This window comes from Megalobrama amblycephala, linkage group LG2 (assembly GCF_018812025.1).
Source record: "Megalobrama amblycephala isolate DHTTF-2021 linkage group LG2, ASM1881202v1, whole genome shotgun sequence".
In the NCBI taxonomy this organism is placed as follows: Eukaryota; Metazoa; Chordata; class Actinopteri; order Cypriniformes; family Xenocyprididae; genus Megalobrama; species Megalobrama amblycephala.
Genome location: NC_063045.1, coordinates 21,884,775 through 22,028,953, shown reverse-complemented (window position 1 = coordinate 22,028,953; position 144,179 = coordinate 21,884,775). Strand labels below are relative to the sequence as shown.

Below are 144,179 nucleotides of genomic sequence, written 5' to 3'. Positions count from 1 at the left end.
TAGTTGTTCGCTTCCTTCGTGGCGCACTGAGGCTGAGGCCTTCAGTACGCCCAAAATCTCTGACCTGGGACTTAGCCATTGTGTTACAAGGGTTGGCTGAGGCGCCCTTTGAACCTTTGGAAGATGTGTCAGATAAAATGCTCACATTGAAGACTGTGTTTTTACTGGCCATCTCATCCTTGAAAAGGATAGGTGACCTTCAAGCTCTTTCAGTTTCACCATCATGTTTAGAGTTTGCACCAGGCATGGTTAAGGCCTTTCTACATACAAGGCCTGGTTACATTCCTAAGGTCCCCACTAGGGTCCCAGGTCCTATCGTTTTGGAGGCTTTTTATCCCCCTCCGTTCACTAATCCGGATCAGGAAAAACTTAATCTGCTGTGTCCTGTGAGGGCATTGGACGCTTATGTTCACAGAGCTGCCCTGTGGAGAAAATCAGACCAACTATTTGTATGTTATGGGTCCCCGAGTCGAGGGGGCCCAGCGTCTAAGCAGAGGATGAGTAAATGGGTGGTTGAGGCCATCTCATTGACGTATAAAGCCCTGGGGCGTCCGTGCCCCTTGGATGTTAGGGCACACTCAACAAGAGGTATGGCTGCTTCAAGAGCTCACATGTCAGGAGTTTCCTTGGCGGATATTTGTGGTGCTGCTGGATGGTCATCCCAGCACACCTTCATCAGATTTTATAATCTTAATGTGAGTAGTACTCCGGGTGCTTTGGTGTTACAAGATAGCAGCCAGACACTCGGAGGCACGGCGTAGTGGGGACAGCGTTCCCATCACGTCACTGACGTAGCGTCGATAGTTCCCACGAAAGGGAACGTCTTGGGTTACGAGTGTAACCCTTGTTCCCTGAGTAAAGGGAACGAGACGCTACGTTACGTTGCCGTACCTCCAGCATGCCTGGAGCGCTTACTTCAGACATATCACAGAAGCTAGCGTTCTTTGTTTCTGGGCATGCTTTATAGGTTCCGGTCCGCGACGTCGCCCGCCTCTGACGTCACGTTCTCTCATTGGTTGGATACAATAGTGCTTCACGAACACAAAAATGCAGAGGATTCCCATCACGTCACTGATGTAGCGTCTCGTTCCCTTACTCAGGGAACAAGGGTTACACTCGTAACCCAAGACGTTTTTGAGGAAAACATTCCAGGATTTTTCTCCATATAGTGCATTTCAATGGCTACCAACAGATTGAATATCCCCTTGAACGTACCTTCCGCTTCCGCATTCTTCATAACGCTTATGCTGAATGTCCTACGCCTTCCCTATTCAACTTACGGAAAAAAACTAAACTGGCGCCGCGTTCGTTCCGTAAGTACGATATTAAGGGGATATTTTGTTTATAAAGCATAAACGGTTGTATTTTTTTCGAAAATGACCGATCGATTCGCTAGATTAGACCCTTATTACTCATCTGGTATCGTTTAAAGCTCTTGAAGCTGCACTGAAACTGTAATTTTGACCTTCAACCTGTTGGTAGCCATTGAAATGCACTATATGGAGAAAAATCCTGGAATGTTTTCCTCAAAAACCTTCATTTCTTTTCGACTGACGAAAGAAAGACATGAACATCTTGGATGACATGGGGGTGAGTAAATTTATCAGGAAAAGTGTATTTAAAAGTGGACTAATCCTTTAATTCTTCGTCGTCAGCTAGGAACCTGGGTGTGCTCTTTGATACCAATCTTTCATTTGAAAGCCATGTTACTAGCATCTGTAAAACTGCATTCTTCCATCTGAAAAGTATATCTAAACTACGACATATGCTCTCAATGAAAAATGCAGAACAGTTAATTCATGCGTTTATGACCTCAAGGCTAGACTACTGTAACGCTCTACTGGGTGGTTGTTCTGCTCGCTTGATAAATAAACTACAGCTCATACAAAATGCAGCAGCTAGAGTTCTTACTAGAACTAGGAAGTATGACCATATTAGCCCAGTTCTGTCATCACTGCATTGGCTTCCTGTTAAACATCGTATAGATTTTAAAATCTTGCTAATTACTTACAAAGCACTAAATGGTTTAGCTCCCCAGTACCTAAGTGAGCTCTTAATACATTATAGTCCTTCACGTTTATTGCGATCTCAGAATTCAGGCCAGCTGATAATACCTAGAATATCAAAATCAACTGCAGGCGGTAGATCCTTCTCCTATTTGGCACCTAAATTCTGGAACAATCTTCCTAGCATTGTTCGGGATGCAGACACACTCTGTCAGTTTAAATCTAGACTAAAAACACATCTATTTAACCTGGCATACACACAACACATTATCAATTTATATTTTCAAATCCGTTAAAGGATTATTAGGCTGCATAAATTAGGTCAGCCGGAACCGGGAACACTTCCTATAACACCAGATGTACTCGTTACATCAGAAAAAGAATGGCATCTACGCTAATATTAGTCTTTCTGTTTATCCCGAGGTTTACCGTAGTCAACCGGATCTGGGCCGTATCCAGCTGAGACCAAGGATCTGCGCCTTGACACGACCACAACGCAGCCCTGAAGTATCAGCAGAGATCGAATCAACTAGATCATCCTTTGTGAAGACATCATCAACACGACAGCCAGTGCCACAGTTTCTCAACAGACCATCCATACCGGCGTGATGAATACGATCCTCAAATGGACTCGACCACAACGCAGCCCTGAAGTATCAGCAGAGATCGAGTCAACTGGATCATCCATTGTGAAGGCCTCATCGACACGACAGCCAGTAGCACAGTTCCTCAACAGACCATCCATACTGGCGTGATGAATACGATCCTCAACTGGACATGACCACAACGCAGCCCTGAAGTACCAGCAGAGATCGAGTCAACTAGATCATCCATTGTGAAGGCCTCATCGACACGACAGCCAGTAGCACAGTTCCTCAACAGACCGTCCATACCGGCGTGATGAATACGATCCTCAACTGGATGGAACTGAAATAAATACTTTGATTGTTGCGATCCTATCAGATTTATGATAGCAACCTGATTGTAACAAAGCACTGTTCGCCAGAGGAGAACTGGCCCCCCGACTAAGCCTGGTTTCTCCCAAGTAGGGGTAACCCTGAATAGTCGACGATTCGAATCTTCGATAGGAGGAGCCTGATTCGACTACCAATCTCACAGTCGAATCGTCGCAGGGGTGTTAGGAGATGATATATGGGGGCGCTTAATATCTGATTTTACATAGACATACCGATTCTTTCCCAATAGGTTAATATACAGCCTATTATGTTTATACCATAAATAAAAATGTGAAAAGAAAGAAGCTTTTAATAAATATTTTTTAATGTGCGTGAATAAATCCAACCTGTGACCGACTTAAGTTTCACTTCCATGATCCGTGACCGGCAGATGAGCATCTTTACGGCAGGGATTAAATCTTCAACAATGTCTGGGATAAAGTGTACAATTGGATGCACTTTGAAATGGTAAAAGATGATCCAAAAAACGTATGATGCAAGTTGTGCCAACAGCTCATGTCCTAGAACTCAACGACAAACACTGCGGCGCACTTCTGCCGGCCAACGAGCTGACTATAGCGCGCTATTTGAAAAGACTCAAACGGACATAGGCAGATCGCGTGAAAGACTGGATTTTTGTTTCTCAGTCAGGTAGGGTAGCTACAAGTGATTTCAAACTATTTCAGCTGGATGTAATATGATTTTTGGATGCTGTTAATGTTTAGCTAAAAAGACTGCCACTCCAGTTTAGCGTTTATTGTCTATTCAGTTAAAAAGACAAGTTGACAATTCTAGCTTTACTTTCATTATTTTAATAATTTCTTTAATTTTAATTTATTTATTGATCACTCTGGGTTATCTAATTTAACTATTTTTGGCTTGTGTTTTGAATATATGTTCCCTGCACTTCAGGCATTTTGCAGTTTGACTTGATCATATTTCATTTTTTTAAGTAGGCTATTTTCATTTATTAGAACGGTATGTTCTGTTCTAATTCAATTCTGTAAATTAATGTTTGATAAAAAAAATATATAATTAATATTATTATTATTATTATTATTTTTTTTTTTTTTTTTTTTTTTTGGTGCATCAATGTTGCGCTGTAGATTAGTTAAAGCTTGCACAGGCAGTTTAGCCGATGTAATTTGATTTGCCGACATATGAAATGTATATCTATCTGCAGTGTGGCCTTTCTGCAGTCATAATATATATATATATTCGTCTATCACTTGACAGGAAGTTTGGTCGGTTTATAAAAAGATGTTTCTCTGTGCTGTGTGTGAAAGAAAATAAAAATTGTCTTAAGCCGCGGGTAGACTATAGCCAGGCCTTACTTCATCTTCCGTGTCCCGCTCCATCTCGTGCACAGTTCAGCGCGCAAACCTTTCAAAGTCCGTGCGCACTCTCTAGTGCTCTAGTGGATATTTTTCTCCATTTTAACACCTATTTGCCACTTGTTTGCCACCTGATGTCACCTGATGGAGTTTGGGTTCCTTGCCGCTGTCGCCTTTGGCTTGCTTAGTTGGGGACACTTGACATTTGATATTCAATAGTATTCTTGACATTTATTCAACAGTGCTTCTGATCTGCCTGCATTGACACTGTAATTTAAGAGCTGCTGTGCAGCCAAATTATGTACCAGCTATCAATGTAAAGCTGCTTTGACACAATCTGCATTGTAAAAAGCGCTATATAAATAAAGGTGACTTGACTTGTGTAATGTTGCTGTTTGAGCATGAAAAAGATCTGCAAAGTTACCAAGCACAAAGTCCCTCCAAAGGAAGTTAGAGTATTCTCTATATCAGTAAGAACTGTTTCTGAACTCCCTAAAATGCCTCAATTGTAGTCTCAAGTTTTTTCCATCTTAAATCTAAACCCCCTTTTTTCTGCCTTCCTAAGTCCTATGCCTGGACTCTCCACTCCTTCAGTTACACCAGGGTCCTCAATCTCTCCAGCTCCGCTATTGTCCTCACTCCTGCCAGTCTTCCTATCCCTCAGCTCCACCTCTGTCCTGTGAATCTGGCTCCACCCTGGCCCTATGGTCCAGCTGAGTCACCTTAGTCCCCCAGCTCTCCGTCTACACCTGGTTTCCAGATTTCCTGACTCTGCCACTGTCTTCCATCTCCCCAGCTCCACCATGGATTGCTCCACCTAATACCTTCAGCTCAGCCAGGACATCCCACTCTGCCCATTCTGCCATGGCACAGAGGACTGTCACTTCTTGCATGAGTTTCACAATGTGCTTACATAATGCTTCACCACGTTTACTCCAAGTGAACACAGTATGACAGTTGGCCAGAAGCAAAAAGTATAGTTTAAATGGACAGAAACCTTGTCAGCATCTGAAAGTCAGCCACTCAGAATAGGGGATAAAAACAAAGTTTAAATGTTTACTTAAAGCAATTTGATCAATGTAATAAGCAGTAAGTGTTACAATATAGATGGCTCGGAGACAGAAGATCACAGTTTAGGTGCTTTATTGACACAAGTAGAGAATACGTCGAACACAGGTGAGTATTGGATGCAATAAGTGAAGTGATAGAGGAATGGATGGTAATACTGTCCTTTTGTGGTTGCAGGGTGAAGTAGATGCTGATGGCTGAAGCTGTGAGGCGTTGGAGGCTGGAGAAACACACACACACAGGTAACACACAAGGAGACGAGGGATCGCTGGAGACAGGTAAGTAACACGGGAGTCCTTGAGGTAAGCATACAGAAAGAGTCCTAGTTGCGAACGAGACAATGTGACTGAGTGTGTGAGTGTCTTATATACTGGTGCTGATTGGTGAGTTGATGAGGTGCAGGTGTAAGTGATCAGTACTCCGGAGATGGGGTGCACTGTGATTGGTGGACGTTGCTCCTGAGGACCGCGGACCCCGACGTCGTGGTGGTCATCCTCTTCCACGAGGGGCAGGTCTGTCGGGGTGTAGAGAGTGGAAGTTCTCCAGCAGGTTAGGGTCAAGTACATCGTTGCGTGGTACCCATGAGCGTTCCTTGGGGCCATAGCCCTCCCAGTCCACTAAATATTCGAGCTGTTTCAGGACCTCCGCAACGTGGTGGCGATGTTCGGCCAGGCTCCGCGAGTATATTAAGATGTCATCGATGTAAACCAAGATGAATTTGTGGAGAAACTCCCGGAGCACCTTGTGTATGAAGTCCTGGAATACGGAGGGGGCGTTGACCAATCCATAGGGCATGACCAGGTATTCGTAGTGTCCAGTGGGCGTGACAAAGGCGGTCTTCCACTCGTCCCCCTCACGTATCCGGATGAGGTTATATGTACTCCGGAGATGGGGTGCACTGTGATTGGTGGACGTTGGAGCCTGGCGTGTCTGTGACAGTAAGCATTCTTATATATTTGTTTTGTTTGTTTTAGTGGCAGTTGTGGCCAAATGATTAGAGAGTTGGACTTGTAACCCGAAGGTTGGGGGCCTCAGTACCGGCAGGAAATGTAGGTGGTGCAACCCTCTATGGACACAATGAAGCTTGAGTCGCCATTGGCTAGTAATTTTTTTATTTGACTCACCAGAGCTTTTACTTGAAATGCATGAACAATGCAACTGAAAAAAAAAATTTAAACAAAACATACTTTATCTGTCTGAATTATTATTTTTATGGTTGCATAATCTACCATTTAATCTATCATTTCCACAGACAGCAAAACAATATCTCTACTTGTTTTCCAAATAATTCAGAAAGCAACCCCATCTCTGATTGAAAGCATTGGTGGAGTCCTGAGTTTTGGCAGAATACGTTCAGATGATGCATTAAAAGTCATAAGCTCAAAGGGGGAATGTCTGAGTTCTACCAATTTCGCAGCACCACTCTGGCAGCCGTAATGCATCTAGCATCAGCTAAACCAGCCTGCACTTTAGATATTTCCTTCAGTCCCACATTATGTGTAGAAAAGTGCCAATAGAGCGACCACATTTCCAACAGTGATTACCCTGCATTAAATCTAACTTATGAAGTCTTACTGGTGTCCAATAATATCGATTAATTATATTGTAGTGTATGAGTTTGCTTCTAATATCCCTCATCGGCCCCCCTACACATTATGACCTCCCATATACCCTCTTCAAATTCCAAATCCAAATCTTCCAAACCCTGTATTATTCTTAAATTGTTACTTTTCCCATACAATTTGTTTGCAGTCATTCTATAAAAAGATGATGTTTGTACTGAACTTGAGACTTTCAAAAAGTTTATTAAATTACTTTCTTCTCCTCCTGGCTTACATCCAACAGATTTTATACTGCTATTTAATTGGAGATTTTTCTAAAAATCCCCTTTATCCAGTAATTTGAACTTGTCTTTCAACTCCTGAAAAATGAATAAAGTGGACTGTGCCTGTATAAATCAATGATTGTTTTAGGCCTTTTTTAAACCAGTCCTTCCAATACACTGTTTTTGTTACAACAGAGACACGGAGGCAGAGGTAAAAGCAATCCAGGTAAGTTTATTTCACAAATAGCTGAGCACTGGGTGATGGGAAGCAGATATATAGTTCTTGTGAGATGAAGAGAATGTAATACTGTCCTGATTTATCTTGCAGATGCTGGCGGAGAGATGCAATGGAGGGAGATGACGGAGACACTCACACACACAGGCAGGTAGGCACACGAGGAGAACAGGAGACGAAGGAGATGGAGGAGATCGCTGGAGCAGGTAAGTATGTCGTTGGGAGTCCTTAAGGTAAGCATACATGAGTAGTAGTGCAAACGAGACCGGACAGTGAGTGTGTGTGAGTGTGGTGGTTTTATAGTGGTGGTGATTGCAGTGCTGATGAGTAACAGGTGGCGGTGATCAGTACGCTGGTGATTGAGTGCGTGGGTAAGGGAGTGAGGTGGAACCTGACGTGTCTGTGACAGTACCCCCCCTCCCACGGCCCGCTCCTGAGGGCCGCGGACCCCGACGTCGTGGTGGTCTTCCTCTGGGGCGTGGGGCAGGTCTGTCTGGGTGGTTGGCGTGGAAGGTCTGTAACAGGATAGGATCAAGGATATCATTCTTGGGAACCTATGAGCGTTCTTCGGGGCCATAGCCTTCCCAGTCGACGAGGTACTCGAGTCGACCACCACGGCGCCGGGAGTCCAGGATCTCGTGAACCACGTAAGCTGTGCCGTCCTCCAGGATGAGTGGAAGGGGGGGCTCGGCGGCTGTCACGTCAGGTTCTGTGGAGGGAACAACAGAAGGGTGGTGAGGCTTTAGCAGTGATACATGGAATGTGGGGTGAATTCTACTGAACTGTGGAGGGAGTTGGAGTCGGTAGGTGACGGGGTTGATCTGCCGGATGATGGTGAACGGGCCAATGAAGCGGGGACTCAGCTTCTTGCAGGGCAGACGCATCCTGATGTCCCTGGTGGACAGCCAGACCTTCTGCCCCGGTTGATAGACAGGAGCGTCGGAGCGCCGAAGGTCGGCTGCCATCTTGCGTCTGCGCAGGGCTCTCTGCAGTTGGTGGTGAGCTGAGTCCCAAACCCTCTCGCTCTCCCGGAACCAGTAGTCGACTGCAGGAACGTTGGAGGGTTCCCCATCCCAGGGGAACAGTGGGGGTTGGTAGTCGAGTACGCACTGGAAGGGTGTTAGTCCAGTTGTGGCTTGGCGGAGGGAGTTCTGTGCGTACTCGGCCCAACCCAGGTACTGGTTCCAGGAGTTCTGGTGGCCGTGACAGAAGGTACGCAGGAAGCGGCCTATCTCCTGGATCTTCCGTTCCGTCTGCCCGTTCGACTGAGGATGGTATCCAGATGACAGGCTGACGGTCACACCCAGGAGGGAGAAGAAGGCCTTCCAGACGTGGGAGACGAATTGGGGTCCTCTGTCGGAGACTATGTCTTCAGGAATTCCATAATAACGAAACACATGGTTAAACATCAATTCAGCAGTGGCCATGGCGGTAGGTAGACCCTCCAGGGGTATCAGACGGCAGGACTTTGAGAAGCGGTCTACCACCACCAGGATGCACGTGTGACCGTCAGACTCAGGGAGGTCGGTGACGAAGTCCACTCCCAGGTGTGACCAGGGTCTCTCAGGAACGGGCAGAGGAAGAAGCTTGCCGGTGGGAAGATGGCGTGGGCTCTTTGAGATGGCGCACTCCCTGCAGCCCCGCACGTACCTTCTGACATCGTTGGCCATGTTGGGCCACCAGAAGCGTTGTTTGAGCAACGAGAGGGTCTCATTGGCCCCGGGTGGCCAGTGCCAAGTGAAGAGTGGGTATTGTGCAGGAGTGGAGTGCGACGTGCCCGTGTGACGTATTGCAAGCCTTGGGGGCAACCCGGCGGAGTGCGTGTGGAGGCATTGGAGGAGGGAATGGTTTCTTCGGACCACTGGATCGGGTTCACGAAAATGGACTCCGGCAGGATTGTTTCAGGAACTTCAGGCTTTTCCTCAGGGGAGTAGAGACGAGACAAGGCGTCAGCTTTGGTATTCTTTGAACCAGGGCGATAAGAGATGGAGAAATTGAACCTTGAGAAGAACATGGCCCAGCGAGCTTGGCGAGGGTTGAGTCTTTTGGCAGCCTTCAGATATTCTAGGTTCTTATGATCAGTGAGAACTTGAAAAGGATGAGTAGCCCCCTCCAACCAATGCCTCCACTCCTCAAGGGCAAGCTTGACGGCCAGGAGTTCGCGGTCACCGATGTCATAATTGACCTCCGCCGGGTTGAGCTTGCGGGAGAAGAAGGCGCATGGATGGAGTCTACTTGGTGTCCCCTGCTGCTGTGAGAGGACCGCTCCCACTCCGGTGGTGGAGGCGTCCACTTCCACGACGAATGGGAGATCTGGATTAGGGTGGACGAGGAGGGGAGCGGTTGTGAAGGCTCTTTTAAGGGTCTCGAAGGCGTTGGTGGCTTGTTGGGACCAGGACAGAGACTTGGGCTGGTGACGGAGTAAGTTGGTGAGTGGACTGACGATGGTACTGTAATTCTTGATAAACCAGAGGTAGAAATTGGAGAAACCTAGGAAGCGTTGGAGTTCTTTGATTGTTGATGGAGTGGGCCAGGACTGGATAGCGGAGATCTTCCCCTCGTCCATCCGGATGCCACTGTGATCAATTATGTACCCCAGGAACTGGACAGAGGGCTGGTGGAAGGAGCACTTTTCAGCTTTGAGGAAGAGATGGAATTGCCGTAAGCGTTGGAGGACCTCCGCAACGTGGTGGCGATGTTCGGCCAAGCTCCGGGAGTAGATGAGGATGTCATCAATATATACCAGCACGAACTTGTGGAGAAACTCCCGGAGCACCTCGTGTATGAAATCCTGGAATACGGAGGGGGCGTTGACCAGGCCATACGGCATGACGAGATACTCGTAGTGTCCGGTGGGCGTGACAAAGGCGGTCTTCCACTCGTCCCCCTCACGTATCCGGATGAGGTTGTACGCGCTGCGGAGGTCCAACTTGGTGAACACAGTGGCACCGCGGAGATGTTCCAGGGCCGCTGGGACGAGGGGAAGTGGGTAGCGGAACTTGACAGTAATCTTGTTGAGGGCACGGTAATCGATGCAGGGCCTCAAGCCTCCGTCCTTCTTCGCCACAAAAAAGAAGCTTGAAGCAGCAGGGGAAGTAGACGGGCGGATGTAACCTTGTTCGAGTGCCTCTTTGATGTACTCCTCCATGGCCTTCTCCTCCGGTATTGACAGGGGGTAGATGTGTCCCCTGGGCACTAGCTCACCTGGTAACAGATCGATGGCACAGTCCCATGGCCGGTGTGGAGGAAGCTTGGAGGCGCGTTGCGGGCAGAAGACGTCACTGAAGGGGCGTAGTCTGGGGGAACATCCACAGAGCGCTTCTCTACAGGGCTTTCGATGGACGTGGCATTGATGGCGAGAGACTTGGAGAGTGGAGATTTCGGAACAGGAAGCGCTGGGAAACAATCTGGAAAGCAGTGGTCGCCCCACTTCAGGACTTCGCCCATGCGCCAAGAGATGATGGGATTGTGTTGTTCAAGCCACGGGCGCCCCAGAACCACGTCAGCGGTGGACTCCTCCAGAACCAGCAGATGTATCTTTTCCGAATGCAGGACGCCGACACAGAGTTGAAGTGGTCCCACACAATGACGGATGTTCTTACGGCTCAGGGGTTTGCCCGTGATGGAGTGGATCTGATAGCTAGTCGGAGACGGGGAGATCTTGAGCTTGAGTTGATGACAGAGGGTTCCTGAGATGAAATTTCCTGCTGACCCTGAGTCGAGGAGCGCCACTACTGGAATAGAGGTATTTGCAGCAGTAAGGATTACAATAGTAGTGAGTGGTTTCATTTTCTGAATGGAGGGGAAAATTGCACTCACCACGGGCCGAGGAGGACGAGTTGGGCATGTGGAGATAGCATGCCCCAGAGATCCACAATATAAGCACAAGTTCAGGGTCAGCCTTCTTTGTCTTTCATTAGGTGTGAGACGTGAATGATCGATTTGCATTGGTTCGGTGGCTGGTTCTGGAGGGCTGACGGGTTCGGACCGACGGAGGAGGTTGGTGGTAGATGACTGGCCCTGGTGCTCTAAGAGACACGACTGCATACGAGAACCCACGCGGATGGCGAGTTGGATGAAGCGTTCTAGTCCCATTGAGTCCTCGTATGCAGCGAGATGCAGCCGCACATTGGGTTCCAACCCCTGACGGAAAGTAGTGATGAGGGCTTGTTCATTCCATCCGCTGGTGGCGGCTAGCGTTCGGAACTGCAAGGCATAATCGTTAACAGATAGATTTCTTTGCTTCAGATTATAGAGTTTCTCACCAGTTGAAGAGTCTGCCAGAGGTTTCCCGAAGACCTCACGGAAGTGAGAGACAAACGCCGAATATGATTTGACAACAGGGCCCTTCTGTGTCCACAGGGAGTCTGCCCATTGCAGGGCCTTACCTTGCAGTTGCGAAATGATAAATGCTATTTTCGCTGTGTCGGTTGTGTAGAGGTGCGGCTGCATCTCCAGGACCAGTTCGCATTGGAGAAGGAATCCGCTGCATTCCTCTGCCGATCCAGAGTAGGGCGCCGGTTTGGCCATGGGACTGGCGGTGAATGCTGGAGAAGAAGCGGTGATGGTGGGTGCGGAAGCAGCAGCGTTGGTGGGTGACGGTGAGGATGGCTGCGGTGTGAGTGCTCGGCGCAGCGCGTCCACGAGCTCCTGAAACGGATCGTTGGTGCTCATGCTGTGAAGTTGTTAAGGTCCGGTCTTCTGTTACAACAGAGACACGGAGGCAGAGGTAAAAGCAATCCAGGTAAGTTTATTTCACAAATAGCTGAGCACTGGGTGATGGGAAGCAGATATATAGTTCTTGTGAGATGAAGAGAATGTAATACTGTCCTCATTTATCTTGCAGATGCTGGCGGAGAGATGCAATGGAGGGAGATGACGGAGACACTCACACACACAGGCAGGTAGGCACACGAGGATAACAGGAGACGAAGGAGATGGAGGAGATCGCTGGAGCAGGTAAGTATGTCGTTGGGAGTCCTTAAGGTAAGCATACATGAGTAGTAGTGCAAACGAGACCGGACAGTGAGTGTGTGTGAGTGTGGTGGTTTTATAGTGGTGGTGATTGCAGTGCTGATGAGTAACAGGTGGCGGTGATCAGTACGCTGGTGATTGAGTGCGTGGGTAAGGGAGTGAGGCGGAACCTGACGTGTCTGTGACAGTTTTCTTCTCTATCTTAATAGCTGGGTTGTTCCATAATGACGAATAGCCTTGCTTGAAGTGAGACAAATGAAATATCTTATGAGCTTTTCTCCAGACGTGCTGTGAGTGTTCCAATATAAGGTTACTCTCCCAATCCACTATCAAACGTGGTGATCGCTGAGATGAATCCTCAATAACACCAAATGGGGAAGTTAAAGTTTTCTCTATTTCCAACCCTATGCCATCTACATTCCTGCCTGGCCTGTGCTTACATATTTTGATAATTTCAAATGCAGTATTAGCGCTAAATCGCCCTTAATTCTGGTGGAAAACATAGTGTTCATACTTATTCTGGGTTTCTTCCCCTCCCATAAAAAAATATTGTTTAAATGTAGATGATGGAAACTCTAAGGGGATCATCATAAATATTAGGGGTGTAAATCGGACAGTTCATCACGATTCGATACAATATCGATTCTCATAACCAGCGATTCGATATTTTCCGATACCTCAAAAAGTTCTGTGATACGATTATGATACGATTCGATTCGATCAATATTTCGATATTTTGAGCCTATTTTACACAACCAGTTAAATTTTTATTAACTCACAACTGCAACCAAAATATATAACAAACATTTATTTCAAAATTTCACATCCTGAACCCTGATTGGGACATCCACAAATAAAAAATTCACACAGTAATCTAATGACAGCTTATGACATGACAACAGTCAAGAAAGTATTTTAGTTCTGTGCTAAAATGTGTAATGTCAAAAAACTGATAAACAAGGAATACACACACACACACACACACACACACACACACACACACACACACACACACACACACAATTAAGAGACATTACTTTTAAATGTATAGCGCAGGTTTTTAATGAAGCAACAACGTATTATAGGTAGGACAAAACAAGACAGGCTATTAATATTCTTTCATTGTGCAAATTTATTATAAAGGCTCTAATACAGAGCGGCACAAAGCACTTGCGCGCATCCCATGTGCAGAATGATGCGCTTGAAGCAACACAGAGTCACAGCGCGTGGCGCTCCTATGCGGCAGTTCTTTCAGTGACAGTTCCATCTACTGTCCCGTGTGTCTTTCACAAGTTCTGAAAGGTAATTTAAATGAGAATGCACGCGTTGGCGATAATGCATAGACTGATATTGTGTGAAAATATGGAGAGTGTTAAAACAAAGGTGCCTCTATAATTAGCCCACAGGTATCGATTTTTTATGCATTGCATCGGTGCATCGGATCATTAGACATTAGATCGATGTACCGATCTATATCGATGTATTGTTACACCCCTAATAAATATATACTTAATCTTGGATGATACCATCATTTTAATCGTGTTAACCTTCCCCCACAAAAATAGATTTAACATTTTCCATTTCACAAAATTTGTCTTAATACTCTGAAGTACAGTGGTTATATTTATCTGAACAATATCATACAAGTTCCTTGAAAGCCTAATACCTATGTAGTGATTTTTACTCCATTCACCAGTGACGTAGTGATTTTTTATCACGTGTCACTTAAGGTGTGGTTATAAGTGTATCAGATGATCCCTTCCTCCTTTTGTAACACGGGGCACCAGTCAAGAATACTATCTTAACAATTTAAGAACACTCCAAAAGAGCTGTTCAATAATTCAGAATTAATATAAAATGGAGGAAGTCGGTCAACTGATTTATCTGAAGGATTTGTGAGAGTCCGGAGTGGCGATCCAGTAGTCGTGCCGCGCTGGGCTGGAGGATGCTGAACTTCGGTTGCGCCAAGAGGGTCCTTTAGGATGGACTGGGTCAGATGAATATTCACAGGTTCCCTTGCAGGCTGGCTGCGTCGCTGAGGAGCCGTGTGGTACAGGCAATGTCTGCCGATGCAGAGGTCCTTTGTGGACTGGGCTGTGCTGCTGTAGGAGCCGTAAGGGTCAGATGAAGTCCCTCAATGCTGGGGCTCTTTTTGCAGCTAGAGTGCAACTGAAAACAATGTAAAAGGTTTTGCTTGCGAAAGCTTCACCTTAACTGTCTTGTAGTCTCTTTCCTCGTCAGGTCAGAAACTCAAGACATGGAGTGTCTGTTAATGTCTCCTTCCCCGTCGAGCTGGAAACGCAGAACAAGGGTGTGTCTACCCGGGGGACATATTTATCCCTTTCTGATGAGGAGGAGATTGAAATTGGGCGCCTTGCCGATCCTGGAGTGTGATTGGCTACTGTTATCTAAAGCAGCCCCAGTGTTGCCCACCCTAGTGTGGAACTCATTTGCATAGCATAAAGTACAGTGTTAAAATAGTGTCTTTAACCTTTTACCCATGCATTATTTCTTTACCAAACCTCTTTCAAATTATTAAAGGCATCGTAGGGAACAGATAGACACCAAACACGATATGAAATGGTTAAATCATCGTCCATGCATCCGTTTATCTGTTAACAGGTCTGTCCCATGACCTGTTGGTTTAGCAGTCAGTAACCATTAACATAAATTGCGCTTTGCATGAAGATGGAGTGGATGTGATGCAGTTTAGATCAAATTAAGGCCTCCAACCATAGGTATGAATGGATTTAGATAGATCTCTGTGGCCTTTCTTTATTTCAGTCACTGCTGCTCCAACCAGGAGGTCCTGGAGGAATTTTTATAGCAGTCCTTGCCTAAACCTTAGGAATGAGTTTGGTGGTTAGAGTCCATGTGTCGTCCAATGAGAAGTCCTCTCCTTGGTTTTGGTGGGTGCAGAAGGTCCCCCTTCTTGTTCTGGAAGAGGTGTCTGGTAGTTGTCCCAACATCTTATCTGATGTTGCTGAACCTTTGTTTATGTTCATACACCAAAGATCCAATCACGGTGTGGCACATCTTCTTACACACCAGCAGTTAGAGAGGGGCCCTGTCGTAAACTGGTCCCTGGAATGCCATCTTGACTGTTGTACACAACACCTAAATACTTCATACCTGTTGGTATCCATTTGAAGGGAAAAGCACCCACATCAACACGCGAACATCCTACCGACATTGGCATTACCTTTGATTTTTGCCAATTTTTTTTTACTTTATAACCTGATATCTGAGAAAAGTTTTCAATAATGTCCATCACACCAGGAATAGAAATATTTGGATTTGACAATAACAAAAGAATATTGTCTGCATATAAAAAAGTTTATATTCCCTATCTCCCATCTGAACACCATTCACTCTTATGTCCCTCCTAATTGCAATTGCCAAAGGTTCCAAAACAAAGTATAAAGCAAAGGAGACAATGGATCCCCGTGTCTTGTGTCTCGCTCTAATTTAAAGAAAGGAGAGATGATGCCATTTGACAAAACTGCTTCACGAGGTGCAGAATACAAAACCTTGACCCATTTCAGGAACACTGGCCCAAAACCAAAAATCGGCAAAGTATATTAGATAGCCCCATCTAGCGAGAAGGCAGCAACTGGCACATTGTGGTTTTGCCATATTAGATCGAAGGTTGTCAGAAGAGGATCTCCCTCTAATACAGCTACCTGGTCACTATGAATGATATGGGATAAAACACCTTCCAACCTCAATGCTAATACTTTAGACAAAATTTTACAATCAACATTTTCTAGACTAACTGGCCAAAAACTCCCAGGATCATAAGGATCCCTGTCCTTTTTTGAAGAATTAGAGTGATTAATGCATCATTAAATGTTGGAGGCAGTTGTTCCAAAGCCAGTACCTCTTTATATACTTACTTTATATACAACAATGTCAATGTACTTCCTATAGTATTTGGCGGGAAAGCCGTCCAAACCTGGAGACTTAGCTGTCTTCATTGACTTTACTGCAGCCCTTACTTCAGATTCTTCTATTGGCGCATCTAACATCTTAAGCTGATCTGAGGACAGAGTGGGAAGCATGACTTTGAAAAAAAAGTCTCTATATCTACCATAGTCTGGAACTGACTGTTTATAAAATCTTTTTAAAAAGTTGTTAATGTCTGAGTTGTTTGTTACTACTTCTTTTTCATTTTTAACACTCTGAGGTCTGAGGGTATTGCCGGCGATACCACCGCGTTTTTTTTCTTACCAGTGTGAAAGAGACTCAAAATACTCCGTTAATGTTGCACATACAATTAAGAGTTATACACCATTTTAATCTGTGGAATATCTTCTTTTATTTGTGTACACTCAGAGTAGGGCTGCACGATTTGGGGAAAATGTCATATTGCGATTATTGAGGTCGATATTGCGATTGCGATTTGCGATAGCGATATAATAAACAAATAGTATCATGAGTCATCTTGCTTGGTTCTCAATGAAAATACACACACAGATTACTGATAATGCTGAAATGTGTATTTCTCAACTCAAACTAGCAACAACAACAAACAAATGCACAGCGTTTTCAAATTAAAATGAAATTAAATAACATCTTTGTATTACTGCAAACTTGTTATAATCCCATTTAAGATATTTGTTTCTTTACTAATCTGTAGTGGTTCAACGGATCACAAAACTCATGGTTCGGATCACATCACGGTTATGACGTCACGGATCAGATCATTTTTCAGATCAGCACAAAAAAAAAAAAAAAAAATTGGATAGGGGTAACTTAACTTTGCATTTATTACTTAGCCCACTTAAACTATTCTGATACCATAGCATAAACTACTAGTCTAAATAATACATTATTAAAGGCAAGTGAACAGACTGTAAAAAGAACAAATACTGTAGACTACACCAATTACAACAAGCATAGATAAATACTACATAAAGTTACAAATAAAGTATAAGGCAGTGTTTCTCAACTCCAGTCCTCGGGACCCACTGCTCTGCACATTTTGTATGTATCCCTTATTTAACACACCTGATTTAGATCATCAGCTCATTAGGAGAGTCTGCATGAACTGAATTTAGTGTGTCATATAAGAGAGACATACAAAATGTGCAGAGCAGTGGGTCCCGAGGACTGGAGTTGAGAACCACTGGTATAAGGTCTAACTGTAGTATTAATTTTCATGCACAGATATGTAATAATTAAATGTAAAATGACACTGTTCATTGTATAAATTTAATATAGATTAATCTTTGTTAAAGCTGTGTTTTGTTGTTTGATTTACATGACAGACAACAGCAGGTATTTATAGGTTGCTGTCACTTTAAGAGTAAGACCTGCACGCACACATCGGACAGATATACATCCGAATTCTCACCTCGTTCAATTAAGACATAACTGAATGTGTTTACATGAATACTTGCTGAGAGGGGTATTTTGACTGACATAATGCGTGTATGTGACCATCCAAAGTGCACTGAGGATGCGAAAGTAGGTGCGTTCCATTCGATCGTAAGTGGACTGCGAAGTGGACTTCACAGGGTATTTCGCCATCTTAAGTGAGATTCCATTCCGAAGGGAGCGAACATGTTCAGTTCGAAGGGCACTGCGAACGGCATAGGGAATAAGGGAACATCGATACATCACTTCACAGGAAGTAGAGAGGTAAAATTACCCAACTGTCATTGCGCACCACGTCACCATTCAGAACTACGATGAAGCAGAGCCGTTGAAAGAGTTTAATGGCTCTCTGGTTTTGAGTATTCATACATTTTATACGAACGAAAGTATGAATGGTTATGGCGATGAGTGTTACATTTGTATATTTTATTGTATGAATAGGCATGACAAAGTAAAAGTGTTGAAAAGCAGCTAAGGCTCTATCATTTATTTTATTTTATTTTATTTTATTTAACGTTACCTCAGGAGTGTTTATGCGGCTGCGCGTGGAAAAGAAAGCGCAGGAGACCATGGATTAAGAATACATTTATACAGTTAACCAAATGAGAACTTATTTTCATATGGCATGACAGTTACAGCTTCAAATCTGTTAAGAGTCCATTTTAAATTCGAAAGTAAATTTAAATATCTATTTATGTATTTATTTATGTTATCAATCTCTGCGACTCTGTCGTTGACTTTCTTTGATGACGTTTGCAGGGCATTCCAAATTAAAGATTATTGTCAGCGAAGTTCACTTCAACGTGCTCAGGGAGTAGGGAGCAGTGAACACTGCGTAGGGACACTGTCGAATGGAACGCAGCTAGAGAAATCAATTTGGAGTTCGCGAGCTATAACGCGCCTCTCTCTCTCTCTGTGCGCGCGAGCCTTGTATGTATGTGCGTCATGTGCGCACCGATAACAGCGCTGCGTGCGATACCGAATTAAATTCTCTTTCCTCTTCAACCACTACTAATCTGGGTTTATAATCTTATAGCCAAAATATCGCCATATAACAGAGGTAGCGTTTTTTCTTGCCACCAGTTCAGTGACCGTTTGCTCCGCATCCATCTTTACCCGTTCTCTGCGCTGCACACCGGAAAAGTCATGACCGTGCGCGCCACACATGCCACTGCCTAAACTGAAACTGACTGGTCTTCTTTTTATTAGCGTGTATAAAATGGGCAAACAGCTCTCAGATAATGGGTTGTTGTGTCCACACATGTATTTTTTTATTTTTTTATTAACTTATTATTATTTTATTTCATAAAATCGCAGCATTTTGCGTCATATAATCGCACAAGCTTGACATCGCGATTGCGATTGCGATATGATTAATCGTGCAGCTCTAACTCAGAGTAAAAACAAAATGTTGTGTTTTTTGTAAAATAAAGAAAACTAACATGATGCATGATCTCTCGTCTCCCTCTGAAGGAAGTCCAATCTGATAGTTCTCAGAAAATGAACTGTAACTTAGTGAATACTAATCACAAAAAAATTAGACTTATGTCTAAAAAAAACGTTGAAATGTCAGGTTTTAAATCGTGTAAGTCAAATCGAAAACAAACATTCTGTGTTTATGTAATCTGTATGAAAAGAGAGCCATGTCAGAAATCTGTGATTCAGCTCATTATCCGCTAATGCGGCCATGCCCACGGAGGGAGCGCTATTCAGACGCAAATTCTGAGTCAATACATGCATACATCATCTCAATCGTGTATTTATTGTCTTGAAAAGTGTTTTGAATAGCCATAGTTAGCGATCTCTGTCCTCTGTTAGTTCGGTTAGTTCCTGGATTGCCTATTCTTCTTTAGTGCTCAGGCATTTGTGGACTAAAGGTGTACAGAGCACCCTCCGGCTGCAAGTATGAATTGTTGAGTATAAATAAATGTATAAATTATGAAATAAATATTACTCTTCTATATAGAAAATTGACAAACATATGAGAATCCATCAATATTTCTCCAAATGTGCATGTTTTTAAGCTAAAAGCCTATATGAAATGCCATAGAGGTAACATAATTGTTCAGACACTTTGCATCACAGAAATACATTATATTTTAAAGAATATAATAGAATACCATTATTTTAAATTGTAATAATATTTCACAGTATTGCTGTTTTTCTGTATGTTTGATTTACACCATGATGAGATTTGAATCATGATCACAGAGGGTTTTTTCACAGCCTACCTGACTGAAAGGCCTCATTAATATGCAAGTCATTTCAGGTCATTATTATGTGATTCTTTTGTCTTCTCAGGTGAGAATCACATACATGAGGATTCACGCCTCCACGCATACTGTGTTTCTTGACCAAAGATGTTTTAGAACATTTAAATCTCTCTATTGTTTTATATGAACAAGCAAGCAGCATAATTTTTACCTCATTCTGAAGCAAAAACTCTAGTCTACAACCTCCAATACCCAGAAGTCTTGTGAACAAAGATTTAATATATATTTTTGGCTTTATTTCAGTGACTTAAGTTTTTTGTTTTTTCAATAACCACGCATAAACTTTATTCCTTCAAAAACACAAACATGTACATACATGTTCCTCACATATTATTGTAGCCTAGTCTGTGCTGAATACAGTGTAATGACACTTTTTCCATTAATATGTTTATGAACAACTGAAAAAAGCACAAATGTCAGGGTATGTCAAAACTTCTCCAGGGTCCCAAAAATCCTCAGACCCCTGAGGGTTAATTGCTGAGATTGAATAATGAGCATCCTTTTGTTTTAACTGTCTTGCTAACAGTTTGCCAGTCTTTTCTCCACTCTCATAAAAAGCTGTATGCATTCTAAACATTAAATATTCTGCCTTCTTATTATAAATATCATTACCTGCCCTCAACTCATCTTATTAACCATATGAAAAAATCACTGTCCTCGTTTAGAGCATAAATATTGCAAAAATCATTTTAATGATTAATGATGGCCTCTAACCGGATAAACCTACCCTCGTCATCCTTCTTTTGCTTGATCATGACAAAATTTTCCCTCTTAAGCACCAGGATTGCTACTCCATTTCTCTTACTATTACATTAATTATGAAACACTTGTTCCACCCAATCCCGTTTAAGTTTTTCAGCCTCTGTACCCATCATGTGTGTTTCTGGAATGTCAACATCATTAGATTTTAGGTAACTTAACCATTTTCTTTTTTTAACAGGATAATAGGAACCATTTATATTCCATGATACTATTTTTAAACAATTAGCCATTACACATATGCTTTCCTATTATACCATAACATGTCTGCTGTCTGAAAAAAAAACAAAGAAAGGAAACATACATACAATACATTGTATGTATGTTACAATACATTGTATGACTGTTACATTAACAGTCAAAACCCCCATATTCTCAAACCCACCCGCATCAAACAACGTCAATTTGGAGCCTGGGCATGCACAGAAGGAATCATCAGTGGAGCCCGGAGGCGGAGTCACGGTATCAAACTTTATTTTAAACAGCCAGTATGCCATTAATATGCCACTAGAAACAACTCTAAAATGTCAGAAACGGTCTTGCCATTTTAAATCAAGTTGAACTAACATTACAGGAGATCGATTGCTGTAGACAGTGCTTTATAGAGTAGGCTATCATTAAATTTGTCCTGCTAATTATTATTTTATACCCATAAAAAAAATTAGTAACTGCCAGATAACGGTCACCTGCTTTTTCCCGTCATGGCTAACGTTAGGCATGTTATCTTAGCTAATAACATTTATTAATTAGCTTATAAAGCCCACATTTAACGTTACCGAAAAAAGCTCAGTGATTCATCAGATCCTGTAGGTCGGTTAGTACAGTTTACTGCTGAACAACTCATTTTGTCGGTGAGAAATAACACAGAAACTGAAAATTAATAGTTAGTTATATATCTTCAATCTCCCTTTGAAGCTCAGACAGTCCTCAGAGAAGCTGTCAATCACAACTGTCAATCATAACGACACGCCCCGTTTTTAAAGCATCAAATTGCTAGCTAAAATCAAACTTATCACAAAAATGAACAATTGAATATAAATCAGCGTGATAACAACTACCTTAAATGACCAAACCCATCTTTCGGAAAATTTTATTGGAAGTGTAATTTATTTTTTTATTTTGACTCAAGTGCCATTTGTTCACATGGAGAGAGCGGGTTTATGACCTGTCCTGCATCCAGCCAACAGGGGGCAATCAAAGAGCCTGCAGCTTCACTTTTCAGGACGTATGAGGCACACCTGGTTAAAACCGCATAACCTGATATTGCTGAGTTCAACATGTTCCTGGGTCAACATTTTTGTTGATCCTGGAACAACATTCAAATCAACCAATCAGATTTGAGGGTCAAGTTTACAGATTATCTCAAGTTTAGGCTTAAAATCATGAATTGGTACTTCTACATCAGTGTTATTCATCTATCATTTCCTTCTGATTTTTGGGATAACTTATGGGTAGGGTTTAGGTTTAGGGGTAGGAATAGGATTAAGACTAAATTTTCAGACTAGAATGTTGTTCCAGGATTAACAAAATATGTTGACCCAGGAACGCATCTAACTCAGCAATATCAGGACGTGTGGTAACACCCAACCTTTCGTACTGCAGAAGTATCATCATACACTAATTACAGCGCAAGTCCGACTGTACTCTGTCCGACCTGTTTCAGTTCTTTAACACAGAGAATAAACATGTCCAACACACGTTAAAATGCACAGTTGAATGAACAGTTGTTCAACATCTTCCAGTTCTGCAGCATAAAGCAAGGACTTGTCCAAGAACAATTGTTCAATATACTTCAGTTCTGCAGCACATAACAAAAACTCTTCTAAAATCTCTTCTACAACTCCAGTACCTCAGACTTTTTCAGACAGTAGCTCCAACGCTCTACGATGATCATCAAAACTCACCCTTTTTCCTTTCCATGTGAAACGTATTACTGCAGGATATGCCAGCGTAAAACAAATATCCAACTCGTGCAGCTGCTTTCTGACCGCTGTGATAACCGAGCAGGTTCAAACTAATACTCAATCCTTTACAACCAAATCACACTGACTAAAGTATCATTATTGAAAATAGGGTGTAAACGAACTTAAGTATGAATAAATAACCGAGGCAATGCAGGAGCTAGTCCTCAGACCTCCATCTTGTTTAACGTGACCCCCCATCTAATCCAAATTTTGACATTAAGGATTGAATGCAGTCAGTCACACCATCAGCATGAGCATGCGACAGCTCTGTGACAGAAATAAGATGATTAATTGGCAACCCATCATGTAAATACCTGACATAGATAGCTTCATTTTCTGTCACAGAAGAATCTGTTAAACCTGAAGAATCATCATCAATCATGACTGATTAGTTGAAATCTTTCACTTTATTTTCCTCTATATCCTGTAAATCTGCGACAATGTTTGAAATGAGTTCAGCGCAATGAACATCATTATCATACGTTGGGGAAATGTCCAGGCCATTTTTTTCTGCAGCAGAATTAGTGGCTTCATCTGAGTTAAACTTAATTCCTCCTTTGCAATATAATATGCTGTATTCGTTTTTACAGAAAGCTCTTTTCTGCCACATTTGACGTGCTTGGCTGGGGATTGCCGGTGCATTCACTTAGAATTTTCGAATCATGCCCTCAATTTTTTTTCTGTGTTCGCATACCAGTTGACATAAAAAGCCCATTCTGATCAAGCTAAATTTTTAAAAAATTCAAAACGAAGATTTTTATATTATTTTATATTGTACCAGAGGGGTATCATGTGTGCGTGTGTGTGTGTATGTGTGTGTGTGTGTGTGCGTGACAATGGGTGTGTTTATTTCACTCTTGATGTTTTACAGTGTCACTCCTTTACTGCTGTGAGCTTTTCCTGCATTATGACTGAATTATTGAATGGATTTCACATATTATCAAAACTTTGCTCTGTGTTACTTTGCTCAGTGGTTTATAGGGTGTGTGTGTGTGTAAGTGTGTGTGTGTGTGCACTTGTGTGTGAGTGGGTGTGTCTAAATCATACGCTTGATGTTTTAGAGTGTCACCCCTTTAATGCTATGTACTTTTTTTCAGAATTGTGGCTGATTTGTAGATTGTACATTTGTAGATTGTTTTTATCGATTTTACATTCATTTCCTATGGTCAGTCATTTTTGACCGAAGACAACGAGTGTTACTATTTTTTTATGACCACTTAGAATGCCCGAATCATGCCCTCAATTTTTTTGTGTGTTCACACTCCAAATGCCATAAAAGTCACCAAGTTTCATACCATTCCGAATTGAAGCTGCGATTTTTAAAATTTCAAAACAGAATATTTTTCTGTCATAAATGACAGAAGAGCACCTGAGGGTTAAATCTAATGTGTCAATTCTCTTTACACGACATGTATAGCCTTTCTCTCACGTTGAGTATGCATGTGTGAGAGAAAGCGACAGAGGGTGCTCTCAGCTAAGAGATGTAAGATTGACAATATCCATGAACAAAGACATTTGCTTTACTGTTTCAACCCCCTCTCTCTTGCTACAAGGGCCATTTGGAAGGCACAAAGGTGCTGATAGTGATCAAGCCCTATAGGCCAAAATGTATGTACATTGGGGGTCTACAAATGGTCACACCTTTAGTACAGTGGGGGAAGTTTTAATCTTCTGATTGGTCAGTTTGAATATCTCAAATTTGGGTTTTAGTCACATGGTCAAGGAAGGGATAAAAGAAGATTGTAACTATCGCTCTGTCTCTTTTTGATTCTTGGCTTTTCTTGGGCATTCTCTGGCCCTCTCTCTCTCTCTCTCTCTCTCTCTCTCTTTCACTCTATCTCTCAGGTAACTTTTTTCATACATGCTGTGTACGATTAATAGTATATGATTTTATCATCTCATACATCTATTTTGTAAGTATTTTAAGTGTAACCATAACCAGATATTGTCATTAAACCCTTTCAATTACAAATTATGTGTTAACTAGTTGTGATTTAGTATTAACATTAATGTGCTCCTATTGCAATACAATATTGTCACACTATAGCAACGCTCTCCCACATATTTTGCTATTATAACTGCACTTATTTCCGTCACTGGTATAAGTTGCAGTGGGTGGTAATAGACAAGAAATGTACAGTTTTCTACCATCTTGCTGATAAAGTTTCTTTAGTCGCTCGGCAACCTTACAGCCTGAACCCCTGTAGGAGTTCCACCCTTACAGATGGTGCCAAAACCCGGGATCCCTTGCAGTGAGTTTTCTGAAATCTACTTTGATCGGTCGTCAGAATGAGGACATTTTTTCACAGTTGATCTTGTGATTGGATTAAAGCTGACCTTCTCACCAAGGAATGGGTAAGTCTGTTTTAATTGTTTAATAGTATGATATTCAGATCTCCTCAGGGATGGAAGGGAAAATTTCTGGAAAGAGTGTCGTATTGTTTGCTTTATGGAGCAAAAAAGTTGAGCCTACCTTGTACAAACTCAAGAAACAATATATTGGGATTAAATGTTCAGATGATGAAATGCTCAAATGGTGGGACATAATTGGTAAACATCAAAAGAAATCAAAACGTGGTGAAATAATTCAGGCTTTAAACTTCATAAGTTGTACGAGGCTGCGTGATGTGACCACACATCTATTTTCAAGTATAGATGCTAAATGTAAAGAAGTGCATTCTAAAAATGCAGAGGCAAAAAAGTCAGAGTTAAAGATTCAGGATCTTCAAACACAGCTAGATAATTTACTATCTGAACAGTTAGCCCTGACTGAAAAGTGTAAAAAACCCAAAGAGACCATTGCAGATCTCAAGGCTAAGCTAAATGCTCAAAAGTCTCCCAAAACGCTTAACAGCGATGGGGCTAAAAAGCATGTTCACTTCTTAGATGAGATGAATTGCTCTAATGAATCTGGAATCTTTTGTTCAAGAAAGTGTGCCTATTTCAGTTCTTAAGGTGATGCAGCACTGTAATAGCGCAGAGTCATGTACCAGAACGCGTGGTGTACAAGCATTAGAGAGTCATGAAAATCCTCAAACTCCAGGAGAACACAGCAAACAACCCTGTGGCAAAGAGAACAGGTTTTGCAGTTCCTGTCAGAAAATAGGCCATAATACAGAGGAAAAATGCTGGTCACTGGGTAGGGGTAGACCTCCACCATATTTTCAGAAAATAGGAAACCGCATTCTAAGAGCAAAGATCAGTGCTCATTTGCAGGTAAAACTCTTAGTGAGTTAACTGCATTGTTCATGCAAGACCTCCAGCTATTGACTTCACTTGCTAGTGGATTAGCAGCCCAATAGCAATGATCCTGTTTGTATTTTCAAATTTGTAATTGTGCTGAACACATTGTGCGCATAGAACACACATTAAAGTTGTTTGTGATACTACATGTACACATAGACTAGCTGAATTTATTCTTTAAAACACATGATTGCTTTACTGTAAGTGTTGGATGAAATACTTAGGTTAAAGGTTGTATGCTATGTATTCTAGATCATGTATCTTGTGTTAATTGGAATAATAAGTCTAGTACTGGAATTTCTAGTTGCATGTGTGACTATGTTGAATTTGTTTGCCTCCTAAATGGAAAACTCTGCTATTATCCATATAGCTAGAGTAAAACCATGTACAGGAGCACAGAATTGGCATGTGGCTACAATGTGATTCACAATTGTATTAACCATGAAAATGCTTTCCTCACAACAGGATTCAGAAACTCTGAACTTTGCACTTTATCATGCTCCTTAACAAAATCATTGGTGTTGAAGGATTTTGATCCAGATCACACCTCATACTCACATCTTCAATCTGGCTCCCTGTTACAACAACAGGACCAAATTTGCATCACAATTGTAAAACTCCCTCACCTTTGTTTGGAGCATGATTGAATTTACATATAGCCACAGCTAAATGCAGCCACATAGATTTGATCTTCACAGACAAAGTCAAATCTACATCCACTTATGCCTCACAAAATGTATGCATATAATGTTTTTTATGTCTTTAAGTCTAGACTGCACTATAACTGTGAATTTCATCCAGTTGTTGTTGTTGTTGTTTTTTACTTGGGATTTAATAAATCACTTAGTTATTTCTCTCACCAAATTAAATATGTATGTTAGTATTTCTCACTTCTTAAGCACATGTTTGTATTATCATTCAAATCAAATCAACATTTATTTATATAGCACTTTTAAAACAACACTTGTTGAGCCAAAGTGCTTTACATCTCAAAAAACACAGTAATACGAAAATACAAAAAGAGCTTAAAAACAGACACAGTACCACAGTAATCATCACAGCCAGAGTTCCAGAAACTAAGGGCAGCTAAAAGCCACAGAATAGAGGTGCGACTTCAACATCGATTTAAAACAGACTAGTGAGTCACAGGATCTAATGTGCAGTGGGAGACTATTCCACAACCGTGGTGCTGCCACCGAGAAAGCACGATCTCCTTTGGTTTTCATCCGTGCTCTAGGAACAATTAAAAGCAAACTCTGAGAGGATTTTAACGGTCTAGAGGCACAATGCTGCTGTAACAGAGAAGAAATATACTCAGGAGCCAAACCGTGCAGACCCTTGAAAACGATTGTCAAGACTTTATATTGAATTCTGTACTCAACCGGAAGCCAATGCAGTGAAGCCAGCACTGGGGAAATGCTGGACCATTTCCTGGTACCAGTCAACAATCTGGCCGCAGCATTCTGTACCAGTTGCAGCCGCGAAAGCAGGTTCTTCGACAGCCCCATATAAAGTGAATTACAATAGTCCAATCTGGATGAAATAAAAGCATGAATCACAGTTTCCATGTCTCTGAAGGACAAAATTCTCTTTAATTTGGCAATGCTTCTCAGTTGATAAAAGCTGCTTTTAACAACGGCCCTAACTTGTTTGTCAAACTTTAACTCAGAATCGAAAATTACCCCAAGGTTCCTAACTTGGGTGTTTAAGTTCTTAGATAAAGGGCCTAATTTTACAGAGAGCTGGTTGGTGAGTCTTTGATTGCCAAAAATGACCACTTCTGATTTAGAGTCATTAAGCTGCAAAAAGCTTGCAGCCATCCATGCCTTTATTTCCTCCAGGCACTTAAACAATGCAGAGATATTTGCATTATCGCTACAACTCAGAGGTAGATACAGCTGGATGTCGTCAGCATAGCAATGATAATTAAATTTTTGGCAGATCACACCCACAGGCAGCATATATAAAGAGAATAATACAGGACCAAGGAACCCTGAGGAACCCCTGCAGATATTAACTGTGTGGAGGAAAGAGAACCTTCAAGCTCCACCGCAAATGAACGTCCTTGTAAATAAGATGAAAACCAACTTAAAACAGTTCCCTTAACTGATCAAAAGTGCAGTAGTCTGGCCGATCCAAGAGACAGACAGAATTGGAGGCAGGGACTGAGATGTTAGCTCTAATGTTACCAATCTTATTCACAAAAAATTGAGCAAAAGTTTCACATGATATTTCAGAACTGGCAGGAACAGCTAGGCCACCATTATTCAGAGCTGAATTGATTGTACGGAAAAGCACTTTCGGACAGTGCAGATTTTGTGTAATTAAAGCTGAAAAATAGTTTTCCTTAGCAGCTTTAGCAAACTGTTGATAATGATGCATGCAGTCTCTGAGAATCTCATAAGAGACTTGAAGCTTGTCTCTTTTCCATCTCCTTTCTGCCTGTCTCCATTTTTGCCTAAGTAATCTGCTCTCTACATTAAGCCAGGGATGAGAAACTTTTTTTGATTTCACCTTTTTAAAAGGGGCAATAGAGTCCAGAATTCCAGTACACTCAGAGTTAAAACCATCAACCAACAAACCTAGATCTGTGCATGATGAGGATGAGTCTGTGATATATGAATGCAAACAAGAGTTAAAAACTTCTGAGAAAACAGACGCTGTTGGATCATTGATGGACCTTACTTGACAACCACGGGGTGTCCCACCATGTCTGATCATTGAAAAAAGCAGGTTAAAAGTAATAATATAATGATCGGAGAGCCCAGTGTTTTCTATCACCAGCTCACTGACAGGAATACCCCATGACAAGACCAAATCCAGCGTATGGCCTTTAACATGAGTAGGACCCACTACTGACTGCGTCAGATTAAAAGTGTCCAGCACTGATAAGAAGTCTTGGACTAAGGGCTTATCCGGACAGCAGACATATATATTAAAATCACCAAGGACAACAAGGCTGTCACAGTTCATTAACATAGAAGATAAGAACTCAGAAAATTCCCTGATGAAGTCTTTGTTATATTTAGGAGGTCTATATAAAAGTGCAAAGACCACTGGCCTAGTCAGGATCACATTAAAAACCAGCACTTCAAAACTCCCTAACATTACCTCAGAAGCAGGCTTACATTTAAAGCAACTCCTAAAAATAGAAGCGACATCCCCACCTCGCCCCCCGTCCTAGGAGAGTTCAAGGAGAGAAAGTCAACCGGAGAAGCTTCAGCAAGAAAATCCTGATCGCCCTCCTTGAGCCACGTCTCAGTCATGAAGAGAAAATCCAGGCCTTGCGAGGAAATCAAGTCATTAATTAAAAATGTTTTGTTAGTAATAGATCTAATGTTTAATAAGGCCATCTTCGCAGATAAATCAACAGGAGCATCAGACCGATGCGATGAAGGCACGAAACCCAAAGAACGCAAATTATCAGAGTTAATCCCTTTCCTCTTAGAACGGCGTTGAATAGTTTTAAAACCTGTTGTCGCTTCCTGACACGAGGGAACCACAGCAACCAGCACAGAGTACCTTACATCCCAGAGACGCGGAGAGAGATTCTGTAGCGCCGAGTCGAAGTCATCCACCGCAGAACTTGAGTGACTGGCCAGTCTAGCGATGATGGCGCCCGCGCGTGCAGTCCTCAGCCTCAAGAGCACACCTCCTCGCTTGCCCCGTCTCCTGCTACGTTTCCTGCGGTGTCGTAAGCAATCCATGAGCCCGCAGCAAGCTTCTGACGCGCACCCTCTGAAAGGATAATCACCAGTCTTTTGGCCGCCCGAGTGCCAACTAGATTCCACCGCATTAGATTTTCTCAGATTTAGCAGGAACTCGCGCTCATACACACGAAGCGAGCTGATTCGGTGTACAAGCAGAGATGAAAACAGGATAAAAACAGATAACACGTAAGATAAACAGAGCAGACGGCAAGCCGAGTTACACACAGGCGCCATCTTTTTTCATCATTGATGCATTTGAAACAATTTTGAAGCTTATTTTATTTGTTTCTTTGTATTTTGTCTATTTGACTTGCAACAATGAATTTAATCTCAATCTCTATTCAATTGAATCTCTGTATTTGGTTACACTGAATATTTTGTTAATACTCTTCATGAAATGGGGTGTTTAAAACCAACATTTGTTGTTTTGTTATTATGCAATTTATTTCAATATTTCCAGAAACAGTGTAAGAGCTTGTAAGATCTTCTTTTATTCTCACCTTGACCACTTTATCAAGAACATCGATTTGAGGGCTTATTGCCAGAGAGAAATTTAATCTTACCACATCAAACCTCTGACCAATGACAAATGCCATATGTATGCTTTTGCTGTTTGTTGTGCTATATGTTGTTTTAAATCACAGGATCCCTGCTGTCAAAGTTCAAATCCTGTGTCTTGTCTCAAAGGAGGGACAACATAGTTCTACCATTATCAGTGCCTGATTCTTGTTAAGGTGTGAAGTGTTTGATCAATGATTTGCATATCAATGAACAGTGCAACACCATTTGATGGACCTTCTCATGCAGGACTGAAAGGAGAAAAAAGACTGAAGACTGACCAACTGCTATTGCAACAAGTCTGGACGAGAAGTCTGATGATGACATCTACACACAACAGAAAGCATGTCTTCATGGACTGTGCCACCTTTGGACTCCATGAATGTGGCCAACGGTGCCAAGGAGGGATTTGTAAGATTGAAAATATCCAAAGATATTTTAAAATGAACAAAGACATTTGCTTTACTGTTTCAACCCCCTCTCTCTTGCTACAAGGGACTTTTGGAAGGCACAAAGGTGCTGATAGTGATCAAGCCCTATAGGCCAAAATGTATGTACATTGGGGGTCTACAAATGGTCACACCTTTAGTACAGTGGGGGAAGTTTTAATCTTCTGATTGGTCAGTTTGAATGTCTCACATTTGGGTTTTAGTCACATGGTCAAGGAAGGGATGAAAGAATATTGTAACTATTGCTCTGTCTCTTTTTGATTCTTGGCTTTTCTTGGGCATTCTCTGGCCCTCTCTCTCTCTCTCTCTCTCTCTCTCTCTCTTTCTCTTTCACTCTATCTCTCAGGTAACTTTTTTCATACATGCTGTGTACGATTAATAGTATATGATTTTATCATCTCATACATCTATTTTGTAAGTATTTTAAGTGTAACCATAACCAGATATTGTCATTAAACCCTTTCAATTACAAATTATGTGTTAACTAGTTGTGATTTAGTATTAACATTAAAGTGCTCCTATTGCAATACAATACTGTCACACTATATTAACACTCTCCCACATATTTTGCTATTATAACTGCACTTATTTTCGTCGTTGGTATAAGTTGCAGTGGGTGGTAATAGACAAGAAATTTACAGTTTTCTACCATCTTACCATCTCATGATAAAGTTTCTTTAGTCGCTCGGCAACCTTACAGCCTGAACCCCTGTAGGAGTTCCTCCCTTACAGAGACGATGTGTAAAGCGGACTGAGCAGGCATTGAAATGATATCTGCGCTAAACTTATTCTTTGCATCTAACTCAGTCACAGGCAAGTAAAATCTTAAAATTTACTAACCATTGGCTAATTTAAGACATTTTTTGTCACCTAGCGGGAAATTTACTTGCATATGCGAGCGATTTACTCGCATTGTAGAGGGCTGTGGTGGAATGTGGTGAATGAACAGCACTCTCTTACACTCTCATTACCCACAACTGAGGTGCCCTTGAGCAAGGCACCTAACCCCCAATTGCTCCACGGGCACCGCAACAAAAATGGCTGCCCGCTGCTCCGTGTGTGTGTGTGTGTGTGTGCAAAAAACCCCCAAAAAACCAAATGAGTACCAAGCCCCACACCGTTAAACCCCCCAGGAGGATTAGCAAATATCAGCAGTATCTATACACAGTAATACTAATAAAATACATTAAATAAATTGAGAAAAAAAGAAAGAAAAAACAAAACAAAAAAACAAATATATTCTGATGAGTGGAAGTAGATGTCACTGCTAAGTGAAGCTAGTGAAAGAGGAGCCAAAGGGCTGAAGGGAGCCAGCGGAGATGGGACTGAAGAACTGGATGGCATATGCAGAGGAGGTGAGAGTGGGAGGTTGGGTGGGAGCATCAGCAACAACCACAGACTTGGTGCAGGGTGACGAAACAGACTTGGCACTGGGCGGAAGCATCAGCAACAAAGGAGACTTAGAATTGGCCAACAAAAGGACACTTGGGACTGACCAATGAAGGAGAATTGGAACTGGTTGATGAAGGAGACTTGGAGCCTGTTTCATAATAAACCAAAAATTTAAAACTTATAGCCTAACATAAAAAGTCTCTAACATTGTATTTCACCAACAAACTAAAACCGAAACCGTGATATGGCTTTGTGCCTTAATAAAACAGCAAAAGAGAGTGATTTAATTAAATATATAGGCAGTCTGTTTGTACCACGTGTTTTAAAGGAAAGTGCGCACATTTGCTCACATGATCAGCAGGTGATCTGCTGTTAATTTTCTCCAAAATAAAATCTCAAGGCTTTATCTCTTGCAAGTGAAGAAATTAGGAAAAAAGTATTGTAATTTTTTTTACAGTGTAAAGTAAAATATACTAAAATATATAATTACAGTACATTTGCTTTACAATTTATGGATATTACTGTCATAGGAAAAATTATCTAAATCATTATTATATTATTGTAATAATTATTTGGCATTCTAAAACATCAGTGTAATGTAGACTGAGACACTAGATCACAACTAAAAAGATGTTTGACCCTTGTTTAATGTCCATTAATTGTTTAATGTTGTTCAATTTGCACTGTACATGGAATGAAGCTCTTAATTTTGAGCTCTCAAAGTGCACCAGATTGATGTATTTAATCTTAAAATGTTTTTGCCCCCAGCCCCCCTAGAGGAATAGAGATCCAGCCAACATAGTTTTACAAAATCCTGTGGGAAACGCTGATCATTTTATGAATTTTACTCCAGCATAGTACAACAAAGTTACTTTTAAATCAGTCAGTAAAGCTGTTAACGCCAAATTAAAATGTCCTTGAACAAACTACATTTGCGCTAAGCCCTGAATGCCCCTGTTTAGAGCTGGGTGGGACCAGCAGCGCTGAAGGCTTTGAGTCTGAGGTGGTCTCTGGCTTGTGCTCCGTTCTCTTCAAAATTATTTGTGGCTCAAAATCTATTTATCTGGAAATATGCAACAATTCTAACCCAAAAAGCTAGATTTTTAATGTAAAAACAGGAATGTTCAGAAGGTTGAATATAACCTGACAGAAAAATTAAAGGGCTTTAGTAGGCACACAGGCGGCATGCTTCCTGGCAGGCAGTTGTGGGCAACAAAGTATAGGGCTTATTTCCAGAGCCCTGTCATATTGCAAATGGCCCACTGCTGGACTAAATAAGAACTTTGGGTAAAAAAAAGCTGGCCCTGTGAGCTGCTGTACTCCCTGGAGGTGGTAAAAAGCAGCCAGCACATTCTGCTATCAAAATAAACAGTACAAATCCCGACCTAGGCTGGCATGCTTCATTCCATCCTCCTACCTTGTGATGAAATGATCCCCTCAAATGCATGTGAGATCAGTGGGACAAATTTATATGTGACTTTTTCCATTAAGTCAAATGTGAGGTATGTGCCAAGTGAGATGATAAAGCAAGGCAGTTCCATACCTTTAGATCATGGTGAGGGTTATTTTTAACATTTCACCAAACACCAGCCAAATCCCTGTAAAACATATCAGACTGACATTTGACAAGTAATGGTTTTTTACTTAAGTATATTTTTTCAATACTCTTTCCCGATTACCACAGCAAAAGAACCAGAAAAAGACAAAGGAATTAGGCAAGGACATTTTAAGTTTTTCTGCTGTCATTGGACACACATACGCAAGTTTTATTTAATTTCCTTGATTTTAAACTAACTTCACTATTCAACTGCTATGTCACATTCATGTATTTTTCATTGTGTATGGTACTGTATGTAAAAGTGTTTGCTAGTCATATTTAAAAAAGTATGTTTCCCAATGCACACAGACTTACCAGATTACTGTGTGCACTGCTGGTTACAGATGCCTTTTTATTCATGTTTTGAAAACTTGTGAAAAATACTGTCAGTCAACCACTAGTTGTAGGGACTGAGAAACCACTCCAAATGATTCAGGGAGAAAGTGGTCCAAACAAATCACACTGATTCAGAAAGAATGATTAAGCCACAAATAATTAATTGTCATTGTTAGTTCTCAAAAAAAAAAAAAAAAAAAAAAAAAAGATCAAAAAAGACCCCAAGTCTACTTCTAAGGCTAAGGCACAGTATAAATGTGTAGTGGGCAGCAGGCAAATAGGATGGCAGCCACTTTACATGCAATGGTTCATACAGTAAATGTGTTCAAGATGGAATCCAGCTCTTTTCTTCCACTGCATTGTGGCCCAGGACAACCAGTGGAAGACATTGCTGCCATCGGACTCATCACTTCGCCAAGCAGAACATAAAAATCTCTTCTTCTAGCTGTTGTCAGTTAATAACAAATTCTGAATTCAGCAAATACACTGATTGATTATAAGGTTTACCTTATTAGTCTCAGAGAAACAACAGAACTCATACACTATAATAACGCAACTCTATAGTAGCATCCAACTGAATTCAGGTCATTTAGATGTAAAATTATATGCTCTTCCTTACCATTCATAGTATTCATTTAGTAGTTATGTTAGCTCATTTATCTTTTTGTTAATCAAATTTTCTGTGTTTTGAATACAGCCTGAGGCTCTACAAGTTATCAATATCACACAAATCCTTCAGACTGGCCAGTTAACAAACTCCCTCCAATTTACATTTTTCACCAATCTTACTTGAGTGTTTTTACTGTTAAGGTAAATTCCTTAGCTGGTTCCTCGAAGTGTGACTGAAACTCACAATATTAATTTGGTGCCACCAAACATTTTTGTAAATATATTAGCCAGCTATAACTCAACATATAAAGTACAATAGGCCCTAATAGGCTGAAGGCCCTATTGTTTTCTTTAGGATTATTAGGGCCAAAGCCGAATGGCTGAAGGCCCTATTGTTTTCTTTAGGATAATTATTATTATAAAGCCAAAGGCTGAAGGTATATTGCAGTCTTGATTAGTGGCCCTTTTACCGATTACCCATTTACTGATGAACTTATAAAAATTTGGAATGATAACTTAACACTCATATGAAATTAAACCATGACACTATATCACTATTCTGACAGGACAAGTTTTCTAAATTTTGTTAGAGTTGCAATTATAATTTTTTTTACAATTACAGTTAGAATTTTTAAATTAATTATTTATTGATATAATTCAAATTTATTAAAAACCCCTGTTTCAGTAAAATTTCACATGATTATACAAATAGAAATAAACTTGCATAAGTGAGCAGAAAAATCTAGACATGTACGTTATTATTACCTGAGACTGACATTAAAATTGTCATTGCAGGTTATGTGATTTGGCTCTTTTTATTAATTTTTTCATTTTATTTTTTATCTTATACCACACATATTAAACTTAAATGAAAGCATGCTTTTGGTGCATAAGATTGGTGCACAAACAACAGCTCAGGGAGGTCAAAAAACACATGTAGAGAAGTGTGAGGATTATACAACATCACCAATCACAGACATTCGCAATAAGGCCGGATTCGTTTTTTCAGAGCACTGTGGAGTTTGCACAAATAACAGTATGTAATTTGGTCTAGAATTTTTATAGGGGTTGTCTGAGAAAAAACACAGACATGGCAGATTAGAATGATATTCTGCACTCATTTGAAATTGACATATGACATTCTATGACATGAAAGTCATCTCAATTTAAACGATCTCATGGATGTGGCTGTTGTGGTTTGTGATCATAGAAGCATCATCTGCTGCAGTAAATGTGGTGTGAATTTGACATAGTCCTTTTATGTTTAACCATTTTAAATGCCCATTGTCTGCAGTACACAGGTGCCCTGAAGCCACCGGGGTGACGGTGCCTCCGGGCTTTGGTCCGTCATCGCCGTTTTTGGGGTTTTTGGGGCCCTTAATGTGCTCAAAAACTCTTGAAAATTTGCACACGTGTCAGAATCTGTGGCCATCAGGGCCGGGCAGAAGCTGGTACCCGGACGTGGCGGGGGGCTCGACAGCGCCCCCTTGAACTGAGTTCGAAATCATGGTTACATACTAGCACATATATATATGAAACTCAGAACACATATAGATCTCATCGGGCTGAACAACTTCTGAACTCTATGTCATTAGCTCCGCCCAACAGGAAGTCAGCTATTTAGGATTGTTCGGAAAACGCATGCTCTGGAATTTGATATACTCCTCCTAGGCGATTAATCTGATCACCACCAAACTCGGTCAGCATGAAGTCAAGACATTGATGATGAAAAATTGCCAGCGGATTTTTGATATCTCAAACGGTTTGGCCGTGGCGAGGCAACAAATTTATGGCAAGAAAAGGGAAACAGGAAGTGTGTTATAACTGCATAGTTAGTTTAACCTACAGTCGCCAAACTTGGTTTTTCTAAGAAAATGTTTGTTTGTTTATTTATCTATGTCTTTTTAGATAACTGGAATCAATCTCAGACAAAATAATTAGCCAGATCTATGGAAACCCTACTTAGAGGTTGTTCCACATTATTAAGCAAGTCACAGTTCTCATGCAATATGGGGAGGAAGAAAGATCTTTTTGAAGATGAAAAGCATGAAATGGTGCAATGGTGTGCAAAAGGCATGAAAACAACTAATATTGTGTGAAACTGAACGGAGATTATTGAATTATCATAAGATTTGTGAGTGATTTAGAGCACAGCAGTACTCGGTCAGATAAAGGCTTATTGAGGAAAGTTCCTGTCAAAAAATGTATTGTATTAAAAGGGCAGCTATAAAAAAAGCCAGTGTTGAGCAGCAAACAGGTATTTGAAGCTGCTGGTGTCTCTGGAATCTCAAGAACCTCTCCATGCTGGCTGGCAGTTGTGCGTAAAGATGCATTTTAGACACCACTAACCAAACCTCACAAAGAGAAACATTTTTCATCTTATACCACACATATTGAAATTAAATGAAAGCATGCTTTTGGTCCATAAGATTGGTGCACAAACAACAGCTCATTATTATTATAGGATTAGATTTCCCGGAGCACTGTGGAGTTTGCACAAATAACAGTATATAATTTCCTCTAGAATTTTTATAGGGGTTGTCTGAGAAAAAAACACAGACATGTCAGATTAGGATGATATTCTGCACTCAATTGAAATTGACTTACGACATTCTATGACATGAAAGTCATCTCAATTTAATCTCATGGATGTGGCTGTTGTGGTTTGTGATCATAGGAGCATTAGCTGCTGCAGTAAACGTGGTTTGAAATTGACAAAGTCCTTTTATGTTTAACTGTTTTAAATGTCCATTGCCTGCTGTGCACAGTTCCTCTGAAACCACCGGGGTGGCGGTGCCACCGGGCTTTGGCCCGTCATCGGTGCTTGCAGCTATATTTAGGGCCAAAGCCCTGTATGGCCAAAGCCCTCCATTAGGATTATTATTATTATTATTATTATTATTGTCTTCCGGGGCTTTTTGGGGGCCTTAACATGCTCAAAAACTCTTGAAAATTGGCACACACATTGGAATCCGCGGCCATCAGGACCAGGCAGAAGCTGGTACCCGGGCATGGCAGGGGGGCTCAACAGCGCCCCCTCGAACAATGTCTGAAAACTTGGTCCATATATTAAACACACTTGCATGTATTAGTATGAAACTCTGTACACATATAGACCTCATCGGCAGTGTTGGGGTAGTTACTCAAAAAATTTAAATAAGTTACTAGTTACTAGTTACTTCTGTAAATTGTAATGAGATTACTTTACTAGTTACTGCATTTGAAAAGTAACTTCACTACTTATTACTTTACTTTACTTTTTCTTAATTTACCATGTAGATACATGAACAAACATCATAGCCCTATCATCACTTAACCTTTCTGCATAGAGTTTATTGTATAAATATTGAACCATATGAAAGAACAATAACCCAATCTGCACAAAGAAAAAACCTCACCGTAAAATCCAGAAACAACAGGATAAAGAAGGCTATGGTGGGGTCAACACACAAGTTTCAAAACACAGGCTTTGAATCACTAATTCAAAAGTGAAAGTATAATGCTCACGGCTGCACAGGCATTCATAACGGCACCGCGCCAGTGGACACGCACGGTTATGAACGCCCATGAATGCATTTTAATGATGGGTTCATTAATGATGAGTTTATTATTATTCTTAATAAAAACCCAACAACAAAACAATACAATCAATGACAAACTCGCTTAAATAGGCGCTCAGTCAAAGGTGAGGCAAAATGGGCAAATTGAGGTGCGACTCTCGTTCAGCCCACTTTGAATTGAGCAGACGCGTTCAGTTCTGTTACTTGGTCACATGCAAAATAAAGAAATAAAATATTAAGTTTTGTTGCCAAATTTAGATTTTTTATTTAGTCTATTTGTTTGATTTGTAATGATTTAATTATAATTTAATTATTTGCTTGTCATCAACTTGCAATTCCCTCGCGAACCCCCGTTTGGGAAACCCTGTTTTTTTAGAACATTATTTTACATTCATTCCTACAGGTATCGCGTTTATTTTGTTTTTCCTTTTTTATTTAAAATATTCACAAACTTGTTAACTAGGCTATATCATGAATTATATGATATTTTCCGATTGTCATATATGTGGAAGTGAATGTGTTTTGTTTAAACACCTTTATAATGATCATGTTAGTTGATAAAACAGAGGATCTGTCAGATTTACATTACATAAATTCATCAATTTTTCCCGAAATAAACGTAAGTGGCTGGTGACCTGGGATAAGAGAGTAAACTTTAAAGGATTATCGCAGCTTCCATATGAGTGTATGGAATCAGCATTTAACAAACTAAAAAATGTCTTTTTTATGTATAGCCTAGTCCTCATTCAAACGTCTGAAACCTCAAATAAACATGTGGTTGAAAACTTAGTTGTGAAATATGAAAAGCACAGAGCGCGTCAATCTCTGGCTCAGCGCCAGCAGCAGGAAAGCAGGTTTGAATTTAGCGTACTGAACGTTCTCATCACACCGGTGTTATCGTACACGTTTAAAAAAGTTAAAATCGATCCGGTGAAAGGGGACAAATTGAAACTGAGGGGGCACAAATCAGATCTGAGGGGGCAATATGCCCCCTTTTGCCCCCTCGTGGCGCCGGGCCTGCCGAAACCCCCTGTCTCCGTCTCCATCTCCATTTCCCACTCCAGCAGCTACGTCAAATCGATCTCTATGGCAACGGCACACATACAGGCACACGCATGCACGAACCACTTAAACAGACAGAACTTTACACACAGGCAAACACGGCTTGGGTAACGCAGGAAAGCGCGTTCCTATAGTCTAGTAAAGTAGTGTAGTTACCAATATTATTAGTGTAATGCGTTACTTTACTTCGTTACCCAAAAAAGTAATATCGTTACTGCAATCTGTTACTTTGTAACTCGTTACCCCCAACACTGCTCATCGGGCCGAACAACTTTCATGCTCTAAGTTAAACGCCACGCCAACAGGAAGTCGGCTATTACAGGTTGTTTGAAAAAGGCATGCTCTGGAATTTGATATACTCCTCCTAGGCGATTAATCCGATCACCACCAAATTCGGTCACCATGAAGGCAAGACATTGATGATGCTAAATTGGCAGCGGATTTTTGATATCTCGAACGGATTGGCCGTGGCGAGGCAACGAATTTATGGCGAGAAAAGGGAAACAGGAAATGTGTTATAATGTCTGCATACATTGATTGATGTTTATGAAACTTCAGCTGTGTGTTCGTTGTAGGAGCCCGATCACATGACTATTGTGAGTCAAAGTTATAGTGCCACCAATTGGCAGCAAGAAGTGTGTCACTTTCAAAATACATTGAGTTAACCCTGTTATTTATTCATTAGCTCCGACCAACAGGAAGTCAGCTATTTTGGTTTGAATGTTAATTTTTTGAAAAAACAGGCTTTGAATTTAATACTACTACTCCAACAGGGTTTATACAATTTACACCAAACTTTTTTAACTTGGTGCTAATACATTGAAGTTATTTAATTGCAAATGGATTTTGGATATTTCAAATGGTTTGGCTGTGGCGAGGCAACGAATTTATAGCAAGAAAAGGGAAACAAAGTGTTATAACTTCTGCATACATTAATTGATTTTGATGAATCTTCGGCTGTGTGTTCATTGTACAAGGCTGATCACAAAGATGTGACTATTGTGAGTCAAAGTTATAGCGCCACCAACTGGCAGCAGAAAATGTGTTACTTTCAACATGCTTTGAGATTACCATGTTATTTTTACCGTATTTGCTTCAAACTTCATTTAAATAATGTCAAAACATGGCAGATGTAGACCTTTGAAAAGAATCGTGATATCTCAAACACAGTTGCATTGGCAACGCATCAAACTTTAATATTCATTTTGAATGCTTTTGAGACTCTTAGCATGCTTCAAATTGTTTGACACTCCACACACACATCAGGATTGTTAGCCAGTAGACATGGGCAAAGCCTTAGAAACGGGCAGGGAGGAGGGGCTCTATAGCACCACCTTATAGTTCAGTAAATGTGGTGTGAATTTGACATAGTCCTTTTAAGCTTAACTGTTTTAAATGCCCATTGCTCGCCGTGCACAGTTGACCTGAAGCCACCGGGGTGGCGGTGCCACCGGGCTTTGGCCCGTCATCGCTGCTCGTTTTTTTTTTTTTTTTGTCAAAACTCTTGAAAATTGGCACACACATTGGAATCCGCGGCCATCAGGCCGGGCAGAAGCTGAAAACCGGGCGTGGCAGGGGGGCTCGACAGCGCCCCCTTGAACAAAATCCGAAAACTTGGTCCATATATTAAACACACTTGCATGTATTAGTATGAAACTCAGTACAAATATAGACCTCATCGAGCCGAACAACTTTCATGCTCTAAGTTAAACGCCACACCAACAGGAAGTCGGCTATTACGGGTTGTTTGAAAAACGCATGTTCTGGAATTTGATATACTCCTCCTAGGCGATTATTCCGATCACCACCAAACTTGGTCAGCATGAAGTCAAGACACTGATGATGAAAAATTGCCAGCGGATTTTTGATATCTCGAACGGTTTGGCCGTGGGGAGGCAACGAATTTATGGCGAGAAAAGGGAAACAGGAAATGTGTTATAATGTCTGCATACATTGATTGATGTTTATGAAACTTCAGCTGTGTGTTCGTTATAGGAGTCTGATCACAAGGATGTGACTATTGTGAGTCAAAGTTATAGCGCCACCAACTGGCAGCAGGAAGTGTATCACTTTTAAAATGCTTTGAGATCACCCTCTTATTTTTACCTGATTTGCTTCAAACTTCATCACAATAATGTCAAAACATGGCAGATGTAGACCTGTTAATGTATTTGTCATATCTTAAATATTGTTGCCATGGCAACATGTCAAACTTTTATAATATTCTTGGGCATTTTTGAGGCTCTTAACATGCTTTAAATTGGATGAAACTCGACACACACATCAATATTGTCATACAGTAGACATGGGCAAAGCCTTAGAAATGGGCGGGGAGCAGGGCCTCTATAGCGCCACCATTTGACAAAAATGGGGGGGGGGGTTAGTTTAACCTACAGTCACCAGACTCGACACACATATTGATCTCATTAAGCCAGACAATTTTCTAATTTACAGTCATTAGCTCAGACCAGAAGAAAGTCAGATATTTTGGTTTGAATGTGGATTTTTCACGCACACGCATAGACGTAGACTCTCTCTCTGTGCAACCCACCCTCCCTCCTCCTCTCTCCCCTCCTCTCCCCTTGACTCCTCACACCAGTATGTGTGTGCGTGTGTATGTGTGTTTGAGTGAGAGAGAGAGAGTTTTACACCCCTGATCAGTTATTTAACCCTTTTTTTGCAGACTCACTGTGCTTCAGACTTTAGTGCCAATCCTTAATCAAACACACCTGAAGCAGCTAATCAAGCCAGTGTATTTGTAGGCCAATGACAACATAGTATTACATTATCAGTTTGAAAATTAGGTTAATTAAAATGTAAAAACACACTGCAAATGATAACTTCACACACATTTGAAATTGAACTATGACACTATGAAAAACTATGTTTTTAGAGTTTCAATTATTATTTTTACAATTAAAATTATTTTTAAATTAATTATTTATTGATATAATTCAAATTTATTAAAATAAAATCAAAATAAAATTTATTTCACAAGATTATAAAAGTGGCTGTTTAAAATAAACTTACATAAGTGAGCAGAAAAATCTAGACATGTACCTTATTATTACCTGAGACTGACATTAAAATTGTCTTTGCAGGCTCTGTGATTTAGCTCTATTTATTATTATTATTTATTTTTTTCTTATACCACACATACTGAAATTAAATGAAAGCATGCTTTTGGTGTATAAGATTGGTGCACAAACAACAGCTCAGGGAGGTCAAAAACACATGAAGAGAAGTGTTAGGATTATACAACATCAGCAATCACAGACATTCGCATTAAGATATATTTTCTATAAAAAAACACTTTACACAATTAATTTATATATAGAATAATACAAATGTTTCAAATAAACACATTTTAATTATTTTTTTCAATTCAAAAAGCATGTGTAAGTTAAAAATAGGCAGATTAATTATATATGATTTTAAAATGGATAAATGCCATACATAGAGTAACAACTAGAGGGCAGCATATACCTATTTTTAAACAGGGTTGGACAAATCAAGCAATGGAGCAATATATACACAGTGTTGGGCATGTTACTTTAAAAAAGTAATTAGTTAAAGTTACTAGTTACTTCTCACAAATAGTATTGGAGTTAGTAACTGAGTTGCATCATTATAAAAGTAACTAATTACCAGGGAAAGTAACTATCGCATTACTTAAAAAAAAAATAAATAAATAAAAAAGTCAAATAACTTGGATGCCTCTAATATTAAATATAAGTATAAAAATAAATTATTCTTGATCGACTTGTGACATGATCTGCTCTTGGTCACGACATGAAATTTCTCTGTACTGTACTATGTCTTGTTAGCCATTAAAGAAAACATAGTTTCATATTTATATTTAAATAGTTCTATGTTCTGTTTTAATTTAATTTAAGTGAACAGCACAAGTAAGATGCATCATAAGATGAGCAATATATCGGAAGACACGGAGTGGGTTTAGACATGATTTTGACCACTTCAGTTTTGTTTTGTAGAAAGCCTTTCTTTAAAGTGAATTTATGGGAAGCTTTTATGGGATTGTTCGTTTGAGTTCTATATAGCCTATATTATGTAAATGCTCATTATTATGGATTATTCTCTCCAGTATTTAAGAAATCAAATTAATATAAATGTGATTAGTCAACTAATGGCTTAAATTAACAACTACTAGTCGACTAAAAAAAAAAAAAAACTTATTTCACATATAGGCTATTTTCGATCCAGCATGTCATTCTAGTTGTAACTTGCTCTGTGCTCACATGCTCTGACACACATACACACACAGAGCATCGTACATTATTATCAGTTTAAAATTATATTTGTGTATAACTAACCCCAACACACACCAAAAAACACTTTGCAGGTCTTATGGCTGAGAGAGAGCCTATACTCGGATGAAAACCGCGTCAGTGAGCTCAATTATAGGAATGTGATTTGGCTCTATTTATTTATTTATTTTTTTTCATTTTTTTTTATCTTATACCACACATATTAAAATTAAATGAATGCATGCTTTTGGTGCATAAGATTGGTGCACAAACAACAGCTCAGGGAGGTCAAAAAACACATGAAGAGAAGTATGAGGATTATACAACATTAGCAATCACAGACATTCGCATTAAGGCTGAATTCATTTTTTCAGAGCACTGTGGAGTTTGCACAAATAACAGTATGTAATTTGTTCTAGAATTTTTATAGGGGTTGTCTGAGAAAAAACACAGATATTTATGATTAGGATGATATTCTGTACTCATTTGAAATTGACTTATAACATTCCGTGACATGAAAGTCATCTCAATTTAAATGATCTCATGCATGTGGCTTTTGTGGTTTGTGATCATAGGAGCATCATCTGCTGCAGTAAATGTGGTGTGAAATTGACATAGTCACATAGCCGTGCATAGTGACATAGCCGTGCACAGTTGACCTGAAGCCACTGGGGTGGCGGTGCCACAGGGCTTTGGTCCGTCATCGCTGCTTGCAGCTATAGTTATTATTTTTTTCTAAGTTTTTGGGGTTTTTGGGGCCCTTAACGTGCTCAAAAACTCTTGAAAATTTGCACACGGGTCAGAATCCGTGGCCATCAGGGTCGGGCAGAAGCTGGTACCCGGGCGTGGCAGGGGAGCTCGACAGCGCCCCCTTGAACTGAGTCTGAAATCATGGTTACATACTAGCACATATATATATGAAACTCAGAACACATATAGATCTCATCGGGCTGAACAACTTCCGCACTCTATGTCATTATCTCCGCCCAACAGGAAGTTATGGATATTTAGGATTGTTTGGAAAACACATGCTCTGGAATTTGATATACTCCTCCTAGGCCACTAAGTCAAGACATTGATGATGAAAAAGGGAAACAGGAAATGTGTTATAACTTCTGCATACATTGATTGATCTTTATGAAACTTCACGAGTGTATTGCTTGTAGTAGTCCAATCACAAGGATGTGACTATTGTGAGTCAAAGTTATAGTGCCACCAACTGGCAGCAGGAAGTGTATCACTTTTAAAATGCTTTGAGATCATCCTCTTATTTTTACCCGATTTGCTTTAAACTTCATCACAATAATGTCAAAACATGGCAGATTTAGACCTGTTAATGTATTTGTCATCTCTTAAATATTGTTGCCATGGCAACACGTCAAACTTTTATAATATTCTTGGGCATTTTTGAGGCTCTTAACATGCTTCAAATTGGATGAAACTCGACACACACATCAATATTGTCATACAGTAGGAATGGGCAAAGCCTTAGAAACAGGCGGGGAGCAGGGGCTCTACAGCGCCACCTTTTGACAAAAGTGGGGGGGTTAGTTTAACCTACAGTCACCAAACTCAGTACACTTATTGTTCTTATTAAGCCGGACAACTTTCTAATTTACAGTCATTAGCTCTGACCAACAGGAAGTCAGTTATTTTGGTTTGAATGTGAATTTTTTTGAATAAACAGGCTCTGAATTTTAAACTACTACTTATAGGGGGGTTATTTAATTCAGACCAAATATTTTTTACCATGGTGCTAAGACGTTGAAGATGTTAAATTGAGAACAGATAATGGATATCTCGAACATAATTATAAATGTGCCGATTCAGCGCGTGTCCCCTTTAAATGCTTGGGCTCCCCGCCTCCAAGCTTGCAACTCTATAATACACTGCATAAACAAAGTTCACACAGCTAATATAACCCTCAAAATGGATCTTTACAAAGTGTTCGTCATGCAGCATATCCGATTACGTAAGTATGGTATTTATTTGGATGTTTACCTTTGATTCTGAATGAGTTTGATAGTGCTCCGTGGCTAAAGCTAATGTTACACACTGTCTGAGAGATTTATAAAGACTGAAGTTGTGTTTATGAATTATACAGACTGCAAGTGTTTAATAATGAACATAACGACGGCTCTTGTCTCCGTGAATACAGTAAGAAACAATGGTAACTTTAACCACATTTAACAGTACATTAGCAACATGTTAACAAAACATTTAGAAAGACAGTTTACAAATATCACTAAAAATATCATGATATCAGGTCTTTTGCACAAATCAAGTTTACATAAGAAGGAGGAAACAATGGTGTTTGAGACTCACTGTATGTCATTTCCATGTACAGAACTCTAATTATTTAACTATGCCAAGGTAAATTCAATTTTCAATTCTAGGGCACCTTTAATAGAAATGCTCATAAATGTGATGTAAACATATGATATTTTATCAATATTTTTAAATGTGAAGGCTTTTAAATCCAAAGGCTTGATAAAATATCATATGTTTACATCACATTTATGAGCATTTCTATTAAAGGTGCCCTAGAATTGAAAATTGAATTTACCTTGGCATAGTTAAATAATTAGAGTTCTGTACATGGAAATGACATACAGTGAGTCTCAAACACCATTGTTTCCTCCTTCTTATGTAAACTTGATTTGTGCAAAAGACCTGATATCATGATATTTTTAGTTGCATTTCCTCTGTTGGGCCAGTAGCCCCACAGCACTTCCCTAAAACCCACCCTTAACACACCTCCACACAACCTCACCATTTCACCAGCTGAATGAAAACTAGCTAGATTGCAAAATGAGCATGACAGAAGTGAACGTTTGGTCTTTACTTAAAGACTTAAGTAAAGACCAAACGTTCACTTCTGTCATGCTCATTTTGCAATCTAGCTAGTTTTCATTCAGCTGGTGAAATGGTGAGGTTGGGCTCACAGAAGTGAACGTTTGGTCTTTACTTAAAGACTTAAGTAAAGACCAAACGTTCACTTCTGTCATGCTCATTTTGCAATCTAGCTAGTTTTCATTCAGCTGGTGAAATGGTGAGGTTGTGTGGAGGTGTGTTAAGGGTGGGTTTTAGGGAAGTGCTGTGGGGCTACTGGCCCAACAGAGGAAATGCAACTTGATTTTGGCCTCAGTGTTTGAGGTCCGAGGCTATTGGCCCAGCACGCCATGTTGTTAGCCCTGGCTCGTACTGAACCAACAGTGGAAAAGGGGCTATTGAAGAATAGGTTCAACAACAAAACAATCAAACATGTTTCTGAAATACATTGCTCAAAAAAAAAAAAAAATGAAGGGAACACTCAATCATCACAGTATAATTAAGCTTAAAAATTAAACAGTCAATTAAACTTCAGGGATATCAATCTGTCCACTTAGGAAGTATAAGTGATTGTGAATCAGTTTCACCTGCTTTGGTGCAAATAAAAAGTGACAACAGGTGCATGATAATGCCTGGCTTCATTTGGCTAGTGTGTAGGCAGTTTTTTGATGACAAATGTATTGATGCAATTGACTGGCCCTCACGTTCCGCAGACCTGAATCCAATTGAAAACCTCTTGGACATTATGTATTGGAGCATCCAAAGGTCTGATCTAGGTCTGGGAGGAGATCCCTCAGGACACCATCCATCATCTAATCAGAAGCATGCCCAGATGTTGTCATAAGTGCACACAGGCACGTGGGGGCCATACTCACTACTAGGGCTCTATGGTTATGACAAAAATAATTGTCGATCATTTCCTTGAAATTGTAATTATAATTATTAATTACGATTATCACAGTTTACACTGAATTATGTTTTGAATAGCTTTATACAATTGTTTGAAGCAACTGCATGCCATATATGACATATTTTTATATGAAAATAAACAAGCTGAAAAAACTCTTCCTGAAAAACTTTTACTTTTCTATAGCATTAAGCCTCAAATGTCATTGGTTTGGTTTCTTTTTTAAATACAAAAAGTAAAAATATATGGTGTAATAATGTTATAACAAAACTAAAATTAAAACAATAACCTATAGAAAAGAATTGTGGCATCCGTAATTGTAATCACGATTAGAAATTTGGCTCATTGTCCAGCCCTACATATCCTGCCATAGGGCGTTTTTGTGATGGCTCCATTTCTGAAAATGTTCAGGGCCCCAAACTGTACAAGTGTACCAAATTTCATGCTTTTATGAAAAAGTGAACATTTTTTTCACATATCACCTGGACTATAAGACATGCTTTTTGGGGAGTTAAATAATGGCACAAATACTAGTAAATTGACTAGCGCAAACCTTAGTAAATTACACTGTGTGATATTTAAAAACTCTCCACCCATAAATTTTCCATTTGAAAGGGAAACTCCTACAAATGCAAATGCTATATGGTCAGTTGCAAAATAACTGTCCATGCCTTTTCAGCACAATTTTTTCAGCGCAATTAAGATTCTGATTGGTCAATAGCTGTGTCTTATTCACGATAAAACATGGCTATGACTGCTTCACCCAACGGTTTTATGTATCACTGCACAACCACCAATTATTTGCTTTAATATTTGTATATATGGAATAACCGTTTTAAAAATGCAATAAGCCCCGTGAAACCGTGGTTTACAGTGAATTTATAACAGCTAAGGGTGTTTTAGAAATGACGCGGAGCGGAGCAACGCCTCTTAGCTGTAAACCACAGCTTCGTGGTGCGTATTGCTTTATTTCACTAGCTACTCACCAGAACCACCAGGAATATTTCCCAACTAAACTCTGGTTGTCTTGCTCATTACTGGTACCATCAATAGCTCTTCTGGACTCATCAGTAGCATGTCACCAAAACAAAAAACTACTTTCATTTCACACAACAGCTAGCACCACTGCCTGACCATAACCATAATAACTAACTAAAACTACTAAATATTTAGGATGCATTGATTTATTTTAACTTTTATGGTTCTCTTACCAGTTTCTGGGTGAGGCCTGGTGGGACCCAGTCATAGGTGACTGTGCTAAATGTTGGGTCTTTACGGGAGACCACTGGGTTGGTGACAATCATGCGGTTGCGTTTATAGACCCTCATGCCGTCTCCTCCCTTAACCTTAGCTGTGAGATGGGCATAGTGGGACTCTTCCAGCAATCTTCCCACCTTGCGGTCGTCTTCGCTGTCGGAGCTAGACACATGCTCCTCCTGACTGCAGTGGCACTGTACGCAAGCTTTTCTGAAAAAATCAAGATTAGATTATAGTTTATTAGGCACTGTACTGGCCAAAGCTTATCAGTAGAGGTGGTGCCTCTTTAAATAACAAGCAAGCATGCAAATTTGAAATTATGTAGTGCTTTTCCAAACAAATTAATGCAGTTTAAAGTGCTTTACAGGCAAAAAAGAAACAATAGATACAACAGTATAGACCCATTAAAATACAAGAATAAGAAAAATGTATAAGGATTAAAATATAAAAATATAGCTGCAAGCAGCGATGACGGGCCAAAGCCCGGAGGCACCGCCACCCCGGTGGCGTCACAGCACCTGTGCATGGCGGACAATGGGCATTTAAAACAGTTAAACATAAAAGGACTATGTCAATTTCACACCACATTTACTGCAGCAGATGATGCTTCTATGATCACAAACCACAACAGCCACATCTATGAGATCGTTTAAACTGAGATGACTTTCATGTCATAGAATGTCATAAGTTAATTTCAAATGAGTGCAGAATATCATCCTAATCTGCCATGTCTGTGTTTTTTCTTAGACAACCTCTATAAAAATTCTAGAGCAAATTACATACTATTATTTGTGCAAACTTCACAGTGCTCTGAGAAATCTAATCCATCCTTAATGCGAATGTCTGTGATTGCCGATGTTGAATAATCCTAACACTTCTCTACATGTGTTTTTTGACCTCCCTGAGCTGTTGTTTGTGCACCAATCTTATGCACCAAAAGCATGCTTTCATTTAAGTTTAATATGTGTGGTATAACATAAAAATAAAATTAAAAAATTAATAAATGGAGCCAAATCACAGATCCTGCAAAGACAATTTTAATGTCAGTGTCAGGTAATAGTAAGGTAGTAAGGTCTAGATTTTTCAGCTCACTTATGCAAGTTTGTTTTAAACAGCCACTTTTATAATCATGTGAAATTTACTTAAAGATTTTATTTTAATGCATTTAAATTATATCAATAAATAATTAATTTAAAAATCATTTTAATTGTAAAATTAATAATTGTTACTCGAATGACATTTAGAAAACTAGTCTTGTACTAATAGTGATAAAGTGTCAATTCCAGTTCAATTTCAAATGAGTGTCAAGGTATCATTTGCAGTGTGTTTTTATATTTTAATTAATCTAATTATCAAACTAATAATGTAAACTATGTTGTCAGTGGCCTACAAATACACTGGCTTGATTAGCGGCTTCACATGTGTTTGATTAGGGTTGGCACTAAATTCTGAAGCAGAGTGAGTCTGCAATAAAAGGGTTAAATAACTGATCGAGGGTGTAAAACTTTCTCTCTCTCTCTGACTCACACACACACACACACACACACACACACACACACACACACACACACACACACACACACACACACACACACACACACAGACTGGTGTGAGGAGTGAGGGGGAAAGCAGGAGGGAGGGGGTATGGGGTGTTGGACAGAGAGAGACAGAGTCTACTTCTCTGTGTATGTGTGAAAAATCCACATTCAAACCACAATATCTGACTTCCTGTTGGTCGGAGCTAATGACTGTAAATTAGAAAGTTGTCCAGCTTAATGAGACCAATAAGTGTACCTAGTTTGGTGACTGTAGGTTAAACTAACCCCCCCACTTTTGTCAAAAGGTGGCGCTGTAGAGCACCTGCTCCCCACCCATTTCTAAGGTTTTGCCCATGTCTACTGGATGACAATATTGATGTGTGTGTTGAGTTTCACGTAATTTGAAGCATGTTAAGAGCCTTAACTTGAAATATAAAAATACTCAAAATATAGCTGCAAGCAGCAATGACGGGCCAAAGCCCGGAGGCACCGCCACCCCGGTGGATTCAGGGCAACTGTGCACGGCAGGCAATGGCCATTTAAAACGGTTAAACATAAAAGGACTATGTGAAATTCACACCACATTTACTGCAGCAGCTGATGCTCCTATGATCACAAACCACAACAGCCACATCCATGAGATCGTTTAAATTGAGATGACTTTCATGTCATAGAATGTCATAAGTCAATTTCAAATGAGTGCAGAATGTCATCTTAATCTGACATGTCTGTGTTTTTTCTCAGACAACCTCTATAAAAATTCTAGAGCAAATTATATACTATTATTTGTGCAAACTTCACAGTGCTCTGTGAAATCTAATCCATCCTTAATGCGAATGTCTGTGATTGCTGATGTTGTATAATCCTAACATTTCTTTTCATGTGTTTTTTGACCTCCCTGAGCTATTGTTTGTGGACCATTCTTATGCACCAAAAGGATGCTTTCATTTAATTTCAGTATGTCTGGTATAAGATGAAAAATAAAATTAATAATTTAAGCCAAATCACAGAACCTGCAAAGACAATTTTAATGTCAGTCTCAGGTAATAGTCAGGTAGATTTTTCTGCTCATTTATGCAAGTTTATTTGAGACACTTTTATAATCATGTGAAATTTACTTAAAGATTTTATTTGAATACATATGAATTATATCAATAAATAATAAATTTAAAAATAATTTTAATTGTAAAAATAATAATTGTAACTCGAACGACATTTAGAAAATTAGCCCTGTACAATTAGTGATATAGTGTCATAGTTCAATTTCAAATGAGTGTGAAGTTATCATTTGCAGTGTGTTTTTATATTTTAATTAACCTAATTATCAAACTAATAATATAATACTATGTTGTCAGTGGCCTACAAATACACTGGCTTGATAAGCTGCTTCAGGTGTGTTTGATCAGGGTTGGGATTAGTGTTGTTTTTGGCGGCCTGTTTTCATTTTAGTTTTAGTCTATTCTTTGTGTCAAGCTGACATTTTAGTTTTTATTCGTTTTAGTCACGTTCATACTCGTTTTAGTCTAGTCAAGTTTCAGTCGACTAAAAGTCTGAGCATTTTAGTCTTATTTTAGTCAGAATTATCCATGTCTATTTTCGTCTAGTTTTAGTTGATGAAAACTGATGACATTTAGTCTAATTTTAGTCAATGAAAATGGTATTTTAGTCTCTTTTTAGTAATGCAATTCTATTAAACCCAGTCAATATAGTATAAGTACCTAGTAGTATAGATGAAACCAAAATTTTCTTTTAGACAAACCCATTTCAAACAAGGTTATCTTATTATATTGTTACCTTATAGATAATACCTTATAATGCCTTGAGATGTCTCTTAACCCTTTAAGACCTGAAGGCTTTTTTAGAGTTTTTTTTTTTTTTCAGAGCGACATACACAAATGTAAAGACTCATAACTCCAAAACTGTAGGTATGTATATATATATATATATATATATATATATATATATATATGTATGTATATAAGTATGTATGTGTATATATATATATATATATATATATATATATATATAGTAGCATGGCCCCTTTAAGAATGGTGCGTTCAAGTGTGGTGGGTTGGTACGTCAGGTAATCACGTAACTATATAAGCACAGGTGAGATCTGTTTCCTCGTGGTATTGCCCTGATGTGAACGGTTTGTGTGGGTTGTGCATCTTTACTCCTATAGAACGGTGTGTCTGTCATTTTTTACAGTTTTCTTAAAGAAAAGAATTTATAAATTGAGAATAGGGGTGTTTGTGGGGAAATTACTCCATTCGTATTGGAATTAATGTGATTGTTTCCTGTACATTTAGATTAGTCGTGAGTGTCCAGGCATGTAGTGAGTATGTAAGTTACATGTGCATGAAAGGTAAATTTTCTTTTGCCTTTATATGTATATTTTTAAATGTTTAAAGCGGGGAGGGAGAAGAGACATGTTTGTTTGTTTTGCAGAAGTTCCCAGCTGCTGCTTTGCTGTGGCTTATATACCCGTTCCAGTGTTGGGACGTTGAAGTGTTGCTTGTGCACTGTTGCTGTGAAAGCCTTCAGTCCGCTATTGTTTGTACATCGCTTGCCTGGGAGACGCAAGACTGTTGCCGTTGGTTCCGCTGCCACCTGGTGGTCATTTGAGCCCGTCCATCGTTCATTTGTGTTGTTTGTCTTTTGTGTGTGTCTTGTTAAATTTTGTGTGTGTGTGAATGTGCATGTGCGTGTGTGGTGAGCTGAATTGAAGTTTGTTTTTTTTGTTATATTTACATTTATTTGTTTTTGTTGTTGTTGCTAGTTTGTTATTGTATATTTCTTATTTGTAGTATTTGGTCTCGTTGATTTGGGTATTATTTCTTTCCCTTTGCAGTGATATCGCTCACTTAAAGGATTGACAATCTATATTGGTTTATTTTGGGTGTTTTTTTTTTTCTCTCTTTTGATCTTGTTTTTTTTGTGTTGTGTTGGTTTGAAATTATTAATATATAAATTGTTTTTGTAAATCGTTTGGTTGATTTGGAGTGTTTAAATGTGTCTTTTTTTTCTTTCACTCTTGGTTCATGACTTGAGCTGTAGGAAATGTTTGTAAAGAGGTAACGTCAAAGAAAGTATCCGCTTCCAGTTATTCTCTTTTGTTTTTTGTTTTTTTGTTTTTTGACCGTTTCTTTCTTTTGGTATTGTTTATCAGTGTTTATCATTGTTTATCAGTGTTTATCATTGTTTATCAGTGTTTATCATTGTTTATCATTGTTTATCAGTGTTTATCATTGTTTATCAGTGTTTATCATTGTTCATCATTGTTTATCAGTATTATTGTTATTAATATTTGGGTATGAAGGTGGCCTGTTCATTTTGTCTGTCTGACTAGACCAAAGCCAGTGGGCTGGTTGTAGCATTGATGCACGCTGCAAAGTAATTAAGTACTCTTTGTGGGGACCCTATAAATAAGGTATTTTGGCCACCTTTGCTGCTAATGTCATTGAATGTTAGCTTGGCTTAAGCCAAGTGGTTGACCCTTAAGCATAATTTTTTTATGAATGTTGAGCTCAATGTTTTAATAGTGACTTGCTCATAAATAAACTTGTGATCTTGTGGCATTGTTTCTGCTTGTCCTTTTCATTTAGTTGAAAGCCTGCTATCAGGAGAAAAATTTGGGGTTCTTTTATTAACAGTATAGTCTGTTTAGGTCCCGATCACAATTGGCGTAGTCGAGCTGGGTCAAAGATTCAAGCAGAGACTGCCACATAGAAATTGTTCAATTCTTTTTTGTGTTGTTGTTTTTTGTTTTTTTGTTTTAGTGATTTTGTAAGTCTGTGGGGTGTTCTCTTTATAGCAAAGCAGCAGCTGGTAAGACGCAGACAGTAGGATTCTGGTAGTGGATAAAACCAGGTTTAAGTGGTAAGGTTTCTGTTTTTTTTTCTTTTTCCTTGTTGAGTTTTTTTTTTTTTTTTTCCTATAGTAATGGAGGCTGAATTGGAGGAGTTGCGAAGACAGGTGCAGTCATTGAGGGGAGAAAACGAGCGGTTGCATCAACAATAGGCAGGCCAGGCTATGGGAGCTGCAGGCCCCTTAACTGTGAATGCCCCACCTGTCCCGAACCCTATAGTTGAACGGGTGGTCTATGTCCCTAGAGAACAGAGGTGCCGTATTTTTAGTGGTAGAGGGGAAGATAGTGTATTTGAGTGGGTGGAGGAGATTCAAGCTTGCTTGCGGGTCCGACATCTGCCTCATTTGGAACAGACTTTATTTATTCTTGACCATTTAGAGGGTCCTGCTAAGAATGAGATTAAGTATAGGGCAAGGGAGGATAGGGAAACACCAGAATAGGTCTTTTCGATTTTGAAGGAACTCTGTAGGTGCCCACAGTCGTATATTGCCCTGCAACAGAATTTTTTTTCCCCATAACAGCTAGAAGGGGAGTCTTTGCAAGAGTATTCCCATGCCCTTTTTGCATTAATGGAAAAGGTAGTACAGCAGGCTCCAGGAGGTATGCCTAATTCAGGGGTTTTACTTCGGGACCAGTTTTTGGAGCATGTACTTGATAGTGGCTTGCGGTGGGAGCTTAAACCTTTTGTTCAATTAAATCCTGAGTCCACTCTCTTGGATGTACGTAAAGAAGCCATTAGGTGGGTGGATGAAGGATTTCATTATGAAATGAGGGAGAGGAGTCATTCGGTCCCAGCTTCCTCTGCTCTTCAGTATAGAGTACAGGGACAGACAAATTCCTCTGGCCCATCGAGCGTTAATGTTTCAGAGCTGACGGAATTGAAGATAATGATGCGGGCCCAGCAGGAACAGCTTAATCAACTGACTCAAAGTTTACAGCAGCTTCAGTCTCAGAGTGCGGGAAGCCATTCTAGGCGGCTGGGTCCTATCATTTGTAGGCGGTGTAATCAGCCTGGGCATATCACTCGAAATTGTTCTCTAGTACCAACTCAGTTTAGAGATCAGCTGGCTCGCCCTTTGTCACATGGTAGTGTAGTGCCTCCTAATGGGCTGACGGAAAACTGCAACCCTCTGAACTGATGAGCCACAGTTCAGAAGGGATAGGGCCTGGCTCATTGGCTCCTGCCCCTGTTAGTGTTGGATTTTCCAATCTGTTGGGTAAGTGCCCCTCTGTCATAGTTAATATGGGTGGGGTTAATGTTCCATGTTTATTGGATACAGGCTCTATGGTAACCACTGTCACAGAGAGTTTCTTCCTAGCACACTTTGAACCCTGGGGTAAGTAAAGGTTAAATGACTGTGGATGGTTACAGCTTCGTGCAGCTAATGGTTTATCTATTCCTTTTGTAGGATACCTCGAGTTGGATTTTGTTATCCTAGGTAGACACATTCGCAATAAGGGCATCCTTATTGTAAAGGATCCTCCACAGGTCCTTACAATGTCGGGGTTGCCAGGTTTATTGGGGATGAATGTGATAAGTGAGTCTTTTCAGGAGCTATTTAATCAACATGGCCCAGAGTTGTTTGATCTTCCAATAGTCAAAGAAGCCCCCGCATGGCAGTTGGCAATGCAGTACTGCCAGATTGATTGCTCCCAGAAGTCAGAATTTATTGGGGGACCTGTTCGTGTTAGGGGTAGACAAGTGGTCCGCATCCCAGCTAACTCCTTGCAGTTTGTTCCGGTTACTTGTGCTGTGCAGTGTGGGTCCCTGTCTATGGCTCTGTATGAGCCTTTGGACGATGAGAACCCACTTCCATCTGGCTTATTGGCATCTGTATCCCTGGTTCCTGTAAGGGGTGGTATCGGAGCTCTTTTCTCTCTTTTGATCTTGTTTTTTTTGTGTTGTGTTGGTTTGAAATGATTAATATATAAATTGTTTTTTTTTTGTTTGGTTGATTTGGAGTGTTTAAATGTGTCTTTTTTTTCTTTCCCTCCTTTTCCATCAGTTAAAATGACAAATAAGTGCCTACTTTGAGAGCGCTCCATAAGTTATGTTTGTTTATACCATCTGGATACTCAATATTAATCGGGTAAATTAACATTTTTAAACAGTTTATTGTACAGGTAAGTTAATCGCTGTTCTAAGCTAATGCACTGCTACATTGTAAAACGCACACACATACAGACTGTAGCTTGCACATCATGTGCAGATCGCGCACAGAAACATTCAGAAATGTGGAAACTTACTGTCAGCGCTGTCCTATAATTCATCAATTAAACAGCTTAAAAACTAAAGTTCTAGTATATATTTCTTTCTGTTTTTGAACTAAAACCCACAGCTTCACTATTAGTAGAGAGATGCTGCATAGACAGGTAGGATTAACTCACACAGGCAATCGCTCTCACTAATGCATTCAAATAAATGTAATCTTACAGTGCTACTTTATCTGTTAAGATAATCTGTAAGAAATATAATGATCCATAGACAAAATAACTGATGAAAGTTAGCTGTTACATTGGCACAATAGTATGTGGGGAGCGCTCTGACATGTGCCGCAGCTGTGCATAAGGCGACCAGAGTTCGAGTCTCAGCGCAAACTTCAGGCTTCTTGAGGCAACATTAAAATTTTATCACAAACTTTAGCATCTAGTTGCAAATTGTGGCATGTTGCAAAGCATTCCCATCTGTTTTTTTTTTTTTTTTTTTTTTTTTGTTGTTTTTTTTTAATGATATCATCAGAGATTAGTCAACATTAACTCGGCTTTAAGCACATAAAAGTCAACTACAAAAAGTCTGAGGTCATTCAACCCCTAGTGTGTATAGGTTACTTGGAGACATTTTTTCTTGTTCCAGTAGAAGTTTCACTCAGATATACGTTAGGGAAGAAAATACTATTGAAACTGCCCTTTCATGCTGACTAAATGAAATGAAAAAGATACACTTACACTCAACTTTTATTTAAAAAATGATTGATTAACATTATTGAATTATCAGACTTGGTATAAATGGGCCTTAACCCCACAGCATGTCGATATGTTGCTTTTTAAAATAAAAATCAATAGACAAGCTGTCTGCTAAGGTGAGGACTGAGACAATGAATATACAGAATAATCTTTAATAAGAACACACAGGAGATACTCAGAGAAACACCACTGACATTAACACTTAAATTGAAGTTACAAAGATGAGAACGGACCAAGAACAGAAAGATACAGGGGGTATATATACTAGAACAAAGGAGCTTAATGAGTAAATTAACATGGCACAGGTGAATGACATACAGTATCTCACAGAAGTGAGTACACCCCTCACATTTTTGTAAATATTTTATTATATATTTTCATGTGACAAGACTGAAGAAATGACACTTTGCTACAGTGTAAAGTAGTGAGTGTACAGCTTGTACAACATAACTCAACACACAGCCATTAATGTCTAAACCGCTCATCACAAAAGTGAGCACCCCCCTAAGTGAAAATGTCCAAATTGGGCCAAATTAGTCATTTTCTCTCCCTGGTGTCATGTGTTACAAGGTCTCAGGTGTGAATGGGGAGCAGGTGTGTTAAATTTGGTGTTATCGCTCTCACTCTCTCATACTGGTCACTGGAAGTTCAACATGGCACCTCATGACAAAGAACTCTCTGAGGATATGAAAAAAGAATTGTTGCTCCACATAAGGATGGCGTAGGCTATAAGAAGATTGCCAAGACCCTGAAACTGAGCTGCAGCACGGTGGCCAAGACCATACAGCACTTGGATTGTAGTAATACTGTGAGCTTGATGGATACTCTAGAACAGTGTTTTTTTTACACCAAGGTCCCCCTCCTCTCCAAATCAATACAGCAATCCTCCTTTTTTAATTCACACAAAAAAAATAGTATTTTAGTGTTATTACTTTTCAACCCAATGTTTTTATTTTTTTAAAGAAACTCAAGATAGATTTAAACCTTCAGAGTTATTTTTTGCAAACATACTTTGCAGACATTCTTTACAACTTAAAAGTACTTACTCTGCTCAGTAATACAGTAACTTAACCCCCCTGGGGTCAGCGGTCGCGCCAGCGATACCACCTTGCTTTTTTTCTTATCAGTATGAAAGAGACTCAAAATACTCTGCCAATTTTGCACATACAATTAAGAGTTATACTCCATTTAATCTGTGAAATATCTTTTTTTATTTGTGTACACTCAGAGTGAAAAAAAATGTTGTGCTTTTTGCAAAATAAAGAAAACTAACATGATGCGTGATCTTTCGTCTCCTTCTGAACGAAGTCTAATCTGAAAGTCCTCAGAAAATGAAATGTAACTTTGTGAATACTAATCACAAAAAAATTAGACTTATGTCTAAAGAAACATTGAAATGTCAGGTTTTAAATCGTGTAAGTCCGGTTTTAAATCGTGTCTATCTGCATGTTATAGCCATGGTTATTGTGATCTCTGGAAGCCTCTGTTAGTTCCTGGAATGTCACATGGTATTTCTGTTCTTCACTGAGTCATTTGTGGACTAAATGTGCACAGAACACCCTCCGGCTTCAAGTATGAATTGGAAACACAGTATACAGCGCTCATAGTGATGACAATAAATATAAAATTGACATAAACATATGAGAATCCATCAATATTTCTCCAAATGTACATACTTTTAAGCTAAAAGCCCTGATGGATGTTGTTTTGTCAAAGGTAACGACTCCGATTTTCATATTCATAACTCCTGACGTATATTAACAAATAACAGTCACTATAAGATTTTAAGAGTAAAACAGAGGTCAAAATGTGAAGCTTGAGTCTTAGATCTTTTTAATGATGTATAGTTTGTCAACTGCACATTAATATTTAGGCTATATAATATAACAAATATAATAGCCTATATGAAATTTAATTTTAATTTCCAGTGTTTTGCGTCATACACACAGACGCTAAAGCGCCCTCTAGTGCCTTTTCCTCTGGCATCAATGACTCGCCTCAAGAGCCAGCCTAAATGACATTGATTCATTTTCATTCATTAAATTACTATTATTATTATTTTTCATTTATATTTTAACCTAAACATTACCTTTCTAAACCTTAGTCCTATAGGCTAGCCTCTTGTTTAGTGTTCTAACATGATCGAGTTCCCGCTTGCGGTCTCAATCCCGTCATTTTGCTTTTTACTCTGTTTTATATTAATAAAGGCCAAAACGACATTTACATTACTGTGACTTTTTCGTCTGGCTCTGTGTTTTATATTGAGAAATTGTTTGGGATTAGGAGTCACTTTATAGCTATGCTGTTCAAATTGAAAATATTACCAACATTTGTTATGATGACAAAATTATACCCCAATATGTAATTTCATGAAGACAAAATTCCCATGCCCTTTGCCTCAGTGGAGGTTTGACATGAAATGTTTCTCAATTCTCATTGAAAGCAATGCGTTACGGGCGCGTCGCTGGGACATTAATGCTTTATGTGGCTTAATCCTAAAACAACATCCAGGGAGAAACTATTTTCTCGCACATCAACAGTCTTGTCATCAACAGCATCTAAGGATAAGACAACAGCAACGTAAACAAAGTGGAAGGACAATATTTTTATGTTAAGCGTTTATAACAGTTTTCCATAACGCTAAACGTTGAAAGCACGTTGCCTTCGGCCTGACCTGGCTGCTTGTCTGCATAACTTTATTGGTCATTTAATATCAGTGTCTTAATGCATTAAGCGTTTTCTTCATAACTGTGTTTTATTTTCAAGGAAAAAGCTTAACGTGTTAATTGTGTTCATAGTGGGCTGCTTATAAGTAGTGAATTTGCTCCTTCAATATCACTATCGCTGGACGAAGTGGGACATACTGGTTTACCGCCAGTATAGCATTCTCTTGGACATGCGGCAGTATTGGACCACTCACGAGTGAGAATGGGGTGGAAATCAAGTCAATTATTATCATGTTTCAGAGACATGGCTCTGGAAAGTGTGGGAGAAACAACAATTTTACAAAAGAAAACTTTTTTTCGACTTTCATTGGTCCTTTTTTTAATTTTGGTTTATAAAGATGCAAAACATAATAAACAAAAATCTGAAAAGAAGTCAATATTTATTTTGTGCACATGAAATTTGTGTATTCGGTTTTAATTTAAATTTTGGTATTCACCATAGCATTAAAAAAACAACCGTTCGTTTTTTGTTTTTCTTGACGTGGTTAAAAAGTGAAAAAGGAATGGACGCAAAAGTACATGGACCACTCCTAGGGCTACCAAACAGATTCTGGCTAGAGCATAGCAAGAACAAAGAAATGCTCCAAAAGAAAGACAGTTTCTATACATATTGGCTTGAAACCACCAAAAATGGACAGGAATACTGTAAGGAACATGTCCTATATGTCTTTTTGCTCATCCAGGAAACTGTGCACACACAGTGGAAACCGCACCTGGAATAAAAGCCAATCCAATTGCACCTACTAAGACTGAAATGTGATACCTCAACCAATTCAAATCAAGTTTGGACTCTACGAGTTCAGAACACTGCCACAAGGACTTTGAGAAAGGTTTAAAAAAGAAATAAAGCATTTGCAAGGTCCTAAAGACATTATTTTATTTAACTGTGTATTTTGGGACAATGCAACAAGTTCTACATTATTAAAAGTGGGCGTGATGGGCAGACATTTGGAATGCTATGACCCAATCACATCACCACATCAGGAAAGGTGGGGATTAGTAATCCCCTCCCCAACGGGAAGGAATAATTACAATGTATTCATTGTAAATGCTTATTTACTATTTCATACCAGCATCCAGAAAGACCACAATTGACTCACCCATAGACTGCTAATCACCCAGTGATTGATTCATCCAATCCGCTGCTCATCTACTTGGCATTCATTTTTGTTAACGTCTGTTTGTGTAGTAGCTTGTAGTTTCTGTTTGATTATTGTTTCAATTTTCTTAGTAGTTTAATCATTTTCCTTAGTAGGTTAGTCATTTTCCTTAGTAAAATTAATGAGTGTGATATTTTACTCTTGTATATCTTTTTGTTAATAAATTAATTTTTATTACAAACTGTTATTCTTGTGTTGATAATCACAGGTTCTACAAGCTCGCCCAAATCTCACTAAATCCTTCAGATTGGTCTGATGATAATTTATAAAATTCTAGTCAATTCAGTCAACAATCTTCCATGATTGTTCTTTATTGTCAAGGTGACAATAAGGATGGTGCCCCGAAATATAGGAAGGAATCATCTGATTCAATATTAATACAAAATATTAATATTAATATTTAAGACCAAAAATCACTACATTTGTGGTGCCCTTGTGTGAGGCTAATCCAAAATCATTACACTCCTCACATTCAATTTGACCCCTCCTCCTTTGCAGACTGTGAAAGAACGTGTTATCTGTTTTCGGAAAATCAGTGAGATTGATCTTGGACTTCTTAGTCCTACTATTGGTGACTTACCGGTTGTGGCCTCTATTGACCAATATAATGCTGCTTTTACATCTATTCTGGATGAGTTTTCCCCTCTGAAAAAACATGTTGTTTCTTTTAAGAGATCATCTCCTTGGTATACATTTGAACTATGCCAAATGAAGGCTTTTGGCGGGAAGTTGGCCTAACAGTTCATAGATCAATGTTTGATCAACATCAGATGAGTATCACAATGCTCTCAAAGCTGCAAAAGTGGCATATTATTCTACTATTATTAGTAGTGACATCTCTGTTTAGAACAGTCAATAATCTTAATAAACCTCCTAGTAACATCAACTGTTCCACCACTGAGCAGTGTAACAAATTTCTCAATTATTTTTCATCTAAAATTGAGAATATTTACAGCACTATTAGCTGTGATGATGCTTCTGAACTTGTTGAGTTTCATCCTCCTAATCTCCCTGGCCTTGTTTTTTTTTTAAGTTTCAATGCTGTTAATTTTGATAAATTCAAAAAATCTTATTTTAACTAATTCAACTACTTGCATACTTGATCCCCTCCCTACAACTGTTTTGAAAATCTGTCTTCCAGTTATTGTACCCCACATCACTGCTATTGTCAATGCTTCACTCAATGCAGGGATTGTCTCTCCTACTTTAAAAATGGCAGCAGTTATGCCAGTTCTTAAAAAGCATGGGAGTGATACTCCTGATATGTTCAATTATAGACCAATTTCAAACATACCATTCCTGGCAAAAGTCCTTGAGCATGTGGTTGTTGGCCAACTCCAAATCCATCTTTATACGAATAGCCTACTAGAAACTTTTCAATCTGGGTTTAGGTCTGCTCTAGTCAGGGCCTTGAATGACGTTCTCGTTATAGCTGATTTTGGGGCTTGTGGCATTTTGGTTTTGTTAGATCTTAGTGCTGCATTCAACACTATATTTTACAGTATACTATTGGACAGATTACGTAGGTGGTTTGGTCTGTTTGGAATTGTGTTGAACTGGTTTGAATCTTACCACGCAGATCGCTCCCAATTTGTTTACCTGGGTACTAACAGATCTCAAACTGTGCCTCTGCATCAGGGTGTCCCTCAGGGGTTAGTTTTGGTTCCTGTTTATTTGGTGTTTATATGCTGCTTCTTGGGCAGATTATTCAGAAGTATGGCCTGAGCTATCATTGTTATGTGGATGACACCCAGATTTATATTAGCACTTAGATAATATAAATCTAACTTTCTTAAGCTAAACTGTTCCAAAACTGAAATTTTATTAATTTCCTTCTAATGTCAAAAAGTGCAATGATTTTAAACTTTCAGTTAACAATACCCACATGTCCCCTTCTGTCCATGTGTAATTTGGGCGTGATTTTTTGATGCTCCACTGACTTTTAATTCTCATTTTAAAAACATAACTAAGATTGCTTTTTTCATCTTCGGAACATTGCTCGCATTAGACCATTTCTCTGTAGGTCTGATCCATGCCTTCATCACATCGAGGCTTCATTATTGTAATTCTCTCTTTCCAGGTTTACCTACAAGTTCTATTAAGAGGTTGCAATATATACAAAACTCAGCCGTGCATGTTTTGATGTACACATCTTCACGCCATCACATTACCCCCGTGCTCAAGCAACAGCGCTGGCTCCCAGTTTAATCACGTATTGATTTTAAAATTCTGATTTTAATTTATGAAGCAGTACATGGATTGGCTCCAGTTTATATTTGTGATTTGGTTATTCCATCCATACCCTCTCGCTTTCTCTGCTCTGCTGCCTCTCTCTCTCTGTGTCAGTCTCGTTGTAAATTAAAAACTTAAAAAGTTAAGGAACGTATTACCTGCATCTATTAGAAATGCTACATCTTTGGGGGTTTTTTAAGAAACTTCTTGAGACACATCTTTTTAGTCAAGCTTTTAATTTATAATTTGTTACTTATTCTGTTGTTTATGCTGCAATTTGCATAGAAATTTTTTGCAAGAAAAAGTAAAAAAAAAAAAACCTTCTTATGAAAAAAAGAAGATTTATTGGTATTTAACGACACAGTACAATAGAACGAATTGAATAGACCTACCTGAAAAACTTCAAGCACTAGAAATAAGAAATTGCATAAACATAAATAAATATAAACATAAATCATATAAAGTATTCAAATGTACAGATTGCTGCAAAGACTATTGAGCACCTGAAAGAGCCATTTACTGGATTATCAAACTTCAAGGACAGCGGTTCAACTGCTGTGAAGAAGGCTTCAGGACATCCCAGAGTGTCCAGTAAGCGCTAAGACTGTCTCCTCCTGAGGAGTTGCTAGAGAATCGTGTCACCACGAGTGCAGAGCTTGTTCACTACTGGCAGCAGAGGGTGTGAAGCCTCTGCATGCACAGTGAGGCCATGACTTTGGGACAACGGCCTGGTGTAAAGAAGGGCAGCAAAGCAGCCACTTCTCTCCAAGAAAAACATCAAGGACAGACTGAAATTCTGCAGGAAGTACAATGATTGGACAGCAGAAGACTGGAAAATCAATTGTCTGGAGAAGAAAGGTGAGTCCAGTGTCATGCCAACAGTGAAGCATCCTGAGCCCATTCATGTGTGGGATTGTTTTTCATCCAAGGGAGTTTCTCTCTCACAATTCTGCCCAAAAACCCATGGATAAAGAACAGTATCAAAATGTCCTGTAAGAGCAACTTCTCCTAACAATCCAAGAGCAATTTGGTGATGATCCATGCATTTTCCAGCATGATTAAGCACCATGTTGCAAGGCAAGAGTGATAATGAAGTGGTTCGGAGATCATGAAATTTTCGATCCATGGCCAGGCAACTCCCCGGATTTTAATCCCATAGAGAACCTGTGGTCAATCCTAAAAAGTTGAGTGGACAAAGAGAAGCTCACAAATTCAGATCAACTCTGAGAGCTAATAAGGCAAGAATGGCTCACCATCAGTCAGGATTTGGCCCAGAAGCTGATATCCAGCATGCCTATGAATAAGAAGGGTCAACACTGTAAATATTGACTCTTTGCATATATTGAATGTTCCCTTATTGAGGGAACTCAGTGCTGCATCATAACGTTGATGCTATGGGAATGGCTTCAGCGTGTGCCAGTGTCTGAGCTTGTGTGAAATCACACCAATCCTATTGGGCGATGGAGGTCATGTGGTGAAGCACTTTGATGAAATTCCAAATCCTGTGTTGACAGAGAAAATTTAGTAGTAGCAGTGTAGTAGTAATCTGGTTTGGATTTGTTTGGTTTTGTCAAATCAAAACGACTCCTGAAACCATGGTTTTGTTCAAATAGTCACTGCTACAGGCCTCAGGAAAGTCCTACAACTGGCTTAATTGCAGAGCCATCATTAGGGTTTATTTCATATTCATAGTATTATATAATTATCACATAATTAATATAGACAGATTAATATAGCAAACACCAAAGCTTGATGTCAGTCATGACACTCTGAAAACATGGAGCCTATGGGAATTCAGATAGAAACACTCACACAATTCACACACACATACAGTTAATCCAGTATTCCACATACACATCCAGATAAATGAGGCAGGCGTGGAAGCCCTTTCCTCTCTTTTTTCGTCTTAAGTCAAGAGAATAAATTACCTCCAGGAATGTGGCTGGAATCCAGAGCAGATCCCTTTACATGTCAGACATGCTGCACCCTTTCCTGCTGGCAGTGGCCCCACCAACATCTGGTAGAAAAAAAAAGAAAGAGAGAGAGGTAAGAGGAAAAAGATAAAGATAAAGTATTCACAGAATAGCAGTAGAGGAAATTACTTTAGTCACTAATTTATTCAGTAAAAGTGTTCCCATCGCATGTTTTCATTTCGGATAAAAAAAATTATCCGACTCAGTTGAGTACATACGTTTTTTTTATGTGCATTTTTAGAACTTATGTGCATCTTGGTGATTCCATCCAGATTTTTTTATGCAATATCATGAAATGTGTATAAAAAGTAAGCGGATGGAAACGTTATGATCCAAAACACATCTAAATCAACAAAACAATGGCTTCAACTGTAAAAGATTTATGTTGAACAGTCCAGCCAGAGCCCAGAACTGCATCCTATGGAAAATCTGTGAGGGACCTCAAGAGGGCCGTTCACAGAAAATGCCCTTGCAATTTAACTAATCTGGAAGATTTTTGCAAAGAAGAGTGGGAAAATATTCCCAAGTCAAGATGTGCCAAGCTGATAGACTCCTATCCAAATGAGTGGCTGAGTGCTGTAAATGAAAGGGTGCTTCAGCTAAGTATTAGTTGAGGGGTGTGCACATTTATGCAGTTAGTTATTTCACGTTTTCTTTTTTTTTTTTTTCTCTGAAATGTCACTTTGGTTTGCATAGGTTGGAATTTTTACATTAAAAGTGCAAAAGTTCTGATTTATCTTAGATTAAATTTTACATCACCAAAGCCAGCTTTAACCAGGGGTGTGTAGACTTTTTTTAAAAAAACAATATACAAATCTCTGTCTGATGGTGAAAAGTATGAATAATTTGGGCACCTTTCTGGGTGAATCATATAAAACTGTTCAAGAACATGTCAGGAAAAAAATCTTACTACTTACAATAAATACAAAAAGTGCTTTATGCTGATTTAAAAAAACACTATTACACTATTTTTTACTGTAATACAGTAAAATGGCATTTTTATAGTGATGGCATAAATAAAAGGGTGACGGATGTGAGGGTTGTTGAGAAATCAGCAGTGTAAGACACACTGATCAGATGGACACAGGCGATGACAAACACCACATGCATTCACTTCAAATCACTCATCAATAGCTTGAAACACAATACATAATAATAAGCTGTCGACCACAATTCTTACTCGATACAGATGGCTTATCTTTCATCACGGAGCTTAATATGACAAAAATAACAGCACACAGAGATAAACAGACCATAACAATACATGCAACCATGGTGTTAAAGCCCTTTAAAACCTTCTGTAAATGGCAAATATGTTTGAAGATGTGTTGTGAGATATGACTGTTACACCAATCAAAACCTCACAAACTCTCTCAAAAGGTAAATAAAATGATCAGTCTTGCTTCACATACAGTCTTGAAATTTTGTTTTTAGATGACCATATCTTCTTCTTGAGTCTCTTCATCATTGTCCGACTCCAGTTTGAACATAAAAGGCTGAACAGTTTCTGACATTTTCAGTGAGTCTGTGTGAGGTAATCGGAGCTGCTAACAAGAGCTCTTGAAACTCCGCCCTCTTCTTGAGAGCAGCAGCTCATTTGCATTTAAAGGGACACACATAAAAACGGAGTGTTTTTTGCTCACCCTCAAAAAGTGACAAATTTAACATGCTATAAAAAATTGTCTGTGAGGTATTTTGAGCTAAAACTTCACATACACACTCTGGGGACATCAGAGACTTATTTTACATCTTGTAAAAGTGGCATTATATGACCCCTTTAACTTTAGTTAATACATTAAGTGTTTATACCTCTAAAGCTGAAACTTGCAGTTGGTAAGGGGCATGACATTTCAAAAACATGTTCGAAGAGATTGACCAATCACAACACACTGGTCCAGCCGACCAATCAGAGCACATTCAGAAGGTGCATAGAAAGAGGGGCTTCATAGAAACAGAAACTAAACAGAGACAGACTTGGAAGAGAGGAGTGGCAAAATATGTAAAAAAAAAAAAAAAAAAAACCAAACAAACAAAAAACAACAACAACAACAACAACAACAAAAAACATTCAAGAAAAAACAAACATTCAAAAACAACAAATTGAACATTCAAGTATGAAAACCTGAGACCCCAAACACAGAATCAAGATTTTGTGAAAGGGCATATGCCCTCTTTAAATGCTGAAATGTATTAGAATATGTAGAAATTAACATTAATTTCTATTTATACTTTTATAAAATAATCATTGTAGTCAAGTTTCAAGTTTATTTTATTTATAAAGCACATTTAAAACAACCTTGGTTGACCAAAGTGCTGTACAAAGTTACCTATGTCCATCACCAAAAATTAAAAATAGACATTCACAAGACGTTAAATCCACAAGAAAACAGGTAGGTTTTCAAAAGACTTTTGAACTCAGACACTGTGGGCACTGTTTTGATAGATAAAGGCAATTTGTTCCACAACTTTGGGCCAGCTACTACCAAGGCTCTGTCCCCCCTACATCGCAGTCTAGATCTCAGTACTCGTAATTGATGACTGGTCTGTGATCTGTGTGATCTGACTGAATTATGCTCAGTAAACAACTCTGACAGGTATTGAGGAGCGAGATTATTTAAGGCTTTGTAGACAAACAATAAAATTTTAAATTCAATACGATATTGAATCAGTAGCCAGTACAATGAACGTAAAATAGGCGTAATGTGGTCCCGTTTTCAACTGCCCGTGAGCAAGCGGGCAGACGCATTTTGGACCAGTTGAAGTCTATAGATAGACAAGATGGATAGACGAGACAGGCAGCTGATACAGCGAATTACAGTAATCAAGCCATGATGAAATAAAAGCATGAATTACTATCTCAAAACTCTTCCTACTTAGGAAGGGTTTAACTTTCGCTAATCTTCGGAGGTGGTAAAAGCTGGAACTGACAACAAGTATTAATTTGTTTGTTCAGCTGCTGTCCAAAATAAAGCCCAGGGGTCTCATTTATAAAGCGTGCGTACGCACAAAACGGGGCTGGAAACGTGCGCACGCCAGTTCCCACGCAAAGGTTGTGATCTATAAAAATAAACTTGACGGGAGAATGTGCGCACCTTTAAGCAAATTTTGAGCCGTGCGTACGAACATTTTGGAGACAGAGCAGTTTGGCGACACTGATGGTGAGCTGAGGGACTGACGGCAGATGAAGGAAAACCACTTTAAATCCTCATTCTGAGTCATAATCATAAATACAGTTCATGTCCAACAGTTTAAATAAATAAAAGAATTATTTAAACTCGCGTGGAAACACGTTTTCATTTGATAAACATTTACATTAATATTACACTTCACTATTGCCGATAAGCACTGAAATTACATTACGCAGAAGTTAAACAAAAGTGATATGAATTCAGATAGTAGATGTGCTACTTTAGATCACTTTTCCTGTGACACGCTGTTTTAATGACAGCGAGGAGCGCTGGGAGCACAATAATTCCTCTTTAAACTAAACTGCAGATGGTATGACAAAATATTTTAGCGAGAACGATGATCAATGCACACTTAACTTCGATATTATGGAAGACACTGCTGGTCGAACGGTCCGTTGTCCAGTTTGAATAGGTCCAATAATAAGGTGTTGATGTCGTGTGAAGGATCTTCAAACAATTACCATTTGAAGGATATAATATGAGGAAAACGGTAAGATTTGCATGTTTTCTTTTTAAAATACTTTGTCAGTGACGCGCCGAGATCAGACGACTGCAATAAATAAGTAGGCCGATCTGTTTCCACTAAAAATAGCCTATAAACTTCCTAAAAGATGTGTTCACCTTAACAGCAAAACTGTATAAATTTGATTTGAATTGTTTAAAACTATTAAAATACTATTTGGCCAGTGGAAATGAATGAATCAGCTCTATTCTAAAACCTTTATCTTAAGTATTTTATATAATTTTGTTTTTATCGATATTTTGATATATTTATTCTAAAACATAAAGAGGATATTGGATGATCTTTATCAATATAATGTGGCACAAATGGCATTTATAATCCATATCTAATATTTTCCATTGTCTTGTACCTTTGATGGCATGGATGTCACGTGGATGGGAACGTGTATGGAAATGATATGCAGATGAGGTTATGCATAGTAAAACTAGGCGTCATAAGCTCCATATATGGTGATTTCGGGGAGGAGACAGGGTGGAGATGCACGTACGCACAATCTTCTGCTGACTGGGATTTATAAAGGGATTTGTGCGCAGGTTCTGGCGTACGCATGGTTTTATAAATCTGATTTTTTTTGTGCGTACGCAGAATCTAGCTTTTGCGCGTACGTACAATTTTAGTAGGGATCCTACGCACAGTTTTATAAATGAGACCCCTGATCTTTAGCAGCAAAAGAATGATAAGGGGTGAGAGAACCCAAATCAACAGTGCTCAGATCAGTTTTTTGGTAGGCCCAAACAGGACAATTTTCTTCATTCAGATGCAAAAAAATTATTGGATAGCCATGTTTTCAAATCTTAAAAACAGTCTATTAATTGATTTATGGCAGACCTGTCGTTATGCATAAATGGTATGTAAAGTTGCGTATCATCGGCATAGCAATGATAGGATACCCCAAATCTCCTAAATATAGAACCAATATCTTGAATAAAATCATCATGATAGCAAATACATTAACTAAAGTTAACAAGCCTTGTTGTAATTTGTTTTATTTAGTTCATCTTGTCAGGTTATGGCCTCCGTGATCGTGACGGAGAGCAGGCAGCACTGGGCCGGCCTTCATTGCCAGAGCGGACTCTGAGGACATTTGGGGCTGGAGCGGAGGAAGCCAGGAGGGATGTGTCTGTAGCCCAGACACACAGGAGGGCTAAGGCATAGCAGGTGAGAGTGGCTTCAATGGCCTCTATGGCCATGACAACCCTGTTGACAGCATATGCTGGTTAGGAATGTTCTGAAGCATGGCAGCTGGTTTGAGCTGGTTTAAGCTGGTCCTTAGTTGGTCCTTAGCTGGTCATGCGCTGGTCAAGTGCTGGTCCAAAGCAACTAGCTCCAGCTCAGGACCAGTTTATAACCAACTCAGGACCAGCTCAAATCAGCTCATGAGCAACTAAGGACCAGCATATACCAGCTCAAACCAGCTGCCATGCTTCAAAACATACCTAACCAGCATATGCTGTTTTTTTCAACAGGAAGGAAGAGTGGATGGCCTCCTTGGCCATGACAGGGACCTCAGGGACCACTGGACCACCAGAGTCATGTCCTCCAGGACCACTGGATTAGGGACCACCAAACTTGGGGGGGGGCTACAGGAGGCCACCTTCTACTCCACTTCTGAGGGCGAAGCAGAGAGTATATAGCTGTCAAAATTCATGTTTATTTTGTGCTATAGCTAGTAGGAAGAGATGATCAGTTCACGTGCCACTTGAACTAAGGCACTACAGCGATCTGTCACAATACATTAAGAGACACAAAATTGTATCTATTGTTTGAATTTCTGAAAAATGACAAAATTTGAAAGCTGAGACTTTACTTCATACCAAAAGTAACCTGTTCTGTCTTGTCTGTCGGCGTGTTGTCAATGCCCTCTTTGCTCCATGATGTATTTTTCACTGCGTGAGAACATGATGTGTGGCGTGAGAGCATAATTGCTTGTTGGACGTAGCAACAGTAACTAAGGGGGGTTGTTTTTTGCGAAGGGTCAATTGTGAGAAGGCAAGATCAACAGAGAACAGTCAAAGCAATGCAACAGAATACACATACATAGAATGTATGAGTATTGCAGAGAGCATGTCAATATCGAAACAAAGCCAAATCCTGGACATTTTAGGCAATTTAAAAATGGTTTTTAAGGTTTAAAAAAAGGACAAGTCAGGGAAAAAGACGTATTGTCACCCGAATAGAGGCTACACAGATTTTGCACAGTGCACTCTCCCTGTCTCATGCTTTTGATTGCATTATCATTAACTAGTTGGTCACTTAAGTTCTCTTCACTAGTGTTGGTGAAGCTACAGATCATTTAATTATGAATAACCATATAATTATGGTTTCAAAATAGTTAAACTACAGTCAAGATACTCTTTTTAAAGAGTAGAAGCTACACTAACTTTTTTGCTTGTGTCACTTTCTCGCGGCAAATAAAACGTAAACATATCAGGTAACAAAGGCAACATACCGAAAGTCTTTGCAGAAACAATGCTGTGTTGTTGTGAAGTGCAGGTCAAGCAGAAAATTGCAATATACTGTAATATACTTGCAATATATTTTGTGTTTTTTTTCCCCAAAGTATGCATGCCTGTAACTTATAAGTATTACATATATCCTAATATTCTTTTAAATTCAGGCTCTTAACAAACATTTCTTTTAGAATCTTCATTTTTAAAACCCTACTGTATATGGTTCAATTCCAGAGATATGGAGGTTCTCATTGTAGCTCCATGCGTAAATTGTTCAATTGTACACATTTTCAGTAGGTCACTTTGCATACAGCTGATACTTTTTTCTTTTTAAGAGAAATATCTGAAGAACAAATTTTGAAATTAGAAATGTATCTTGTTATCCTCAATCAAAACATCTACATTGAACATACCTGTCTGACTGCCAAAAATACACAGAAATGGTCAAGTGGAGGCACATTAATGTATTAGTCCACTTTTAAATAAAATTTTCCTGATAATTTACTCACCCCAATGTCATCCAAGATGTTCATGTCTTTCTTTCTTCAGTCAAAAAGAAATTAAGGTTTTTGATGAAAACATTCCAGGATTATTCTCCTTATAGTGGACTTCAATGGCCTCCAGACGGTTGAAGGTCAAAATTACAGGTCTTATCTAGCAAAACGATCTGTCTTTTTTCGAAAAAAAAAAATACAACTGTATATGCTTTATAAACACAAATTATCGCCTTGCACGTACTTCCGCTTTCTGTATTCTTCAAAAAGCTTTCGCCGTATGTCCTACGCCTTCCCTATTCTACTTAAGGAAAAAAAACAAAACTGGTGCCACGTTCCTTCCGTAAGTTGAATAGGGAAGGCGTAGGACATATAGCGTAAGCGCTTTGAAGAATACGGAAAGCGGAAGCACGTGCAAGGTGATAATTTGTGTTTATAAAGCATATACAGTTGTATTTTTTTTCGAAAATGACAGATCGTTTCGCTAGATAAGACCCTTATTCCTCGTCTGGTATCGTTTAAAGCCTTTTTGTGAACAGAGTCCAGCTGCATGAAGTGCTAAGACGAGTCTTAAAAGTTAGTCATCTAAACGTTTTCTACAAGACAGGTCATAATTCTTTAAAGTCCGTTAACCCCTTGGTTAACTGGAAGTTGGTCAAACTAGTTCTTAAGACACAGTCTTAATATAGTAGTTAAGTTTATGCAACTGGCCCCAGGATCGGCAAAGGACCTCGAGCCAACAGGTGTTGTGCTGACTCCCTGCCAAATTTCGACTTGTTAAGGCCGCTACACAATTACCTGATCCTAACCCCACTCCCACACCCACACCCACACCTTATTCAAACCAGTGATGCCCAAAGTTCAAGTTTAAAAAATGTAACCAACCAACAGGTGTTGTGCTGACTCCCTGCCAAATTTCGACTTGTTAAGGCCGCTACACAATTACCTGATCCTAACCCCACTCCCACACCCACACCCACACCTTATTCAAACCAGTGATGCCCAAAGTTCAAGTTTAAAAAATGTAACAAGTTTAAGGGAGAAAGAGATAGAGAGAGGGGGGTCTTTACTTTTACATTTATCTTAAGACATGGCACTAGTTAGAATGTGTCACGCTTAATCATTCCCAGTTGATTTTGGACCTCAAATCCATGGTTTCCAGCCGTCTCGTTTTAGCAAGGACGCTCCGTTTTGGGGCTAAATGAATTCCAAAAACAGGACGTCTATAGTTCCTAGTGCCAAACTATGTGTAAATGAAATCTTATGTAAACTTGACAACCGGCGTACTTTTGTTTTCTTATTGCTGTACACAGGGGGGGGGGGGGGAAGAAGCCTCCACCCGTTTGACAATTTGTCAGTGTATGGAGGCCAAAACAAACATAATTACTGCGCAAAAGCTTTTCTTTTCACTTTAAAAAGATCAAAACAGAAAGCTCAAGTTTTAAATGTGGCATTAGCAATATAAAAATTGTGAATTCATCAATGAAAATAAACTTTTTGTACAGTTAAAACCTCAACGCGCATTCACGAGTTGAGTTGAATTGTTTGAGAATGAGGTAAGATAACTTACCTTCTGATCACTCGCCATCATATCCATTCTGGTAGAAGTAAGTCTATTTCCTTAAGTTCTGTCGAGTAGAGCGGAATTCAGTCAGTGTTTGGTGTGGTGTGTGTCCCTGTGTCTGATGATGATATTGAGCTGGAAACGTGTTTGACCGACTGACTGGCCGTTTCCTTCGACCAGGAATGAGACATTACATCACCCATGAATGTGAAATTAGACTAAAGTAACTATATTATGTTTAAAATGTTACTCTGTGTTAACATTTTTGTTTAAAGAGCTGTTGCATAAAAGCAGTGATTATTGTTGAACAGTATCCATTGTAACAACTGTAAAAAACTCAAGAGAATTTCATATTAAATCCATTAGAATCTTACCTTCTGATCACTCGCGAACATATCCATTCTGTGTTAAAAAAGGGAAGTCCATTGCCTGACGTTCTGTAGAAATGAAGTCAGTAGTTTGGTGTGTAGTGAGGAAATCGAAATATGTGCTTCAGATTTATTTGAGACCCCACGACGCGTCCTCTGTCTGACTGACCGCTTAAAAATACTAGAAATGCCCGTGGTCTCTCGTGCAGGAATGAGACATTACATCACTCGTGAATGTGAGATTAACACTAAGTCTCGCATTTCAGTGTTTCCTCCAAGCGACACTGCATTTAATTGTAGAAACAGCCAAGGAGGCAAACAGGTTTGAGGGTATACATTTACAAGAATAACAACTTTTTGTAAACTTTGATGTGCACATACACAATGTTATTAATTAAAATATATTATTTAAATTATGAATTACCGTATAATACTGGTGTTGTTTTGATATTTCACAATTTAATAGTAAAGAATTTCTTATAATAGTTTAAACTCAATGCTTTAATGTTTTCCAATTGTTTTTTAATGCCTTGGATGTGCCTTCAGAATGAAATCAAAAAGACATTTCCATCGAGTCCATGTGGTTTCATCTACATTTCTGTAATTAAAAAAAAATAAATAAATAAAATGTGCATGAATCATTGCTGTCTTAATTTTTCTGTTTAAATTCCAAAAAGCTGCAACTACAAACATTTAAAAGTTAAAATGGTTTAAATTGCTTTCAAGTACCAAACAGCTCAAAAGAAAATGCCAAAAAGATGTTTCATGGGTTTATATATATATCTCTCCATCAAATTTCTGCAGTGTTTTGCAGTTCAGAGTAATGAATAAAATATGATTTGTATAAGGTAGTACATACTACAGGTGTGAAAGTCTTTACAGTCATCAGCTACTACATCATATGATACATAAACATACTTTTTATTCTTTCTACAGGCACCAAGTTTTATCCAGAAAGCATTACATGGCTCCGTTTATAAATGGAAAAAAACAAACAAACAAAAAAACAATGAAAAAGAATACAAACATACTTATTAGACAGCCTAATGGTGTCTCAAAATCAACAAAATGTACCAAAGAAAGGTGAGTCCTGGTCTTATTGTCAGTAATAGAGAACACAATGCAGAGGATAATAAAATAGCACTTTACGGGTCAGAAATTTGTGATGCAGCATTTTAGTTGGAGAGCATCTACTACAGATGTGATTTACCTGTAGAAACACTACAATCAGTAACTGAATATATTTCAGATACTCCACAAATAACACCTTTCTTTCCCATCAAGCTCATTAAGCACAGCAGCCGATTCGCTCTGTCATCCAGTGTTAACCTTTCAATCACGCACTTGGGCACTTTGTGAGGGGCATGAAAGGTTTTTTCACATGATGATTCGCGGTTCAGGAACAGAGTCTATGATGGATTTATGAGGCAGAACATTGGCACCGTTGATGTAGAGTTCATCGTTCACAATCACATCCTCGCCCAGAACGGTAACGTTCTCCATCCGCACCTGACCAACACAATTGCAGTACCAATCCTCATCATACACACAAAAAATTCTACTTAATGTACAAGCCACAAGAGATTATAGAGAACTAGAGTAGGGTTTAAAACAGCTCAGTAATAACCACCCATTCCCATAAAGCTCTCAGCAAACACTAATGTTTTTGTTTATTCTAATATTTTTACAATACATATTTTATCCTTAAAATTAATTGCTTATAGACTATAGTTTTGTACTGGTTCCCTCATTCTTTTTTTACATTACATCATTCACAATGCTTCATGATATGAGCATTCAAATCAATAATATTCAACATTATTACTGATTTCATGACACTGACACTATTAGATGAACTGAACTGGATGATGACATCACTGTTTCCTCTAGAGCTTCTTTAAAGCTGAATTGAACTAATTTCATATTGATGAACTTTACACAGTTATTTAACCAAACTGAATTAACATTGAACTTACTTCAGTTGAACAATGACACTATTGTCTTTTTAGCGCTGCTTTACAGCAGAATTGAACTCTGTTTGCATCAATGAATCATTATTTTCCTGTTTATCAGGTAACACTTTATAATAATGTTCAGTTATAAGTCACTTGTAAATTATTAGTTAATGATGAACTAATCATTTACAAAACATGATTATATGTTCATAAATGATTGATAAGTGATATGTTAACATTTTATGAATGTTTTATTAATTCAGTTATAGGTCATTTATAAATTATTAGATAATGTTCAACAAATCATTTACAAAACATGAATATACATTCATATATGATTAATAAGTGATATACTAACATTTTATGAATGTTTTATTAATTTGGTTATAAGTAATTTATAATTTATTAATTAATGATCAGTGATTAGTTAATGAGTATTAGTAAATTATCATTAGTAAATGCTCAGTATATGATTTATTGATGAAGTTGTAAGCTGGTCTGTGTTCAAAAGCACAAACATGCAGGCATACTAAAGCACTATTTTTAAGAAGAGTAATTTATTTGTTTTGAAGTGGATAAACATTTATAAATGCCTTACAGTCAGGTGATTCCAGTGGATTATATTAAATCCTTTCACTCATCAGCACAGACTTGTGTTCTGTGTGGAGTCTAGTGATGAAGTCATCCTCTGATCCGGATTTACCTTCCACTGAAGCTCACATCAGGTGCACAGAGTTAAACACTCCATGTGTGTCAGAGAAGACAGCTGTCTATACCCTCACCAGTCAGCACTTACACTGCTGTACACACTACAAAGTGTTCAACACCTGTTATAGATGATGTGTAAATGCATGAATAAATCATTTACAAAGCTTTCTGCATCCCCTATTCTAAAGTGTAAACTATTCTTCACTTGTAAATGTGTTACGTATCATTTGTAGACCTTTCTTTCCTGTTATAAATTATTTGTATATGTATACAAGTCATTTATAACACTTTCTGCATACCCCATTCTAAAGTGTAAACTATTTATCACTTATAAATGTGTTACACATCATTTGTAGACCTTTCTTACCTGTTACAAATTATTTGTATATGTATACAAGTCATTTATAACAATTTCTGCATCCCCTATTCTAAAGTGTAAACTACTCATCACTTATAAATGTGTTACATATCATTTGCAGATGATCCATGTCACTCCATCACAAAAAAATAAATACATAAATAAATCAACACTCTGCCACCGTTTAACCAGCACTTAATCATTTAATTTTTATCTTTTTTTTAAGGGAACAGCTCCTCACCATAACATGAAAACGCACCATAAACTGATAATAAACGTAGTCCATTATTTCGTGCATTATTTTCAAGTCTTCAGAAGTCGTACGATGCAATCGTATGAGGAAAATATTCTTATAACGTAATATAACCATTATACATTAATAATCGTATCAATCCGCTGTTTCATAACTTTCAAATTAAAATTGGCGCGTCTTACAATACGACACAGGTTTGCGGCAATGACGTCAAACCTCGCTCCTTATTGGCTGTCACATATGATTTGAGACTACCATAGAGTGTTTGCGACATGCCGAATTTGAGTTGCTGTGTTAGATTCAACGCGACGTTTAAAAGGATGGAAATGCAGATCAGAGGAATGTTTGCAGCGACTAAACACTTTAATTTCATTCTGTTACTCACACACAATTATGATTTGCTGTCATTTCGCTTGTAATGTACCACACGCGTCGTTTTGTCTGTTCTGTATACTGCTTTTTGTAATGTTTTAAATAAATTATTGTGACTAATGTACATTTATCTGCCTGTTACACTACGTATATTGTCAAAATGGTTATGCTTAAGGTTATAGGGTGGAGTAGGGAGCTTAAAATTATTCTTTTTATACAACAGTATATCAACTAAGATAACAGTCACTGTAAATATATCTATATTGCGTTTTTATTTTTGTGAAGTGGCCAAAAAGTGGTCATGTTTAGGTATAAGGGTTGAGTTAGGGGCTCAAAGATATCTATATAATAGTAAAATATATTTGCATAAAAATATTATAATTTTTATATGAAAATATATAATTTAAATATCGGGATTTGTATAGATTTTTATATCCTGTAACTGAAAGATATACTTTGCATATGGCAAATAAATGGTAAATTTACAAATTGCAGTTTGTATATAATTTATAAAGAAGATCTGCAAATGATATGTAACACCTTTATAAGTGATGAATAGTTTACACTTTAGAATAGGGTATGCAGAAAGTGTTATAAATGACTTGTATACATACACAAATAATTTGTAACAGGAAAGAAAGGTCTACAAATGATGTGTAACACATTTACAAGTGAAGAATAGTTTACACTTTAGAATAGGGGATGCAGAAAGCTTTGTAAATGATTTATTCATGCGTTTACACATCATCTATAACAGGTGTTGAACACTTTGGTGTGTACTGGAGTGTAAGTGCTGACTGGTGAGGGCATGTGTCTCTCTGAGACACATGGAGTGTTTAACTCTGTGCACCTGATGTGAGCTTCAGTGGAAGGTAAATCCGGATCAGAGGATGACTTCATCACTAGACCCCACACACTCCACACAGAACACAAGTCTGTGCTGATGAGTGAAAGGATTTAATATAATCCACTGGAATCACCTGACTGTAAGGCATTTATAAATGTTTATCCACTTCAAAACAAATAAATTACTCTTCTTAAAAATAGTGCTTCAGCATACCTGCATGTTTGTGCTTTTGAACACAGCTTACAACTTCATCAATAAATCATATACTACTGAGCATTTACTAATGGTTTGTTCTTCATTTGTTCATGATTAACAATTGTTTATTGAGATGATACTAAAACAATTTTGTCATAAATACTTCAGTTATTATAAGTGATAAATAATGTCTTGACTAATAACTTATAAACCATCTACTAATGATCTGTTTGATTTATTTAATTAAGATAACTTACAACACATTTGTAAATTGTTAGCATAACACTTGTTAATCATTTATGAACGTATATTGTAATGTTTTGTAAATGATTCGTTCATCATTAACTAATAACTTATAAGTGTCTCATAACTGAACTAATAAAACATTCATAAAATGTTAACATATCACTTATTAATCACTTATGAACGTATAGCCATGTTTTGTAAATGATTTGTTCATAATTAACAAATAATTTATAAATGACATAACTGAATTTATGAAACATTCATAAAATATCACTTATCAATCATTTATAAATGTATATTCATGTTTTGTGAATGATTTGTTAATCATTAACTAATAATTCATAAATGACTTGTAACTGAACGTTATTATAAAGTGTTACCGGTTTTTCTTTTGTACTGTGAATGAAAGTCTTTAATATTGTTATTCATCTTGGAGCTACAGTAGTTTGCTAGGTTCTTGGCTTAAAGTTCTTTATAGAAGGATTCCTTTGAAACTGCTATGGAGAAAATTAATGGGCAAAATATTTCCAAAATCAAGGCTGCTGAAAAGTTGGGCGATCACCATTGAGCTCTATTGGTGAAACTGTGAAACTCACCCACTGCCCCACTGATGAGCTCCAGCCCACAATGCATGACTCCAGCCAGGAATGGGAGCGTATGTGCGCCCCCTTCAGAATGGTACAACGCTTTACTCTCACCCCGTCCTCCAGAACGACCCCAGCTCCGATCGTTACATTAGGCCCAATGGTACAGTTTTCCCCGATCACTGCCGTTGGGTCCTGGGTTGAGGTTAATGGCATATGTCAAATATTTTTAGTACATGTACCATATTCTGCTCAAAGCACCTGCCTGGAGGTTTCTAGTATGCCCAGTAAGACCTTTATTAGCTGGTTCAGGTGTGTTTAATTGGGGTTAGAGCTGAACTCTGCAGGACAGTGGCAGGTATGGACACCCCTGGCTTACAATATACTTAAAAGCACAATATACTTTGTTGCTTTAAACATTTTCCATTTTTTAAAAAGAGAATAAATATGACCTACCTGAAGGAAGTTACAACTGTCCCTAAATTCATTTTGTTAGTTCACTGGACACATTGTGTCTAGTTATGGATCTCTAATGTGACAATATTTCCTGAAAATCCAGAGTGAATTTTTTACTGGAATAGAAGTCCTCTGTCCTTCATTTAGTATGGATTCATATTAATAAAAAGATTCAAGAAGATTTTTTCATTTTTGAATTTAACTGCTCAGAGCTTTTTTTTTTTTTTAATGTATGTGAACATACCATAACCTTTCCATTATTTTGAAAGTCTCAGAAGCCTAATTATACTGTTATGTTAGCAGACATCGTTGTCCGAGTTTATTCTTCATTTAAAGTGTTATTAAAACATAATTTTGACAAATAGTTAAGTGGATTTCTGTCTTTCCCCATAAAGTAAATAGAAACTCTACCTGCTGAGAATAGCTGCCAGGGCATGTTACGAATATGGATGTCAAGTAAACTGACTTGCGTTAAATGGTAAGGATGTGACGAGAAAGTTCTCACGAGACGAGACGAGACTCGAGATTGAGTTCACGAGACGAGACAAGATTTTTACACACTATTTTTAAGAAATCTTCAATGGCGAAATACATGACTAGAAAAAATAATCTGCAGGTGTATTTGAAATGTTTTAACTAATCATCTTGTAATGGATGTAATTTCAGTTCTACTTTCTGAGTATGAATTATCATATGCAGTAAAAGACAACAATACTCAAGCACTGTAAAAGGTTTTGCCACAAACTCAACTGACTGACTTCTCTTCTGTATGATTTCAGTCTCTTCAGACCTTGCTGTACATGATTTATGAGCTTCTACAACTTTTGACCTCCTAACTGAACTCCTTTCCCCAAACTGATCATAGAAATAAAGACAGTATAAATAAAAATGGTAACACTTTACAACAAGGTCTCATTTATTAACATTACTGTATTAACCAACATCAACTAACAATGAGCAATATATTTGGTACAGTATTTATTAATCTTTGTTTATGTTAGTTAATAAAAATAGTCATTCATTGTTAGTTCATGATAGTTCACAGTGCATTAATAATGTTAACAAATGAAACCTTATTGTTTGTGCTTAATAAGATTAAGAGAAAACTGTTATTCATTTTTATGGTAACACTTTAAGTGCAACTATAATCGCACTCAATATTCAAAGTGCAAATAAGACCAAATTTGTCTTTGATACAGAGCTAAGAGATGGTTACAACTACACTGCCTAGCCTAAGATAGTTTTCATATTAAGAGACATATGTATTCATCAGGGAGCCGCTTTCAAAATTCAATCGCGTTTGAATGCGCCCTCGCGTTTACTTTCACTTTCAGCAATCGCGCGTAACTCTGTAAATATGGAGCGGCAGCGACCGTTATCCAACTGAATTAAATGTTTTTTTATTTAAATACAAAGCAAAAGGACAGTGGAGGCGTAATGTAAACGTAGCGGTGGCATATTCTTTCCTAATCATCCTAACACTCTGTCATGGCAATATCACGAGACTACTTTTCGCCTCGACGAGAAATCTCGTCACATTTTAGCCTCACGAGATCTCGTCACACCCCTATTAAACGGATGCTACAAAATATTACGAGTGTGTAAAGTGAGATTATTTTGTGTTACTACTACCTTGTGGACACAGTCTACATAATTAATATCAACATGTCAGACTAAACAAGAAGTAAATCTCCACTTAATGCATACTGATATAAAGAGACAGGACAATAAAAAAAAGTCACACCACAAGAACATTTCCAAGGAATCCTGGACCAGTGCGGAGCCTCTCAGGAGCCTGCTGCCGTACGTACTGCAAGTACATGCACATGCCTGTCAGGAAGTCTTTGGGCTGGCCAATGTCCATCCAGAAACCTGGAGCACAGACAATTAACTTAGTTAGCAAAAAAACAGTTTTGCCACCACTAATGGCTGCCCCAATGTGAATTACAATTCAATCACAATTCTTTATCGATTAACTTGCTGTTAGTGAATGTCCAGTAAAAAGTCCATTGTGTGGAGTATCTCACGTGAATACATTTGTTATGGCTTAAGTGGACGTAAACAGGTGGGTAATAACTGGATATGTGTCAGTATATTACGTCCATACATTCAGCAGCCAAATTAAATACCTGTCTGTCATTAATGTTAATCAAACAAAAAAAGTTAAATAAATGTATACATGTTAAATAAACCTACTGTATCTGAAAAAAGATTTTAAAATTTACTATTGTTTTTGTAATTTGCTTCTTTGTTCTTTTATATAGCCTAACAAAAATAACATAAAATTTATCATATTAGCCAATGCTCATATTGCCCACCGGTACATACCAGCTGATATACAATGTAGTCTTGATTTGGGTGATCAATCTGCATTTGAAAGTTTGAAAGGGTTTTAAATCTTCTAAATCAAGTAAAATGACTCAAAATCAAGTAATTTAAGCATGCCAAAGTCAACTTTAATCATATAAAATGTAATTTCCCAACAGCAAAATTGTGGCCAGTGAAAATGCTGAGTGACTAGTAACTTTGGAAAACCACTAGCCACAGTGGCTGGTGAGCAAAAAAGTTAATGTCAAGCCCTGCTGAAAAGGCAAATATGCAAATAAGAACGTTAACCCAGGCCATACAAATGCCAAGTGAAACCTTGAAACCTGTTACTATTCACACCAACTATATTTCTATACTGTAATTCCTAACCTAGAGTTAAGACTGAACAATGTGAAGCATGGAAAAAGATAACCAAGGATTGTGTTAATGCAGGATTTAAATGGGCTGATGGTAGCAATTTTAACTATTTTAAGTGTGAAAGGCCCATCTGATTATTTAGATGAACTGTAAAGGAATTATATTAATGAACATATAAGTAAAGGACCTGAAGTACAGATGCAATATGGTGTTAAATATATCAATATATGCTTGTACTGGAAATCGCTCTAATTAAGCATATTTCAGGTGAAAGATGTGTGATCCTTTACCTTGCAGCTCCATGGCATAAAGGTGTCCCTCCTCTGCCATGACAGGAAATATTTCCTTCTCAATGGAAGTGGGTTGCAACTGAAGTACAAAGTACAAGAAAATGTTGAAAAACTTTCATAAAAAACAGAAAACAATCCTACCCCCTGAAATATATCACTGACATAAATGACCTGAGATATTGTGCCAATCTCTTTCACAGCCCTAGTTTCTGGAAATAGTACAATAAAACTAGCCACCTTGATACTCTTTGTTTAGCCAATCAGAGGTTTTTTGAGAAGCCGTCTATCTACATTTAGATTTAGATTTATGCATATGGCAGATGCATTGGAAGCAACTTACACTGCATTCAAGGTATACATTTTTTCATGTTCATGCATTCCCTGGGAATCAAACTCATGTTCTTAGCTTTGCTGGCACATGCTCTACTGTTTGAACTACATTGATGAATGGTAGATGAACTTGAGAAGTGTGAAACAATCACGATTTCTCATTTGTCAACAATGGCTTAACATAGTCACACGTCTTGATAGGAATAGAGGAAAATAACAGGACTCCCAACTTTGAAGTAAAATTTTGATGACATGGGCTGAATCAATCTCACGCACCTATTGGAGATTTTGAGGATTGGCAATTCATTTTTAATTTAATCTTAAAACTACTAATTACCCAAAAACTTAATATTGTAGTAGATCCCACTTTTTAGAACCTTTTTTCTATATGTCAAGATTGCATGCTGGTTAGCTAGCTAGCTACCTAGCTACCTTATTACAGTTATAAAAAAATACATTCAACAACACTTTTGATCAAATACTTATTTCTCTACGCCTACAGAACCTATAGATGACAAGCAGTTTTGAGAATGGATGGATTGATTTATAGAATAAAGAATATAGAAGGTTATGTGCTGGGGACATTTAAGAGCATTTCTCTATCACATCAAACTGCACAAGTGCTTGGTCAATACCAAGCAACCGACCCACAGTAAAAGCTATAGACCCCTTAAAGGTGCCCAAGAATGCTTTTTCACAAGATGTAATAAAAGTCTAAGGTGTCTCCTGAATGTGTCTGTGAAGTTTCAGCTCAAAATAACCCATAGATTTTTTTAAATTAATTTTTTTAACTGCCTATTTTGGGGCATCATTAACAATGCACTGATTTACACTCAGCACCGCCCCTTTAAATCGCGTGCTCCCTGCCAAAGGAGCTCTCGACTATATTACAGCGCATTTACAAAGTTCACACAGCTAATATAACCCTCAAATGGATCTTTACAAGATGTTCGTCATGCATGCTGTTCACCTATAAAACAGAAACTTGCTGATTTGTACTAGATAAAACCAACACACCATTACATATGCATAGATTATTTTACCTGATATGAAGTGTGCACTGCAAACACAAGTATTATTTATGATTGTCTCCGTCCAGTCTGTACGCCGTATTGCTTTCAACCACAATTATCTTTTTGATTTCTGTGAAGGAATGTCTGCCGGGATCTGGTAAAACTTTAGTTTTGAACCAAAAGTCCTGTTCCTTCTATTCTGGCTGTCAAAAACGCAACAAGACAACATTTTAAAGTCAAAACCTCAAACTTTTAGCGCACCCGCTATTAGTTCTTATTTATGTTTTGCCTCCAGCTAGAGCAGTGACGTCACAGTGACGTAGGCAATTAAGGGGTCTATACTTACGGGCCTTTTTGAAGCGTTTCATGTGAAGTGTTTTAATGTCATGTTTCTTTAGCTCAAAAAACAGAACATGGTGCTAGCAATGGTCATGGGTTTGATTCCCAGGGAATGCATGAACTAATAAAAATATATAAAAATACCTTGAATCCCAAATCTTTCCATATTTTTCATATTCTGTGCGATGGTCATTTCACAGCAGTGACTGAAGTTAACTTTTCCATTAAGGGGGATATTTGCACCCTTAAATTGATTTCCTGGGGCATTTTTACCTTTATAAGGGCAATGTTTTTCTAACCTTTATATCAAATTCTTACATTTAATCAAATTAAGGCTATGATAAAATCAGTATCAATAAAATCCACTTTTGCACTGCAAAAGTGGCACAAAAGCTGCATCTGAAATGGCATTTAGATATCTTTACACAGTGTTTAATAGAAATTCACCCTATCTATTTCTTAAACACATGTTATTGATCTTATCCATGTATGCATTTCATTTGAAACCTTTTTTGACCTTGCAATTTTTCATCAAAATCATATCTCGACCTTTTGGTGACATATCCTATCATTTATCTACTTAAACCCCACCCCTTTCTTACAAATCAACTGCACAAAATTACACTGAACAAAATTATAAAAGCAACACTCCCATTTTTCATGTGCTGAACTCAAAGATCTAAGACTTTTCCTATGTACACAAAAGGCCTGTTTCTCTCAAATACTGTTCACAAATCTGTCTAAATCTGTGTTAGTGAGCACTTCTTTGCCAAGATAATCCATCCACCTCACAGGTGTGGTATATCAAGATGCTGATTAGACAGCATGATTATTGCACAGGTGTGCCTTAGGCTGGCCACAATAAAAGGCCACTCTGAAATGTGCAGTTTTATCACACAGCACAATGCCACCAATGTCGCAAGTTTTGAAGGAGTGGGCAATTGGCATGCTGACTGCAGGAATGTCCACCAGAGCTGTTGCCTGTGAATTGAATGTTCATTTCTCTACCATAAGGCATTTCCAAAGGTGTTTCAGAGAATCTGGCAGTACATCCAACCGGCCTCACAACCGCAGACCACGTGTAACCACACCAGCCCAGGACCTCCACATCCAGCATCTTCACCTCCAAGATCGTCTGAGATCAGCCACCCGGACAGCTGCTGCAACAATTGGTTTGCAAAACCAAAGAATTTCTGCACAAACGGTCAGAAACCATCTCAGGGAAGCTCATCTGCATGCTTGTCATCCTCATCGGGGTCTCAAACTGACTGCAGTTCGTCGTCGTAACCGACTTGAGTGGGCAAATGCTCACATTCGATGGTGTCTGGCACTTTGGAGAGGTGTTCTCTTCATGGATGAATCCCGGTTTTCACTGTACAGGGCAGATGGCAGACAGTGTGTATGGCGTCGTGTGGGTGAGCGGTTTGCTGATGTCAACGTTGTGGATCGAGTGGCCCATGGTGGTGGGGTTATGGTATGGGCAGGCGTATGTTATGGACAACGAACACAGGTGCATTTTATTGGTGGCATTTTGAATGCCAATTCCTGGAAACTGAAAACATCCCGGTTCTTACATGGACAGCATACTCACCGGACATGTAACCCATTGGGCATGTTTGGGATGCTCTGGATCGGTGTATACAACAGCGTGTTCCAGTTCCTGCCAATGCATTCCCCCCCAATACAATAAAACTGCACATTTTAGAGTGAGGACGACGAGCATGCAGATGAGCTTCCCTGAAACGGTTTCTGACAGTTTGCACAGAAATTCTTTGGTTTTGCAAACCGATTGTTGCAGCAGCTGTTCAGGTGGCTGGTCTCAGACGATCTTGGAGGTGAAGATACTGGATGTGGAGGTCCTGGGCTGGTGTGGTTACACGTGGTCTGCGGTTGTGAGGTCATTTGGATGTACTGCCAGATTCTCTTAAACGCCTTTGGAAACGCCTTATGGTAGAGAAATGAACATTCAATTCACAGGCAACAGCTCTGGTGGACATTACTTCAGTCAGCATGCCAATTGCACACTCCCTCAAAACTTGCGACATCTGTGGCATTGTGTGATAAAACTGCACATTTTAGAGTGGCCTTTTATTGTGGCCAGCCTAAGGCACACCTGTGCAATAATCATGCTGTCTAATCGGCATCTGGATATGCCACACCTGTGAGGTGGATGGATTATCTTGGCAAAGGAGTAGTGCTCACTAACACAGATTTAGACAGATTTGTGAACAATATTTGAGAGAAATAGGCCTTTTGTGTACATAGAAAAAGTCTTAGATTTTTGAGTTCAGCTCATGAAAAATGGGGGCAAAAACAAAAGTGTTGCGTTTATAGTTTTGTTCAGTGTATATTGATTGTACATTTTACCAATGAAAAAAAATATTTTTGAAAATCCAATTTAGAAATGATAATAGTGTTGTGAGATGGCATTTGAGTCAGTCCTGACCTGTATTCTTCTCAGCATGGCAGGACTGAAGATGTACATCCCAGCATTGATTTTGTTGGAGACAAACACTTGTGGTTTCTCAACAAAACGGTGTATTCGTCCAGTGTCCCCTTCATAAACAACCACACCATACTTAGATGGTTCTTCCACTTTTGTCACCTGAAACATCAGCCAGATGTTAATGTTGGTGAGTAACAGAGAATCAGGTGAGTAATGTCCTTTTCCTTAATATTCCTTTCAAGATGTAGGATGTATGAGGCAAGAATTCAAAGAGGTAGAAATTTACAACATATCACATTTGGATCTAAAAATGTACTTTGAAAGAATCTTTAAAACTTCTCATATAGGTTTGAGTCTTATTCAAATCTTTGAAAGTGAGACCGTATTTTTCACAAAATTTGCAAAAGAAAACGGATCCCTTACAACAATCGTGCCCTCTCTGCCATGCTGTTGGTGGAACTTCAGCATGTCATCAAAGGGGAAATCACAGATGACATCACTATTGAGAACGAAAAAAGGTTCCTCGTTGTCAGTCAGCAGCTCTCGAGCCAAAGCCAGAGGACCAGCTGGAAAAAAAAGGCTACGGATTTACAGTTTCACATTGACTGAGGGTTGTGCCATCAAAGCGATATGCAAATGTTAACCCACCAGTGCCTAGAGGTTCCTTTTCATGTGAAAGGGAGATTTTTATTCCAAGCTGTCAAAATCACAAATAAGATTGTATTACTTTGATATTCTCCACATATGACAGGCTATCTAAAACATGAATGTTCATTAAAGGGTTAGTTCACCCAAAAATGAAAATAATGTCATTTATTACTCACCCTCATGTCATTCCACACTGTAAGGCCTTCATTCATCTTCAGAACACAAATTAAGATATTTTGATTAAATCCGATGGCTATTTGAGGTCTGCATTCACAGCAATGACACTTCCTCTCTCAAGATCCATAAAGATACTAAAACTATATTTAAAACAGTTAATGTGAGTTCAGTGGTTCTACCTTAATATTACAAAGCGGCGAGAATACTTTTTGTGTGGCAAAAAAAAAACAAAATAACGACTTTAACAATATAGTGGTGGGCCGATTTCAAAACACTGCTTCAGAGCTTTGTGAATCGAATCAGTGACTTGGAGCTCCAAAGTCATGTGATTTTAGCAGTTTAGCCGTTTGATAGGAGATCCGAGTCACTGATTCGATTCGTAAAGCTCCGAAGCAGTGTTTTGAAATCGGCCCATTACTATATTGTTGAAAAGTCGTTATTTTGTTTTTTGGAACGCAAAAAGTATTCTCGTCGCTTTATAATATTAAGGTAGAACTACTGAACTCGCATAAACTGTTTTAAAAATGTTGAGAGAGGAAGTGTCATTGCTGTGAATGCAGACCTCAATGAGCCATCGGATTTAATTCTTAATTTGTTTTCCAAAGATGAATGAAGGCCTAAAGCCGGGCACACATTTAACGACTAGCTAAAACATTCTAAGACTATGCTCAACACACAGCGATTGTTTCCTGCGACTGAAGCAGATTTAAATACTTTTTTTAAACACCGACTGTAATTGCTGACTGAACGCAACTGGCTCTGACTGGATGCGTTTGAGCATTATCAGTCATAAGTATCAATTTACATTCATAATCGGCCTTACAATCTTTAAGTGTGTCTTCGGCTTTACGGGTATAGAACGACATGAGGGTGAGTAATAAATTACATTATTTTCATTTTTGGGTGAACTAACCCTTTAAAACCCAATAAGCATACCCTTTGCTCCTGAGCTCTCATCTCTCGCTCCAATAGCTCAGACATGTAGCTCACAGCCAGAATGACATGACGGACTCCAGCCTGACCACAAAGATGGCAACAATGAACATTATATGAATGTACATCCAAATGTAATACTTCAGAAAAAAAACTAAATCTTACTGTATAAAAGAGTGTTCTCAGCTACCTTGACTAGAGCTTCCACCTGATGAAGCAGGATGGGTTTGTTGCAGAACTCAACCAGTGGTTTGGGCACAGTGAGAGTGAGCGGCCGTAGCCTTGTGCCATAGCCACCAACAAGAATCAGAGCTTTCATGATGGGTCAGTAGAGCAGGAAGCAGTCAATGCAGATGGGCATCAGGTGCAATCATGTATGAACAGTACCTGAGAAACACAACAAGAAACATTTGGAACTAGAAGCCTTAAATAAGTCCTCATTATATCAGTATTTATAAAGGCATCCAGACACTAGTGAACACGGAGTCACAAAGTCACAAGGTAAAGTATTTGACACCTATATCTGTCCCATTAGAACACACCCACACAGCACAGCTGCAATACCTGAAAATCATCTCTCTCTATCTTTTACAAAGAGCTTGATAACCAGTCAAGCCTGGACACACCAAGTCATTCTTTCTTTATGATTACTATTTTTCCACATTTTTGAATAACAGTAAAGCCATGGGGTGCATTCTGGGATGCCTTTTTACATGCCTGGGTTCCCATGTATGCTGGACACTTTTTTGGATGCTTTTCATTCACTAGCCACCGCAACTCATAAATGTCAAAATGACAATATTTGTCTGAAAAACTAATTTAATATTTATCTTTTTAAAACATGATAACATAAAAATAATACAATTTAACTAATTATTATTACTATTATAATTACCAGTCAGTAAAACTGTACAGCTCATGTTTCATTGTATTTAATGGTAAACTCACCCAATAAACGATTCACCTGCTGCTCTGATTTGATGATTACGTTCAAATAATCAACAAAACATGGCTTTTAAACTCACTTCCACAAACAAACTTTAATTAATCTTTAATGTCGTGTCTATCTGACAGATTTAAGTATCTATAATATTCTGTAATGAAGTGAGGTGAGTTGAGTTCCGTACAGTGATGATGAGACAGCGAGAGGGCGGGGCCACAGCTCTGAAACTCTGGCGTCATGGGTCAATAGACTGTACCAGTATTGTGAGGGAATCTGTGGACGTTTGCCGTAAAGTCCGGTAGATTTTACAACATGAAAACATCATTTAAATCATCGAAGAGTGATTACGAAATCATTTGTTTTATGACAGAATACGGTATAAAGCTAGTTATAAACAAAATACAAGATTAACTGTTTACATTGGCTATGGTGTCCCCCATTAAAATGACACACGCGGTCTCATGGACCAATCATTTCATAACAACGTGGCGCAGAAGTGAATAAGAGCCTAAACAATCATTTCATAAGAAAAGTTTGAAAACATTTAATAAAGTAAAAAAAAAAAAAAAAAAAAAAACATAAGAAAAGGCAAGCAGCTGTATTTATAAAATAAATTACCCTATATAACATTTGTTTAGGACAATATTGTTTATGCTTACACGCAACCATGTTTTAAGAGTTTTGTGAGTAGGGCACAGTGATGCCCTAATTTAATCATGTGTTCAAATGTAATAATAATAATGTAATAATATCTGACAGCGAATAGCGTATTTTTGTATTAACATCCATAACTGAAAACGTTTCTTTTGTATAATGTTGCATCTACGCCACTAGGTGTCATCGCAACACAGACAGTACTAAAATAAATACATTAATCCAGGCAAACTGGTAAATATTAAACAGTGTAGCATTAGATATTTGTTTTTATCCGTGTCTTTACCCATCTTCATTTTTTGGCATGTGATATCTCAGTTTCCGAACAGTTTCAGTGGACAAACCTGTTATGAAAGCCCATTTCCGTCACATAAGAAAAAAAAAAAAACCCTGACATAATTGACTTAAAAATCGAAATTATGACATAAAATTCATAATTACATAAATTATCTCGATGTCTTTTCTAAATGACATTGTGAAGCAGCTCAAATCAGCGGGTTCACCTTTAGATATAATCCCTGCATGGTTATTTAAAAAAGTGTTTAATGCAATGGATCCGACGCTCTTAAATTTTATAAACAAATGCCTTGAGTTATGAGTCGTTCCTGAGTATCTGAAACTTGCCTTGGTTCAACACAGACTTAAGAGGCCTAGCTTAGATTCCTCTGATATATCATATTTCAGACCCATTTTTAATCTTCCATTCTTAAGAAAAAATCTTAGATAAAGTAGTTTTGTATCAGCTCCAAAGTTTCTTGGTCGACAACATTTTTGATATATTTCAAACAGGCTTCAGAAAATTTCACTCCACTGAAACTTAAGTGCTTAATGACATCTTTTTAGTCACTGACTTTGGATATTCGGTAGCATTGGTACTCTTAGATTTAAGTGATGCATTTGACACAGTAGACCATAATGTTCTGCTGTCCCATTTAGAACAGATAATGGGCATCAGAGGTTCAGCCTTACATTGGTTTCAGTCTTACCTGACAAACAGGAGTTTTTCTGTTAATATTGGTAAATTTCGATCTTCTTCTGTACTATTGACCTGTGGGATTCCTCAAGGCTCTACACTAGCTCCTATGTTATTCTCTCCATACATGTTCCCTCTTGGTACTATCTTTGAGAAGTATGGCTTAAGCTATCATTGTTATGCAGACAACACACAAATATATTCTCCTCTTAAACATAAGAATGGTCTAGAACAGGTGGCCACTTGCCTTTTGGATGTTAAAACATGGATGTCTCTGAACTTTCTAAGTTTGAATGAGAGTAAAACTGAGGTTATGGTGTTTACCCCTTCTGACATACATTGTACAGCAAATGTAAATCTTGGTGTTCTGGCACCTTATGTTAAGCCACATGTGAAAAATCTGGGTGTGGTGTTGGATAGTGCCCTAAAGCTTGATAGACAGGTTAACCAAGTTGTGAAGACAAGCTTTTACCTGTGCGTTATAGGATAAATTTAAAAGTTCTTTGATTAATTTTCAAGTTGTTAAATGGGTTAGCACCATCTTACCTTTCTGATCTGCTGACAGTCCATCAACTTGCAAGAGCTCTTAGGTCTGCCAATTTGAAGCTCTTAGTGGGTCATGATCTAGGCTCAAGTCTAGGGGAGATCGAGTCTGCTCCAAGACTTTGGAACAGTCTGCCTACGGAAATTAGATCTGCTCCTACTCTGCCCATTTTTAAATCTAGTTTAAAAACTTCTTTATTTGATCTTTTGATGCAGTTGTCCTGCTTTGATGTCTCTTAGTTTTTATCTGTGATTTTGTTGTTTTATTCTGTTAATGGTTTTTATTTTGTACAGCATATTGGTCAACGGTAGTTGTGTTTAATTGTGCTTTAAAAGTAAATTGAAATAAATAAATAAAAATAATTATAAAAAGTCAAAATTATGACAATCATAGGCTAGTCAAAATTATTTTATTTTTTTACCAGTGTTCCAAAGTGTGTTATAGTCTATAGCCTTACTGCAAACATGCCAATTGTTCAAAACATCAGAAAATAGAAAATAAAAATTAGTGGTGGTATTTTTTTAAATGTATATAAATAAAAAATATACTTTGTAACTTTTAAGGTAAAATTCACTACAAAAAAAACTCCATTCAGAGTGAACTCTCGGTTACACACATAGGGAACGAGACACTGTAAACTTTGGAGAGGCAGCTCACTGCAGATCTTGACGTCAAGCTCTCCCTCTCTGGATGTAATGGGTGGAGCTTGAAGGTCCAGCCACACCCAGAACCCAATCTCTAAACCTAATTAGGTCAAGCTCCACCCATTAGGTTGAGTGAGAGGGAGATGGATGTCATTTGGCTCTGAAGTGAGCACCACTTGCATCTTTGACATACTCCTTCATTACTGCTATGACTTCTTTCATAGAAATCTGAGGAGTGATGCTGTGAGTTCAACCTCTTAAGACACGATTGGTGCTGCACTTCAGAGGGCATCACTAGAGCTATAAGCTAATGAATTGCTGTGATTTTATGCCATAAACGAACAACATTTGGGTTCCCCAAAGAACCTTATATTGAACAGTTCATAAAAGAACCAATTTTTCTTAGTGTAATGAACATTTTAATAATCTAAAAAAACCTTTTGTGAAATGGAAAGGTATCTATATGGCCTTCAGACAACTGTCACACCTTGAGGGTGTTCCACAGTTACAGTACACAGTGTCTTATTCCCCACACAGAGAACCATTGTTATATATGTAACCGAGATGTTTTCCTGTTTGCTGTGCTGAGGTTTAATGTCCCCAAAAACCTCTGTAGACCCATTTAACCATTTGGTAGCAACTGGCTTTTACAAGACACATAAAAGCTTTTGAAAAAAATGAAAATATCTAGAGCTTGTGTTAACCACAGACTTTATTTCAGGCATTTAACCAAAAACTCATTTAAAAAAAAAAACATTGACTTGGACAATGGATCTGGATGTGCATAAGTACTGATTCAGAAGTATTAAGTGCAGTCTTCAGATTATTATGATGTAAATGCTATCAAATGAGCGTTTTCCTTCTCATTTGAGTGGGTTTATCTAGATTTTGAAAAAATAACCTATGCACACATTATAGAACATACTTTTTAACAGTTGAAGTTCGTTCTTAATGAAATGTAGTACCTGCTCTATCAGCGGTTTTGGATGCAGTGTCTGCTCTGTTAGCAACAGGAGGTAAAGGATGGAGCTAAGTGCACTTCAATTGCTCAACACATCACAGTATATTTGACTAGGAAGAGGAACAATTATTAGGGGCCAAGCACCGAAGGTGCGTAGGCACCTATTGTAATCGTTGGCGTTCCGTACTCTTATTCTTCTTCTTCTTCCGCTCTTAAATGTCTATGGCAGCCCATAGAACCGCTTGCGGGAAAGTTGTGAAATTTGGCACACAGTTAGAGGACAGTCTGACCTTTGTCCATAGCAAATTTGGAGTCTCTAACTCAATCCCTCTAGCACCACCAGCTGTCCAAAGTTGCACTTATGTTTATGCTAATAACTTTTGAACCGTAAGGACTAGAAACAAAATTCTTTTTTCTCTCTGATTCCTTAGGTCAAGCTGATTCAAATTTTCTGAAAAACTTACTTTTTCGAACTCCTCCTAGGCCGTTACTCCAACTGGTCTCAGTAGATTCCTGAGAACATAGATATCAAATTTGCCATAGTCAGCTGGACTTCCTGTCCGCCATATTGTTTTTCTTTGAAAACCTACTTTTTCAAACTCCTCCTAGACCGTTGCTCTGATTTTCACCAAAATCGAACTGTATCATCTCCAGACCATGCTGACAAAAAGTTATGAATTTCAAGTCGATACGTCAAACCGTTTTCGTATACCGGAGCAAGGAATTTGAGGCATGATGCAAAACGCACTCTTGAAGCTGTATCTCTGCAATGCTTTGACATATTGACACCAAACTTTGCAAGTGTCATTGTCACCTCACTCTGACCATACCACAACAATTTGGACACAGCGTCACCAATTGGTCGAAAGTGATGAACCAGTAAATCCTCATTTTTGATCATTTTTTTTAGCTCTTTTGCCTAAAATGATCTTAATACGTCTTTAATTGCTCACAGTTGCAGTTGGTCTGATGCTTACAGCCATGTTGGCTGGCTTCTTGTGCCGTTTTTGTGCTTGGCCCCATAATTGCTGCTTGCAGCTATATTTATATTTGAAAATATAATTTTGACTAGTCATTTCTATGTACGTGTCATACAAATATCTCAAATATCTCATCTTTCTTACTAATCAAATTAGAGAAAATCTGCATCATTATTATAATGCAATTGCGAACTATAATTATGGATAATCAACATGCAGCATTAAATGATAAAATGGCCTGCCATAAACACACCCTTCAGTCATTTCATCTCAGTATCAACATTTGTGAGATTTAGTCAGTCTTTTGAGGGTAAGATGGACCCCCAGAATTATTGGCACAAATACCTTAGAGCACGGGTTCCCAAACACATTCCCAGAGCCTCCCCAGCACTGCACATTTTGAATGTCTCCTTTGTCTGACACACCCATTTCAGGTCTTGGAATAGGCATGGGCAAACTTGGTCCTGGAGGGCCACTGTCCCTGCAGAGTTTAGCTCCAACCTTAATCAAACACACCTGGACCAGCTAATCAAGGTATTCAGGATTACACGCAGGTGAGTTTTATCATGGTTGCAGCTAAAACTCTGCAGGGCAGTGGCCCTACAGGACAGAGTTTGCCAATGCCACTGGAACGCAAGCCTACAAAACATTAGCCAAAAAAGCGTAACAGCTAATGCTTACACTCCGGTTGTGGCGGTACGCACGGAAGGAGACTAGAGGCCATTACATGATAGGCTGAAAGGTGCCGCAAGTTAGCCGTTACGCTTTCTCCAATGGTAAGAGATACAGACCCTCACATCTCCCCATAATAATACAATCTCTGGAGTTTGCCCATCCCTGTCTTGGAGTCTTGACTAATGAGCTGATGATCTGAATCAGGAGTGTTTGATTAAGGAGACATGCACTCTCAGAAAAAAGGCACAAAAGCTGTCACTGGGGCAGTACCCCTTTCAAAAGGTACACCTTTATACCTAAAGAGTGTATATTAGTAACTTAAAGGTACATATTGGAACCAAAAGTGTACATATGAGTACCTAAATGGTACATATTAGAACCTTTTTAAAGGGTACCATCTCAGTGACAGCTTTTGTACCTTTTTTTTTTCTGAGAGTGTACAGTGTTGGGAAGGCTCCAGGAATGTGTTTGGGAACCCCTGCCTCAGAGGAATACATTGACTTTAAATTTAATTTTCTTTCAAATAAGAAAATATTTCATTTTATTAATGTCTGCAAAAATTCTGTAAACTATACTACTAACCAAACAATCCCTGAAAACTAAACAATGGTTTAACTCATGTGACTAACATCATGTGATGTCATTCTTATGCTGCTGATATTTTGAACACATTTTGGTAAATATCCTCTTAATTTTTTTTCTATATTTTCTATATTTTATCTCCAATGAATCATCAATGAGTATATTAATTGCCCATCAACTATCTATGGAACATTGTTATGGTTTACAATACTTTTATGAATTTATTTGAAAAAAATATTAAAATATGAAGTTAGCCTGATCAAGAAAATTACATTTGGTTGGCCAAACAAGCCATTGAAATTATGAGGAAAAATGGTGAAATTGTTAACTGCGTTACTTACTTACGTCAGCCGTTACTGTCTGTTACTGTCATTGTCAACTGTTACTTGCGTCAACTGTTACTGTCATTGTTAACTGTTACTTGCGTCAACTGTCATTGTCAACTATGTTATTGTTATTGTCAACTATGCCTGGACAGATTTTTTACATTTTAAATATGCTTTTGATATTATTTTAGGGTATAGTTTATATCCACATGGACTAGAGTTTTGCATGGCATTCTTAAAACTACCAAAATTATCTTTAAAGTAGATTTATGATTAAATGCTCTTGTCCTTAATGACCATGCTGAGAAATTTACACAAATATCTGCAAAAAAATTTAATTCTTTTAAGTCTTAAAGTCTTTTAAATTAGTCACTGTACATAGAATAGACTAAATAAATCAACAAACAGTTAAAATTTGAGTAACTTAATCAGTGTATGTAGTGCATACATTTTGTTAATAATAGTTGACAAACTCACCAGGGAATTTTTTTTGTTTTTTTGTTGGTAATATCAAAATGGTGTTTAGCAGATATGTTACACTGATAAAATATATAAACTAAATCCAATAGTTGTTTTATTGAGAAAGCATTTTGCTGATATGAAATGTACCCTAAATTAAAGAAAAGTAAATTATTATTATTATTTATTTTGGACTGCACACAGAAATCCTTCTATTTAAACTCTTATTTTGTATTCAAAGTTACGGTTTAAATGTTCTTCTTTTTTATTTGGTCAAGTCAAAACAGCAACAAAATATTAAAGAGACAAGACAACTTTTCTTAAATAAACAATTTATATCTCACATTCAAAGTTGTCATATTTTTTTTTAAAAAAAAAAAAAAAAAAACATCCATGCAACAACAATAAAGAGAAAAGGATTGTTTTCAGGATGAGGAGTAATAATATTCTTTCTTTTTATGCCAAATCTATGAATGTGGGATCCTCTCTTCGGCACAAATGAAAGGTTTAGATACATAAACCAGCTACAGAATGATGCCAACATGTTAGTAATGATGTATTCTAACTTTAGTACATTGCTCATTTATTGTGAGAGAACACATCACGCATGTGGCATTTGTTCTTCAAACATTTCCCTTCAATGGTTACGGAAATTATCTGATTGTGCTGTGATGACTTTGTTAAACAATGTACGCGATACACTCCTGGGCTCCCAGTTATGGCTATTGACCAAAATCACACGTCTAAATACAGACACATCCCTACGGCACAACTCCGCATAGATGCCATGTTTTGTAATGTTGATTTATGATTTATACACCACATGTGACCAAAGTCAATAAATGTAGGACAAGACGAACGAACAAAGTTATTACAAGTATATTTGCTCAACTGCTACTACAGGTGGATGTGATGTCTGTTTCCCAGAGAATGCAGAAAAGTGTCCATGTTTCAGCAAAAGGATGATACTATAGTGCAATAAATGATTCACCTAGACAGAGAACATGCTGAACGTGTCATTCTGCACTCAACTGACTTGACAAGAATGAACCTAGGGACAAATCTTGCTACATTTGCTGATGGTGGGCAAATTGTCACTGTGTATCGGTGTAGTTAAGAGACAACCCTTCAAAATGACTCCAAAACAAAACAAAGTCATGCTCTTGTAATGGTGTTTATAATAATTTACAGTGCAGAAGTTAGTGAGCACTAACTAAAGCAAAGATAAGTTTCTTAATCAGTCATTTTAACTCATTTGTTTTTCAACAAAAATATCTAAATATGCCTAAAACAACTGGAGGATGAATAAAAATGGTTTCAAATATTAAAGTTTTTTCAAGATTTGCCAATTGGGTAAGAAATTAATCTGAGATTTTATTATTTTTTTCTTCTGTAAACAAGTCTTAATACCTTACACAATTTTGCTTTTCAAGGTTTTAAGGATGTTTAAAAATTCTGACAGATTGAGAAAATTATTTTTTTGCAGTGAGGTTTTCTTCTGTAATGAGAACCTCGTTACTGACAGGGAAAGACTTTGTAACACAAGGGTAATCTAAATTCAAGACTACAAATATACTATCCCAACAAATATGTAAAAACTGTAAAATGTAATGATTGCTCTAAATGTACAGAGTTAAGACAGCTACCAAAAAAGCCCCCCCAGAAACAAAAAAACCTGACCGGTTAAATAGACGCGCATAGCTAAGCTTAATTCACCTATTGCCATAAGGCCAGAATCATCATGTTGTCATCAGAGATGAGTGGTTTAAAACCTCCCTTTAAACACCTCCAACTCCTACAATAAAGCTTTAATCAACGACTCTGAGCTAAACTGCTCCCTTTATAACTCCTGGAGAAATGCTGAGAACAGCTCATATTTCACCCCCACCCCCCAAATAACACAAGAAAAAAACAATACTGCATAAAGTATTTTAAAACCATTAAGACTTTGTTTGCATTGTGGCATGATTTTCATAGTTAAGCATATTTATAATATATTAATAAATGAAAAACAAAATCAGTGTTTCTGGATAGAATGTTTTGTTGATTGCATTATAATAAGATATGGGGAGAAATGCTTTCATGCTTAAATTAACATGAAAATAATAATGGCACAAAAATCTTAAAGGTCCTAAAAATAGGCTTTATTTAGGCAATATAATAAGATTTATTTCTTGTGATTTGGGGTAAAATATGACCTGTGCATTTCTTCTTGCAATTCACTCACACTGACACACACAGACACACACACTTGCACTCTCTATGGCAATCCCACACTTTAAGAGAGACCCTGACAGCGGACGTGCCCTGAGCTCACAGTTCATGACTGCAGTACTTCAGTTGGCCACATGGTGGTGATGAATCCATGTGACAAACAAACTGAAACATCTTCTGATGAGGGGAGGCAGACTAGTAGCCATTTCTTTCATGACAAGAGAGTCAAGAACCTTCCTCCATTTCTTATGTATATGAATCCCTCATGGTTCAAATACTAAGTGAGAAACAGAAAACACACCTTTAGGTTTGCATTAATGTGCAATCTTTATATCTATGAAAATGTCAATAGTCTGGAGGGAGGAGCTTTTTACATTGGACTGCAACTAAAGGAACAATGGGTTTGGCTACTGGTTCTCCTCACGGATTTGCTGCAAAATGTTGATGAGGCTCTCTAGTCCAAATACGTAGCCGCGGTCAGGGCCGTCATGGACGGTTTGGTCATCCCGGAAACCTTTGAAGGTGCTGTGGGCGAAGTCTATCATGCGCACATCCACACTGAGCACCTGAGGAGGGGTATGGGGCTCAGAGACCAGTGGCTTCTCCAGAGAACCAAGCAGTGTGGCCTGATTTTCCTTTTCAGGTGGCAGTTCTGAGGGTTTCTGCCACCCGTCAACAGACTCTGGATCCTTGCCCTCATATATGATGAGCAGCGAGCTGGAGTAGAAGCGGTACGAGGCCTGGCGCTCCAGGACAGCCTTCAAGCTACACAGTTTGCTCAGGATAGGCTCAAAAAGGTCTTTGCGCAGTTGCGTGCCATTGTGCATGAACTGAAAGAGTGCATGCCGAAATCCCTCAATGGAAAGACTACGGCCATAGTACTTGTTCCTGCATAGATAATGACCTGTGTCCATCTGGTACACCTGCAGAATAAGGAGATGAGGAGAGGTTGGTAAGGCTGATGCAACTAAATGAAGCTATGATGGCCAAAATGGCTTGTGATTAATCACCTGTTATATTCTGTCAAGACTTGATTATACAGTCTTCAAGCCTTTCACTGGCTTTTGCTTTCAATCACTTTGCTCTTTGGTCAGGCCAATGTTTTAAGCTACACAATGTAACTTTTTTAATAAAAAAAAATGACAATGTTATTAAAGGGTTAGTCCACCCAAAAATGAAAATTATCCCACTCACCCTGAAGCCATCGTAGGTGAACAGTAAACCATATGGCTTTAGGGGGTTAATAAAGGCCTTCTGAAGTGAAGTGATGAGTTTTTGTAAGAAAAATATCCATATTTATAACTTTATAAACTAGAATTACTGCCGTAAGAGTGAACTTTGACCTGATGCATGACGTATTGATGAACACAGAAGCACAGAGTACAGAGCAAAACAAAACACCGGTCACGAATTAGAAGTCTAAAAAGAGAATTAAAGAAATGTCGGAGGAGCTTGAGTTTGTTGCATCCTACAACATCCTACGTTGGAACTCGACTCTCTCGTGAGCACGTGGATAGATGTTACTGAAAGCTAATGATTATACTCTATAAAGTTATAAATATGGATATTTTTCTTAAAAAAAAACACATCGCTTCACTTCATAAGGCCTTTATTAACCCATTGGAGCCGTATGGATTACTTTTATGATGGATGGATGCGCTTTTTTGGGCCTAAAATTCACGGTTACTATTCACTCCCATTATAAAGCTTGGAAGAGCCAGAATATATTTTAATAAAACTCCTATTGTGTTTGGCTGAAAGAAGAAAGTCACATACACCTTGGATTGCTTATATGGGATAATTTTTTTTGGGTGAACTAACCCTTTAATGAGGGTATGCAAAAAGAATCCACCTTCCAAACCGTGTCTTAACTCAAATACACTTTGATAAACCTATAAAGCAAAACAAGCAAAGTTTACAAGCAAAAAAGGAAAGAGACAGAGTCTGTATTAAAACCCGGATCTATATTGGCTTGCCTACTAGAATATTCTACAGCAGGTCTTCAACTCTGCTCCAGTGTTATGGAAGCTTATGGGTAGCAATATTCAATTTGAAATGTAATATGCAAAATGGCAATGCATTTCTTTGTATTTAAATTAACATTTTCCATACCATATGTGCAAAGTTTGGAACAAAATGATAATTCAAATTCAATATAATTTATATTTGCTATTTCCTACATTAGTTTTAACATATAATTTAAACATATATTTTAACATTTTATTAGTTGCAAAATTAAAATTAAAATGTACTACAGAAATTATTATATATGTTTAACATGTTTAAGCAAAAATTGTTGCAAATGATCATTTAAAAGTTATTTTTCTTAGGGTGTCTGAAATCACACCTATGTCGTGCAGCATAATGGAAGCGGAAAAGTTGTGTACACCGGACGCGAGCGTCAAAAGATAATAGAACCCATTATAATAATCAGTGATATTTTCTACACTGGATGCGGCGCGGAAGACAGCTTCCAGAATCTACACGAGTTCAATCAATGCTGGATTTGCACAAAGGCTATTACTGAAAGATGGAGCAGTTCCCACTTTAAAAGCAGAAGCTGCTGTTTATTTGCCCCAAACTGTAAGTACGTTTTATTGTTTGTACATGTCTTTTAAATGTATGGTTCTGTTGCTATTTTTTGGTTGCATCAAGGACGTAAACAAAGACCAACTCGGTTTGGCTTCGCTAGCCAGTTAGCCAAATTCTATTGCATACTTCTCCAACAAACGCCAACAAACTTCTATAGACAAACAGTTGTTCATGCTATAAATTAAACGCTACTTTGACAAAAACGCTACTACTCAGTCATGTATTCAGCTACAGTAAAGCTTTAATCAGGATAAAACCGTACATTGAAAGCTGACAAACAGCAGTGACAGCATATCTAAACACTTTGACACAAATACAAAATGAAATACCATTCATAAACGTCCTTTAAAAGCCGCGATTGCAGAGGTTCTGCTTGACCCTCTTCATCTGGGTCTGATTCGGGCTCAATGTGATACAGCAACATAGACGCCATTATTTACATTTCCACTGAAGCACATGTAACAATTAATGGTAAGAGGCATGGCGTTTCCGGACGCTTCAGCGAATCACAATACACTGGGCCAGCTAACCAATCTGAGCCCATTGCCTATTTCAGAGGGAGTGGTATCATAGAACCAGGAAGTCAAACCGGCCGTTCAAATGACAATGGAAACAATGTAGAATAAAAGTAAAATATATGAAAAATACAGCTTTTTTTAAAAAACGAAGCATTAAGACATGTTAAACTGTGCCCCATAAACACAATCAAGCCTAGAAAAAAAAAAAAAAACACTGAACCACCCCTTTAATTGCATTTACACTCACAGTTAAGACACTTGCGATTACATTTTATTAAATGCCCTGCAATAAGTGTAGCAAAATTCAATGTGGAATTGAAAACGTAATCAGAACCGATCAAGTTCCCGCCCCGCCATGTCAATCATTGCACCAAGGTGGAGCCAGGTGATGGAAACATGGGGGTGGTAGACAGAGCTATTAAGAGCGAGGAATTTACTGAATTGGAGCAAGAACAGAGAAATGTCAATATTTCTGAAGATTATGCGTGTCAGTCAGTGATAGAATTAGTACATTATTAGAACCAAAGACATTTATGGTTAGAATGCCACACAGAACGTGCCTGGCACTTTTGCACCTTATCGTGAGATATCACGCTGTGGCATGTCTGTTAAAGTGCTGAAACAGCCATGGTGCAGCGAGTGAGCAGTACTTTACAACAGGTTTCGTTACTTATAGAAATAATCTTAGACAAGCTGTCTGAGATTATTGCGTGCTATATCAGTATGTTTTATTTTTTTTATCTCTTTACCATTCTGATTGTTGTTTATGCATGAATAATAGGCCTTTAATAAAATGATGTGTAGTCCATCTGGATGCTAATGTTATTTATAAAAATAATAATAAATAATAATAATTTATATTCCCAAAAATATCTCTGATGTTTAAACCCTCCAGTGCTTCCCACAGGTTTGAAATATACTTGTGGTGGTAGCCGGGCGAAAAATCCTCCTATTACCCACGGCACAAAAATGGCCTACTACATGTGACAAACAAATAATGTGTGATTTTTAACAGTATTTTTATTTATTGAAATTAATTTTAAATACATAGCATATTACATTTAATTACATACTAATATTATGCATTATTATGCATTGTAAATTATGCAAAATTACAGCATTTAAATAGTTTCTAAATAGTTTCCTATGTTCTCCTTGCTGTCATATAGTGTCTCTCTCAGTGAATGGGACACAGATTTTACTAGTAAAATTTATAAAATGAATAATATATGTGTCAAATAATGTTCTTAGTCTTTTCTTCTTCTTCTTCTGTGGGGGAGACTACAATAATTTACAATGAATTAAATGGAAATCAAATTAAATACAATTTATTGTGTAACCAAAATACCAATAATGCCCAAAAGAAAAAGTAAAAACTTAGCGTGTGACTTTTAATTATAAACAAGTCCGAAATACACTAGGACTCTTATTTTGAAATGTCTGTACTATTGCAGGCTGATCCTTCAGATTCTTACAATCGTTTAAAACATTTTATATAAAGGCCATTAAGTAGACTTTGTAATAATTCATCAACTTGAGTTCATTATCAATCGCTTGGAATAAATCTGCGCTTTTCATTGATTGAGAATCACTTTGAGGCAGTCTGAAGCGCTGTTCCAGCACATGAAACCTCCTATTCCAGCACATCCCAAATCTGCTTTATTGGAGTATACTGAACTCATTGTCATGTTCAAGAAACTAGTTTGAGATAATTTGAGCTTTGTGACGTGTATTATCCTGCTGAAGTAGCCATTACAAGATATGTAGCCTACACTGTGGTCATAAAGGGCTGGACATGGTCAGCAATAATACTCAGGTAGGCTGTGGCTTTTTAAGGATGGTCAATTGATACTAAGTGTGTCAAATATCCTCCACACCATTATACCACCAACACATGTTCACATTAGATCAAAGTGCTTTCTAAAAATGATGGGTTTAGACATCACCAGAATTATTTTTGGGAACAGAAATTATTATTATTATTGTTATTATTATTAAATAACATTTATTAGCATCCAGATGGATTACACATTGTAGGCCTATAATTGTTGCATAACAACAATCAGAATGGTAAAGAGAGAGATAAAAATACATTCATACTGATATAGCACGCAGTAATTTCGGACAGCTTGTCTAAGATTATTTCTATGAGTAAAGTAACCTGTTGTAAAGCACTTTTCACTTGCAGCGCCGCAACTGTTTCAGCCACAGCGCTCATGATAAGGTGCGCAAGCAGCAGGCGCGCTTCTCTGTGAGACGTTCTAACCATAAATATCTATAGTTCTAATAATGTACTGGTTCTATCAATTAAAGATGCGCTTAATCTTCAGGAACTTTGACATTTCTCTCTTCTTGGTCCACTTCATCTGCCAGTAAATGTATCGCTGCCAAGAAGTTGTTTTGAAATGCGTGAATTTTAGTTTATCCAACATTCGAACTTATTCTGCCTCACGTAACTAACAGTAAAAATAAGTTTCCATTAAATACAATACTACATAATCATGAATAACAGTGTTTTTATATGTAAATATGGGTTTGTGTTGAAGAGCCGCTAACACAGTAATCTTTTCACAATGTTTTCTCTTTTAAAATGCAAGTGAGTGTAAATGTCAGCATTATCATATATGTCTAAAGAACTGAAGTCTGTCAGGTAAAACAAGAGCTTATTGATGCAATTCAGTCTTCTATTTTATTCCAACCGTTACTCCTGATCGGAGGCTTCCGTAAATATTTAGTTTATACGTATAGTTACACTTCAACAATTTAATGGTGTATCGCAAAAAATATTTAGTAGTGTAATTTACGGTAAAACTAGGGTAATTTGTAACTTACACATAGCTGGTGCAACTGGCCCCTGGAGAGCTATGCTGAATTCAAGACATACTAGCTTACTACGTTTACCATACCTTTCTATGGCAGAAACAGTGAGAGTAGAATGCTAGTATGTAGTAGAATGCTAGTTTTGAATTCAGCACTACATTCCTGCAGTCTTCACTTGCAACTGCCTCATTTAAGTAATCCGAGTCGAGCCAAACTCTATAGGATAGTCACTCTCCAGGAGCAGGGTTGAAGACCCTCCTATTCTATAGACATACATTTACAAATTACCATAATGACATTTGTTTTCCAGCAAATGTAAGGGACTCCTGTCTCATCTTTAGATTCAAACTTGGGTGACATTATATGAGTACCAACTACTAGGCCAAGAGTTTAAAATTCTAATCCTGAACTAATTCAAATCAGCACCACTGCAGTACTGGTGCTTCCCTGACATAAACATGATAAACGTGTCTCAGGTCAAAGCCATACGCACCTGCATGCCACACACACGCACTCCTAATGTGGCAGATGTGCTTTGCTCACATTTCTTCATCTGGCGGGCGGCCTTTTCCTCTGACGCATCATCGCCGTGTTGCCGGGTGCCCATCTTCAAGTCCAGGATGCAGGGGTAGTTGAAATGATGGACCACATTTTCCAGCAGCAGAAATTCTGGTGGAGGTTTTGGGTCAAGGATCATAAGAGAGGAAATACATATGCACACAGTCGTTTTGCATGTATTTATACTATGGTCTGTCTGAATACTCGATTCTGATTGGCTGGAATGTAAGCGTTAAAACTGTTTAAGGCACAACTAGCTCCAGTGTAATCACTATTGTAAATGAATGCACTTGCTTGCACTGACAAAAATCTGACATGTTAACTCTAGAGTAAGATACTGTAGAGCTTCCTGTCTTTGGACTCGGAGCGCATGCGGCTGAGCTGTTGTTTATGGCAGCGCAGACTCCAGGGATTGTGGCTGATCTTCTCTGAGCTCAGGCCGCTGTTGCTGTCCAGCATCTGGAAGGGCACATCTGAATGAATCTGGAGATCCAGAAGAGGACTCTTCAACTCCTGCAGACTACAGAGACACACTATTACCCACAATTCAATGTAAGTGTGACACCTGAGAATGTTTCATGATTGCCAACTCTAAGAATTAATATATTTTACATGGGAATGTTTGCTTGGCAAGTTTACTGATTCACACAGATCAGCTTGATAGGAAAAACTGTGTTGTAGCATATGCACACTTATCAGGACAGTCAATAAAATCTGGAATCTTCAGAATGCTTTTAGCATGCTGGACTGTGTTGTAAATCTCACATCGGCTCCGGCCGGTCTGCGAAAGACGAGCACCTTTGACACTTCCGTGGACCCTTTGAGGTAAAACATAGAACCCCATTTCCTAGCTCTTGGGACATCAAAGGGCCCCTCATGTGGACTAAGTGCCAGATCACATTCCAACACACACACCACACACACACACACACAGACACAAAGACACAAACATGCTTTGAAGACTGTATGTGTAAAATATAATTATGCCTAAATGTGACCGCCGTTGTATGTCAAATTGCATATAGTTATCCCCACTGTATAAGCTTAGCTTGGATTGTAGTTGTGCTAGTGTAATTTCTAATGATACTATTGTCTGTAAACCATAACTTCTTTTATATGCTTTTCTGATCTGTTGAGTTTGGTCTTGTTTTAAAGCTCTTGCTACCTCTCATTCACTGAGATATGTCACATAGCTGACAAATGCATTGTTCTATTTGTTTAATGGTACTGTGAAGAAAGTACTATCCGATCTGATACCCATAAATTATGCAAATTCAGCCAGGAGACAAGACAAAGGAAAAGTTTGCCCACCAAGTTTGCACCTATGTCATTGGCTATTCCAACCAAAGAGGTGTGTTAGCGTGGTTTTCCATAAAAGCACCAACACACAACTTTTCTGGGTGTCTCCCTATTGTCTCTCGATTACCTCGTGCACGTCTCTCCCGGACGTCCCAGGTGACTGCGCTTCCACCACGCGCAGAGCTCCTTTCGGGACCACCATCTCCAGCAAGACTAACTTTCCAGTCCTCAGTTCAAACCTTCCCGCAGAAACGGAAGAAGCCAACAAACCACAGCCGCACTTCTACGAAACTCTGCACCTAAACTATTGCAAGTACCGTTTCTCAATCTTACATAATGAAACTGATTTCCGTGCTGGCTTTCAAGGACTGTTTGTAAGTTTTGCTATTTGTCTTCTCTCTTTCCCTTACTTTACTTTCACTCTTGTATATATGTGTAAATTCTGTATTTAGACATGTAACCTCTGTAGTAGTAGTTTTCATATATTAAATACATTATATCCATGCTCGATTGTTCTTTTGCTCATTCAACAAAAACCAGGTCACTTTAACGTTTCGATCCTATCCTTGCTTTACGTTTGGATGCTAGAAGAGGAAGTCTTTCTCGTGGCCAGAGAAAAACCTTCCTTTTGATAATATTCTGTGAGGAGCTAACGGTTTGCTGGACAAACTAATAGTTTCTCTAAATAATTATTAAACCAGAACTAATCATATATGTAATTGATTATAATTCGTTGTAATTAATTCACAATATATGTTTAATTTCCCCTTGGGTCGGAATATGCATCATAATTAATCATAAATCTTTATGATTTATTATTTTCATATATTCCACCCATAAAATGATTAATAACTGTACAGAATCACTACAGATTATTTAGTGGAGAATGCGGGCAACGTTTTAAACTTGGATTTTGGTGGACGAGCAGTCTAGAATAAATTTGTGTGTAATTTAATGTGTAATGCGCGCTATATATTTCAGTGAGCTGACACGCCGTCCCTCACTTTGACGAGACGTTAACAAAGCTATTTGTGTCTAAAACACTGTAGTCAATTGTTGACCGTAAAATAAACTGCAGTCCATTAATATTCAAATTCGTATCTGTAGGAGGGCGACAATCTTTTGAAATACAGTTTTTAATATTAATTTCCGCTTGAATGAAACGAATTGAATCGTCATTAAGCTTGTTTTGAAAAGAGATTTTGTGGCAAGATTCCCACTAATCTCTCAGAAGGCCTTATAACTTATACCGCTATTAAATTTGAATTACTGTGTCATCCAATAATTCAAAATAGCGTGCCTGCTCCTTGGTGATGTCAGCGGCGTAGCTAACCTAAATACGTTACCGAATACGAATCTAATCGGAAAACAGTTTATCTGATTTATCGATTGATGTGTTAAAATTTGGAGCTTATATCGACATCCTGACCTAATGTTGATTAGTAGTTTGCACAAAAAGGGACTGATTCCCAAAGTTGTGTACTCGCGATAAGGAGTGCATAGTAGTATCCAGTGAACCGGTACCCAAGGAATCCGTCGAGATTCTAAAGTTTGTACCCGTGATTAAAGGTTGCATAGTAGTGTCCAGTAAACTGGCATCAAAGAATCCGCAGAGATTCTAAAAAGTTTGTATCCATGATAAGTGCAGTTAAATCAGCCGTAAATGCTAATTTAAAACATCACGAGTGAAGAAGGTGGATGCAGTAACTCTGACCAGACGCCAGAGGGCAGTCTGTTCAGGTGTGTGGCACCCCTCCCTACTTTATTGTTGTGTGGACTCATTAACGCCATCGCGTGGATGTTCTGGGTAGCTCTGCTTTCCACACTTTGAACTGAATTGTCTCCAAATTTCCCCGTGACTACTTTAATGTTGCTGTTGTAACTGTTTGTTAATGGTTATGCTTTTCAATCGTTTTTGGAATGTGGTTTACTGATTTAAATTTGATTTAAATACGTTTAGTTCCCTTTCGATACTTCACTCGTACTGCGTATGGGGAAAAGTCTCCCTTTTTCCCCGCTACTGAAGCCTTTTTCAATAACGCAGTGTAACTGCACCGTCATTGGTTCACTCATAGACAAGTTGTTGAACCAATGACGGCGCGGCATAGCTGCGCGACCTATGGCGAGAAAGCGCGTGAACTTTCCCGCCGAAATGGGCGGGGTTAAGGGCTATATAAGCAGGCGTTTCGCCATAGGATTTCAGTCCTTTCTCCTTCAGCGACGACAACGCATCTCCTCGCTGATCTCCGTCTGAAGCCAGAAGAAGCTCGCCGCCTTGAAGAAGCTCTCGCCGCCGTCTGAAGAGGCCCCGCAGCAGACCCAGCTGAACTCGCCAGTTGGAGACAGCGCCGGCGCCCTCGCTGACTGCCGCCCCGAGCGCCATCCTCGAGACGCCCGCCTCCCGCTTCCGGCCGCCTTCTCAGCGCGTCTCCTGCCGCCATCCGGCGTGCCCATTGAGAGCTTTTCCCGCGGCTTATTGCCGCTATAAGAGAGCGTTTCCTCAGCGGTTCTACCGCTCTAAAAGAGCTTCCGCGGCCCTTGCCGCTCTAAAAGAGCCCCCCAATCGCCGTTATAACGGCGGCGGCGTTGCTGCAAATGCCGCGCCACTCTTGTGGCACGTGCAGAGCCCCTCTGCACGATGACGACGGACACAGCGAGTGTGTCGCGTGCCTGGGCAAGTCCCACGCCGACGGCGCGCTCGCTGGAGCCTCATGCCCGCACTGCGAGAGCATGAGCCTCGGTTCTCTGCGCTCGCGGGTCGCCTTCTTCACTGAAGGCGATCTCGCCGCTCGTGCCCTCCTGTCTCCTTCCTCCCGCGAGCCGGCCAGGAAGAGACAGCGGGGTAGAGCGACTCAGCGCCCGGAGTTGTGCGAGCTCACGTCGGCCCAGCCCCCGCGTGCCTCGCCTTCTCCCCCAAGAGAACAATCCCCCGTCATGTTCTCCCGTCCCGAGCAGCGTCCCTCTGCAGATGCGAGCGACCTCGTCTCGTTTGGAGGATCTGACGAAGAGTCGGATGACTCCATGTCTCTTGCGGCTTCTGAAGCGGAAGGATGGGCTGGCGAGCCGGACGACCCCGCTCCCCCGCCTCCTCTGGAGCCCACTGATCACGGCCAGGGTATGGATGCCAAGCTCTTCCGCATCCTATCCAGAGCAGTGGAAGAGCTAGACCTCGACTGGGCCCCTCCGGAGGAGCCATCGCGTAGCCGCCTGGATGAGTGGTTCCTGCCAGGCCGCCGCCTTTCTGACGGCCTTTCTGGACGCCCCGGTCTCCCGTTCCGGTCTTTTTGGGCCAGCGGTGGATGGTTTCACCGAGCGCTTCACAGCGGCGCAGAAGTCGTCTCAGGCCATGAGACACTTTCTGCCCAAGCGCTCCAGCTCTGCCTCTGCTTCTAGCCGCCCCAGGACTGCGCCGGCTCAGCAGACCAAACCTGCCCCATCCACCTCTCAAGCAGCACCGCCTAAGGAGCATCGTCAGCGCCCTCGCCCTGCTAAGCGCCAATCCTCCTTCCCGAGACGCCAGGGACCCCGGCCCAAGATTGTGCTGGACCCGGTGACTCCGAAGACGTCCTGATCCAGCAGGAAGGAAGAGGGTTGGGGAATGTCCTGTTGCGACCGGACCACCCCAAAAGCTCCCTCGTGCAGTCTCCCCTCCGCCTCGTTTAATTCCGAGGATCCTCGGGATCATAACGCAGGGCTACTCGCTCCAGTTTGCACGACGACCCCCTTGCTTCGGCGGGGTGCTTCAAACCTTGGTGAACTCGGACGACACTCTCGTCCTCCGGGCCGAGGTAATGACCTTACTGAAGAAAGAGGCTATTGAAATAGTTCCCCCTTCAGAGAGCGAGTCAGGCTTTTACAGCCGTTACTTTCTGGTCCCCAAGAAGGATGGCGGCCTCAGGCCCATCCTAGATCTCAGACTTTTGAATCGCTCCCTCATGAGACGGAAGTTCAAAATGCTGACGCTGAAGCAGATCCTCGCACAGATTTGTCACGAGGACTGGTTCTGCTCGCTGGATCTGAAAGATGCATACTTTCACATCCAGATAGCCCCCCATCACAGACGATTCTTGAGATTCGCGTTCGAGGGGGTGGCATACCAATATACGGTCCTGCCCTTCGGGCTGTCTCTGGCTCCTCGCACTTTTACCAAGTGCATGAACGCAGCGCTTTCCCCTCTGAGACAGATGGGAATCCGGGTTCTGAATTACCTCGACGATTGGCTCATTTTGGCCCATTCGCGAGTCGAGCTGGAACGCCACAGATCCGTGCTCCTCAGCCATCTTCAATGCCTGGGTTTCAGGGTCAACCTAGCCAAGAGCTCGCTGCTCCCCAGCCAACACATTTCGTTTCTGGGGGCAGTTTTCGACTCAGTCCGCATGACGGCAGTGGTCTCGCCAGAGCGCGCCCTGGCAATACAGCAGCTCGCGGCTTCCGTCAAGAACAAAGCCTATCTTCCTCTGAAGCTCTTCCAGAGGCTCTTAGGGCTGATGGCTTCCGCCTCCCCAGTTCTACAGCTCGGCCTTCTTTGGATGCGGCCGCTGCAGTACTGGCTGAAGTTCCGGGTCCCTCCACACGCCTGGCACGGCCGCTTGTGTCTCAAGGTCAATCGGGCCTGTCTTTCAGCCCTGAAACCTTGGATGAACCCTGCTTGGTTCAGTCTTGGGGTACCCCTACAGGCGGTCTCACGAAGGACGGTGCTCTCGACGGATGCATCCAACTCAGGTTGGGGGGCTCTGTGCTCTGTCCACGAGACGCCTCTACGCCCAGAAATGGTCGGTCTTTGTTGATTGGTGTTCCACACGCAACATAGACCCCGTGGAGTGTGACGTATCTCCGATACTGTCTTTCCTCCAAGAGCGTTTAGACCTGGGGCGCACCCCTTCAACGCTCAAAGTATACGTAGCAGCCATCGCGGCGTTTCATGCTCCTATCGCTGGACAGTCAGTGGGTCGAAACAACCTTGTGGTACGTTTCTTAAGGGGTTCTAGGCGATTAAATCCTCCTCATCCCCTTACTGTTCCCACTTGGGACCTTTCTTTGGTCCTTAGGGCTCTCAAAGGTAACCCCTTTGAGCCGCTGAGTTCAGCTGACCTCAGGCCTTTAACCCTGAAGACCGCTCTGCTGCTTGCACTAGCATCGGTCAAGCGTGTTGGCGACTTGCAGGCCTTCTCCATGAGCCCTGCGTGCCTCGAATTTGGGCCTAACGACTCTAAGTTCGTACTGAAACCCAGGCATGGCTACGTCCCCAAAGTGCTCTCTACTCCGTTTAGAGCTCAGGTCATCTCGCTTTCTGCTCTTCCTCCCTCTGTGGATGAACAGGAGCTGGAGTTACTCTGCCCTGTCAGGGCATTGAGGACCTATGTGGAGCGATCACAGCCTTTCAGGCAGTCAGATCAGCTTTTTGTTTGTTTTGGTGGCCGCACCAAAGGGTCTTCGGTCTCAAAGCAACGTCTTTCGCGTTGGATAGTCGACGCGATTAATCTCTGTTACTCCTCCTTGGGCATTGAATGCCCCATAGGAGTTAGGGCCCATTCCACTAGAGGAATGGCTTCCTCCTGGGCCTGGTCTAATGGAGTTTCCATTAAGGACATCTGTGAGGCGGCCGGCTGGTCCTCGCCGTCCACTTTTGTCAGGTTCTATCATCTGGACGTTCCGACCTTACAAGCTCGGGTCCTCTCGGTGTAGTCAGGCGGCCTCTTCGAGTTCCGCCTCTCGCCTATTCAGGAGTTATCTCCTCTTGTAGTGTAACAAGGGTTAACGACGGCTTTGGCCTTCTTACTTGCTCTCTTGGTCCCCTCTCGGTGTCCAAAACAAGTTATGTCGTTCCCTGCCGTGGCACGGCGCGGTTGAATTCGTTCCCCATACGCAGTACGAGTGAAGTATCGAAATGGAACGTACTCGGTTACTAACGTAACCTCGGTTCCCTGAGATACGGAACGAGTACTGCGTTACTTGCCGTGCCACGAGGCTGCGGCTTCAGTGTCGTCGCTTCAGTCGATTGGCTTGAAATCCTATGGCGAAACGCCTGCTTATATAGCCCTTAACCCCGCCCATTTCGGCGGGAAAGTTCGCGCGCTTTCTCGCCATAGGTCGCGCAGCTATGCCGCACCGTCATTGGTTCAACAACTTGTCTATGAGTGAACCAATGACGGTGCAGTTACACTGCGTTATTGAAAAAGGCTTCAGTAGCGGGGAAAAAGGGAGACTTTTCCCCATACGCAGTACTCGTTCCGTATCTCAGGGAACCGAGGTTACGTTAGTAACCGAGTACGATTTTTAATTTAAATCAAGTTTCCCTTCCAACAAGAGATTTCACTTTCTGAAAGTGCTCCCCCTGGTGGACACTCCCAGATAAGTCAATTCCCTTCCCTCTGTGTACTTCCTTTTTTTTTTCTTCTTTTTCGTTCTCCTGTTTGTTACAGGTGTACTTCAGTCTACTCTATTCTACTTTGTTTTTATTTCAATGATTCCCTTTTTGGTCTTTTCTCTCTCTTGAGTTATTTTTACTTTGGAATTTCTTTCCTTTTATGACTTAATGCTTTATTTTATCCACTCTTAGGTCTGTGTCCTGTTTGTGATTTGCTGGTAACAGCATTCTCACACCTAAGCCTCCCTTATTTTATACACTTATTTTAAATTTAATTAAATAACATTTAATTGAAATTTAAAATTAAGTAGTGTCAATCAGTTGGCATTTTGCTCATCAAGAAGCAATTCCCTTTAGGGAAATTCGCAAAGAGGGAAGGCTTTCTCCTTTCTTTTTCCATTCTGTTATTCTATGCACTTATTGAAATTTAATTGAACAAAGTTTAATTCAAATTTGAATCAAGTGCCTCTGAATTGTTTTTTTTTTTCCTCCTTTCTCCTTGTTTTGTTTTTGCTTTACCCTTTTGTTTATTTCTGTCCTGGTTTAGCAAGTTCAGTGTGACTGTCATTTTAGACTCCTTTCTTTTGTCCTACACACTTGATTATTTAAATTTAGTTTAAACAAGATTTAAATTGAGATTTAAATTTACAATTAAGCTGTGTTTGCGTGACCATTTGTATATTTGCAGAATAGAACCTCTCTAGTGCTGGGTCGTGTGTTGACGGCTGTTTCAGTGAGTTCCAGTGAGTAGAGGCACCTGCCTGGCGGATCCGAGTACTGGCTGTGTGTGAGTCGTGGACATTTTCTGACCTTGTATCACCGGCAACACGCAAGGGCGTCAGCAGGTTGGGTGTGTCGGGTTCAGGGAGGCAACGAGTCCAGGTTGACAACACAGGCAATTTTGTTTAATTTCCCTGTTTAGGCTTCTGTACAACAGAACCACCCATTTGGAGTAACCGCTCGTCGAGTGGACAGACTCTGGGTTCAGGAAAAACTCAATTTTGACCAATCAACTTGGCCGTTGGCAAAAACACCTAGCCCGATCACGCAATTGTGCTAAAAGTCCCTGTTTGAGAGGTTGCAGCGTGGTGCAAAAGGGACAGAGTGCCCACGGACACTGCAGTCGAGTGCTGGAATGTCTAGGAAAGGCTGCCCTGCCATTGAGTTCTTACCTGAGCACTCACGATTCACCCCAAGCCTAGATTAATGACAAACAGTCCCTTCACTTAGTGAAAGCCGCAGGACATTTGATATTCTCCAATCAAAAGTGTTGGCCAAACTCTTTTAATCTTAAGCTATACCATCCCTCTAGGTTTTATGATGCGACAGCGCCCTCATCTGGCCCCGTCATAAACCCTTGCTGTGGTAACAAGCTGAAGTTTCACTTCTCCCCTCTAACCTTTCTTGCTTTATTTTATTGCCATTCTATTTTATTACTTTTTATTTGTTTACTGTTCCATTTCATTTAATTGCATCCATCCTATTCTGCTCTGTTTGCTTTTCTGCTGTATTTGTTTCTTTCAGTTCACATAAAAGCAGAGCCTGTGAGAGCCATCACGGAAAACTGAATAATAGATAGACGTTCGAGCAGCGAGAGTCATCAAAGGACTCTTAGAACTACCGCTTGTCAAAATCTTTGTTTAAATCCGGCACTCACTCACACAAATTGACCCACGTGGTCGTTCTTGGCTATCGACAGTTAAGTGTCTAGCCTACATTCCACTAACTGTCTGCACTAGTTAACTGGAATCAAACCAAAGAATTATATAATCATGTATTATTGTAATTCGTTAGCCCTGCGCGTGCTTGCATTGGTTCTGTTTGTGCTGTCTTTCTCTCACCAACAGCAAGCCAACGTGTTCAGAGCATCCAGCTCCGACACCCACCGGTACCATCTCAAGACCTGGTTGAGCGACCTAACCAGCACGTTCCTGCCCAACACCGCTGTGGATCCCCAGCACCTCAGCAACGAGCAGCTGGACGACAACCTGGATCGACTGATGGCCCACGGTCCGACGCAGAGCTACAGCTACAAAGAATGGGCGAAAGTCCTCCGATTCATCGGCCACAACCTCAAGCTCCAGGCCGTGGATGCCCGGAGGAATCAGGCCCAGACTCGACATCGCCTCGATCAACGACTCATCGAGACCCAGGACCAGCATGAGACAGCGGATGGATCCAAACCTGAGCTACAGGAGGAGCTGCAAAGGCTTCAAAAAGCCCTTGCAGAGTAGAGCGTAGAGAGCGTAGAGAACTGTTGAAAAAGGAATCCAGAAAGGAACTAACTGGAAAACTCCAACACGACGAAGCTCTCCTAGCCAAAGCAGAGACTGAGCTGAAAGAAAGACACGCTGAAGCCAGGGCCTGTGAAAATCATCTTAAATAGGCCCGGAAAGAAGTCATTGCTCCGAAACAACAAAGAGACTATTTAAAAGATGAACTTGATACTCGTTACATAGAACTGAAAAGTGGCATGGGAGGGGAAACACACGTCACAGAGTTTCCCCTAACCAGTCAAGAATCCCTAGCTCCAAAGGGGGTTAAAAGCCCACTGCCCAAGACATCCAGCGTCCAAGAACCTTTGCCATCAGCTGTCAAATCCAACTGCCAGCAACGGCGACAGGCTTTGATCCAAAAGCTTTCTGACCCTGCATCAGATCAAGGGCTCCCTGTTGCCATGGACCTTAAACAGGGCAGACTGAAAAACCCACAAGTTTACTACAACCGACTGCAAAGGGCCTACTTCGGAGCACGTAACCAGCCAGCAATGGAGGAAGATTTCATCTTCAAAACTCAGTTTCTCCGAAATCTGCACCCTGCGGTGAGTGATCATCTGGCAGCTTTGGCCTGCTCACGCAGCATGTCTACCCAGCAGCTACGAGACTTGGTCGACGATACTCACGCCAAGCAGAGCACTGCGTCTGAAAAGACTGTAAGAAATCAAACCAGTTATCCAGTCTCTGATCACTGCCCAGAAACCTGCCCTTACCTTTTTGAAAGACTGAGAAATGAAGCTGAAAGACAAAATCAGACTCTCAAATCACAAAGATTTGAGCTAAATGTGCAGTCGTACAGCCGAAATGAGGTCCACCTTGAACACACCGCTCCCATGCACCACACAATTGGTCCAATGAGCTTGGTACCTCTGCTGTGCATAGCACAGAGGGACACATTTCCCTGTTTCATCCGCAAAGACCTGCATGACTGCTTTGAGCCCTCATTGAACTCCAGACAGCTGAAAATCTGGGCTCAAGTGTGTGAACTTCTGCCTTTCCAGTCACCCAGACCACCTGAGCCAGACGGTCAGGTCACAGAGGTCACGGGAAACCTCGCAGCTAGCCGCAGGAACCTCGTCTCAGGGCAAAGTTCAGGTTTGTTACCCTGCACACTTCAACTCACCATAGACTTTAACTACTTCTGCTCCAAGGTCATAACAGACTCACAGCTGAATTGTGTGACTACAACAGACATTATTCACACACTGTGGGCAGACAACTCAGCCTTCAGCCACACGCTGTTAAGTGCTCTCATTGAAGGAACACCGGACCTCCCATTTGTCAACATTCAAACATGCTTCCCATTAGACTTTCGTCTGTCAACCACGACGACTGCCAAGGACATCTGCGTTTTGAACTTGAAATGGAACAACCGGCGTTTAACCCATCACTTCCTGGTCCTTCCAGACCTCCTGATGCACACTTAAGTTCATTTGGACATTGCTAATGAGTTGGTGTGGGCCCCAATGACTGTACAGCCCCCCGTTGTTCCTGTCAACACTGCCAACTTCCTGTCAGGCCAGACCATACCAAAGGTCTGCATCCTGGTCAACATACAGGAAGCTGTAGTACCACCTTACACCTTAAGGCATGGCTCAACATGCAATGTGGTCAAACCCTGAACCACATGCTGGGCTCCCTCACACTTTCACCTGAAGGCGTGGAATTTGAACTCTCTCTAAAAGCCACACCCCTTACTGAAGTGTCATCCTGTGTAGCTCACAGTTGGCTCAACGACTGCATGGCCACAGACACCAGCAGTCCCAAAGCCTATCAGCTGGGATGGATATTGAACCACAACTTCCATGACTTTGAACTCAGGTTAACAGTCATCGGCTCAATACCAGATGCAATGGTCCCAGAAGGAAGCTTGCACAACACAAGGTTCACAGCATCCTTCAAGATCATCTCCATCACTTCCATCAAACTGGTACCCACAAAACAGGTGCGCAGAACGGAGCTGATGGAGGACCAACATCTTGCTGTACCCACAGTCGCTAACCAGCCTGCCTGTGAAACTCAGGAAAGCGCTGCACCTCTGACAGCCAATCTGACAGCTGAGAGCCATTCCCAAGGTTTGAGTCTAAAGGCCAACAGATTCAGAAAGAAGCAAATGCCCTAAAGAATGATGCAAACTGTCAAAAACTCTGACAGGTCTTGAACAAATTCAAAGTGACATTTGAAAAAGACTTTTTAGACTGTGGTCTCACTAAACTTCACACGGTGTACATGGCAACACACCCAAATGCTCCTTCCAGCTTCATCAGGCAGTACAAAATTCCCATTGCCTCACATGAACTAGTGCAGGAGATTGTTCGTCCAATGGAAGGAAAAGGTGTTATCTGCCCATGCAACAGCACCTATTCAGCCCCCATCTGGCCCAGTGTCAAACCAGATGACAAGTGGCGACCCACCATCAACTTCAGGAAGTCACGGGGCAGAGATTCAGCTGCCTGCCAAAACTACTATGACAGCACACCAACTTTGACACTTGAGATAAAGGTACCCCAACAACAGCAACCAACCTGTCACAGGTACTTCAAAGAGAATACGTGCCAAGCAATGCCCACGGCCTACGTTGATGGACGCTCCTACAACCAGGAGGGCATCCTAAAGGCAGGTGCGATGGTTAAACAACCAACCCTGCCAACCACAGAACATCAGGTGGGGTCCCCAATCATGTCAGTATGGTGAAGCAGCAGCTACCCTCATAACCCTTCAAGTCTCCTCAGCCCATAACATCAGAGAACTCATTTGCACAAACTCACACTATGCCAGACCTAGTTTCACATGCCATCTTCCAGGCTGTAAACAAACTGGCTTCAAGACTGAATACAACATGTCGGTGAAACATCAACACCTGTTCCAAACACGTGATGACATCACCCAAACACACAACATGATTGTTTACTGGGAAAAGGTGAAAAGACACTCAAAGCAACCAGGGCATGACAAAGGCGTGAGCGACCAAACAGATGCCCTCACCAAGACTGGCACACTACATGGCAACCCACGGTCGCCCCCACCCCAGTCTGGCAACAACAACCCGCAGCCAGCGTACTGTTCCTGCAACAGTTCCCACCTTACTGCCACTGCCACTGCCACTGACAACTAAAATTTCCAACAATTCCATACAAACTGTTTTGCACCTCCACTCAAACCCCTCCTTTCTCCTGATCACGGCATCTGGTCCCACGGCGGCCCCTAGCCACAAACGGCTGCATGGGATCAACCACATACTGTGTGCGGGACTGAACATCCTAAAACATGTCCCTGATGACCTCACAGCGCCAAACCTCGTAATGTCACAGGGCCAAAAGGGGGGTGAACTGATATACGCCCACGACATACCATGTGCCAGACACCATGGTACCAGAACCACGGATGAGACATTAAAACAAGTGGTGTACTGGCCCAGCATGCAGCAAAATGTGGCAGAGTATGTCAGAGGATGTCAGGTTTGTTGTCAAGTCCAAACTGCAAACCCAAATCACAGAGCTCCACTGCAACGCAGAGGAGTCACGTTTCCATGGTCAGTCAACCAGAAAGACTGGACTGTAGAACTTCCTCTGATGCTCATGACCATCATTGACACCATACAGGAGTCAACTCGGGTGTTCCCTGCGAAACTAATGATGGCACGACAGGTGACACTGCCATTGCACCTGTACCAACCAGGAGACTCAAGTCTCATCACAGCCTACTCCACTCACCAACACCTCAACAAGCTCTGCCCACAGCTGAGAAAACAACTCACAACACAGAGTCAAATCCTGCAAACCAGCGGCACATCCTTAAAAGGCATTGTGGGGGTTCTCCGTGCTCAAAGCTTCCTGCTGAACCAAACGGTGAACTCAAGGAAGCAACTGCTTAGAGTCTTCCAAAATGACTTTGCCCAAAATCAGCTAGTTATAGCTCTGATAACAGACCTGCTGCGAGAAGTTAGCCTCTCTATGGAGAGCGTGGCTTTGAAGTGGACTACTCAGTACCCCGTACAAACTGTGCTGGACTTTGCTACTGACAGACCTACCAAGACTGTTCCAGCCCACCTCGCCGACTACTGTCATCCTACTGTGCACCAACCCCGAGCAGAATGAGGTGGCCGTCCTTCTCAATCCACCCATCGGTGAACCAGATAATATCTACAGACCCAAAGACAAGGTCAATGTCAGGTGGTTGCAAGGTAACATCCAGCCCAAGATACATACCTCAGATGTGGTAGTCTACCACTACAGCGACCCACAGCTGTATCTGGCTCCCCATTTGAGCAGGTGCATTTTGACCAAAGACATTCACTGCTTCGGCTCTAACAAGCCTTCCCTCAGAGAACACACTGAAGGAATCTGCCGGTTGCAGCCCATGATCAGCGACACGCGCTGCCCTGCTGAAGCCAAGCCTCGCACCCCAATCATTGGAACTCAAGCCGAGATTGTGGGCGATTGACAGCTCGTCCACACCCCCACTCGGGGCTGCCACCCTAACCTACAATCAGCTCAATACTGCCACTCGTGTCAGCCTGCCCAATCCAAGTATGTGGAACCAGGTACCCCTGGGTTCCATCTTTCACCGCAACAATCTGGCAGTGTACTGTCCCTCAAGCAAAAAGGACCAGTCAGAGCTGGAAATCCCATCCTCCTCTAGGAATCACCATCACACCTTAAATCCAGAACTGGAACTGAGGATTGAGAAAGGGGGGTCCCAGCTAATTGACATTACTCCCGTCGATACAGCCCTCCGAGCACTCTCCCGACTGCCTGTCCTGACTAGCTCACCTATAGCCCAGGCTTGGACGGCTGCCGACACAGCCCTTTGCCTCTCCATGGCAATTGAGTACGCACTCACCCTGGGCCTGGCCTCCATCCTATCCAAAGGGATCAAAGGGATGCAAGAGTCCATGGACAAGTGCCTATCTGCCCTTCCTCAAGGCTTCAAAAGAAGAAGGTGTCAAGTCCAAGAATCTGCCCAGCCTCAGCGAGATGAAGAGGGGACCCATAGGAACCACCTGCTGCTTGACCATCCTGATCCATGTGCCCTCCGACTTTGTGACCGTCCAACGAGGTCCACACAGTAACTTCATTGGCCGAAGGGGGGTCTGTAGCATATGCACACTTATCAGGACAGTCAATAAAATCTGGAATCTTCAGAATGCTTTTAGCATGCTGGACTGTGTTGTAAATCTCACATCGGCTCCGAAAACTCCGGTCTGCAAAAGACGAGCACCTTTGACACTTCCGTGGACCCTTTGAGGTAAAACAGAGAACCCCATTTCCTAGCTCTTGGGACATCAAAGGGCCCCTCATGTGGACTAAGTGCCAGATCACATTCCAACACACACACCACACACACACACACAGACACACAAAGACACACAAACATGCATTGAAGACTGTATGTGTAAAATATAATTATGCCTAAATGTGACCGCCGTTGTATGTCAAATTGCATATAGTTATCCCCACTGTATAAGCTTAGCTTGGATTGTAGTTGTGCTAGTGTAATTTCTAATGATACTATTGTCTGTAAACCATAACTTCTTTTATATGCTTTTCTGATCTATCGATTTTGGTCTCGTTTTAAAGCTCTTGCTACCTCTCATTCACTGAGATATGTCACATAGCTGACAAATGCATTGTTCTTTTGTTTAATGGTACTGTGAAGAAAGTACTATCCGATCTGATACCCATAAATTATGCAAAGTCAGACAGGAGACAAGACAAAGGAAAAGTCTGCCCGCCAACTTTGCACCTATGTCATTGGCTATTCCAACCAAGGAGGTGTGTTTTCCATAAAAGCACCAACACACAACTTTTCTGGGTGTCTCCCGATTGTCTCTCGATTACCTCGTGCACGTCTCTCCCGGACGTCCCAGGTGTCTGCGCAGAGCTCCTTTCGGGACCACCATCTCCAGCAAGACTAACTTTCCAGTCCTCGGTTCAAACCTTCCCGCGGAAACGGAAGAAGCCAACGAACCACAGCCGCACTTCTACGAAACTCGGCACCTAAACTATTGCAAGTACCGTTTCTCAATCTTAGATAATGAAACTGATTTCCGTGCTGGCTATAAAAAAAAGTTTGTATGTTTTGCTATTTGTCTTCTCTCTTTCCCTTTCTTTACTTTCACTCTTGTATATATGTGTATATTCTGTATTTAGACGTGTAACTTCTGTAGTAGTAGTTTTCATATATTAAATACATTATATCCATGCTCGATTTTTCTTTTGCTCATTCAACAAAAACCAGGTCACTTTAACGTTTCGATCCTATCCTTGCTTTACGTTTGGATGCTAGAAGAGGCAGTCTTTCTCGTGGCCAGAGAAAAACCTTCCTTTTGATAATATTCTGTGAGGAGCTAACGGTTTGCTGGACAAACTAATAGTTTCTCTAAATAATTATTAAACCAGAACTAATCATATATGTAATTGATTATAATTCGTTGTAATTAATTCACAATATATGTTTAATTCCCCCTTGGGTCGGTATATGCATTATAATTAATCATAAAGCTTTATGATTTATTATATTCATATATTCCACCCATAAAATGATTAATAACTGTACAGAATCGCTACAGTGTTATTATCACAGAGATCACGTTTCCAGTGTGATCAGTTGTGCAAATTTAAATTAAATGATTCAAAATAATAAGTGAAATTGAAATGGGCACAACTGATCACATTGGAAAGGTGATACCGGTATACAAGTTCATACCAGTATGAAAATTTCCTCACAATGACATCCCTAGTTCACAATGAATGTTAAAATGTTTCATTTAAATTATAAAATGTTTAAAAGGTGCCATAGAATTGAAAATTGAATTTACCTTGGAATAGTTGAATAACAAGAGTTCAGTACATGGAAATGATATACAGTGAGTCTCAAACACCAATGTTTCCTCCTTCTTATGTAAATCTCATTTGTTTAAAAGACCTCCGAAGAACAGGTGAATCTCAACATAACACCAACTGTTACGCAACAGTCTGGATCATTAATATGTACACCCCCAACTTTTGCATATGCCAGCCCATGTTCAAGGCATTAGACAAGCCAGTATTAACGTCTGGATCTGTGCACAGCTGAATCATCAGACTTTATGCAGGTAAGCAAGCAAGGACAATAGCGAAAAATGGCAGATGGGGCAATAATAACTGATAATACATGATAACATGATATTTTTAGTGATATCTGTAAATTGTCTTTCTAAACGTTTCGTTAGCATGTTGCTAATGTACTGTTAAATGTGGTTAAAGTTACCATAGTTTCTTACTGTATTTACGGAGATCAGAGTCATGTCGTTATTTTCATTATTAACCCTCTGGGGTCTGAGGATTTTCGGGGCCCTGGAGAAGTTTTGACATGCCCTGACATTTGTGCTTTTATCAGTTGTTCATAAACATATTCATGGAAAAAGTGTCATTACACTGTATTCAGCACAAACTAGGCTACAATAATATGTGAGAAACATGTATGTATATGTTTGTATTTTTGAAGGAATAATGTTTATGCGTGGTTATTGAAAAAACTAAAAATTTAAGTCACTGAAATAAGGACAAAAAAATAATATATATATGTGTTCACAAGACTTCTGGGTATTGGAGGTTGTAGACTAGAGTTTTTGCTTCAGAATGATGTAAAAATTATGCTGCCTGCTTGTTCATATAAAACAATAGAGAGATTTAAATTTTGTAAGACACTTTTTGTCAAGAAACACAGTATGCGTGGAGGCGTGAATCATCATGAATAATGGGCGATTCTTACCTGAGAAGACAAAAGAATCAAATAATAATGACCTGAAATGACTTGCATAATAATGAGCTCTTTCAGTCAGGTAGGCTGTGAAAAAACCCTCTGTGATCATGTCTCAAGCTCATCATATGGTGTATATCAAACATACAGAAAAAACAGCAATACTGTGAAATATTATTACAATTTAAAATAATGGTATTCTTTTATATTCTTTAAAATATAATGTATTTCTGTGATGCAAAGTGTCTGAACAATTATGTTACCTCTGTGGCATTTCATATAGGCTTTTAGCTTAAAAGCATGCACATTTGGAGAAATATGGATGGATTCTCATATGTTTGTCAATTTTCTATACAGAGGAGTAATATTTATTCAATATTTATTGTCATCACTATGATTGCTGGATACTGTGTTTTCAATTCATACTTGCAGCCGGAGGGCACTCTGTACACCTTTAGTCCACAAATTTATCTAAAGAAGAACAGGTCATGTGACTCTCCAGGAATTGAACTAACAGAGGCCAGAGATCGCTAACTATGGCTATTCAAAACACTTTTCAAGACAATAAATACACGATTGAGACGATGTATGCATGTATTGACTGAATTTACGTCTGAATAGCGCTCATTCCGTGGGCGTGGCTGCATTAGCAGATAATAAGCTGAATCACGGATTTCTGACATGGCTCTCTTTTCATACAGATTACACAAATAGAGAATATTTGTTTTTGATTTGACTTACACGATTTAAAACCTGACATTTCAACGTTTTTTTAGACATAAGTCTCATTTTTGTGTCATTAGTATTCACTAAGTTACAGTTCATTTTCTGAGAACTACCAGATTGGAGTTCGTTCAGAGGAAGATGACAGATCACGCTTCAGGTTAACAAGTGTAAACAAATAAAAGAAGATATTCAACAGATTAAAATGGTGTATAACTCTTAATTGTATGTGCAACATTGACAGAGTATTTTGAGTCTCTTTCACACTGGTAAGAAAAAAACCGCGGTGGTATCGCCGGCGATACCTCAGACCTCAGAGTGTTAAACACTTGCAGTCTTTATAATTCATAAACACAACTTCATTCTTTATAAATCTCTCCAACAGTGTGTAATGTTAGCTTTAGCCCCGTTAGCTACAGAGGCTACTATGAAACTCATTCATAATCAAATGTAAACATCCAAATAAATACCATACTTACATAATCGGGTATGCTGCATGACGAACACTTTGTAAAGATCCATTTTGAGGGTTATATTAGCTGTGTGAACTTTGTTCATGCGATGTATTATAGAGCCGCGAGCTTGGGGGCGGGGAGCGCGAGCATTTGAAGGAGAAGCACGCTAAATCGGCTCATATTTAATGATGCCCCAAAATAGGCAGTTAAAAAAAATGAATAAAAAAAATCTATGGGGTATTTTGAGCTGAAACTTCACAGACACATTCAGGGGACACCTTAGACTTATATTACATCTTGTGAAAAAGCATTCTAGGGCACCTTTAAATATTGGCTGTAATAAACTAAAATAAAATAAAGTTTTAATCAGAGTAAAATTGATAAAATAAATATATGACGAAGAAATATTAGCTAAATTTAAAGGATATTTTTGTCACAAGACTAAAACTACAGTACAGTATGCAGAAATGAACACTGGAGCGGACCTTATAATTTGGATTAAAAATGTTATGCACTTTAGTTGAAAGTGAAATGCTTGATAATGGACAAATTATCTTGACAATGAACAAAATACAGGCATGTTATCAGCCAAGGACAAAAAAGCAGGTGTGCAGGTAAAAGCTACTCATTTGCTGACAACAGATTTAAAAAGTGTGCAGTGTTTTTTCATGCATTAATGAGTGGAGCAGCATTTACTGTGAACTGAGATGCTTCAAGACATTAAAAATGCATGTAAAAGATAACAGTGTCCTCACTCTGTAACATGTAGTGCTTCAGACTACATATTTATATTAAATCAGAGCCTTTGCCAAATGTGCTATATCACATTCACGTATCCATGCATTGTTAGAAATTATTCAAAGTTATCAGCCAGTTGGCGAGTATCAGGTTTTATACAGTATACTCACCAACACATTTTTTTTTTTTTTCACTTGGCGAATTACCTGGAGGAAATGCTAAGGATGTTCCACACACAGAAAGCTTCTGTTGGAAGCTACCGTATCCATGCATAAAATAAATATATTTGAAATGTATTTGAAAACAGCAATTTTCCCCATGGATTTGTGCAATTTTATGGGTCATACGTCTCAGGTTGGAAAATCTGTATGAATACGGAAAAATCACATGTCTGGCTCTGGGAAGCTGCTGTTGGCACTGAAAGATTTGCTGTGTTCATTGTGGTTATCATAAGTGGTGGATTCTTTTACACAAATTCCCAGTATACATGGACGTTCACTCACTTGTCGTTACCATCGCTGTCAAGAGCCGGCCTGTCTTCTTTGTGCTCACTGTTGGACCGATGGAGGCTACGGCGAGAGTGTTTTCGGCGAGGTTGATCTCTTTCGGACAGCTCTTCATGGTCCAGCCCCTCGCTCTCTTCATATGGATATGCAACCAGATTGATGTAGCCATCAGAGTCACCCTCAAAACACACCAGCACCACACCTAGACAACAACAAGAACATTTACATGTCAACTATTGAGATCTTGTGTATGCTAAGAATCCAATAAAGAAAGACACAATATAAACATTAACATTGATTTAGTTTACAAAATTGACACATTATGATGCAAGACTCCAATTATACCAGGTTTTGGACTAAATTATTGTTTCAGTGGTGAATCTCCGTTAATAAACACTTGCTAATCTATTAAGGGCAAATGTACACATACACAACAAGCAAAAGAAGACACATAATTATTTAAGTCCAAAGCCACAGTCATGTGATTTTATGAACAATCAACATGGAATTACTGCTGATATAAATCATCAGGTACCTAAAACTGAATTGTAAATTTTTACATTGGTCATGTACACACTTCAGTTAAATAATGTCATTAAATATAATTACATTTTGTATAAATTCAAGTACAAGCTTCAAATTTAGTCCCGAAGATATTCATATAGTAACAACCAAATTTACATAACTGTACAGCATACACAACTAAACGAAGTGTTGTAAATGCAGTGATGTCACTCTGACAGTCAATAAGAAACCACGGTATTGTGTTCTGACACATTCGCAAATTTGCACCTCTGTTGATGATAATTTATTAATATTTTATGGATTTATTTATTTAACCTTTATTTAATCAGGCAAGTCATTAAGAACATGCTCTTATTTTCAATAACAGCCTGGCAGGAGAGCAAAAGTCTCCTGAAAGACATACAGCCATACATTACGATACACACAAACACACACACACACACACACACACACACACACACACACACACACACACACACACACACACACACACACACACACACAAATCAATTAAAACATTTAACAATATTTTATGGATGTTAATGTCTCTGAGGGAAGGGTAAGAAGGATAAAAATAGAGATTTAACTAATAGCTTTTGCTGAATAACTGATGGTTTGGGTAAAGAGAAAGTCAAGACATATAAACATTGATGACAGTGATTCAAAGAAAGCCATATCCGAGTTTATAGAACTGCCCAAATGCCACAAAAAGAAGCACTCAGATAGGAGCTCAGATAGATGTACATGTGTGGGAAGGACACAATGAGACAGGAGGCAAGTGGAAAGGGCTGAATAATCCCATCATGCCTCTGTCTTGAAGCTCATATTTAGTTCCACGATCCATCCTCAGTGATGTCAGCCAAGCAACGTGAGCTGATGAATGAAGACTGTGATGATGCCTAATGAGCTAATTTAGGAAGAGCTCTGTTTAATTGGCTTTAGAGACTTACATCTGAGCTTGTTTTGCAGCAGCCTTGAAAAGACATGCTGTACACCGAGCTGATCAAGTGCCATGGTTGGCTCTGGAGTTTCCTTCAGGTATCTGCTCAGTAACTGTTGATTTTAAGATCCACCAAGATCAGCCTTGATCAGACTCTAGCCTTTGATATTTTGCATAATTAGGTAATAAATTCTCCTATTTTCTGGCTGCTTTCAAAATGTTTAATTTCAGCAGAAGCAATTTATCTGTGACACACACACACACTAGAGACAGGGCGCTAAATAAGCCAAAAAATATTTTATATATATTTTAAAGTATAGATTTATACAGTACTACAGTGCAGTCTGATAAGACAAATTACATTTTGTTTATACGAAATCTACATCAGACACCGGCCACTGACCGACATATGTCAGGCTGCTACAGTGCCATGGCAAAAGATATTTTACCTGGGTTGTGACTTTGCAGTCTGAACTAAATGCGATGGGATAAACAGACTGGTTACTATGGCATTCCACTTCTATTGTACCACCAACCAATGGAAGAGGCCTGTGGAGATGTTGAGGCAGAAGAACCTGAGATTTCAGCCTTGATGGTCACAATTATAGACAAAAACAAACTGACTAATAACACACACAAGCATTTGCACAAGGGCCATTCTTTTTGCTTGGAAGACAAATAGTTGTATAAACTTTAGTGAAATGAGTAGAAAACATGTAGCCTTCTGAAAATCGTCTATTTGTTTGCCAGCTAAAGAGGTGATATGAATTTGTAACCCCTAAAACTACCCTGCTCCAGTCTCATTTATAACACTCATCCCACTCTGTTGACATTTAAAAACAATGCCATGTGATTCATAAGGACAGGCCTATTTATAACCCCTGCTGTGACTAGATGAGGGAAATAACAAGCTTCAATGTTACTCTAGCATGGCCTGAAATAGTCAGTGGAAGTTGCAGATGTATGGCATGCATTTAGCCCCATCAAAACTCACAGGGTTCATATGGAAGGTATGCTGTGAATCTAGAATGTGAGATGTTTTGGGGGGTGGTGATGGTGAACACAGGACAGATGCTAAAAGACGTGAGTGTCACGCAAACACATTTGCACTGCAGACAAATAATAGCAGCTGCTTGAACAACTTTATTCCATGTGCTGGCAGGAGTGTTACTCGAGTAAGGCACTTTCATTGCTTTACCTAAGATTATTTTGGGGAATCTGCACTTCTTCTGCTTTTTTCCCCACTCAATTTAGTCAAGTACACATTTGACAAGTCATCATGACTGGAGGTGTGTAATTTCTTTGTTACTTGCAGCACCAAACAAAATGCAATAAAGAAATGGACTTCACATAATGATGACACAAAGTACACAAACCTACTCAACCCTCAACAATGTAAATCAATCAAATGCGACTAAATGTTCACTATAGGCAACTAAAATAATGTATATCATTAGCCAGTGGCTAATAAATTCTTAGATTTTACTCACCCGTTTGTGTGTTAGAGGCTATATTTTGGATATATTTTGACTCGCTGAACACTCCGAGTGCTTGAGAGTTTCGCTCGTCGACGTTACTGCAGTGGTTCAACCTTAATTTTATGAAGTGATGAGAATACTTTTTGTGTGCAAAAACAAAACAAAAATAATTACTTTATTCAACAATATCTTCTCTTCTATGTTCTACGTCAGAACGGCGACTCATCATTGGCCGGCTCCTGCGTCAGCATCACACGAATGCGTCGTGCTGCTCATATGAAATTATTTGAAATATACAAGTTATTATTGTGTAAAGCATCAAATAGACATTACAAAAAGTAGATCCATAAAGAAAAATATTTTATTTGATTCAACAAAGAATTTATCAAACAAACTTTTGGACCATGAGGTTGAGTAAATGATGACTGACTTTTAATTTTTGTGTCAACTATATCTTGATTTTTTAATTTTTATTAATATGGAAATATGAAATTAAGCATAGCAAAGTAAGCATATGGTCAATTGATGTTTTATGAATCATTTTCGTTTCAAATGATTAATTTGAGTAAATTAACGATTTCAAATCGTTAATTTACTAAAGGCTACCCAGAAAGCTATAGGTTACTAAGTTTATTAAATTAATTCAGAATATGTGTACATTTATTATTAATGTGGGGGGTGAAGTGTCACACAGGCACAATAATGCTGTATTTTAGATGTATCACTTTTATTTAGTTTTTCCTTTTATATTTAAAATATTCACAAACTTGTTAACTATAGCCTATCATGAACTATAGGCTATATAGGCGCTCACGGAAAAACATTAATTTTAAGCTATAAGAAACGACTGTAGCTTTCAGATGCGAAGTTCTTTTTATTTTTATAGTTCACTTGAGGCAGTTACTATGACATTTTTAACGACGCATGTCGAGTGGGCATCAGTGTAATACATTAATGCAAGAGCCTCTATGTTATGTGCAGCACAAATCCTTCCACAAAACTCACCCGCTCTCAAATATAGTGTCCTCATGGCTCTACTATGGTTCAGATATTACGTGTGCGCGTTCTAATCTTACCGGTGTTGTCGTACACTTCAAGGGGTTCGAATCGATCGCCTTTCACATCTTGAATTTTATGGACATTCTATGCTATTCTAAAGCCAGGCACACATTTAACAACTAGCTAAAACATTCTAAGACTGTGCTCAACATACAAGCGATTGTTTCCTGCGACTGAAGCCGATTTATATACTTACACATGGAATTTGAACACCGATTGTAATCGCAGACTGAACGCAACTGTTTCTGACTGGAAGTGTTTGAGCGCGATCAGTCATAAGTATCAATTTACATTCATAATCGGCCTTACAATCATTAAGTGTGTGCGCGGCTTAATGCATTAATTTTAGTGTGTTATTTTTTCCCCATAATTAATCTAATTAATGCATACAGTTGTGGTCAGAATTATTGGCACCCTTGATAAAAATGACCAAAGATGACTGTAAAAACAAATATGCCTTGTTTATCCTTTTGATCTTTAATTCATAAAATTAGGAAAAATCTAACCTTTTATTGAAGGAAAAGAATTGAAGGGGGGTGGGGGGAGGAGGAGAAACCGCATTATGAAATAAATGTTTTTCTACAAAACCCGTTTGCCAATTATTGGCACCCTTTTATTCAATACTTTTTGCAACCTCCTTTTGCCAAGATAACAGCTCTGAGTCTTCACCTATAGTGCCTGATGAGTTTGGAGAACACCTGAAAAGAGATCAGAGACCATTCCTTCATGCAGAATCTCTACAGATCCTTCAGATTCCCAGCTCCATGTTGGTGCTTCTTCTCTTCAGTTCACTCCACTCATTTTCTTTAGTGTTCAGGTCAGGGGATTGGGATAGCCATGGCAGAAGCTTCATTTTGTGCTCAGTGACACATTTTTGTGTTGGTTTTGATGTTTGTTTTGGATCACTGTCCTGATGGAAGATCCAACCACGGCCCATTACTGGATTTCTAGCAGAAGCGGTCAGGTTTTGATTTATTATCTGTTGGTATTTGATAGAATCTATGATACTGTGTATCTGAATAATATCCAGGACCTCCAGCAGAAAAATAGGCCCACAACATTAAAGATCCAGCAGTATATTTAACCATGCGCATGGGGTACTTTTTATCCATGTGTACACCAAACTCATCTAGTGGGTTTGCTGCCAAAAAGCTCTATTTTTAGTTTCATCTGACCATAGAAGCCGGTCCCGTTTGAAGTTACAGTCTTGTCTGACAACTGAATATGCTGGAGATTGTTTCTGGATGAGACCAGAGGATTTTTCTTGAAACCCTTTAGTTGATTGGAACTGAATCACGCAATGGATTATTGCACTGAGTGGAAATGGGGATTTTCAATGCTTTAGCTATTTTCTTACAGCCACTTTCTATTTTGTGAAGCTCAACAATTTTTTGCAGCACATCAGAGCTATATTCTTTGGTTTTACTCATTGTGATGAATGATCAAGGAAATTTGACCTTTGTGTTTCTTGATGTTTATACTCCTGTGGAACAGGAAGTCATGGCTGGACAATTTCATGTTCATGATCACCCTGGTGTGCTAAAAAATGTAAATATGAATGGGAACCTTTTTCTCTTGGTTATGGCCAGGGAGGGAGAGAGGGAAGATATATGTATTTTATTTGTGCATTATCTTTGTCCAGGTAAGTTAGAAAATTATTGGGTTAGTTAGTTTGGGTTTTGTTTGTTATGTTGGCTTAGCCCTCCCCTGAAGTTTTGTTCCCAATTCCTTTGTTAACGTTTTGAGATTCTTTCAATTAAAAAAAGAACTAATTTGAACTGGTGTTTGTGTTGATTCTGGGACGGGAGGTTGGATTGCCCCGGTTCTCTCTCCAAGACTTTTTTTTTTCCTATTAGGTTTTTTTTTTTTTTTTTTCTTATTTTGTTACTGGCTCCCCACCCCTAGGGGTAGTTATGTAACAATATACTTCAGAGATATTTTACTCATTAAAAATTCTAGGGGTGCCAATAATTGTGGCCAACATGTTTTGAAGAAAAACATTTATTTCATAATGTGATTTTCCCCCCACTTTCAATTCTTTTACTTCAATGAAAGGTTCGATTTTGCTAATTTTATGAATTAAAGATCAAAAGGATAAACAATTTATTTATTTATTTATGCAGATTTATTTTTATAGTCATCTTTGATCATATTTACCAAGGGTGAATAATTCTGACCACAACTGTATATAAAATAGTTTATCAGTCTGGAGAGTAATGGTGATTCTATTGCCAAGGTGTGCTTAGAGGGTTGCTACTTTAAGTGTAATAACTTCTATGTAATCAGAGATAAAAACAAAACAAAAAAAAAACTAATGCTTGTCTTAAAATGAATATAATGTGGAGAAACCAGTTTTCTTAACAGCAGTTAAGAAAGACACAGGTATGTGAAGTATGGCGAATAAACTTGAGGGTCTCAGGGTCCAAAAGGCTTGAGTTAAATAATAACAACAGGTTACAATGTGCGTGTTATGGAAATCTGTGCCAGTTTCTGTTTTAGGTGGGTTTATCACGTGTTTTAGCTCATTTTCCTGTGTTTCAGTTTGTTTCCATGGTTTCTCTTTCATTTGACAATCATCTACACCTGTTATTCATTTAGTTGATTAGTTTGCCTTGTGCATTTAAAAACCTGTCTTTGTTCAGTTCATTGTCCATTACACAAAACAGTTACCCAAATTTGATAATTCCAGTGATCTGGAAATCTGCAGAACTTTCTGCAGATGGCGATTGGGCGTTGGCCTGCTTATTGAAAGGGTGATGCATAAACTGCTGTCAAAGTGGATGCAGTGATCAGGACAGGACCGCTAAAGATGAACATCTCAAGAGAAGACTGGAACAGAATTCTAGCCAGGTTGTTTTCATCAATCTCTGGACTCTGGCTTTCCTCTGACATGACACTGGATGACATCACACTGATAACATCCCACTTCATTGCACCTGCTCCTGAGGGCTCCGTTTTCTGTGGTTGCTATATCTGAGTAACTAAAATTTTATGATAATAACAAAATGGACCTGTTCTTGTCTCTCATGACAGCTAACATCCTGTCTCAGACAATGTTCTGTACACCAGACAGACCTCACCATCTGACAGCAAACAGGCATTATGCTAAATAAGTAAGAATGGAGGCTAGGTATCACAGAGCTGTACATGATACAGACAACAGGAACTTAAGGATGACAAAACAGGAAATGAGATAAACTGACTGTTTAAAGATGCAGTCCCTTTACTGTTCCTCCCCCAAAATGCACAAACACGCAATGCAAGAGTGGGTGTCACTTTATCATAGGTGAAGCAAAGCAAAACAATGCTTCGTGAAAAATAAAGCGAAGACGACAAACGAACAAGGAAAAACAAAAAATGAACAGAGTACACAAGAGTATATACACAAGCAAGAGTTAGTTGTTAGTCACCAGCAGCACATCAGCGCCAGACAAAGAATGACAGTTAAAACGTTACAACAGCAGCATATCTTGGTTCTGTGAAACGTAGCAAAAAAAATGTTACTCACGTCTGGAGCAGAAACAACACAACCTTGGCGTCCTTTTCAGCCCTTCTTGCTGAGGCCTCTCCAGCACTCAAAAGCTCTCTTACTACAAGGTGCGTCCCAAATCATGTACTTATGTACTTATTCTATGATGTTTTTAAGTATAAATAGTGTGAGTAGTGCATTCACACTGAAAATTCAAAAAAAAAAAAAAAGTACACTTTAAATACCCGGATGATGCACTAAATTAACAGAAAAACCGCAGTGTGGAATGTTGGACATTTCATGCACTCAACTGTCGCAGCTTTAATTACGTGATTACTCCGATGTTAAATTACAAAATAACCTTATAGAATTCACGCACTACATGGATGAGTACATAGTGCATAAGTACATAGTGCATAAGTGCATAGTGTATAGCGCGTCATTTGGGACGCAACTTCAGTCTTCCTTCAAATCTCCCTCTTGCTCACTCTCTCTCCTCCCTCATGATGAGCGGACACACCCCCTACTGCTGACTGGCTACAGGTGTTGTGGTGCTCGGTCCAATCCATCTTCAACAGCGCTTCTCAGAAATTTCTTTTGCATCTATTTTCACTAGATATACATCACTAGCATGCCCACTACATACTGCATGCAAAGTGGCAAAAGCTTTACCAAAACTGCAAGCTCTAAGTTCACTGGTTGACATGAAACAGGCTGCACAGGTTTATATCAGCCTGGAAACCAAGCTACAATGAGCAATTCTGAGTAGTAAAGCTCCAAAATTATTTTTTACAGAAACACTGAAAGTAAAGTTTTCATTTAGCCAAAAACCCCAAAAACCGAAAATAAAGTTTATTAAATAATCAATTAAGTTATTAAATTTATTTATTAATCAACACTAAAATAAAAAAAAACAGTTGTATAATCATTTAAAGGGCAACCTATTATGCAAAATCCACTTTTACATGGTGTTTGGACATAAATGTGTGTCTGTGGCGGTCTGTGAACACAACCAACCTACAATGATAAAAATCCACCACTACTCCTTTTTTTTAAAATCACTATTAAAGCAAAGCAGTCTCATTAGACATGCCGTTTTGATTCTCTGAGCAGTGTGGCATCACACTGCTAAGGCCCCGCCCACAGCCGCTGACTGACAGACCTGCATTACCAAAGTTTCCACCCTCAGCGAGTTATACTCAGTCTGCCATTTTTATGCGCTCGAGCAGCTGTAGCGACAATGTGTCATAAGCAAAGGTGTTCTGTTTTTGGATGTAAGAATGAACATAAGAGTCTTCAATTTCTCCCAACATCTGAGCCACTGAGGACGCAGTGGATTAGTTTAGATAATGCGCCCCAAAATATACCTAAATTTGTTCATGGGGCTATACAATGCAGTTTTTTGCTAAAAAGTTGTTACTCAAGGATGGATCTATAGTCAAGTCAAGTCACCTTTATTTATATAGCGCTTTTTACAATGCAGATTGTGCCAAAGCAGCTTTACATTGATAACTGGTACATAATTTGGCTGCACAGCAGCTCTTAAATAATAGTGTCAATGCAGGCAGATCAAAGCACTGTTGAATAAATGTCAAGAATACTATTGAATATCAAATGTCAAGTCAAATGTCAAGTGTCCCCAACTAAGCAAGCCAAAGGCGACAGCGGCAAGGAACCCAAACTCCATCAGGTGACATCAGGTGGCAAACAAGTGGCAAATAGGTGTTAAAATGGAGAAAAAAAAAACCTCGGGAGAAACCAGGCTTAGTCGGGAGGCCAGTTCTCCTCTGGCGAACAGTGCTTTGTTACAATCAGGTTGCTATCATAAGTCTGACAGGATCGCAACAATCAAAGTATTTATTTCAGTTCCATCCAGTTGAGGATCATATTCATCACGCCGGTATGGACGGTCTGTTGAGGAACTGTGCTACTGGCTGTCGTGTCGATGAGGCCTTCACAATGGATGATCCAGTTGACTCGATCTCTGCTGATACTTCAGGGCTGCGTTGTGGTCGTGTCCAATTGAGGATCGTATTCATCACGCCGGTATGGTCGGGTTGTTGAGGAACTCTGGCACTGGCTATCGTGTTGATGATGTCTTCACAATGGATGATCTAGTTGACTCGATCTCTGCTGATACTTCAGGGCTGCGTTGTGGTCGTGTCAAGGTGCAGGTCCTTGGTCTCAGCTGGATACGGCCCAGATCCGGTTGACTACGGTAAACCTCGGGATAAACAGAAAGACTAATATTAGCGTAGATGCCATTCTTTTTCTGATGTAACGAGTACATCTGGTGTTACAGGAAGTGTTCCCGGTTCCGGCTGACCTAATTTATGCAGCCTAATAATCCTTTAACGGATTTGAAAATATAAATATAAATCTCCCAAGGGTAGCATGTACAGAGTAAAAAGCAACGGCCCTAGTACTGAGCCTTGCGGTACTCCATATTTAACTTGTGATTGATATGACATCTCATCGTTTACTACTACAAACTGATAACAGTCAGATAAGTATGATTTGAACCATGCCAATGCAATTCCACTAATGCCAACATAATTTTCGAGTCTGTTTAGAAGAATATTGTGATCAATAGTGTCAAATGCAGCACTAAGATCCAGTAACACTAATAGAGAGATACAACCACGATCTGATGATAAGAGCAAATCATTAGTAACTCTAATGAGAGCAGTCTCAGTACTATGGTATGGTCTAAATCCTGACTGGAAATCTTCACAGATACTATTTCTTTCTAAAAAGGAACATAGTTGTGATGAAACTGCCTTTTCTAGTATTTTTGACAGAAAAGTGAGATTTGAGATCGGCCTGTAATTGACTAATTCTCTAGGATCAAGTTGTGTTTTTTTAATAAGAGGTTTAATAACAGCCAGCTTAAAGGTTTTTGGTACGTATCCTAGTGATAAAGATGAATTAACAATATTAAGAAGAGGATCTATGACCTCTGGAAGCATCTCTTTCAATAGCCTAGTCGGTATAGGGTCTAACATACATGTGGATGATTTTGATGATTTAACAAGTTTAGACAATTCTTCCTCTCCTAAAGCAGTAAATGAATTGAATTTTTCTTTAGGGACACTACAATGCACTGTCTGACACAAGACTGTAGTAGACAGTTGCATGGTTATAATTTTTTCTCTAATATTATCAATCTTGCAAGTAAAGAAGTTCATAAAGTCATTACTGCTGTGCTCTTTGGAAACATCAGAAGTTGAAGCTTTATTTCTTGTTAATTTAGCCACTGTATCAAATAAATACCTAGGGTTGTGTGTATTTTCTTCTAAAAGTTTTGAAAAATAGGCAGATCTAGCAGTTTTTAAGGCCTTAAGGTCATTTTCTCTCTCCACGAAATGCGAAATACTTCTAGTTTTGTTTTCTTCCAGCGGCGCTCCATTTTTCTAACTGCTGTTTTTAGGGCCCGAGTGTGCTCATTATACCATGGTGTTGGATTAATTTCCTTAATCTTTTTTAAACGCAAAGGAGCAACTGAGTCTAATGTGCTGGAAAAAAGAGTTTTCAACAGCATCAATATCGATTCCATGTGACAATATTAGATCTAAAGTATGATTACAACAATGAGTGGGTCCCGACACGTGTTGTCTAACACCAATAGAGTTTAGAATGTCTGTAAATGCCAATCCTAATGAGTCTTTTTTATTATCTACATGGATATTAAAATCACCAACAACAAGGACTTTATCTGCAGCTAGTACTAATTTTGATAGAAAATCGGCAATCTCTTTGATAAAGTCTGTATTGTGCCCCGGTGGTCTGTATTCAGTAGCCAACACAAATGTCAACTTACATAATGTTACGTAAAGCACCATCACTTCGAAGGAGTTATATTTGAAAGACTTCTGGCTGATACTGTAAATATTACTATAAATTACAGCAACACCTACCCCTTTTCCTTTCTGTCGAGGATTGTGTCGATAATCATAACCTTGAGGACTAGACTCATTTAAAGTAGTGTAATCGTCCAGTTTTAGCCAGGTTTCTGTCAAACACAGCACATCTAGATTATTGTCTGTGATAATATCGTTTACAATAAGTGCTTTTGAAGAAAGTGATCTAATATTTAACAACCCAAGCTTTATCATTTGTTTATCATTATTATCTCTATTTTTTATTTGTTGAACATCAATTAAATTTTTACCATTAAATGGGTTTGGAAGTTTTTTGTTTTTATTAATTCGGGGTGCAGACACAGTCTCTATTTGATAATATCTAGGTGCAAGAGTTTCTATGTGTTGGGAATTATCTGACTTCTGTAACGTGAGGCAGCTAGCAGACGGTCGGTTTATCCAGTCTGTCTGCTTCCTGTCCTGGGCCCCAGTTTGTCATGTTTTAGTTCTGAGACTATGTGCCATATTACTAGAGAGAAGAGCAGCACCATCCCGGGACGGACGAATACCATCTCTTTTCAACAGGTCAGGTCTGCCCCAAAAAGCTTTTCCAATTGTCTATGAAACCTATATTATTCTGCGGACACCACTTAGACAGCCAGCCATTGAGTGATGATAATCTGCTAACTATCTCATCACTCCTACGAACAGGAAGGGGACCAGAGCAAATTACTTCTCCTGACATTGTATTTGTAAGTTCACACACCTCTTTAATGTTAATTTTAGCGATCTCCGACTGGCGAAGTCGAACATCATTTGTGCCGACGTGAATAATAATTTTAGAATATTTCCGATTAGCATTAGCCAGCACTTTTAAATTTGCTTTGATGTCAGGTGCTCTGGCTCCCGGCAAACGTGACTATGGTGGCTGGTGTCTCTATTTTCACGTTCCGTGTAATAGAATCGCCAATAACTAGGGCACTTTCAACAGGATTCTCAGTGGGTGCGTCACTGAGTGGGGAGAACCTGTTTGATGTTCTTATTGGAACAGAAGAGTGGTGTTTTCCGCGGCTAGGCCGCCTCACCATTACCCAAGTGCCCTGCTGCGCGGGCTCTACAGCCGAAATCGAACAATGTACAGAGTTCACTAAGCTAGTCGCATCCAAAACAGTATCTGAAGACCCTGCATTCTTACTATCCTCGATTAAAGTGTGGATGCGTGTCTCTAATTCTGAGATTCTCTCTGTCAGCCTGACTATTTCCCTACATTTATGACATGTAAATCCCTCGTCGCTGACAGAGAGAGCTACACTGAACATGTGACAAACTGAACACGAGATAACAGTGGGAAAGGATGACATGACTCACCGTGTTTGTAGACTGATCCAAGTTACCACAGCTGTTTGATGAACGCGTTGAAAAGGAGCGCGCGAGACTGATGACAAGTTAACAAGCGAGATGCAAACACGTTGTAACAGCGATTTAGATTCAAAGATTACAGGCTAACGACGTCAGATTAATGTGGTAGGCAATAATAATAATATAAGCAACAATGAAAAAAAGTAAGAGATTCAATAAAAGTAAGAGAAAACAAAGCTATACGCAGACGCAAACACCAGCAGCGAGGCAGAGGCAGCGAGGCAGACAGGAGCAATCGAGCAATCCCATAAACTAAATGAGGCCATATAGCCAACTCAACTGCAACTCAATGCAGCTCAATTTCATTTAAAGTGATATACACCAAAACAGCTCTTTTTTAGACATGCCCCAAAAATGGACCTTCACAGACATATTCTGGGGACACCCAAGACCAATATTACATCTTGTAAAAAGGGGCATAATAGGTGCCCTTTAAATCACACATTTTATTTAACCATGTTTTAACAATATAATTATGTTTCTACTAGGGGTGGAATGGATCGTAGTTGATCCGTGATCCGTATGGACCAGGCCCCACTGTTCGGTACGCATGTGATTCACAGATTAATTGCAAAGTTTAACCAACATAGAGTGAAAGTTTATCATTTGCATGTGTTTTGTCTTGCCGATTTACACATTGAAGTGATTTTAAAACATTCAAGTGCAAGAAGATGTGAAAGAGAACTCAATTCAGCACTCGTGTTGTTTTCTGAATTATCTTTGTTTTCTGAATTATCTTTGTTTTCTGTGTTTTTAGACACGTGCACACGGCACATAAACAAATGACATCACAAGTGGAAAATGTTGGACTTGAGTTAGACTAGTTTATGAGCACAATTATGAGCATAATGAGGCTGTAAAAGTGGATTGAGCTCAACTGTTAGCTGTGAAGACATTTAATGTCACTGACAGCCTTTGTAGTCCCATTTAGCCACTTGTTAGTAACCGCCTTTTTCAAGACACATAACAGCTTTAAAAAAAAAATCACGAGTTGGGTAATACTGATCTATTTTATGCCATAGAATAAAACATGAAAGTGCCTTGAGCTCGTGTCAACCACAGACCTTATTTCAGCCATTTAACCAAAATCCCATTAAAAAAAACCATTGACTTTGGCATGATGGAACCGGAAGTGCTAAAATGCTAACTAGCTTCAATGTTTTGGCGTACAAAGTGATGTCATACCTATACCACGCCAACAAATTTCAGTTCAAAGTGATTTTGTTGATTCAACTGGCAAAAACAATCGCCAACCAATGGCAACAGACACCAACAGGCTGATCTAACAAAACCAGATGAAGTGTCTGTTGTCTTTGGTCGGAGTCTGTCGGTGTAGTGTGAATTTGACTTTAGATGGGAGGAACACTACAAATAGGCTATGTTCACAACTTCACACTGTCAGTTTTTGGGATTGACAACTGCATTTACTTGCAGGTGTGAATCTCGAAATGTCCCGTTCACATTGCAACAACAGTAATGTCTTGAATACTGTCTGTATGAACATGCAACGGGAGTCAAGCCCATACTCTCTTACCAGTAAACATAGCAACAGTGACCAAAGTAATATGATGATAAGATGGCGACATCCATAAAACTGAAAAGGCTTATCATTTTTGACACGTCAAGAGTCCAATCAAGCTGTGAGTTCATCTTTTAAATCTTCATTAACCGATGGCAGCTTTTATATCTGGATGGAGAGTGGAGCATTTGAGTCGCACATAGAACACAAAATTGACAAAAGCAGCTTTGGTGGAGAACAGTGACTGGATCTAAAACCTTCAGATGACACACAGCTCATATCTCTGTCGCTGTAAGTTACCGAAACCACACATAAATACTGTTGCACTGTCAACCATTGTGACAACTATCCTATGCCACTCCCACACCAGACATGCATTAAAGTACCCGGAGCAACTTTTCTCTATTTACGGATATGATGAGACTAGTGTTGTCGAAAGTCAGCTCACTAAAAACCAACAATAAAACACTAAATCTGAGAAAAGTGCATTGCATACAAATCTTCTATCTTACCTTTGTATTCAGGGGTGAATTCTTTCATCTCTGGTGGCAGGGACTCATAAAATCTCTGCTCACGGGTGATAAGTGGTTTGCAGACGGTGTGGTCATCATAACGCATCATGCTGGTGTGGCCGCCCACCTGGTGAACGAACGGCTCCAGGGGAACCCCGCCACGGCTGCCCTGCCCCTGGCTGGCACTGTGCTTGCCCACCTCCATAGTGTGCGGGACACACATGGCGTTGGAGGGCCGCGTGGAGCTGGGGGCATGGGCTCGGGCGCGTAGGCCTGGCGAGCGGGGGGTGCAAGGGGGCGGCTGAGAGCGCACGCTGCCGCCGGGAGGGGGAGGAGCCAGCCCGCTGACCCACCTGCCAACAGATCCCGGCCTCAAGAACACTGGGAAGAATCCTTGATGCTGTCTTCTAGGAGAGAAAAAGGAAAATATACGAAATATACTGCCAGAATCAAATGGTAAATGGAACTGCTTGATGCCTGAGAACAAACCTCATTGGTTCCTGTGGAAGATTATTGATTTTTTTTTTTTTTGATGGCTAATATAAAGCCTATATATGATAATCACACTATTTAATTTAAAGGATTAGTTCACTTCAGAATTAAAATTTCCTGATAATTTACTCACCCCCATGTCATCCAAGATGTTCATGTCTTTCTTTCTTCAGTCGAAAAGAAATCAAGTTAATTAAGAAATTAAATTAAGTTTCTCTATATACCAGACTTCAACGGTTACCAACGGTTTGAAGGTCTAAACTGACCGTTCGCAAAGACCCGCCCCCTTTAGTTACTGTTGCTACGTCCGACAAGCCATGGCGCTCTCACACCACAAATCCTGTTCTCAAACAGCGAAAAATACATAGTGGAGCAAATAGGACACTGACAACACGTCGACAGACAAGACAGAGCAGGTTACTTTTGATATGAAACAAAGTCACCAATATCAAATGTTGTAATTTTTCGTGACAGATCGCTGTAGCGCCTCAGTTCAAGCTGCTCATGAACCAATCATCTCTTCCAACAAGTTAATTTATAGCATTAAAACAACATGAATGAACATCAGAAAGAATATTGTTTTAACAACTGAAAGACATCAGTACACACTAAGTTTAAGTCCACAAACGTTAATCTAGTAACTCCCCTGACTGCTTTGTCTGACAAAACAGCGGATTCTGAGTTATGATTGGTTAGATAACTTGACAGGCAAACTCCTGGCGAAGGGTCAATTGCAGTTACAATGTAGCTTCTACATGATACAATGTAGGGCTCTACATGATCCCAGCCGAGGAATAAGGGTCTTATCTACCGAAACGATCAGTCATTTTCTAAAAAAATAAATAAAAATGTATATACTTTTTAAACACAAATGCTTATCTTGCAATAGCTCTGTGATGCGCGTCCACGACTTCATGCATTACGTAGTCATGTTGAAAAGGTCACACGTGATGTAGGCAGAAGTACCGACCCAGTGTTTACAAAGCAAACGTGCAAAGACTAAGTCAAACCTTCCACCTACGTCACGTGTGACCTTTCCAATATGACTACATAATGTGTGAAGTTGTGGATGCATAGAGCTAGTGCAAGACAAACATCTATGGTTAAAAAGCATATACTTTTTTTTTTTTTTTTTTTTTTTTTTTTTTACAAATGACCGATTGTTTTGCTAGACAAGACCCTTATTCATCGGCTGGGATCATGTAGAGCCCTTTGAAGCTGCACTGAAATGGCAATTTGGACCTTCAAACCGTTGGTAACCGTTTAAGTACACTATATGGAAAAAATCCTGGAATGTTTTCCCCAAAAACCTTATTTTCTTTTCGACTGAAGAAAGAAAGACATGAACATCTTGGATGACATGGGGGTGAGTAAATTATCAGGAAATTTTAATTCTGAAGTGAACTAATCCTTTAAAAGATAGTAAAAACACATTGCTGAATTTAAATTAATATTTATTTTACATAATATTTACTAAATTAGAAACAAGTCATTTAAAAATAAATTACATGAAAAAAATTGTTTGAACTTTTGAAAAATTCTGTAAAATAAACAATTCACACTTAAGAAGGCAACTTCTTGATTCTGTAATCCTACTATAGTAGGGGTGCACAACATATCAAAATAAAAAAAGATGTTAAAAAATTGACCAATATATCACACTTTACCATATTTCATATGCTCTATGTATTAGTGTTAATCAACGTTTATGTGAATAAACATCTAAGTAAAAAATCTGTTCATCATATAAAGAAATCGTGTCTTGGATTAAACTGCTCGGTTCATATAAATTATTTTAAGACATATTTTTTAACTTTTTAAAGTATCAAAAATCACTCAGGTTTCACTAAAAATATCTTTACTCATGCTTCGAATATGGACGAAAGTCTTATGGGTTTGGAACGACATGAGGGCGAGTAAATGACACATAATTTTAATTTTTGGGTGAAGTAACCTTTTAATAAAACAGAGAACTGCTTAAATTGTTTGGATATTAATCAAGCCATACACCAGTCAACCAGCTAAAGAAAAAAACCCCAGAGGTTTATAACCTTCCATTACTGCACCTTGAGAGTGTTTCCCAGAATGCCGTGTAGCCCTACAAACACAGCTGGCATCTGAGTCCCATCCACTCATAGACAAACACAGAGCACCATCCATCTCTGACAATGCGTCCAATCTAATCCTCATGTTACCCAACATGCCAAAGCACACACGTTTGGCTCTCATCAACTATTACAAAAACAGACACATGAATGTTTCACATGCCCTCAAAATTGAAAATGTCTTTGAAGTCGTGATGGAATGAGTTTGATGTCTCAGGAAGGCTGAGCTGCCATTAACTGCATCATTCCCTACTGAACAAAGTCAAGTTAAAAGATCCTCAAATTAAGTATTGATCCAGCAGTGCCCAAAATGCATTCCGGGCATTTGCGATAAAACCCTGCTGGACATATTTGAGTTTGTATTCCCAATGCAGTGCTTCCCACACATAGATTTTACTTGGGTAGGCCACCCAGGTAATATTAATGGTCGCCCAAGTATATTTGGAGACACATTTTTGCTTTTATTGTTTTTATCCTCTTATAATTTTTTATCCACCCGAGATAATGAAACCATCCGTGAATGATTAACTAGTGGAAAATATTTTAAAAAATAAAATAAAAATTAGCCCTACGCATTTCGTACCTGCACATTCTGTGTGTGCGAGAACTGTTTACTCCCGCTGACATTGGATAAAGACAGGGCTCAACAGTGGGGGCGCTTCTGTGTGCGAACTGTACAATGTATCTAGGAGCACGTGTGCGAATAAAGCAAAAACCTTCCGGGTGAGTTTTCTTAAATTAAATGTCATGAAAGTCTTCAATACATGAAATGGTAAAACAAATGTCTTAATGATCATATTAAGACTTCTTATATTTTGGGGATGGTAAAACAAAAATCGCGATACAGCCTATTGATTATTAAACTTCAAAAGGCTATGATTTCATAAAAAAAGAGAGAGAGAGAGAGAGAGAGAGAGAGAGAGAAAAAAAAAAGAGCGCTACAAGTTGCAAAGTCACAAGGCATTCTGCAGGCTCGCGCAACCGTGCTTCAGAATGCTTCAAAGTGATTCTCAATCAATGAATAGTGCACATTAGTGCCAAGCAATTGCTAATGAACTCAATTTGATGAATAATGACAATGTCTACTTTATGGCCTTTATATATTATGGTTTTAGACGGTTGTAAGAATGCATATTTTATCTCTCTCATCTGAAGGTTCAGCCCGCAATAGTACAGACATTTTAATATAAGAGTCCCGAGGTATTTTGGGCATGTTTGAAATTAAAAGTCACATACTACAATGCTTCCCACAGGTTTGAAATATACTTGCAGTGGTAGCCGGGCGAAAAATCCTATTACCCACGGCACAAAAACGGTCTACTACATGTGACAAACAAACAATGTGTGATTTTTTTAACAGTATTTTTATTTACTGAAATTAATTTTAATTAAATAACATATTACATTTAATTACATACTAATATTATGCATTATTATGCATTGTAAATTATGCAAAATTACAGCATTTAAATGGTTAACATTTTCCTATGTTTTCCTTGCTGTCATTTAGTGTTTCTCTCAGTGAATGAGACACAGATTTTACTAGTACAATTTATGAATAATATGTGTGTCAAATAATGTTCTTAGTCCTTTCTTTCTGTGGGGAGACTACAATCATTTACTATGAATTAAATGGAAATCAAATTAAATACAATTCATAGTGTAACCAAAATACTATTGGTATTTTGGTTACACTATGAATTGTATTTAATTTGATGCCCAAAAGAAAAAGAAAAAACTTAGCGTGTGTCTTTTAATTATAAACAAGCCCGAAATACACAGGTACTCTTATTTTGAAATGTCTGTACTATTGCA

General features: G+C 39.4%; 3 protein-coding genes and 1 long non-coding RNA gene across 6 annotated transcripts; 1 reads left to right on the top strand and 3 right to left on the bottom strand.

Annotated features, from left to right (window-relative positions):
• Nucleotides 1-46,556: 46,556 nt before the first annotated feature.
• Nucleotides 46,557-74,214, bottom strand: lmcd1 (LIM and cysteine-rich domains 1). Of its 3 annotated transcripts, none has more exons than XM_048166913.1 (4): nt 73,608-74,214; nt 73,240-73,403; nt 64,970-65,058; nt 46,557-48,763 (listed from the first exon to the last, which is right to left on the bottom strand). In XM_048166913.1, the coding sequence occupies exons 2-4, from the start codon at nt 73,264-73,266 to the stop codon at nt 48,493-48,495; spliced, it is 387 nt and encodes a 128-aa protein (XP_048022870.1). In that variant the 5' UTR covers nt 73,267-73,403; nt 73,608-74,214; the 3' UTR covers nt 46,557-48,492. The 3 variants fall into 3 exon arrangements, with proteins under 3 accessions (XP_048022870.1, XP_048022860.1, XP_048022877.1); XM_048166903.1 differs by having other exon boundaries at nt 73,240-73,297; XM_048166920.1 differs by lacking the exon at nt 73,240-73,403.
• LOC125253131 lies at nt 52,127-55,802 on the top strand. Its single transcript, XR_007181368.1, has 3 exons — nt 52,127-52,277; nt 52,401-52,456; nt 52,540-55,802. It is a non-coding gene; the product is annotated as an uncharacterized LOC125253131 (long non-coding RNA).
• Nucleotides 74,215-74,501: 287 nt separating the features above from the next.
• Nucleotides 74,502-89,598, bottom strand: gmppb (GDP-mannose pyrophosphorylase B). Its single transcript, XM_048166891.1, has 10 exons — nt 89,385-89,598; nt 88,627-88,823; nt 88,440-88,520; nt 87,327-87,375; nt 87,102-87,244; nt 86,679-86,837; nt 82,551-82,629; nt 81,320-81,447; nt 79,132-79,314; nt 74,502-75,110 (listed from the first exon to the last, which is right to left on the bottom strand). The coding sequence occupies exons 2-10, from the start codon at nt 88,753-88,755 to the stop codon at nt 74,979-74,981; spliced, it is 1,083 nt and encodes a 360-aa protein (XP_048022848.1). The 5' UTR covers nt 88,756-88,823; nt 89,385-89,598; the 3' UTR covers nt 74,502-74,978.
• A 6,998-nt stretch (nt 89,599-96,596) lies between these two features.
• On the bottom strand, nt 96,597-141,156 carry ip6k1 (inositol hexakisphosphate kinase 1). The gene is made up of 5 exons (XM_048166879.1): nt 139,768-141,156; nt 124,984-125,188; nt 105,218-105,399; nt 104,815-104,990; nt 96,597-99,314 (listed from the first exon to the last, which is right to left on the bottom strand). The coding sequence occupies exons 1-5, from the start codon at nt 139,988-139,990 to the stop codon at nt 98,799-98,801; spliced, it is 1,302 nt and encodes a 433-aa protein (XP_048022836.1). The 5' UTR covers nt 139,991-141,156; the 3' UTR covers nt 96,597-98,798.
• Nucleotides 141,157-144,179: the final 3,023 nt, after the last annotated feature.

What these genes read in the sequence shown, in the direction of transcription:
- lmcd1 (XM_048166913.1), bottom strand. Translation starts at nt 73,266, where the DNA reads ATGGATATGATGGCGAGTGATCAGAAG. An exon ending in TGATGGCGAGTGATCAGAAG is followed by an intron (nt 65,059 to 73,239) that starts GTAAGTTATCTT and finishes TTTTTCTACCAG; the next exon opens with ATGTTGGTGGGGCCACTGCC. An exon ending in TTCCAGCCACATTCCTGGAG is followed by an intron (nt 48,764 to 64,969) that starts GTAATTTATTCT and finishes TGATTTTTTCAG; the next exon opens with AAAAGCTTGCGTACAGTGCC.
- gmppb (XM_048166891.1), bottom strand. Translation starts at nt 88,755, where the DNA reads ATGAAAGCTCTGATTCTTGTTGGTGGCTATGGCACAAGGCTACGGCCG. An exon ending in TCCTTGGAAATGTTCTTGTG is followed by an intron (nt 79,315 to 81,319) that starts GTGTGACTTTTT and finishes ACCTCAACCCAG; the next exon opens with GACCCAACGGCAGTGATCGG. An exon ending in GCTCATCAGTGGGGCAGTGG is followed by an intron (nt 75,111 to 79,131) that starts GTGAGTTTCACA and finishes TGTGTTGGTCAG; the next exon opens with GTGCGGATGGAGAACGTTAC.
- ip6k1 (XM_048166879.1), bottom strand. Translation starts at nt 139,990, where the DNA reads ATGTGTGTCCCGCACACTATGGAGGTGGGCAAGCACAGTGCCAGCCAG. An exon ending in ATTCACCCCTGAATACAAAG is followed by an intron (nt 125,189 to 139,767) that starts GTAAGATAGAAG and finishes GTTGTTGTCTAG; the next exon opens with GTGTGGTGCTGGTGTGTTTT. An exon ending in CAAAGACAGGAAGCTCTACA is followed by an intron (nt 104,991 to 105,217) that starts GTATCTTACTCT and finishes AACCTCCACCAG; the next exon opens with AATTTCTGCTGCTGGAAAAT.